General features: G+C 44.4%; 1 protein-coding gene across 4 annotated transcripts; it reads right to left on the minus strand.

Annotated features, from left to right (window-relative positions):
- Positions 1–12,707: 12,707 nt before the first annotated feature.
- LCLAT1 (lysocardiolipin acyltransferase 1) lies at positions 12,708–98,309 on the minus strand. Of its 4 annotated transcripts, none has more exons than XM_069954476.1 (6): positions 98,144–98,309; positions 81,814–81,982; positions 81,471–81,669; positions 70,619–70,765; positions 52,172–52,288; positions 12,708–18,995 (listed from the first exon to the last, which is right to left on the minus strand). In XM_069954476.1, exons 2-6 carry the CDS (start codon positions 81,976–81,978, stop codon positions 18,496–18,498), a joined length of 1,128 nt encoding a protein of 375 aa, XP_069810577.1. In that variant the 5' UTR covers positions 81,979–81,982; positions 98,144–98,309; the 3' UTR covers positions 12,708–18,495. The 4 variants fall into 4 exon arrangements, with proteins under 4 accessions (XP_069810577.1, XP_069810575.1, XP_069810576.1 ...); XM_069954474.1 differs by lacking the exon at positions 98,144–98,309 and adding an exon at positions 98,017–98,102; XM_069954475.1 differs by lacking the exon at positions 98,144–98,309 and adding an exon at positions 90,137–90,193.
- Positions 98,310–144,179: the final 45,870 nt, after the last annotated feature.

Raw genomic sequence — 144,179 nt, forward strand, 5'->3', positions numbered from 1 at the left:
GACCTAGTGTTAGCTGCAGCTGTGCTGTGAGAGTGTGACATCTAGTGGTTGGAGTAAAGAACAGCGGCCTCCTGTCCTAACCTGTGACACGATTATACCAAGTTGTAAGAAAAAGAAAACACGTAGTGGGACACTACATTAAGAGCTTGCACTTTATGGGCCTGGAAAGGGTTAATGCCACTCTGTACTGACCCATGTGATTCCTCAGCCAGAAGAAACAACTTGTTGGTGTGAATAAGGTGTCAAGTGCCCACACTTTCACCTGTCCCCCTTCTTGCTGTATGCCCAATGCATGAAAAAAGATTCTCCAACTGAGCAAGAATCTCCATTCTACATTGTGTCCACTGTTTTTATTGCATGCTGCACCCCCTCAGTCTCTACGGAGTTATCAGCAGCCTTATCTTTTTGCCAGCATCCCACGTGTCTGTAGCGGTGCCGACTACTATTCTCATCCAGCTAAACCTACTATAATACTGCCCCTTATGTATATGTGTTTGGATTGTATCGTGCCTCATATCACTTTTAAGTAGATTTTACTGTATTATGTTATCACCCGTACTCATGGGTATTATTATACGTTATGAATATAAGGCCTAGAAAATATACACACAGATTTAAAGCTCTCTATCTTTCCTTATTGTTTATATTTGGCACCTCCTTCTCTATAATAACTGCTCAGACACTCGTGCCCTATATTTTACTAACTGGCTGAGTTCTCAGACATCCTCCTGTGCTCCACTGACCTGCTCTATATCAGCTGGTCAGCTGGTGCTCGGGTCTCTTGTATGTCCCCTGATTTCTTTATAATAGTTAGAAACTTGTTGTTGTATTATTACACTGTCTTTGCATATATTACGCTCCAGTTCCATAGTAACATTTTGATGTGCAAGAGGTATAATAAAATTGTGGGTCACTATAAGTCATCACAACCATTGAATGACCTCTATGTCCCCCTGTAGAAGAAATCTTAATTTCTTCTACAATCTTAAAAAAGACACCGAAAAGAAACCAAAGTAACCCCATCTGTCTTGCCATTTTAGGGCACCTTTACTGTTAGGCTATGTTCACACTATGTAAATTTCGTAATAATCAGTACCGTTGCAACAACGGGCGTGATTACCACGGAACTTACACAGTGCTGCAGCTGAGGGAATCCCAGCCGGAGTGTATACACATAGGGTGACATGTATGAAAAGGCATAAATGCCTTTTTTAGGTGCAAATGGGGCAGATCGGTGTAAAAATATTTGCAAACTGTATTTTTGCAAATATTTCTTTGCATCTGCCCCATCTGCGCCTCCTTTGCCAGTGGGCGGAGAGGGGCGCGGCCTCTGCGTGCGCCGCATTTATCATTTTTCCTGAGGAAAAATTATACTGAAACCTACGCCTAGCTCTGAGCTGGAGTAGGTTTCAAAATTTTCGCACAGACGGGCTCCGTACGATCGGGATTTATGTAGAGGCAATGCGTCTTTACATAAATCCCCTGAGCTCCGGAGCTGCAGGGACATTTGTAAGCCAGACGTAAAAAACATCGGGCTTCATAAATGTCCCTCATAGTATACCTGGTATACTACTGACATGGTACACAGTACACGTCAGTTTTCTGTGGCCGCTATTCATTAATTAGTGGCCGCAGAAGGCATGTCAGTGCACACAATGGATCATGCGGCTCCGGCTCCATTGTGTGCAGCGGGGAATCCGGATGTGGGCGCACACTGATGCGCCCACATCCAAATTCAGTAGCAGTGAAGATCATCAGGCCGGGATGATATTCTCTGACACTGGCCTTTGCGTGACCTGGCCGGAGCACAGAACAGCCGGTGTCTTATGCTGTGGAAATAAATGTCCCCCAATATTTTAATAACACTCTAATAGCACTAGTAAACACATCTATTGATGTCAGTTGGCTGCAGCTACGTGCTGACTATAAAGGCTTTGGTCTGAAGGTTCATTCACCTTCTAACAATACAATGGCCTGAAACACACTGTCAGGACCATACAGGAGTGGCTTAGTGATTTAAGGAGATTTAAGAAGAACCACCAAAGTGGAACCACTCCGAATGATGTAAAGATATGTACCGTCATTTCCTCACTTTATGGGGGGGGGGGGTTAAGGGCAGAATGATGAACAAGCAACATGGTGAAAAGGTCTGAGGACCTTCCTGAACGCATAGGACTGACTAATGCCCAAGGCTTGTTCAGGTCAATGCCTATCTCCCTTGAATGCAGAGCATGCCATTGCTATAGGGCCCATGGTAAAAGGGGCCACTGATAAACTCCTCCAGCTCCCTGGTATTGAGTCACAGTAGTGGCATCACCATAGCGCCCCCTTTGTGTAACAACCACAGCACCAAGTTTTTCAGTGCTCATAATAGCCCCATAATAGGTTTTGTTATGGGGTGCTAGGACATCAGGTGCCCTCAATACTTTTGGCTGAGAGGACATGAAACGTCAGATCCTTCCAGTTAAATGAGACGGGACGTATGACGGGGGACATGTTCTGCAGAAAGAGAATCAATTTCCCAATAACAATCCACATTAATAAAGCTACAATGGGCCATTGTTCTATTTTTGGCCCCGGCTTCTGATGTCTTACAGATTGGGAGGTCGTCATTCAGACAGAACATCAATGACGGATGATTGTTTTATCCTTCGAGGCTTTTGATTTTTTTTTATCATCTGGCAATTTCATTCCACATGAGGACCAAAGACAAAAGCTCAGGCCTTTTATATATCACTGAGCTCATGTAAATTACCTTTTGCATATTTTTGACACGTGCTCAGGCCACAGCAATAATATTATCAGTGGTGGCTCTACGTACGAGTGCTCGGCGTCTGTGCTATCATTATATCCATTTTATATATAATGCAAACAGGCAGCAGCACTCCAATCGAAGAAAAATAGTGGAAATTTATTCACAACCCATGAAAAACAGCAGCGACGTTTCTGATCACAACAGTGATCTTTTTTCAAGCCAAATGAACACACGTGCCCACTAGGGGTATATATACAAAGTAGTGCAAAAATCAACACAATCAGGTGTGCAATAAGTGACGTTACAAATCATGTGGTATGCAGCGTTACAAATCACGTGATAAGAGGGATTCTATCCCATATACAATAATCAAATACATAGTGTAAATATTTGTGTAGATAGTGTATATCAGTGATAAACAGTCTATGAATCAAACTATAAGGAGCAAGTACGGATCGCTCACCCACTTATCGGGAACACTCGCTAATCCATCATAATGAGTAACTGAAGACCTGGAACGCACGCCCGAATGGAACGCAAGACTCTGCGTGTACATGCGGGTGGCACATGCGCGATGGACGCTCCAATCGCGTAATAGCATAGCTCTGACTGGTCCCGGGAACGCCCACATCTGTATGCATAGAGATCTACAATGTGTATAACGTAATGAGAAAACAAATCAACGTAATAAGAACTAATTCTGGTCATAACATTATTGACTTATGAACGTTGGCCACCCATTAGCACGGACCCAGGACTAGAGCATCGGTCAGTAGTCCAATCTCATAATCATCCTGAAAGCGGGTTATCCGTTCCGATTTCCACTACAGAGCCGCACCAATGTCGCATTAAAGCCGCATCGAAGCCGCACAATGTGAATCTCAGACGGTCACCCGCACTAAGTCCATGGGGGTCTAGTGTAACGTGTCATTTAAAAACCACACCAAAGAAAACATAATAAATAATAAATAAATTAAAATAAAATAAAAAATAAAATATAAAAAATAAAATAAAAAATATAGAAAATATAAAAATAAAAATATAAAAATAAAAAAATTATAAAAAATTTTTGATAGATCTCTAGTCATAATCGCAATTAATCGTGTACTATGATGCCAAGTCCAGAGCTAGCAGGATATTCATGCTTCAGGATAGCCGTGTTTTCCCTATTTCATGGGTGTTTGATCCCTTGTTCCCACTGACAGCTTGGATCTATGAAAAAATAGAAAAATAATGACCATTAATGTCTTAATAATATAAACGTTAATATAAAGGAAATTTCACGTGTGTTATCCCATGTACACGGATAGATAGAAACCGCACTCATGTCGAGGGGACGGGTTAAACCCTAGCTGTCCACTTCTCCACAAGTCAAGTGCAATATTTAGGAAGAATCTTAAAGTCCACATTAAGTCCATGTGGTTTTAATGTGTTTAGACGGAAAATCCATTCTAACTCTTTCTTTTTCAAGAGTATGTGACGATCTCCACCCCTACTCAGTGGTGGCACTTGGTCCAACACCATGAATTTCAAGTCACTCTCTTTGTGATGGTATTCGGTAAAGTGTTTTGAAACTGGTAAATCCATTTTATCTTTCCGGATGGTGTATCGATGCTGGCCCAGTCTCGTCCTCACATTGTAGGTGGTTTCACCCACATACAACATGGGGCAAGGGCAAATCAGCAGATACACCACCCAGTCTGAGTTACATGTCAGATGTTTTCTGATATCAAAGACTTTACCTGTAATCGGATGGACAAATTGTTTGCCTTTAATCATGTATCTGCAATTGATACAGTTCAAGCAAGGGAAGCATCCAACCGCTCTCGGACCCAAATCAGAAACGTCGCTGCTGTTTTTCATGGGTTGTGAATACATTTCCACTATTTTTCTTCGATTGGAGTGCTGCTGCCTGTTTGCATTATATTTAAATAGCCTGGAGGCTCCCCGGCTTGCATGCCGGCACCCATTTTTTGCTTCATTAATTCTCTGAGTGCCGCAACGTTTTTTTGTTTTATATCCATTTTATAGCTATTTAGTCTTGGGTACACTCACCTCTATTTATTACACAATTTCTCCACCTTTTCTGCATGAGACGATTGTGCCATTAAGGCTGTGTAAATAAATCCATTAAGGCTGTGTAAATATGGAGTTGAGATAGGGGGACCTATTTTCTCACATTATGGACACTTAACCAGTGAGTTATTTGTTTATATATAAATATATATATTATATTTCTTGGTACACAGGGCTTTGGCATATGTCTACTTATGAATGTTCTTCTTTTTAACAGCGCACCGTGTGGACTGGTAGGGTATTGCATGTAAAACTGAAAATAGTTTTTATGTCCCCAAGGTGAATCCCTTTTCCTTAGATTTCTATTTAAGCACCAGGTATGGTCATAGGTAGAAGGCGTTTTTTTTTATTTTACTGTAAGTAGATGGTGTTCCAGGTTAATGGAGTTATCCCAAGATTGAACCCACAGGATAGGGGACAATAAGCGTATAAGAGAGGACAGAGGTTAATTTTATTAAATAGAGACGCATACTTGACCACTGCTTCATTCACTGTATAAGGCAGGGATGGGAAACCTTTGGCTCTCCAGCTGTTATGGAACTACAATTGCCATCATGCCTGGACAGCCAAAGCTTTAGCTTTGTCTGTCCGGGCATGATTGGAATTGTAGTTTTACAATAGCTGGAGGGCCAAAGGTTCCCCACTCCTGGTATCAGGGGTTTCCGATCTCTGTACTCTTTATAAAGAATCTATAGAGCGGCGGTCAAGCATAAATGCTGCCAATTGGTTTTGATTAATGTTGACAACTGACCTCCAATCTAAGGCTATGTTCCCACTACGTATAAACAACAGCCGTCATTTGGCACTCACAACAACGGCCATTGTTTAAGTTTTAAACAACAGCCATTGAAATGAATGAATAATTGCATTGAAGTTTATGGGCAACGTCTGGAAAAAATAATCATCGCAGTATAAAAGAAACGGTCTTTCTTTTCATAAAAAGTATGGTGTGAACATAGCCTAACGTTGGACCCTGACCAACTTATCTCCTATCCTGACAACCTTAATAAGTTTTTGGACTTGACTGAATTCTAGTCAAGGAGTCAGTAAGGAATATCCAAATCAGTGCAAATGGTCTGATTCTGAGGTTAAAAGATCAGTTAATTGTCCCACTAACAAAAGATTGAAAGGTTTTTTTATAAACTACCTTTTCTAGCACCATACCAACGCCAGTGTAGGATCTAGCTAGTTCTAGCTAGTTCCTCCAACTACCATCTCGATCTACCCTCCACCCCCTTTCTGGGTTGTATTTATTGTTTACTCTCCAGGGGGATTAGACGTTGCAACAATTATTTGCAATGCAATATCAATTTTGATTTGGTGTTGTTGTATGTTATATCATATGTACATTCGGACTGTGTAATCTCACCTTCCTTTGTGGTGGTATGCTGGCTGCAAACCTGTATTGTTGCTGGCTTCTTCTCCACCATCAGTGGAGTATAGTTTTGTGGTGATCTATCACCAAGCAGGAACTAGCCATGAATAGTAGCAGGTAGCTTTTACCATGATTCAAAGTGGAGTAATCAAGAGCTAAGTTACAAAGTTCATACCATAGTGTTTCTTCTCCTGTAGGTCACGAGGTAGTAGAGTAGACCCCACTACTAGTTCAAGGAATCCCATCATGGTTGAAGGCCCCAGTCTTGGTTGAGAAAAGTGAGTACTGATTAGTTAGGTGACCCAGTCTGCCCCACCCTTCAAGCACCAGGGCTGTGGCCGACTATTATAGCATAATAAATATATTACTTACTCAGACCAGTAGTCCTTGATGTTGAGTCTTTCATTCTCTTGAGTTGATCGTCCAATGCTAAAACTTTGTCCAAAAAATTCCTTTAAGATCTACATGACATCAGGCAACACTTTTCTCACCTTCACAAATTCCATTGTCATTGAGTCTTCCTGTATTACTGACTAATCCTCCATAATCCCGAGGCGACTGCCTGGTCAGACATTTTCTAGAATATAGCTTCTCGGGAATAGAAGGTTCTGCATGTTGAGGCCAGTACTTAGTGCCAGAGTAAAGGATAAAAACTGCTGAACATAGAAATGGAAAGAAACCAGAGGAGGTAGAGGTTTTACTGAACTGGAACGTCCTGGAAAACTCAACACCCAAGTATTTTAATGATCTATAATTGAAGAGGATTAAAAAGTTTACTGTGTTACTGGGCAGGAGAAAGTGAAGCACAATAAGCAGTCCTGAAGATAACTTGTGCTTAAAGACGCATTCTAGGTCTAGGCTGATGAATTAATATCAAAGCTGTAAATTGACCATCATACTCCTCATACTTTGTAATTCTTGCTTGAACCCCACCTTGACCAACACGCTACAGACTGGTTTGGGTGGCAGCACAAAAGTTCTGCGGGGAGGTAAAAAAAAAATCACTAGGGACACGGGGTGGGGGGAAATTGAAAAGGCAAATATGCTTACTGCCCCCTGTGCTCCTGCTGCAGTCACATCACGGAGCTCCTGGATCCTGCTGGCTGTCATATTCTTCCTGGTTGCGGGTAATCACGACCCAGGATCCACGTCACTGATAAGTGTGATTTACCCTGGCTCAGGTGACTGGCGGCTGGGTAACTGGCTGAGCGGGGCATCCGTCATCTGGGTCTTGACATAACCAGATGGAAGCTCTGAAGACAGGGTCCGGGATTTGGACGTGGGTCTGCACAGGCAACGGGACAGGTAACTATAAATTGTTGTTTTTTTTATCTCCCCCCCCCCCCCCCATTCCCTGCCAGTAAAGATATTATACTTCCTGCCCGGACTTCTCCTTTAAAGGGGTTATCCAGCGAAAATCTTTTTCTTTCAAATCAACTGGTGTCAGAAAGTTATATAGATTTGTAATTTACTTGTATTAAAAAAATCTCAAGTCTTCCCATACTTATTAGCTGCTGTATGTACTACAGGAAATGTTGTTTTATTTTAAGTCTGACACAGTTCTCTCTGCTGACATCTGTGGCCGAGACAGGAACTGTCCAGAGCAGGAGAGGTTTTCTATGGGGATGAATATAAAGCCGAGACAGAGTTCCTGTCTTGTCCAGAGATGTCAGCAGAGAGCACTGTGTCAGACTGAAAATCAAACATTTCCTGCATGACATACAGTAGCTAATAAGTATGGGAAGACATGAGATTTTTTAATAGAAGTAAATTACAAATCTATATAACTTTCTGATATCAGTTGATTTGAAAGAAAAAGATAGTTTTACTGGACAACCCCTTTAAGGTAACAAAGGAGAAAAGTACACGGAAACATACTTTGCCGAGAGATGATGCCAACTAAATCAGTGCTTGTGGGCAGCATCTTGGCATTGATCCCTAGAAAGTTGTGGCTTGGCCTGCTTTTCTTGCTATTTGGATCTTAAAATTAGTAAAACTCCGAAAATCTCTTATTATGGAATCATATTCTCCGTTATGTAGGGCAATGTTTGATGCATTCATTGGTGGGCCCCTCATTTTGATGGCAAAAACAGCATATAGTGCATTTCTCCTACTGTTGTCGATGACAATAAGCTAAAGCACTAGACTGAATCCAGTGGGTCCATCAGGCATTGTTTGGGTTTGTAATAAAACTGATCTGGCACTTTGTGGTGGCTTCTGTCATACATGTAAAGGTGTTCATTTTCAACTGTCAGCAGAATGATTTTTGGGACAACAGACTCTTAGCATGCACTTGAATGATTGGAATGGCCAAGGGTACATGTGTTCCCTATTGGGAGGTTTCCAAACACCTTATAACTTTGGCTGAGACCGCTAATGGTGGTGCTAGTAGGTTCAGTCAACTTTTTATAAGGTGCATGGGAACCTTAAGTCATGACACAAATATGAACAGAGTCTAAGGGCCTTATTACACCAACAGATTTATCTGACAGATTTTTTTTTTAGCCAAAGCCAGGAATGGATTTGAAATGAGGAGAAATCTCAGTCTTTCCTTTATAATCCATTGCTGACTTTGGTTTTAAAAAAATCTGTCAGATAATCTGTTGGTGTAATAGGGTCCTAAGGGCCTTTATTATACCAACAGATTTCTGCAGCCAAAGCCAGGAATGGATTTAAAATGTGTCACATAAATCTGTTGGTATAATAGGGCCCTTAGGCAATTGGCTGGTATCTATAATACCTATAATTTTATTAGATATCATTGGCACAAACCGGCAGCATATGGTTTTACAATACGGATTTTCCTGACTATATTTAGTTACCCATTGAAAAGAAACCTTTATATGATGGTCAAAGTAGTAGAATTTATTTTTTAAATAAATGGACAGTATACCTAGTTAAAAAAAAAACAATAGGCTGATCATACAGTCCCTTCCTGCTTATACCCCAGCAATAAGCTGTAATCTATGGGCATACCTGGCAGTAAGTGATTAATTCCCTTGCGGCGCCTCCACAGGAAGGTTGAAAATTCTATAAGAATTTTTCAAATTAAGAAAGATCAGTTAAAGGCTATGTTCACAAGCTGTACAAACAGTGTCCGATGTGAATGGCCATTGTTTAACGCTACCTACGGCCGGAATGAATGACCATAATCAAAAATTCTGGCCAAAGGCAGCGTTAAACAACGGCTGTTCATGGTGGAACAGCTGTTGTTTGTACAGCGTGTGAACATAGCCTTTAACTGATCCTTCTAAATTTTAAATATTCTTATAAAAATTCCATACAATCGACATTGCTATACATTCCTTTTACCAATCCCATTTTATCTCCTCCTCAACCACAAATTCCATTTGCACATATTCTCAGGGTCTCCACATAATATTTGGATTCCCTGTTGAAAGGGGACCAGTCCCATATTGCCTATTCAAAGCAATGCCTGCGTAATTTATATAAGGTCAAGTCCTCCAGGGTGACCTATGGTCTTTAGAATAACTTTCCACTCCAAGAGACGAGGATCCTGAACAGAGGAATCCTTTAAGAATTCTATAATGGGATGTATGAAAATGGATTTTCCAAACCAGAGAATTTAACATAAAATTTTTAAGATTTCCATTCTTTTTGGATTCTAGATGTCAGGAAATTGCAGATGACCATGTTCCAGGCTATCAGAGTTATAGTACTACACACGGAAAAGCACCAACTCATAGTTGCCCTATGTACAGTACAAGTTGAAAGTCTTAGGAAAAACAAGATGAACTCTTCCAAGTATATGTCATGAAAGACATGAAGGACTGAAATTAGATTTAGAGTCTCTTGTAATAACTCCAGCTTCCTTCACGTCTGGCTGGAAAAAAACTGTTGAAGTCCGGGCAAGAATTTTTGCAAATGTTCCATTCGATTATCCAATCTTTACGCAGTAAATTGGATTAGCCAGGCGTGTTATTTGGACCTGGCACAAGGAGTCATGTATGAGATTTTGTTTTACTATTTTTGGAGCAAGAACTATTTCCGTAATCTTAGCAAAGTGCCAAAAAAGTCATCCACCAGATTGTATTTCTCACTAGTCATTAATTAGACCTGTGGGAGACGGCGCTTTATGGGAGAACGCCAAATTCCACCGGATTAAGATAAACAGATTAACCGGGTTATGAAAATTCTTTATTAGTCATCAGTAAGAGATTATTAGGTCGTGAAGAAGAGAAAGCAGACTTTACAGGAACCTAAAGGTCTGAATAGTACATTACCCCCCGAGATGGAGCTCCTGGTATCCTGCTACTGAATGTGTCCCTAAAGCCAAATGGAGGACTTGGCAAGATGAAGACTCCAGACATGGAACGATGAGTGGCATCTGAGGTTCAGTGCCAGTTCCCAGCAAGAAATTCATAGTGTTGCACAATATTTACTCCCACAGGCATAGCTAGTTCACTACTATAGCCTTGCCTTTAAAGTGACTCTGTACCCACAATCTGCCCCCCCCCCTCAAAATCGCTCGTACTTTCAGATAGCTGCTTTTAATCTGTCCTGGGGTCTATTCGGCAGGTGATGCAGTTATTGTCCTAAAAAACAACTTTTAAACTGGCAGCCCTGTGTCAAACGGCGGTGGCCTAGAATATCTATGACCTAACTTTGCACCACCCCTCCGTACCTCCTCCCCACCGTCTTCATAATTAGGAATGCTCCCGGCAGATTTTCAACTATTCAGCACGGCACATGGGCTGGATCGTTAAGGCACCTTTGCAATGTTCAGACAGGAGAAAATATTTTAGGGGCATTCCTAATGATGAAGAGGGTGGGGAGGAGGGACAGAGGGGTGGTGCAAAGATAGGGCATAGATATTCTAGGCCACGGCCGTTTGACACATGGCTGCCAGTTTAAAAGTAGTTTTTTAGGACAATAAAAGGTCCGCATGTTAAAGGAGGTAATACACAATTATCATAAAATAGATCTTATCCTATCAACATGGAAGCAGATGGAACCTCAGGGAATGTTTTTATTATGGCGTTGGATCACAGCCGCACCTTCTACATATACATGAAACGTATAGAGAAATGCTCATCCAGGGAAAGCTACATCTGTAAAATGTAATAGGCCATCTACCAAGGCATAAACAGGTATCCCGATCAGGGGTGAATCAAGCCTCTACGTGTATATACAGTGTGTGCATAATTATGAGGGTGATTTAGCAAACATGATGTAAAGTGAAACTGGCTCAGTTGCCCCTAGCAACCAATCAGATTCCACCTTTCATTCCTCACAGACTCTTTGGAAAATGACAGGTGGAATCTGATTGGTTGCTAGAGGCAACTGAGCCAGTTTCACTTTACACCATGTTTGATAAAGCTCCCCCTACGTGTGTGTGTATATATATACACACACATATATGTTCATATAGGTTAGTATTTGAAAACTGTTGAAATCCTGCACTATACACAGACAATATCCCCTTATACAGAAATCATATTGTTGGGTTACTAAATAGTAAAGAACCCCATAAAGTTGTTAGATAACCTTTGTGAGTCTATTAGTTATAAGCCTACTCTTTACAGCCCCCATATAGTATTAAGCCCCTCTATGAAATATCCCACCGCATGTCTGTAATGCTTCTATGTTCCCTTTCATTTAATGGGTATTTACATCTCAATAAAAGATAGTGCCTCTGCCCCTTATAGCCTGCGTGTGGCAAAGAGAAGTAGTTAGGAATCCAAGGCTACTATCTTTCATAATTAGTTCTTATTGACATTAATAGGAGATACATAAAAAGCATAGCCACCCATGCAGTATAGTGAGTGCAGCTCTGGAGTATAATACAGGATGTAACTCAGGATCAGTACAGGATATGTAATGTATGTACACAGTGACCCCACCAGCAGAATAGTGAGTGCAGCTCTGCAGTATAATACAGGATGTAACTCAGGATCAGTACAGGATAAGTAATGTAATGTATGTACACAGTGACCCCACCAGAAGAATAGTGAGTGCAGCTCTGGGGTATAATACAGGATGTAAATCAGAATCTGTAATGTAATGTATATACACAGTGACTCCACCAGCAGAATAGTGAGTGCAGCTCTGGAGCATAATACAGGATGTAACTCAGGATCAGTACAGGATAAGTAATGTAATGTATGTACACAGTGACCCCACCAGCAAAATAGTGAGTGCAGCTCTGGAGATACAGGATGTAACTCAGGATCAGTACAAGATAAGTAATGTAATGTATGCACCAAGTATCCTAATATTATATGTACAGAAATGGTGGGCAGGTGTTTATCATTTCTGGTGTAGATTGCTCTTTAGAGACATAACATGAAGCTCCTGGCCCCTGCACCCACCATGTACTACTTATAGTTCTGGTGTCTTCTTATATGGAGAAGCAGCTCTTAGGCCTCTCAGACTTCAGGGTCTGGGTACAATCTATTTCCATTATGTAAAGGTTGTAGATGCTCTTAAAGGAATAATTTTACAGATTTTCTCTGCAGAATGTTAACCACGAGGCTGATAAAAGTTTTAATCTTTTTTATTCATACACAGTAACAATGCACTTTTCAAAGGGTCTACAACACATTTGATCCCTTCACAAATGATTACAAAGAAAAAATGAGTGAACACATCAGAGAAAGTGACGGCGTTGGCTGATAAAGGGATGAAACAGGGATTATAGGAGAAAGAAAGAGGATCAGAATATCAAACAGAAAACAATCATTAAAAGCAGAATGATATAAATAAGCCCCATAAAAAAAGCCTGAACGGACGGGTTCTCTTCATTCAGATACACACCGGATGGCGATATAGCCTCTCACGTCACCACCACTTATCACTTACATAGAAGCTAAAAACAGACAGGACGCTATTCTATAGGGATCGTATAAATAGTCGTCATCTACATCAGGGTTTGGCTTGGATTGTTTTTAGAATATAAAGTGCAATTACACACAGTAACCCGGTTACTGCCAGACATAGATGGGCACAATATGGCGCTCATCGGCCAAGTGTTTACACTGTGGGGGTGATAGGTTTCCTTTTAAAAAAAAACAATAAAACAAGGGGGAGCATAGCTTCTTCAACTTTACTGATCAATTAGTGCAAATGACAAATAGAGAGTGAATGCATTTAAGGGGTATTCCGATATCAGAAGATTATAAATAAATAAAACCATTACCCCATGATATATAACTTATTAATATAGTGTTATCAGCAACACATTTGGCTTCAGCATGCTTTTACTTGATATATCCCTTAAAGGGGTAGTGCGGCGTTAGAAAATTATTTACTAAACAACACATTACAAAGTTATACAACTTTGTAATGTATGTTATGTTAGTGAATGGCCCCCTTCCCCGTGTCCCCCCCACCCGCGGAAGTGTAGTGCACTATACATACCTATACTCACCTGATTCGTGTCGACCCCGTCCGCCATCTTGTGACAATGATGTAATCTTCGGGAGGCCGGCCGGCCCGCACCAGCACTCCTTCATGCCGGCCCCCCTCTGCCGCGTCATCAGCTGCTCAGCCGCGATTGGCTGAGCATAACTAAGCTCAGCCAATCGTGGCTGAGCAGCAGATGACGTGTCCCTCATGCCGGCCCCCCTGTGCCGCGTCATCAGCTGCTCAGCCGCGATTGGCTGAGCTTAGTTATGATAATGATAATGAGATAATGCATCATCTTCTGCTATCTCGGAAGGCTTGGCTGGATCTTGTCACTGAGCTTGAGCCCTTCCCCCCACTGAGTGTTGTCATCTCCTCTGACCAGTCCCTACAGCCTACATCACCATCTCCTTGTCATATACATATATGTCTTTATTGGGACATTAGGGAAGAATGAGGTGTGATTACAGCATTCTGCCTTGTGATGAATGATGCCACAGGCAGAGGTGCATTTAGGAAGTGAGTACAGCAGGTGCTGCAGTTACTGACTGCAGAGCAGTAGTCTGCTATGTACTGAAATTTTCCGCAACAGTTCTGGGAGGGGAACTTGCCAGAGTGCTGTAGGAGGGTTGTGATGGAAAGCTGAGGGAAAGCAATGCATTCTGGGAATTGAGAGGACATGATTACATACCCAAAAACAAAAGGTGTTCTGATGGTTTCAGAACTGGGGCAGACAGGTAAGCAATGCTATATGCTTCTACAGCCTTTGTATTTACCTGACGTAAGAGCATCCCTTTAAACTTCATTCAAAAATTCTAATGCTGGGTTACTACACTTTCATCCTTAGCTTCCCGGCAGTAGGTTTCCTGTATCAATCTAGGGCTATAAAGCATTTTTAGTAGAAGAATTAATGATCAACTAATGCACCAGATAAACCGTTTCTCACAAGTCTAGAGTAAATCCCAGATAATTCAACCATAGAATTATCAAGATTGTTGGATTGTGCAAAACTCTTATGTACAAGTTCTACCGTAGTAGATAAAGCCTCCTCTACCATGGGTCTACACAACCATAGCTATGTTGGGTGGGCGGATTGTCCTGCATGAGGCTCTTTTGGTCTCCTGACACAAAGTGAATGTTCACCATTGACCAAGCTGATTGTACATGCATAAAAACAAGAACCATCTCCAGACCATGAAAATACTATTACGTGGCCATTTCTTTGTCAAAATGGTGCTTCTGATGACCAATCTTGCTTAAAAGGAGTCAACTTGGTTGAGTGGACTGCCCTGGGCAACAGTAGATTAGCTAAAACTTGTCTTCTTTCCTAAAGTCTCATGACTCAACAGGTCTTTCGGCCACAGGTTAAGATGGTTAATTCATGTATGGTCTATATTTTACATGAGGTCTGCTGTCCAATAGATGGAGGCTCTCCAATGATCGGAACTGTTTCAAATGCAAAGTCACCTATCCGATTCTGCAAATACATTGATGGACGCTCAAGCACTAAGATCACAGTCCAGGACAAGGGTTCTGTTCCTATTTATGAACTGGTTACAAGTGTTAGTTGCAGAAACAATACTGACACCAGTAAAACTGCTGAAGAAGATCCATAAACATTGCACACGTATCTCCATCTATTTTCCACCAAAAGTTGCAAAGTAAACTTCAAGAAACAAAAGGTTTAGTAAACCATTGAATTATCTCCAAGAGAGTTTCCTGAAAGCTGCCAGAGAGGAGGAACAAGGCTGCCTCCTACACAGTGCAAGTGTTAAAGGTCTGGATAACACCCTTGAAGTCCTCAACAATAGATCTTCCAATACGTCAGAAGCATTATGGTTGGGTCACAGATGGGCCGTCAATCCACTTTGGACACAGAAGTTTCTGAAACCGTTTCAAAAATTTCCAGTCATGTAAACATTGTCAAGAAAAGACGTTAAGGAAGGCTAACCTAAGAGCCTATGTTCATCTGGGAAGAGGTGGGGGTCATGGACATGGTGGATGAGGATACAGAGGGGATTTTGCCTTTTGAGGGATCTTATGATCTGGCGGATATATTGATAGCCTGTCTCACCTCAAAGATAGCTGTCGATATACTAGATTGTAATAGACTTATACTGTCGATATAGTAGATTGTAATAGACTGGCACCGAATTACATCACATAAGTTGCAAAGCTTTATCCCGTAAAACGTACAATAAAGTTCCTTTATTTCAGAATTAATGGGATCAGATAGAAAAGCAGATTAATGGACAGATCCAAAAAAGAATATACACTTACTTGAGACTGTGTTCAGCCTCTTTGTTCTGGATTTGAGGTTCCAGATTCTTATCCAGTCCAATGTTATATAATTGTAGAATGAACCTAATGAATGTGGCTTTATAATAGCTAAAAATAAGGAAAGGACCAAACACACTAGTGAAGGACCATGAAAACGGACCAAGTACATATGTACATGCCACAGGGATCCAGAGTCAAAATATTTACCATCCAGAACTCATACACCAATACCTAAGGCCTGAGCCCTGGAGCACTGAGGGTGCAAATTACTGATCACTTCTTGGATAGATAAGATTTACAAGATTTACAATGAGGACACAAAATCACAGACCCCCATTAATCAATTTAGTGGCAGATTAGATAAAAACTATATCTAAAGGACAATGGTCTGAATGGTTTGTGCAGGTATAACCCGTATTCACAACAGACAACCAAAAATTCCATGACCTAATGGATATTCCCATGAGAGAAGATTGTATGATTTTACGTTCCATTGCAGTATTAGTCAAGTACAGCTTACAGAGAATGGTGGGCTACAATACTTCATTGAAGGGTTATTGTAGGAAAGAACCAGAATAGTTGGTGAGTGTACATGTCTAGAGGTCAACACCAATGATTTGGTTAAGGCCAGTCTTAAAGGGGTTATCCAGCGCTACAAAAACATGGCCACTTTTTCCCCTACTGTTGTCTCCAGTTCAGGTGCGGTTTGCAATTAAGCTTCATTTACTTCAATGGAACTGAGTTTCAAAACCCCACCCAATCTGGAGACAACAGTAGGGGGAAAGTGGCCATGTTTTTGTAGCGCTGGACAACCCCTTTAAAGTTCTACAAGGCTTCGGAACCCGTTCTGGTCTTTCCATTTATTTTCCAATAGTCTAAACATGTCTCCTGTAATAAATTAACATTAACACTTCTGGCTCAGTAAGCCAGACAATTTAAACAATTTCTACTGACTTCTTTCCGCCTTATCGCACCAGAAAAAGATTATCTTAGGGGGAGGACAACTATGGAAATTTTACATCAGGGTCTTGTCCTGTGAACTGATAGCATATCCCTAGGACAATGGGGATCTGAAATGTCTTAGTCTTTGTGTTTTTCCTTGCACAGCTTCACCCTCGCCTTCTCTTGTCCAGGGAACTGCAGCCAGACCGGTCCAAGTAAATGGTGCCGGATGCAGATCTCTGCACAGCTGGGTGGCCAGAAAACATCAGCTGGTCATACTCACTGGATAAGTGTTAGCTGAAGTCACCAATGCCGGTGGGGCTGGGCAGCCATCTAAACTGCTTCATCCTTATGCTCTCAGGGAAATATGCAGCCAGAGCTGTATGGTAGTGGCTTTCTCCCAATTGAGAACACATAGATTTGGCTAAGCTATGCATGTGTATGAAGGAATCGGTAGACAGTTGTCGGCTGAATGCTTATTCATTTCATGCATAAGGCGAGCCATAGAATGGGACGTAGTGGTAAATTAGTGCTGTGGCCCCTGCATTCTCAGCATAAAATAAGGAAATTTTTTCCTGAACATAAATTTTCCTTCCATAATGAAGCTCTCCTTAATCTTAATACCAAAAAGCAACAAACTGTGATCAACGTTAAATGACGAATTGTGTACATTCATAATAGGCACATCCGCCGCCCCTTCTGGCAGGATTTCATAAAATAAACAATAAGAAAATAATAAAAAAAAAAATAATGGTAAACAATGGTGCACAAACAAACACAGATACAGTATAAAGAAAACTACTGATTGTCTACCGAACACACATCACCCAAAAACTTCCATGTAAAAAGACAATTTCGGCATTTTTCTAGTATTTTACCAGATGACTGGTTAACCCTCTGAATACATTCAGTCAAGCCTCACCCTTTAAGGGATACTGTTACCCAGTTTACTCTCACTTCATTTCATTGGTTATCAGTGTCACCTGGGCGGGGCTTCATGGCAGGAAGCCCCCCCTTCCCCCCAGTCAACACAGTCCACTGATTAAATGAATTTTACAATTATTTTACAGCATAAAGGCGACACAAACAAGTTTTATACAGGTATATATCAAATGTGCAACATCTAAGCTTGTGGATGGTGTGAAGAACCGCACACAGAGTAAGGGGAGAGACAGTATCACTTTAAAAAGCCAGAGTCTCTCTGGTGTTGATCAGAGACTCTTCTTCAGAACCAGCAATGACTATGACTAGCTCTTTCGAGAACTAGCACCACTGATATCAACCATAAAAATACAAGCAGAATCAGAGTTTGGAGCTGAGCTTGTGGTGACAGCCAGAAGCTAATCTTAACAAGCAGAGCTGCAGTGAAAAGCATTGTGGAGGAACAGAGTCCATAGGTAACTTCTGATACCAATACACACTGCAGTTTACACATCTTAAGGCAGGGAGGGACATACAAAAGTTTTGTAAATCTTTGACAGGTTCTGAAGAAGATCGACTCTTTGCCGTGTGCAGTGACCATTTTTCCTTTAGGAATCGGTGAGGATTCTACTCTATGGCTCTCCCCAATGGTGGGGCAACCATAGGCTTTCCAGGCACTGGTGGACAACAAATCTCAGCATTCTGGAGGGCCTGGGGTCACCTGGTTCTCATGCACAATATGGTGGATATTATAAAAGTATCATAAATAGACAGCCCTGTATTATTTTTGCTTGCCTGCCGCGGCTTGCCGGATGGTGTGATATCGGTGACATGCCAGCTCGATGAGCTCCAGTCCCCCAAAGTACTTTTCCTGAAGGGTGAAGATGAGGATCATGAAGAGGCTGTACCACCTGACAATGCTGTACAGGTAGATGAAGTAAAAGGAGGCAATGATGAAAGTCGTCCAGTACAGAAACGACGCAAACTTTATCACGTGAACCCTGAGTTCTGATTTACAAGGAGGGATGCGGCTGCGTCTGGTGACGTCGAAGTATCTCTCGCCTTGGTAGAAGGTCCGCAGCCTCTCCTCCTTCTCCTTCCAGCGCTCCTGGCACCACAGCTGGAGGTCTTCCTTAGAGACTGGCAGGCTGCTGACGGGATACCTGCGGACGTGGAAGTGGATCTCCTTGGGGAAGTTTCCCTTGAGGAGGTGCTTCTCGGTTTGAGGAATGTTGTGAGGGTAGGCCACGGTGATGTCATGGATGGCGTCGAGGTTGTTACCTGAAAGAAGCCAGCAGAATCCAAATCAATAAAACAAAAGCAGGCATCTTGGACAACAACTTCATAGCACATACAGAGGCTCCTCCCACTTTTGTGCCCCTCTTACTACTACTAAGGCTCCTCCCTCTTAGCCTATAGATTTCAGCAATTTTAAGATAATCCTCTTTTTCTTACTGGTGGCTCAGTTTAATCTGTAAATGAAAACTTCTCTCCACTGACTGCCGGGTGACCTTGTGCTGATACCAGGGGCCAATCTTTACATCACCGAAAATCACTAAAGTGCAATAAAAAATCCTTCAGAAGCATATAGCATTGCTTTACTGTCTTCCCCCAGTTCTGAAACTACCAAAAATCTATTATGTGTGTCTGGTTGAGTAGTTGCTCTTGGCTACAATTCCCAGAAAGCAGTGTTTTCTCTCAGCTGTTCATCACAGTCCTCCCACCCTGCCTACTCCCCTCCCACAGCACTACAGTTCCCTGCCAGAGTGTCTGCAGAACATTCCTCTAAAGAGCAGGCTCTCTTTACACAGCAAGTCTGCAAAAGCTGTTGTATTCATTCCTTCTCCTCCTCTGCCTGTAGCATTATTTATCATGCTGTAAAAACGACTCATTCTTCCCTATATGTCCCAATAAAGATAAACATGTAAATGTGTATATGACAAAGAGAAGGTAATGTAGGCTGGAGGGGCTGGTCAGTGATGGAGCCTTAGTTACAAGTCTCAAAACACAGGAATAGCCAGATATCCCTACTAGGAAGGAAACCCAATGCTAAAGGGTGCCTCCTAATGAGGAGATCACCAAACCAACCTGATATGTGGCCCCTTTAAGTCCCACTCGGTTACGAGTATTGGGGCACAAATAAGAAAATACCTAAACTAGGCATCCATCCACAGACAGCTGTTTCGGGGTATTGCACCTCATCAACATGGAGTAGGATTCTGGCTAACCCTGAAACAGCTGTCTGTGGATGGATGCCTGGCTTAGGTATTTCCCTTGTCTTGTTGCAATACTCGCAACTGAGTTAGACTTAAAGGGGTAGTTCACCCAAAAAAAATTTCTTTCAAATCAACTGCTGCCATGAAGTGCCAGAGATTTGTAATTTACTTCTATTAAAAAATCTCAAGCCTTCCAGTACTTATCAGCTGCTGTATGCCCAACAGGAAGTTGTATTATTTCCAGTCTGGAGAGCAGGAGAGGTTTTCTATGGGGATTTGCTCCTGCTTTGGACAGTTCCTGACATGGACAGAGGAGGCAACAGGGAGCACTGGGTCAGACACGAAAGAAAACACCACTTCCTGCTGGACACACAGCAGCTGATAAGTACTGGAAGACTTAAAAATTTTTAATAGAAGTGAATTACAAATCTCTGGCACTTTATGGCACCAGTTGATTTGAAAGAAAATTTTTTTTGATGGACTACCCCTTTAAGGGGCTACGTATCAGGGTGGTTTGGTGATCTCCCCATTGGGAGGCAACCCTTAACAACAGGTATTCCTGTGTTTTGAGACTCATAACTGAGGCTCCACAAACCCCTTTTTTCATATTCAAAATTTTTAGGGGGCAATGTATCAATAGGGACTCTTGAATGAGTACTCAGTTGATATTTTTCTTCTGAGCTCAGTGATTGTTGTGTTTTGCAAGAGAGGGAGGAACCAAGGAGGTGGAGACAATACTACACTGAAAATGAAAAGACTACACAACTTCCTGGTAGAGGTGAATACATCATAAACTCCCTCAAGCCACTACTATGAGGGATAACACTATATTAGAAAGTTTTAGGTCTCAGGGTAATATCTAAGTGTAGCGTTATAGCTACATACAGCTGCAGCGGCTATTCCTGCAGTCTTCTCTGGGCGAATGGTTTTGGCTCATACCCCCTCTAAGGTGTATAAGCCAAAACCACCCACCAGAGGTGGCTATGTCCCTTGTGAACAAAACTAAAGTTTGCCACGCCATATCCTTCTTTCTTCTGACATCCCCTATAGGGAAAGAATAGACACACCCCAATACACATAAGATATTTGGAAGTTGAGCAGGTCTGGCTGACTTTGTTCTTAGGTATATGGGCACCATTACCCTTCTGCCTGCTCTTCTACCATCTGCAGGATATCATAGGAAGAGGCCAGTGTGGAGCCAGATACTTCCATAGTGAATAAATAGAATGCATCCTGATAAATATGGCTGCCACCACTGGCTATAGGTCATGAGTTTAAGTGGCATAATGGGGACAGATGAGAAGTGGAGGGGCTCGGCGTCGGGGATGATCAGACGCTTCTATTATGATAAGCGACTTTATCTCAGAACGTTATTTTCTCCGGATTAGATTGTCTCCTGACTTTATTTGATAGATTCAGCTTCATTCGACAGGACGCAAGTGAAAGGTGAACACAAGCGCAGTGTGTGCCGGGGGGATCCGACGCAGAAATTTAATTTAATTTGGACTCCAATTTCAAGGTGTCTATGATGTGCCTAACTCTCGGCGGGTGTCTCTCTACGCTGTACAAGATGGAGGAGAACATGTGGATACTTCCGGGAAGGCTGCCGAAAGGAACCGGGTGAAACAGTTGTTTAGTCTTTGATGAATTAGGGCCCTATTATGCGGAAAGATTTTCAGGAGAGAAATCGTTATATCGTTCCAATTTAGAAGAAAACCTTTCGGTATGTATGAAGGCATCAACCAAACGACTAACGAAAATTAGTTCGTATGCCGTTGATTGCATATTCTTAACTGACCATCGCTCACAAATCTTTCGTACATCGTTTGTTCCTTATTACGATCGTTCGTAAACTATAGTGTACGAATGATCGTAACTAATAACTATTGTTCCGTGGTGAATAAATTCAGGTTGTTTGCAATCGTTTATCGTTATTAAAGAGGAAAGGAAAAATTGCTTTGTCTAATAGGAAGCTATAGCTATAAGTTTATCTGGCCGCTCTCCTGACCTCTTTTAGTTAATACATATACTGCCCTGAGATACCATTGCTCTGTCATCTTTTCTTAGAACACTGCAATGTGTCTCTTTTAATCCTCCTGAAAAAATGTATTGATAAATTGACAACTGAACGTGGCCATTACCCTTGTCAGAAGGTGGTCTCCCACAGTCTTACGCTGCACAGTCCATGCTGATAGGGACTGTGCGGGGACACACTGTACTGACATGGCTAATGGTTACACCCAGTTGACAAGTCACTCATGTACTTCCAGCAGGAGTAACAAAAAAAACGGTATAAAGCAAAGTTGTAAGAAAAGAAGCTATAAATTGTTATTTTATATAGAATACAAATACTTACTAAACAGACCTGTCAGGAAATCACCCCTAACCTTTCTATGTGCAGGAGAGAGACTGCCTAAGAAAGCCTGGGCTGTGTGTCTGCAAGCATAGCCAGTCCACCTGCTGAAGATGATTCACACTGGTCCTGAAAGGTAAATCAAAGCTTTTCTCACATCTGACCTCCCATAACACTCAGGACAGCTGTCCCTTGTGTAGTTATGAGTGAACCTACAGCTGTATACCCACAGTGCTATAAGTATAATCTCTCCCTCCCTTTAGCTTCTTAGGAGCAGTTCAATGCTCAATGTAACTCCTTCATTGCTGCTGTTTCTTTCCTTTCTGCTCACACATCACCTTACAAACCCAGTGCATCAGTAACTCTTTCTCCCTTCACATGCACAATCCAGTGCACTGTGTCATGGCATAGAAAAGAAGAGTATGTGATATGTTGTGATTGGCTAAAGTAGTCAAGGATAGGAAGAACTTTCATTGCGGTGGAGCCTCTCAGCCTGTGGCTCTCCAGCTGTTGAAAGACTAGAACTCCCAGCTTGCCTTGACAGCCGCACAACCTCATAAACAGCTGATGGATGACTCAAGGACTGAGTTTAATGGGTGATTTTTCCTAATTTCAAACTAAGGGGCCCTTTAATAGCTAATGCGTGGACAGGTAATGGCCCTGGTCTGATAAGAACAATGTAATATATTATTATTGCTGTGTGGCATGGGCCAGCTGTGCCCACCGCCCTGGCAGGGATATTACTTCTACCAGGCGTTCTGCTTGAATAACCATTTTCACGAATGAAGGAACAGACGAGGCGAAGGTGGCTTTAGCGCTCATACTGGGTGATGTGTGATGCACAATGATACACTACCACCGCTTATACATCACTACACACAGACTGCATCACACGACAGGCTTAGATACACAGCTTTACAGACAGTGGCACACAGCTCTTCAGGACGTATCTCATAAGATAAACTTGGATACACTGGCTCCACAGACAGTATCTTACATGATAAGCTTCAATACACCTCCTCAGCAGACACGAAAGGTTTAGACACGTCAGATCAGCAGACTTTATTATATGAGAAAAGCTTAGATACATGATTCAGATGACGGTATCACACATGACAGGTTTAGATGCACAACTTAGTAGACAGTATTACACCTTATTATTAGATACAGTGGGCAGTTTTACACACAATGGGGAAGATTTATCAAACATGGTGTAAAGTGAAACTGGCTCAGTTGCCCCTAGCAACCAATCAGATTCCACCTTTCATTCCTCACAGACTCTTTAGAAAATGAAAGGTGGAATCTGATTGGTTACTAGGGGCAACTGAGCCAGTTTCACTTTACACCATGTTTGATAAATCTCCTCCCATAGGCTTAAATGCATTGGCTCAGCAGACAGCATCACACATAAAATGCTTAGATACATTGCTCAGCAGACAGCATCACACACAAAGTGCTTAGATACATTGCTCAGCAGACACTATCCTACATCTTAGGTATAGATACAGAAGCTCAGCAGACCGTATCACACATGAAACACTTAGATACAGCAGATCCGCAGTATCACACAAGCTGGGCTTAGCTACACTGCTCAGCAGAGTGTAATTCACATACTAAGCTTAGCAAGAGGTATCACACACTAAGTTCAGACATAGAAGCTCTTCAGACAGTATCACACATTCTAGGTTTAGATACAGCAGATCTGCAAGCAGCATGACACATGCTAGGTTTTAACACACCATACATACTAGGTTTAGATACACTTGATAAGAAGACAATATCACACATGATAAGCTTAGATACACTGGTATAGCAGACAGTATCATACCTGGCTCAGCTGACAATATCACACACATAAGGCTTAGATATACTGTGTTAGCTGACGGCATCACACCTGCTAGTCTTAGATACACTGATACAGCAGAGTATCACACCTGCTAGGCTTGGATACATTAGCTTAGCAGACAGAATCACATGCTAGGTTTAGATACATTGGTGCATCAGCCATGGTCAGCTTAGATACAGTGATACTCTGTATTGTGGAGCTGTCGCCGTCTCTGTACAGATAATAATAACGCCTCAGACGATATAGAGCGGCGGAGCGTTCCTTACAATAGATTATAATGGCCTTACGTCTTTTCTGGAACAATCTGCTCTCGCCATTATCCCTCTGGTTTCTCGGCTATTTATAGACTCCGCCGCCGCCGCACACGCCACTTGTACATTTCATTTATTTCAATGGTCGAACAATTTAACAAAAAAGCCAAATTTTTCTCTGCGGATCTGCTGAGCCGTCACTTTGAAGATTCGCCTGTAATTTTCTTTAACGTATCGAGGCCAAGAGGTGTGAGGGGCCGCAGCGAGTGCAGGCTGAGCGCTCGGCACTTATAAGATGCCATTATACGCTCCCCCTCCCCCCTCGGGGCTCTGCAGGGAGAACCAGACCCTCTGCTCGCCTTTGACATCAGTAACGTAGCCTCAGGATGACTGGCGTCAGCTCCAAGACGAACACCTTGATGAATGTCCGCCTCGTGGCGGTGCGGGGATGAGGCTTGCGTCGTAGTGCAATGTGCTGAGGCAGCAGATCGGTCGCTCAATCCTAGAAACTTTCATAAAGTGCTGCTGAGGCCTCGTATGTCCCCCATACGCCCTGTACCCGCTCTGCTGACTTGGACCGACTATGAATATGGACCGACTCCCTGAAATCTCAACTAATTCTTAGTAAAAACATAACGCTGCCCCCATGATAGATAGACTGCGCCAAAAAGTGTGCTGATGGCTTATAGGCCGTACACGAGTCCTATGTCTGACATGTCATAGATGGATGGTGGAAGGTGCGGAGGGTATATAAGATGACTAGAAGATGTATATAAGATAAATGTGATGTGTTTACGATGTGTAAAAGACACTGATACTAGATGTGTATAAGAGGTGTGATATCTGTGTATAAGGCTGTGAGATATGAGAAGACTACAGGACATACATAAAACATATAACACCATAAAGTGTGTACGAAGACTACAAAGTCAATATAAGACATGACTGACGTGTAAAAGACTAAGATGTACATAAATCATAAGTAGTGTCTAAAACGGTAAGATGTTCTATAAATAACACTATAAAATAGTACAGAATACAGAAACACAACATGAAGAATATAAGGCTACAAGGCAATTGAGACACATCTGAGATGTGTACGAGACTACAGGATGAATAGAAGATCTGTAGAGAAGACTAAAAATAGATACAAGACAATTATCAGAAGTGTATAGAAAGATGAATCTAAGGTAGGTATGATCAGTATAAGTGTACAAGACTGTAAAATGTGTATAAGATTAGGAGGATCTCACGTATGAAATCGTTTGAAGACTTTCAGATTTGTATATGAGGAGTATAAGATTAGTATAAGACTTTAAGACGTATAAAACGAGTTTAGAATATGTATAAGAAATAAGATGTGCATAAGATGTACATAAGGCTATAAGACGTGTATAAGAGGGGTATAAGAAATAAGATACTGTATGTATGAGTTGTATATAAGGCTATAAGACGTGTATAAGAGGAGTATAAGAAATGAGATACTGTATGCATGAGATGTATATAAGGCTATAAGATGTGTATAAGAGGAGTATAAGAAATAAGATATGCATAATATGTATATAAGGCTATAAGAAATAAGATATGCCTCAGATGTATAGAAGGCATTTAAACGTGTATAAGAAATAAGATGTATATAAGGCTATTAGACATGTATAAGAGGAGTATAAGAAATTAGATGAGCAAAGACTATGAGATGTGTATAAGATGTATAAAGAACGAGAAGCCTGGGCTGTGCACCTGCAAGCTCAGCCTGTCTGCCAGTTTAAGATGATCCACACTGTTCCTAAAAAGTAAATCAAAGCTTCCCTCTAATCTCTGACCACCCATAAAGCTCAGGACTGACCTACTGTTGTATTCCCATAGTGCGGTAGTGTATTCTCCCCACCATCTCCCTTTAGCTTCTTGGCAGCAGCAGGAGGCCAAGGCTTTGAACAAATCCGCTGCTTGCGCTGATCCTGCTGCTGCTATTTCTTTCCTTAAACAGAGAGACTAAGAAATAGCTGTACACCACGGAGGTGGTTCTCAATGATTTTTTAAATATCTTTTGAAAAGATGGGTGCGGGTTAAGCAGCCTGAAATGAATGTTAAAGGGGAACTCCAGGTAGAGGTAAAAAAATGAACCTTCTGCAGAAGCATATAGCATTCCTTACCTATCTATTCCAGTTTTGAAACTACCAAAAATCCATTTGTTTTGGGGGTCTTTGTTCTGTATTGTGTGGCTGTACTTCCAGGTTAAGCAGTTCTACACAGTACTACAGGTTCCAGAATGCAATGCTTTCCCTCAGCTGTTCATCACAGTCCTCCACCCTGCCCATTCCCCACCTAAATCTACTGCAGAACATCTAGGCTTTGTTCACACACATTGTGTTACTGAATTATTTGCAGTACTTTATCATTTCATTGTGTTCCCACCCACACAGCACACTGTTACTACCTGTAACGCCGATATTGGAAGTAAAGAACTTTTTGAATTACATTTTTTTTTCTTTTTCATCTTCACATACATATTATGATCAAGCATCTTTTATCATTGAGGTTGAGCCCCACAATAAGGACTTTATCCGATATTATCTTACATGGGATATACTGTTTTTATCCAGGTGGGATTAGCAGTGCAGGCTCTCATCCTCGGTGCCGTTTAGCATCATGTAATTGTGTTACTGCATCATTTTCGTGAATACACTGCAGTACTGCAATGAAACTCCAACATATGTGAACATTTATGCTCTAATTTCACTGCAGAGATTTGCACAATCAGTGAAGTTGCTGCAGCTGCTTCTGGCTGGTCAGAGATGGGGAATCACTCAAGGGATTGGGGGGATCCAGCCAAGCCTCCTGTGACATCACGCCCTGCCTGCATCATCAGCCTGTGCTCAGCAAACACACACATGTGAGACAGAGGCATGGAAGATTTGTCTCCTAAGGGGGGGATTAGCAGAGGGAACATGAGTCAATGTGGATCGGCACAGAGGCCGTTTTTCTGCACTTCCTGGATTTCAATCAGCTTCCAGTGTAAAAGAACTGGTACAGATATGGTAATACATTGTATGGCCACATCTATATAACTATTAATGTACTTTTGATAGAAAACAAGTTTTCCTGATGTGGAGTTCCCCTTTAACATTCAAACTTATTTTACCTGCACTACTACCTCCTGACCACATAGAGTGCTGTTACGAGAACACACCTTCTGCTGTTCAGGCAGATGTGGTACAGCTTTCCATTGCGCCACCTTGTGTTAGAAATGCTTAGTGCAGTAATTTACTTTTGCTGGTTTACAATGACAAACAGGGTCATGCTGCTGAATAATACAATCTCCACTTTGCCAGTAACAGATGCCTGGTTATATTTTATAACACCCTGGCGTGGTCATAGTTGGTCAAGTGACAAACCTTTGCCCGAGATAGGAGTCATGAATGGTTGCAAAGGTGAACCCGGGGTGACACTGTAGCAGCCAGCAGTGGCCCCATTAATGATACTGCAGCCCATTATCAGTATGATACGTAGATTCTCCCTTGTTATAATAATTGAGGATGGCGACACTATGCAGCGTTTTATCAGCCGCAAGCGCCGTACAAGGCATCTGAACACCAATGACGTTCTTCTGCAAACTAATTCTATTGATTGACAAATAAAACGATAATTACGATTTTGTTCCCGGGGAAGCAGCTCACACGTTAAACATTCTCTGCTGAAAGCCAATATTAACTCAGCCGTGCTCGCAAAAAAATCGCTTCAAATGCGACAAAGCCTTATTTAATTTGCAGCGGAAATAATTGTTTAGCCGGGTATGAGATTCACGTTATTGATAAAGACAAATGTACTGAGAAAATCTAACAGATAGGGAAGAGTCAGAGATATTAATATGACTTAAAGGGTAACTCTATCCAGGCCTGAGATAACCCCATGATGCAGCAATCAGAGCTCAGACACCTGGTAGAGACCTTCTATTAGATACAATCTAATACACCCCTTATATTCTATGCTGAATGTAGATACAATTAACTTCTTCATATTTCTGCTCCTTGATGAGTAATTCAGGGACATGATGGCAACTATGCAAATACAGGCAGAAAAATACTGGATGACCCTGTTACAAGGCTGGTTGGTAACCTATAATAAGAGACCAGTGGGGAGCGACGGGTGACACATTGTTATAGGGGAGCGGCGGGTGACACACTATTATAGGGGAGCGGCGGGTGACACACTGTTATAGGGGAGCGGTGGGTGACACACTGTTATAGGGGAGCGGTGGGTGGCACACTGTTATAGGGGAGCGGCGGGTGACACACTGTTATAGGGAAGCGGTGGGTGACACACTGTTATAGGGGAGCGGTGGGTGGCACATTGTTATAGGGGAGCGGCGGGTGACACACTATTATAGGGGAGTGGTGGGTGACACACTGTTATAGGGGAGTGGCTGGTGACACTGTTATAGGGGAGCGGTGGGTGACACACTGTTATAGGGGAGTGGCTGGTGACACTGTTATAGGGGAGCGGCGGGTGACACACTGTTATAGGGGAGTGGCAGGTGACACACTGTTATAGGGGAGTGGTGGGTGACACTGTTATAGGGGAGCGGTGGGTGACATACTGTTATAGGGGAGCGGCGGGTGACAGTGTTATAGGGGGGCTGTGGGTGACACACTGTTATAGGGGAGCGGCGGGTGGCACACTGTTATAGGGGAGGGGCGGGTAACACTGTATAGGGGAGCGGTGGGTGAAACTGTTATAGGGGACCTGTGGGTGACACACTATTATAGGGAAGCGGCGGGTGACACACTGTTATAGGGGAGCGGCGGGTGACACACTGTTATAGGGGAGCGGCGGGTGACACACTGTTATAGGGGAGCGGCTGGTGACACTGTTATAGGGGAGTGGCAGGTGACACACTGTTATAGGGGAGTGGCGGGTGACACACTGTTATAGGGGAGCGGCGGGTGACACACTGTTATAGGGGAGCGGCGGGTGACACACTGTTATAGGGGAGCGGCAAGTAATACACTGTTATAGGGGAGGGGCGGGTAAAGGTTATAGGGGAGCGACACTGTTATAGGGGTGCGATGGGTAACACACTTATAGGGGAGCGGCGGGTGACACACTATTATAGGGGAGCGGCGGGTGACACACTGTCATAGGGGAGTGGCTGGTGACACTGTTATAGGGGTGCGATGGGTAACACACTGTTATAGGGGAGCGGCGGGTGACACACTGTTATAGGGGAGGGGCGGGTAACAGTTATAGGGGAGCGACACTTATAGGGGAGCGGTGGGTTACACACTGCTACAGGGGAGCGGTGGGTGACCTTGTTATAGGGAAGCTGTGGGTGACAGTGTTATAGGGGAGCAGTGGGTGACACACTGTTATAGGGGAGCGGCGGGTGACACACTGTTATAGGGAAGCGGTGGGTGACATACTGTTATAGGGGAGCGGCGGGTGACAGTGTTATAGGGGGGCTGTGGGTGACACACTGCTATAGGGGAGCGGCGGGTGGCACACTGTTATAGGGGAGGGGCGGGTAACACTGTATAGGGGAGCGGTGGGTGACACTGTTATAGGGGACCTGTGGGTGACACACTATTATAGGGAAGCGGCGGGTGACACACTGTTATAGGGGAGCGGCGGGTGACACACTGTTATAGGGGAGCGGCGGGTGACACACTGTTATAGGGGAGCGGCGGGTGACACACTGTTATAGGGGAGCGGCGGGTGACACACTGTTATAGGGGAGCGGCGGGTGACACACTGTTATAGGGGAGCGGTGGGTGACACACTGTTATAGGGGAGCGGTGGGTGACACACTGTTATAGGGGAGCGGCGGGTGACACACTGCTATAGGGGAGCGGCGGGTGACACACTGCTATAGGAAAGCGGTGGGTGACACACTGTTATAGGGGAGCGGTGGGTGACACACTGTTATAGGGGAGCGGTGGGTGACACACTATTATAGGGGAGCGGCGGGTGACACACTGTTATAGGGGAGCGGTGGGTGACACACTGTTATAGGGGAGCGGTGGGTGACACACTGTTATAGGGGAGCGGTGGGTGACACACTGTTATAGGGGAGTGGTGGGTGACACACTGCTATAGGGAAGCGGTGAGTGACACACTGTTATAGGGGAGCGGCGGGTGACACACTGCTATAGGGAAGCGGTGGGTGACACACTGTTATAGGGGAGCGGTGGGTGACACACTGTTATAGGGAAGCGGTGGGTGACCTTGTTATACGGAAGTGGTGGGTGACACACTATTATGGGGAACCAGCGTCTGACATACTGCTGCAGGGGTTATGTGCTATATCAGTGCCCCCTTCTGGTCCTGCACTACATTACATTAGTATTAATGGCAGTGCCTGATACAGGACACTATACGCCGCCTCCATCCCCGGCTATAATGACTTTCTATACATAGCCGCTGCACACCAGGACTATTAATAGCCATCCCTTCCAGGCCATCGGTTCCCATTACAGAGAAGACGGATGCGCACCAGCTCCTATATCACAAGGCGTCTGGTGTCCTGATATATAACAATCCCGCTGCCGGCCCGGACATGTTTGCACACAGCAGTGTCTTCTCATTAAGATTCAATCACGGCAGAGAACAAGCCAGGCTTACAGCCGCCCAGGGTATAAACTTCATTTTCATTTCATTAGGCCACCTGGAAGCGGCGATGGCTGAGCCCGCCTGACGTCACCGCTCTCCCACTTCATTAAAAGCTTCATTTCATGCCTCTAATTCCCTTCTTATGATGAGCCGCTCCTGGACGCAACGTGAAGGCGACTGAAGGCCGTAAACATCAGGGAGGGGGCACATCCTGACTAGATGCCCCCCCCCCCAACAGGGCTGTAATCTAAGGGTTACATTCTGCTTCTGAGATCCCCAACCTGAGGCTCTTCCACTAATACAGAACTACAACTCCCATCAAGCAATAGCAGCCTTTATGATGGGAACTGTAGTTATTCAAACCTGGAGAATTAAAGTGGACACTATGAGAGTTGTAGTTCTTCAACAGCTGAAAAGCTACAAGTTGCTTGGGCATGATGGCAGTTGTAGTTTTGCTACAGTTTAAAACCTACAGGTTCAGGAACACTGCTTTTCTTGCAGTGAATTTAATGTACAACTGGGTGTAAAGATTATCTACTGTGATGTTTTTTAATGGGTACAGTTACATCCACTAAACAGCGCCCCCAAAAGGGAGGGTACGGGGTGGAATTACAACATGGCTATGACATCACACACATTATTACATCACCACATAATGCTCCAACATCATCTGCCCATGAGGGGACATAAAACTGCAGACATCAAGGTAAATCCAGGAGTGCTGTTTATTATGCTATTTGAGTAACTTATCTTTGTAAGGCTGTGTTCACATTACATTTTTTTTATCTGTTTTTACAAAAAACAGATGTATTTGTGTGCATCCGTTTTTCCATTGACTTCCATTACAAAAGAAGGGATCAAATCGCATCCTTTTTTTTTAATGTACACAAAAACGTGGTCAACCAATTTTTGTGTACGTTTTAAAAAATGGATGAGATTTGATTCTTTTTTTGATAGTGGAGGTCAAAGGAAAACCGGATTAAAATTGACACACACAAATGCATGTTTTTCTATCCATTATTTAAAAAATGGCTAAAAAAAAAAAAAAAAAGGAGCAAACCCAGCCTTATTCCTTTTTTTATTTCTCTGCTATCTGTCAGTGAATGGAAACCCGTCATCGTGCCCCTCTAAGTCCCCGCTCCATAAGGAGAACAGCAGTGTAAGGCTAGGGCTACAGGATGACTTAGGCCTTGACCAAAGATAGCTGTGTCATATTAAAGGGATTGTTCTACAGAGCGGCTAATATAAGTGAATAGATGACGTTGGGCCAACAAGTGGCTCCGACCTGACAGTCACAGGAAAACGATTGCACATCTCGTCCTGAGAAGCAGATCCTGTACAGATTAAGGTTTAGACTTTCAGGGGTTAAATCTGTAAATCTTCTAGAAGTCTTCGTTATTCTCTCTTATATAAACAGCGCTCGCTCTGTCCTTGGCTCCCAGCAGCCACTTTCCTTCCACATGGGTGGATGGGAACAATGCTTGGCGCTGCAGAACGTCCACCTCCGACCCTGGCTCTTCAGGACGTGTAAATTTTCCTCTCCGGTATCATCATCTGCTTTTTCCAGGTGACAGGGTTGGCTTGGCTGGCAGTTGTGTATTGTGCCGGGTGCCAGTCACATGAGCGGCGCCCCGCTGAGCGCGCTGGGGTTGATTAGCTGCTTGTTATGCTTCTCATTACTCGCTCTCCTAGGGGAACGTCGCTGCCAGTCTTCATTACTGGAGATCCCTCAGAGCCTGTTCAGACTGTGCGCCGGATTAGAAGGAGGCCAAGGCCAGATTCACCAGCTGAGAACTGACTCTTACTCTGCCTGTCACTTTTCTGTCAATGTGATGTCACATGACACTGCCATATTATGCGGCTTTGTTATCAGGCAATGGGAAGCGTGCCATGGCGGCAGCCACTTCTCCAGGACACTTCCCTACCAGGCTGAGAAAGTGGGACCTAAAAACAATGAGGTGAACATGAACATTGCACACATCATGCTTGTGTCGTGCGAGTGTGCGCATGTTCTGAATAAGCTGAGGCTAGAGATTAAAGGAGAAGTACGGTGAAGATTTTTATTAAAGTATTGTATTGCCTCCCAAAAGTTATAGAAATCCCCAATATACACTTATTATGGGAAATGCTTATAAAGTGCTTTTTTCCCTGCACTTACTACTGCATCAAGGCTTCACTTCCAGGATAACATGGTGATGTCACTTCCTGGATAAAATGGTGAGGTCACTTCCTGGATAACATGGTGATGTCACTTCCTGGATAAAATGGTGATGTCACGACCCGACTCCCAGAGCTGTGCGGGCTGTGGCTGCTGGAGAGGATGATGGCAGGGGGACACTGAGGGACACAGGGCACTGGAGGGACACTGAGCATCCCTCTGCCATCATCCTCTCCAGCAGCCACAGCCCGCACAGCTCTGGGAGTCGGGTCGTGACATCACCATTTTATCCAGGAAGTGACATCACCATGTTATCCAGGAAGTGAAGTCTTGATGCAGTAGTAAGTGCAGGAAAAAAAAATGCGCTTTATAAGGATTTCCCATAATAAGTGTATATTGATGATTTGTATAACTTTTGGGGGGCAATACAATACTTTAATAATTTTTTTTGCTGGACTTCTTTAAGTTTACATCTAGACACTTCTGTCACTATACTGCCTGCTGGTTTGGCTCACATTACACCGATATTCTATTATCAGATTTGCGTCCAATTTGTAATTTAGGTGACAACCCTTGCCAATATTACACACATGAAAAAAATCCCATTTATCGCGGGAATCGGGCGGCGTTTTGGAGAATGGGCCGTTCCACTGGGATATCCTCACCAGCGCCAATCGGGTAGTGTAAAAAAAAATAAAAAATAAATCAGTAAGTGAATTGGTACATTGGCTTTAAAGCTCTGAGTTGTATATTTGGTGCCAAGATTGGTTAGGACCAAACAGCCTTATTTTTTTGGAAAAAAAAAAAAAAAACAGGTATCAGAAAACCAGCAGAATTCTGAATGCAGCTGTGGATGAGACTGAAGTAAAAAGGTATGAGGTGAGGTTCAAAACCCCATAAGTACCGAGTAATTACTAAAAGTTCCTCAACTATACAAGTATTATAGGCGGCTGCTCAGCAAATACTTTTTATTCTAATCACAAGTTCCATAATACTTCTCCAGTCACATCCAGAGCTGCAATCACATCATGGTGTAGTGCAGTGTAGCCTTTCTTACATGGGATAACCCAACAGCCAAGCAATTTCTGCTAAAACAGGCCCAGCAAAGAGAAGCTATACAGCATAATCTGTGGATCCTGAGAGCTAGCAGCAATGGACAGTGACAGCAGAGATCCTGAGAGCTTGCAGGAAATCAGTAGTATATTGAATGCAGCAATGGTGACAGCTAAAAAGAATCCTGAGAGCCAGCAGAAAATCAGCGGTATGTTGAATGCAGCAATGGACAGTAATGGCTGACGAGGATCATGAAAGCTAGCAGGAAATCAGCAGTATACTGAATGCAGCAATGGACAGTGATGGTAGAGAAGGATCCTGAGAGCTGGCAGGAAATCAGTAGTATACTGAATGCAGCAATAGACAGTGAGGCCACATTCACACATCCGTAGCGCAGTCCATGGCGGCGGCCCGCACTACGAATGTGTATCCGTAGTGCTCCCTGCTTTACGAAGCACTACGTTACGCTTTATTCACCCTAGCGATCCCTGCTGCAAAAACCGGTCCACATTACAACATGTCCAGATTTTTTGCGGCACCGATCGCGGCCCCGTATACACGTACGGACATGTAAACGGGGTCATTGGATAACATTGGTTTCATGTTCTGCCCGCAATTGCAGACAGAACAACGGATGTGTGAATTTGGCCTGACAGCTGAGATCCTGAGAGCTAGCAGTATACAGAATGCAGCAATGGACAGTGACAGCAGAGATCCTGAGAGCTAGCAGTATACAGAATGCAGCAATGGACAGTGACAGCAGAGATCCTGAGAGCTAGCAGTATACAGAATGCAGCAATGGACAGTGACAGCAGAGATCCTGAGAGCTAGCAGTATACAGAATGCAGCAATGGACAGTGACAGCAGAGATCCTGAGAGCTAGCAGTATACAGAATGCAGCAATGGACAGTGACAGCAGAGATCCTGAGAGCTAGCAGTATACAGAATGCAGCAATGGACAGTGACAGCAGAGATCCTGAGAGCTAGCAGTATACAGAATGCAGCAATGGACAGTGACAGCAGAGATCCTGAGAGCTAGCAGTATACAGAATGCAGCAATGGACAGTGACAGCAGAGATCCTGAGAGCTGGCAGTATACAGAATGCAGCAATGGACAGTGACAGCAGAGAAGGATCCTGAGAGCTGGCAGGAAATCAGTAGTATACTGAATGCAGCAATAGACAGTGAGGCCACATTCACACATCCGTAGCGCAGTCCATGGCGGCGGCCCGCACTACGAATGTGTATCCGTAGTGCTCCCTGCTTTACGAAGCACTACGTTACGCTTTATTCACCCTAGCGATCCCTGCTGCAAAAACCGGTCCACATTACAACATGTCCAGATTTTTTGCGGCACCGATCGCGGCCCCGTATACACGTACGGACATGTAAACGGGGTCATTGGATAACATTGGTTTCATGTTCTGCCCGCAATTGCAGACAGAACAACGGATGTGTGAATTTGGCCTGACAGCTGAGATCCTGAGAGCTAGCAGTATACAGAATGCAGCAATGGACAGTGACAGCAGAGATCCTGAGAGCTAGCAGTATACAGAATGCAGCAATGGACAGTGACAGCAGAGATCCTGAGAGCTAGCAGTATACAGAATGCAGCAATGGACAGTGACAGCAGAGATCCTGAGAGCTAGCAGTATACAGAATGCAGCAATGGACAGTGACAGCAGAGATCCTGAGAGCTGGCAGTATACAGAATGCAGCAATGGACAGTGACAGCAGAGAAGGATCCTGAGAGCTGGCAGGAAATCAGCAGTATGTTGAATGCAGCAATAGACAGTGATGGCAGACGAGGATCCTGAGAGCCAATGGATGTGACTAGACCTGATCTAAGGCGGCAAGATCAATAAAGTATTTACTTAGTTTTTCTACATATTACGTGAAGGGGCACCATCCCCCTTTCCTTCCATGTTGTTGCATTTATATGAGGATTCTCACTGTATGGCGGTATAATAACCTGTATACTGAAATCTGCAGTAATAGATGTATTAGATCCAGGGCCCCTCTCCACATAAGGGGTCCTCGAGTCCCAGCCTCACTGTTTAGTAATTGCGTCCTCTCCTCCGGCAGCGTCGCCCCCATTACCTGCAATGCTCGGCCATCATGAAAATTCATGAACTGTCCCTCCATCATTACAATAATGTGGTTAATCCGACATACACAGTAGCGGTGGATAGATTAGCGGCCCGGCCTGGACGGTGAGGGGGGTAATTACTTACATTCAATAAGATGTAATGTAGCATAAATACGAGCTGGCCGTGGAATATCGGCTCGCCAAATGAAAGACGCTGCTTGCTGCTTTCTAGCTGATATAATAAAACTCGTCTGAGAGCCACTTCACATCCTGGTAATGGAGGAGTTATATATCCTGTACAATGAGCGGTGGGAAATTATACGCCAAAGTGTCCCGCACTCCGCAAATGCACAGGCCCCGGATCAGGCAGAAACATGGAGAGGGCAGAATAATAAATGATCTCACCTATCCAGGCTGCAGCTTCATTGGGAATGTCAACCTATAGTGACTTACATGTGGTGTTACATAGGACTGCAAATCATCTTCACTGTCTGTTCTCAGTGTAGTATCACAATGTATTAGCTGCAATTTACATAGGACTTCACTATTTCACTATCTGGCCTTAAAGAGGTATCATATGGTTATTATCTGCTTTTACATAGTACAGATAATTTAACCAGTCCTATGTAAAACCTCACATTGTGATTTCGCTCAGATGACAAATAATGCACACCTACTGCAGTCCTATGTAAAATTACTGATCGCCATGTAGATAATGTAGTAAAGTGTTGCCTATACTCATACGAATAACCAGTTATAAGTGGATTTACAGGCAATTGTGCTGTATTGTGCTCAGAGAACAATCACAATGGCATGTGGTTTTACATAGGACTGCAGGTACACCTCCAAAGTTTTTTGTCAGCAAGAGAAAACAACTATGTATTATCTGCAATTTTACACAGGTGGGTATTTGTACGTGGGTTAAGTGATCACCACATGTTCTATGCTGCCTTACATAGGACCGCAGGACACTGCTTCTCTATTATCTGGGATGAGGGCGGAGGATAACTCTCATCGGGCAGTTTTCGAGGATCTGGTCCGGTTACTCATAGCGGCTCTCCGCTGAGTAACTGCTGGCTGACCTGCATGGGAAAGTATGTGCTCCAGAGCTGCGCTGCAATGTGGCCAGGATGAAAACCCTCCCGGGAGTAGTCAGCGACTATTCATCCCTCTCCAACACTAAACCTCAACATTTGCAGAATTTTTGCAACATAAGCAAAAAATAAATAAATAAATAAATAAAACAATAATAAAAAAAAACGTTGGTGCAGTGAGCAGCCGGGAGGATCACGTGAAGCTGAGCTATTCCTGGCGGCCCCGATACCCGTGTGTATTTAATGAGTGGTTACTAAGCCGCTTACAGCTCTAAAGAGTTTTCTGCTAAGCTATTATTAAATATTACCAAGAAGAAAATGTTACCAAATGTTCCATGCCCCCCCCCCCCCAAAGGATGGAACGTGGTAGATTCCAGCTGTCTGCAGATAAAACAATGGCACTATATATATGTTATGTACCCGGATATCAGATCAGCTACCGTGGGTCATCCCTCATATGACTGAAGGTGCATTAAAACTAGCATTAGCGCACGTCAGTGGGATCAGATAGTATGTGTCTATGTTATGTCTAAAGATCACTGTTCTGTGTCACAAGTCTCACAAGTTGGCAGAGGAAGCAGGACTCAAAGACTTTCCCTAAGACTGAGTGGGGGAAGCAGGACTCACAGGCTTTTCTTACAAGTGGACGGGGGACTTACAGGCTCTCTCTCTGAGTGGGCGAGGGAGGCAGGACTCACAGGCGCTCTCTCTGAGTGGGCGAGGGAGGCAGGACTCACAGGCTCTCTCTATGAGTGGGCGAGGGAGGCAGGACTCACAGGCTCTCTCTATGAGTGGATGGGGAGGCAGGACTCACAGGCTCTCTCTATGAGTGGGCGAGGGAGGCAGGACTCACAGGCTCTCTCTATGAGTGGGCGAGGGAGGCAGGACTCACAGGCTCTCTCTATGAGTGGATGGGGAGGCAGGACTCACAGGCTCTCTCTATGAGTGGATGGGGAGGCAGGACTCACAGGCTCTCTCTATGAGTGGATGGGGAGGCAGGACTCAAAGGCTTTCCCTAAGACTGAGTGAGGGCACCAGGACTCACAGGCTTTTCTTAAAAGTGGACGGGGACTTACTGGCTCTCTCTCTGAGTGGGCAAGGGAGGCAGGATCACACGCTCTCTCTATGAGTGGACGGCGGAGGCAGGACTCACAGGCTTTCTCTGAATGAACGGGGGAGGCAGGACTCACAGGCTTTTCTTATAAGTGGACAGGGGACTTACAGGCTCTCTCTATGAGTGGGCAAGGGAGGCAGGACTCACAGGCTCTCTCTCTGAGTGGGTGAGGGAGGCAGGACTCACACGCTCTATGAGTAGACGGGGAAGGCAGGACTCACAGGCTCTCTCTATGAGTGGGTGAGGGAGGCAGGACTCACACGCTCTCTCTATGAGTAGACGGGGAAGGCAGGACTCACAGGCTCTCTCTGAATGGACGGGGGAGGCAGGACTCACAGGCTTTCCCTATGAGTGAAGGGGGAAGGCAGGACTCACAGGCTTTCCCTATGAATGAAAAGGAGGATTTGTCTAAGAGTTAGAGAGGGTAAATGGGTCAGAGTCCTGGTAGCAGGTAAACATTAGAATGCCAATTCAAAGCCTAGAACATTATAAATCTCAAAGGTCAGCGCCTCCCCACCCCCAATCTTCTTCTGTACTCAGTCTCAGAGAGAAGATTCCTCTTAAAGTGTCACTGTAGTTTATTAAAACTTTTGACTTGTCATAGAGACATCTCCAAATACTTGATCAGTCCAGGTCTAAGTAATCACACCCGTAACGAGACTGAGAAGACTGTGCTGCGGCCCGTCCTCTCCCCGCTCTGTGTAAGAAAAAAAGAGTCGGGCTTCAAAGACTTACATTACGAACCGGACTCTTTTTTTCTAAGGCTGCGTTTTCACACACAGATAATTGACCAATGTATCTGACAGATTTTTGAAGACAAAACCAGGAATGGATTTGAGAAGAGGAAAAATCTCAGTCTTTCCTTTATGACCTGTTCTCTGTTTATAGTCTGTTCCTGGTTTTGGCTTTAAAAATCTGTCCGATAAATTGGTCAATTATCTATGTGTGTAAACGCAGCCTAAAGGCCCTATTACACGGGGCAATGAGGAGAGCAAGCGAGCGCCAGCGATCTTACAAGCGCCAACAGCGAGCAAGGAGTAGCGGGTAGGAGTCGGGGGAGCATCCAGGCGATCGTCAGATCGTCAGGGCAGCCCATAGGAGACAGCAGCGGTCTGCTGCCATCGATGCTAGGCTGATCAATGCTGTTTTAGCCAGTTGAAAAACAACGATGAGCGACATTGAGCATGTTGGCTGATCGTTGTCTTCTATTACACTAAGTGATTATTGGCTGTAACGGCCAGTATCTGCCGAATAAGCCCGATAATAGCTTTGTTTAATAGGGCCTTAAGGGTCCTGATACACCAACAGATATCTGACATATTTTTGAAGCCAAAGCCGGTAACAGACTATAAACAGAGAGCAGGTAATAAAGGAAAGACTGAGATTTCTCCTCTTCTCAAATCACTCAGACCCGGACCGATCAAAACTTTTGACATGTTTCTATGACATGTCAAAAGTTTTTACAAACCACAGGCACACTTTAAAAGGACTTGTCCAGCACAGAATATCTGACACCTAAGCAGTGTCTATATTAGCAGGCGGAGACCTTCCTAGACACCAGCTCCTCCTCTCCACTCGGATCCGGACTTTGGCGCACTAAACCACGCAGCTCTAATCCATTTTTAATTACTCCTGAATTAATGTAATAATATGGAAATCTACTGCCAATTAATTTCACGCTGGATTCTTTGTAAAGTGGTTAAGAATTTGCCTTAACCTGGAAAGACCGGCTAAAGACATCATGTGCCCGGCAGGTGCAGGTAACCTTCACAGATCCTGTATGTGTGAAACTGGCTTTAAAGGGTCACTGTTTCATTTTTTTTTTTATTATTATTGTTGCAGAAATCAATAGTACAGGTGATTTTAAGAAACTTTGTAATTTGGTTTATTAGCTGAAAAATGCATTTTTATAATAAAAAAGCAGTTTGAAGCTCCCCCCCCCCCCCGTCTTCATGGTTCTCTTATGGAGAGGGGAGGGGTGGAGAGAGATGAGGCACCAAAACAGGACAACAAAGAGTTAATTTACAGCTGGGCTATCTTCTCTGAAGTCAGCACTGACGTCTTTGACCTCTGAATACCGGCTTTCACCCAGCTCCCGCTGCGTAATCCTTTGTTCTCTGCTAGCGACTAATCTCCCTCCTCCCTCGATTAGACAGAGCCCGACTGATGTAAACTAGTCGAGATTTCCTGATAATAAGCAGTGAAGGAGAGAGAGGAGGGGGGGGGGGGGCTGGGGAAAGTCTTTTTGAATGCAGATAATGGCATATTTGCCTAATAAACCCAATTACAAAGTTTCTTAAAAGTGCCTGTACTATTGTATTGATTTCTGCAAAAAATAAAAATAAAAAATGAAACCACAGTGACACTTTAAAGCCAGTTCCACACGTACAGGATCCACAGCAGATTTGATGCTGCAGATATCAATGTAACTAAATTACTGAACACAGAATCAAATCTGCTGCAAATCCTGTATGTGTGAACGCACCCTTAGGCCATGTGCACATATAGTAAAACACTGGCCGTTCTGTACACTATGGGGGGCATTTATTAAGTCCGGCGTTTTTTACGCCGGACTTAAAAATGCCTCCGCAGCTCCGGCGCTACGGAGATTTATGTAGAGGCGGACTGCCTCTACATAAATCCCGTGCGCGCCGGTGCGCACCGCCGAAAACCTACACCAGCTGAGGACTGGAGTAGGTTTTCGGCGTATATTTGGGCGTAACGGATGGTAAATCGCGCAGACTCTGAGTCCGCGCCCTCCGTTCCGCCCACTACATGCCCCCTTTCCGCCCCCCTGGTGTACTCGGCGGAAAGTGCCGATTTGCGAATATTTTATTCGCAAATCGGCCATTTGCGTATAAAAAAATACGCAAATCGGCACTTTCCGCCGAAAATCAACCGTTTGCAGGATGATACATGTGGCCCTAGCTGCAGCACAGTGTAAGTTTAGTATTAATCACGGATGTTGCAAATCGGCAACAACAGCCATGATTAATACCGAACTTACGCTATGTGAACATAGCCTAACCGTGAATCCTGCATAAAGTCAGTCTCTAAGCTGTCTGTATTCACAGTGACAGTATGGTTTTCACATTGCAGCAGCTCGTGGCCACTGTCACTTTCTAACATTCTAACAATAGTAAGTATTGGTCATACTCCATCCCTTCTATCTTCCACAATTAATCATAATATATAAAAATATCATAAATATCATAAAATACATATTTACAGAGTTCCACAAATCCACTACAGTAAAACAAACAAACAAGAAAAAGACATTATTCTGGCTGCTACTAGAGGGAGCTTGAGAGCTAACCGCATACTGTGTACACACTGAATTCAATAATAAAACTGTAAAACAGTAATGCTACTAAGTCTATGTGAACTCTGTGAGGAAGCATAGCTCTGCACATTAGTTGTATACTCAATAAGGTTTCCCACCACCCTGATGAACCCAAACATTTTACTGAGAAAAAGTCATCAGATGACATGTGGTCAGGCAGGGCGTAACTGGATTCACTATTTCCTCAATACCTTTTCCACTTACGAGTGGCACTTTATGCAAATAATAATAAAGACTAAGTTAGGCTATACTTGGTGTTGTACTGGAATTTCTCTCTCTAGGTTTAAATTGTCACTACCCTTATTGCAGATGGAAGAACATTAAAGTGGCATGGTCGTTTAAATTTTTTTTGCAGAAATAGTCCAGGCGGTTTTAAGAAACTTTGTAATCCGGTAAATTAGCTAAAAAAATGCTTTTTCATCATGAAAAAGCAGTTTAAAGCTCTCCCTCCTGTCTTCATTGTTCTCTATGGAGAGGGGAGGGGTTAAGGGAGATGAGGCACCAAAACAGGACAAAAAAAAAAGTTAATTTACAGCTACATCACCAGGCTATCTCCTCTGAGGTCAGCACTGACCTCTCTGACCTCTGAATACCGGCTTTAACATAGCTCCCGCTGTGTAATCCTTTGTTCTCTGCTCTTTGCTGCCAATTCCCCTCCTCCCTCCTCCCCCCTCCATAGAACAGACAGGGCATGTCTGATGTAAACCAGACGAGATTTCCTGATAATGAGCAGTGGATGAGAGAGAGGGCAAGGGGGACCTGGGTAAAGTCTTTTTGCATGCAGATTATGGCATATTTGCCTAATAAACCCAATTACAAAGTTTCTTAAAATGTGATAGGGGGTTGTTCAGCTGACAGCTTCAATAAGCCATGTAACAAAGTCATTTCACTTCTGTGTGAACATACCCTAAGAAAAACTCTGTAAGTCAAATACATAGACACTACAAATCTCACCGCTTTTAGGATAGTTTGTTACAATGTATCAGTATACGAAAACAATGTGTATCACACAGTAAGCTGTGAGACATATCATGTCACAAAGGGGATTTCAGCCTCTGGAGGTAAATAGGAAGGTCTCTATTCACTGACAGCAAGCAGAGAACATAAAAGTATATTACAAAGTCGTGGAACTTTGGCAGCTTTGTGGATGCAAGCGGCAGAGCCAGACAAAGTGACGTCTGACAAAAGGACCCTGGACGGCGTGACCTCTGTATTTCATCGCCCGACCGCCACAGACTGACAGGCATTATGATCCTCCTTCCTCTAACACAATAGACCCCCCCGTGTCGCTCGCTGTCAGCAGCAGCACAATGGCGCTCTCCTTTGCTCGCATTAACAATTCATAGCCCCCTCAGCGATGTATTTTTAATCTATTTCCATGTTGCGTCGCATTGTTGGCTAATTAGTTCCCCGGACTCGGACTCAGTTTCACCGGATGAAATGTAAGATGCGCTTATTTAATGACAAGTTTCCACTTGATGCTACATAAGCATTGCTCCATTATAGGCTTCATTACGCGCTGACGCACCCAGATGGTGGCGGGACATGCCGGCTGGTTATATAGGGCACAATCTTCTGTAGACTCTGTAGTCTGAATGTGGTTCTGCAGCTCAGTTCCATGGAAGTGAATGGTGCTGAATAGTAATTACGCTCATAACCTGAGGACAGGGGTGGCGCTGTTTTTGTAGCTGTGTTTCTGGTGAATGTTCCCAGTAAACAGGAACTTCTATCCTTCTGGCAAAGCTGAGTGACAGACAATAAATTCACATTACAGCCCATAGATATATATATATATATATACGTTAAACAAGAGCGGAGAGCAGGCACACTACACCTAAATAACTCCAGATACCAGGGAAACCAGTCTAGATGGAGCCCAACTTTCCATAAAAAACTCATTCTTTACTACTAACACAAACTAAAAGGGGCTTTTTTTTTCCAAATCAACTGGTTTCAGAAAGTTATATAGATTTGTAATTTACTAAAATTTGAAAATCTCAAGTCTTCCAGTACTTATCAGCTGCTGTATGTCCATACACCACTTCCTGTGGGACATACAGCAGCTGATAAGTACTGGAAGACTTGAGATTTTCAAGAAGTAAATTACAAATCTATACAACTTTCTGACACCAGATGATTAGAAAGAAAAAAACATTATGCCAGAGTACCCCTTTAAAGGCATTATCCAAGATTCCAAAAAATAACAACCACAGCTATTTTCTTGCAAAAACTGCGCCACCCCTGTCCTTAGGTTGTGTGCAGTATAAGGCCATGTTCACAGGCTGTATAACACTGGCCGTTCCGTACCCTGCACTGCAGGACCGGCCGGATGATCTCTAGCGCCACTGAGTTCTGATGCGGGCGCATCTGTGCGCATCCGCATCAGAACTCCCCACTGCACACCATGGAGGGTGCGCCCGGAGCCGCTTGCTCCATAGTGTGCACTGATAGAGTTTTCTGTGGCCACTATTCAGTGAATATCGCCCGCAGAAAACTGACATGTCAGTTTCTCTCTGCGTCGCTACGGATCCTGGCCAGAGTGTATAACATGTGTATACACTCTGGCCTGGATCCCATAGACGGCAACGTAACGTATATTTCCGTACCCCCTACAGTCCATTAAATAACCTAGTTACTCTCATCTAGTCATGCATATATTCACTTGTCATGAACCTCTGATAAGCCTGTCTTTTTTTAACACTGGACACAAAAAAAAACAAAAAAACAATCAGGTTCAATATTTTTCCTACTTTGGGTGCATACGGTAGTCGGTTCCTGCAGTCATAGTATAAGTATATATAAGTACTCCTCATTAAGGCCGTCTATCAATTGTAGAAATTTAAATCAGTGACTGGCGACTGGTGCAATTTAACCTCTGCTGTTGACAGATCTATTTCTATTTTCTAGTTTGATGGCATCGGACAACCTATAAAAGATACTGCCTTGTTGTAAAAATTAAAAGGGTTATCCAGCGCTACTAAAACATGGCCACTTTCCACCTCTCTTGTCTCCAGATTGGTTGGGGTTTCAAACTCAGTTCCATTGAAGTAAATGGAGCTTTATTGGAAACCGCACCTGAACTGGAGACAACAGTAGGGGGAAAAGTGGCCATGTTTTTGTAGCGCTGGATAACCCCTTTAAGTAAGTGAGTGCTCATCTTACTTTGGAAACCATCAGCAAGTTGCTGTTGACAGATCTGCCTTTTCTATTTTGCACATGAGGGCTGACACAGTTGAGAGCAGAGAGCCCCAATGTCATCACGTACTGCTCTTAGGGTGCGTTCACACATACAGGATCTGCAGCAGATTTGATGGCCCAGATTTTAAAATCTGCTGCAGATCCTGTACGTGTGAACGCACCCTAAATATATATATTAGAGATAAGCACAACTTGCACAACTAGGATCGTTCAGCAATTCATTACTAGAGGCTGAAGAAGTTGGATGCTGCCTGGAAAACATGGATACAGCCATAGGCTATGTTAACACAACGTATGTTTTGCATAAATCACAGCCGTTGTTGCAATTTGCAACGACGGCCGTGATTTATGCAAAACATACGTTATATATGAATGAATGGAATCCCGGCCGGAGTGTATACACATATTATATGCTCCGGCCGGGATTTCAATGAGCTTCACGAAAAACTGACATGTCAGTTTTATGCGGCTGTTATTCATTAAATAGCGGCCGCACAAGCCTGACAAGTGAGACAATGGAGCGAGCAGCTCCGGCCACAAGTGCAGCGGTGAATTTGGATGTGGGCGCACATGGATGCATCTGAATTCAACAGAAATTAAGATAATCCGGCCGGGATGATCTTCACTAACACATGTCAAAGAACGGACAGTGTTATATGCTGTGTGAACCCGGCCATAGGCTGTATACATATTTTCCTGGACTCTCTAGTTCTGCATCCAACTTCTTACGCCACCCGTAATCAAATGTCAAATGATGAGATTCATGCATCCTCAAGTTGTGCTCATCTCTATTATATAACATTAATAAAGAAATGTGTTTCAAAATATAGTCCAGAATACCCCTTTAAGCAGTTGATGCCATGCTGAGATCAGTCAACAGCATTCTGCTGACTGTCTCTATTTGATTTTTATACAGGAAACAAAATGGATAAATACGTTGTATATTTAATGAGTGGATATGACCAATGATAATTAGAGGCGGAGCTTCAACATATACATATATTCAAGGCTCAATTGTGTTAGGTGGATCTATGTGGCACTTAGATCACGTATAGCCCCCATTACTTAAAGGGTTTGTCTGGGATAAAAAAAAAAAAAAAGGAATATCCACAGGCTGGTCTATGAATAATTGGTCAGCGGGGTGCTGATTTAGTTTTCTGACCTTACAACAGCCTAAAATATGGCAAGTGGCGCGCACCATTCACTCCAACAATCTGCAGGCTGATCTCTTTGTGGCCGCTATAAAAACACATCTTCCTCTATATTTGCTAATTTAACTGCTTGTTTATAGAAGAATGCCAATAAGGCGGCACATTATTCTGCCCTTGTCCGGAACAAACACAGCGGAAAATGAGAAATAAGAGATGCACAGAGTCACTTGGATGAGCGAATCCTACAAGGAGAGCCGCACAATTGTTTTCTGTAATTGGCAGTCTGGTTCCTGGAGCCCGCAGACAGCTTTCCATTGCCAACATGATAAGTGATGGCAGTCAGCGGGCCCAGCTGCCTCTGGCAGAACACGGCATCCTTCACAGCTGGGTACAAGGGAAGAGAACGCTGCAACGCTACCCAGTCCCACGGTACAGGAAGGTATACAGCAACAAGAGGTGGTGGTGGTGGTGCTGAGGGGGGTCTACACAATATTAGGAATGGGGGTTTTAATGTTTTGGAGGGAATAAAAAAAAAAAAGTATCATAACCCCTTTGCAAAAGTACATCACCATCTTTACAACAGGTCACAGGTCAATGCCAGGTGTGAACACCAGAGGGCACTGTGGAATAAAACAATTAAAACAAGTGGCTAATTCTATTCTAGCATCAATCTGAAAACAGGAAATCGGGGGGTCCAGGTGGGTTGTTTTCGGGGAGCTGTACACTTTAGGACAGGTGTATGGTGGATGGCTCTGCCATCTGCTGCACTAACATGCTTCATCCTGAATCATTTATTAAAGGTTCTATTATGGGGTCCCCAGATTTCAGGGGGTGCAGCTGGCAGGAATCCAGTGATTTGATGTTATAGCTTAATATGACGGCATGGTACACTGTCTATTGATTCCAATGACTCGCATGCTTCTTTCTGTTTCCACTGTAAGCTGTGTTACTTATGAAACAGGAGGATCAGGATGATCACTTGTATGTGGCCTTATTACTCCGCAGCTATCACAGCTATTGCCGAACAAATGCCTCATTGTTGGCTATGTGTCCTGCAACCTTTTGCAAAACTACAACTCCCATCGGGCACCGACAGCCTTCGGCTGTCAGGGCCCCAAAGGAAGTTGTAGTTTTGCACCAGCTGGAGAGCCGTCGGTTGGAAACCATTGCAGCAGAGGATACATATTACACAAAGAATGGACAAGGAACCAGCTCCCCTCCCCCATTCCCTGTATAGAAAGAAACCAATACTTGACCCAGAAAAGCAGCAGTGGCAGCAGCAGCCGGGTTGGCGTGCTCAGTGACTGGCGCAGCGTGGGGCTGGTGGATGCGGCAGGAGGGAGCGCACAGATAAGAGCCGTAATCAGCTTTGATTAATTACAGAAGCCGCTGCCATCAGGCCTGGCACGCCGGCGGTGAAGCCTCCGTATATGGCCGCACGATGGCATCTCCGGCTCACCTGCTCCCGCCTAAGAAGAAGGGAGCTCATTTTTTTTTAATAACTATAAAATAGAATAAAAAAAAAATAGCTATATTAAAAGATTTTTTTTTTGTCCTGTTGTCCCTGATTCGAGAAGCTCACTATGTTTCAGCTCCATGTACCCACTACATATTCATACCCCCAGCCCCTGGACCACTTAGTCTTGCAGGAGTGCCATGGTGCATGGGATGGAACTATAGACATGTATGTCACACGACTAAAGTAATGGCAGATGCAGCCGGATCATGTGACCAGCCCGAGGGGCCAAACTGAAAATGTTGGCATATAGAAAAGCTACTTAAAGGGGTTATCCAGCGCTACATAAACATGGCCACTTTTCCCCCTCTCTTGTCCCCAGATTGGGTGGAGTTTCAAACTCAGTTCCATTGAAGTAAATGGAGCTTAATTGCAAACCACACCTGAACTGGAGACAAGAGGGGGGGGGGGGAAGTGGCCATGTTTTTGTAGCGCTGGATAACCCCTTTAAGGGTAGCTTCACATGTCCGGGATTCACAGAGGATTTCACGCTGCGAGTTTGCACCGAAATCCGCTGCAAATCCTGGTACTGTGAACTTCCATGGGGTTAAATACCCACAGTGGAATGTTCACTAAATGAGTGGGTATGTAACCCCATTGAAGATCCCAGTACCAGGATTCTCAGCAGATTTAGCTGCAAAGTAGTGACATGCTCCCACCTCCCCTGCTCCAGCTCTGTTGTCAGTATCCCACAGGTTCCCTCAGTCCCAGATGCTTCTGAGTCTGAGCGGAGACCTTGCATGTGACCTGTTGGAGCCGCTTAGTCAGTTGTCCGAGGCAGGAGCCCAATACGACCGCTGACTAGCTTAGCGGGCCCGGCCAGGTCTCCACTCAGAAGCGGCCGGGACCTGATCTGTGGGATACCGGCACCAGAGCTGGAGTGGGGGAGGTGAGAGCATGTCACTTTCTTTCATCCTCCTCTTCCTCGGCCTTCTGACAAAAATCACCCCAGTCCAGAGTTCTCCTTTAAATAGGCCCCAAACGTCCAACAAATAAAATGAAGCACATGGACATAAGACAGTTATAATATAATGTAATATATCATATCAGAGGGAAAAAACCTTCTTTCTCCAGACAGGATTAAAACTCCAGACAGGACAGGGGAAATCTACAGAAAGAGACTAGTGATTGTTCCAGTAAGTGTTACATGTGTCAAAGTGTGAACTTACAGCTTACACTACTCAGTACTGCTATAAAATCCCCTCCATGTTGATGCGGACTACTTTGCTTAATGTTAAATCTTCATAGCTTAGACTGCTTAGTAAAACTCTATACAGTTATCTGTGCTGCTGCTTCTAGTAAGTGTACATATTACACAACTCAATACTGTGTTATGATGCAATCCATGCTATAGCTTTTCTAGTAAGTGTTATACCTCCCCCTGTACTGCATTCACAGCTTAGCCTTCACAGTACTGCTCTATAATGTCATCTATGCTGCCACTTCTAGTAAAAGTTATATCTACATTTGCTGCATTTCTAGCTTACTCTGATCAGTACTAATTTATAATGTCTTTCATGCTGTAGCAAGTAACAGCTTACACGCTGCTCAATACTGCTCTATATTGTCCTCCATAATGTGGCTTCTTCTAGTATTTTATCTCCCCCCTGTGCTGAATTCACAGCTTAGACTGCTAAGTACAGCTTTATTATGCCATACATGCTGTTGTTTCTCCTATTGTTACATCCCCCCAGTGCTGCACTCACAACTGCTCAGTACGGATCCATGCTGCTATTTCTTCTAGTAAGAGCTATATGTACCGCAATGTTGAATTCACAGCTTACACTATGATGTCATCCATGCTTTAACTACTTTTGGTAAGTTAAATCCAACCCCAATGCTGCAGCTTACAATGCTCAGTACAGCTCTGTAATGTCCTTCATGCTACTTCTGAGGGTGTATGAAAGAATATTTGGGAGCAGTATCTTCATTTCTGTATGTGCAGTATATTAGGCCAACTACACTACCTTTTCAGACAGGACCTCAAAGTTGTCATACCGATGCTTGCACCAAATGAACAGCACTAGTCCATACTGACCTCAGCACATCTGATTGCAGGACATTCCGGCAAGGAGGAGTCTAAGAGTCCAACCAATCAAATAATAAGTCAGCAAACCCTACCATAACCTAGGCATGACCCGTGCACTAACCCCTGCCTACATACCCATATACCCTCCTTTGGTCTCAGGCCATATCAGCCAATCATAAACATTTCCTCTCTGCAGTCACCTTGGATCCTGTGGGATCGCTATTCCCATTCTGCAGCTGAGCCTTTTAGAGGCGTCTGGGTAACTCCCACCAGTCATCGCTCTCTCTTATTTTCGCAGAATTAGAAAGCAGATTCGATGCCTGCGACTATATTTGCCGTCCTATTTTTAGAGTAAAATAATGTTCATGGCTAAGTTTTCTTCTCCCCCGGGGATCGGAGACTGCCAAGAACCAAAATTAATTCACACGAAAGCCACCGGGGATAAAAGTCGTCATCGAAACAAAGATTTTCTGCTGAACCATGTAAACACCATCTCCGGGACGACCGCGAGGAAAACAGACGGCACGCCATTTCTTTCTTTATTTTCCTCTCGGTTCTTGGAATTAAAGGACAGAGACAGTTTTGGGATTGTGCTGCGTTTATGTGATCCCTGACCTTATGACTCCACCATGGGGTCAAAGATGGAAATTTATGACTCCGCTATTTAACCTCGTATCCCTCTCCCATCCTCATTTATCTTCAGGAGTCCTGGGTACATAGAGTACAACATGACACAGATTCTCCGGTTTTTGCAGTTTTCCAACACACTTTCTCACTATTAGGAAGATCTCTGTTTGCTGCTGGTGAAACAAACATCCTTGTCTGTAACTAGAGGCTGAAACCTGAACAGATCTTATGCCTAGCACAGATGAGGGTTTGCTACAGTTGGATCCAGTTAAAGGGGTTGGCCACTTTATAGTAAAATTGTTCACTATATTGTATACAGTATTAGTAAGTGTACCCATAGCCCTTACTGACAGCAGCTCCCTGTGTACCTCATAGCCTAGAGGAGGGGAGTCTGATTTTAGCTCTGTACTGCCCTGCAATGTCTTGAGTCTATTCATAAGATGGCTGACATGGAGAATCACGTGACAATGCTCCGCCCCCTGTGTCCTTTATAGGCATAAACAGGCTCAGTACCATGCCCCGCCCCCAAGTGTCCAACACTCAGCCTATGGTGGATACGGGGGGGGGGGCGGGGGCATGGCCACAGTCACATGCTTCTCCATGTCGGCCATTTTATGGACAGACTCACCACAGAGTAGGGCAGCACAGCCTGATTTTAGCTCTATGAGGTACACAGGGTGCTGTTGTCAGTATGTACAGTGAGTACAGTTACTAATACTATACAATGAGCAATTTTACTATAAAGTGGTCAACCCCTTTTAAATAGCCTGGCCTCCAGACTGACACACCGTAACAAACTAGGATAGACTGAGGTTACACACCCTCGGATGTGAGATATATAGAGATAAATCCAGGTGGGGGGGAACTGCTATGAACTTTAATTCAGATTTTAACCCTAAGAATAAAAACGACATTTGCAAATCACTGAACAGTAGCTATAGCTTTGAGCATTATAGAGATCAGCTAATACCTCTCCTGAAATACTCTGTCCTGCTGAAATCATTTCCACTATCTAATCTCCGCCCATTCCTGAGCAGTCACAATCAATGATCATGAATTTCTCTGGTCCCTGCAAGGTGAAAGACCCTGTATGTTTACAGTGCCTATACTCTGTATAGCGATGTCACATTGCCAATATGTGTAAAGACCCTATTACACGGACCGATTATCGGCCATATTCGGCCGATAATCGTTCCGTGTAATAGAAGACAACGATCAGCCGACATGTACGATGTCGGGTGATCGTTGCAGTCGTTTGTCTTGCAACATATTTAAAGATAAACGTCTGTGATAGCAGCGACCTGCTGTAATCGCCCCGCGGAATAGGAGCGGCAGCAGCAGACCACCGCTATCCCTTATGGTCTGCCTGGACGATCTAGCGGTCACTCGGGCACCCCCCCACACACACACACACCTCCCTGCGGTCCCCCTGTACTCACCCGCTCGCTGCCGACGCGTGTAATAGCAGAGGCAGCCCCATGTAATAGGGACTTAAGGCTCTGTTCACACTACATCTGTGATGTCTGTGTGCCATAGGATTTAAAGTCACCCGGCATTGTTATTTTGGCAGTTTCTTGGGCGTTTACATTTATTTGCTGAAATGAAAAGGCACAGACCTATGTGTAGGATTGTGTGAAATAAACTATAGAAATCATAGCCATCCAGCGGAGGTATCCATCAGGTAGTCCACGATCTATAGCCCCCGGCTGCTGCGGCCTCTATAGCCCTCGGCTGCTGCGGCCTCTATAGCCCCCGGCTGCTGCCCTCTCTATACCCCCCGGCTGCTGGGGTGTGACGTGCCCGATACACTTACCTTCTCTCAGACGATGCACGATAAAGGTGAAGCCCGTAGTGCGCGGGTGCAGGACGTATTCAAACTTCTCAAGAGCGTTCTTCTCTGCAAAGTCATGGCTGCGGGCTTTGGTATTTTCTAAACAAAAAGTAAAACATTTATAAATCTTATTTAAGGAACCTAAACTTTTCATAAAAGACTCCAAAGACGCGATCCTCAGGGATCTGGGGAAAACAAAGGAAAACCTAAGACGTACATAAAATGTCACAATATATAATATGATGAATGACCGCTGTCTGTATAAGCATACTATATATGTAGCATACTATATACAGGATGACAGGATGGAGGAGACCAATGGGCTTAGTAGGCAAGTAATATGTACTATATGGAGGAACAGTAACATGTACTATATGGAGGAACAGTAACATGTACTATATGGAGGAACAGGGGGGACAGTAACATGTTCTATATATGGAGGAACAGTGGGTACAATAACATGTACTATATAGAGGAACAGGGGGTACAATAACATGTACTATAAAGAGGAACAGGGGGTACAGTAACATGTATTATATAAAGGAACAGGGGGGACAGTAACATGTACTATATGGAAGAACAAGGGGGACAGTAACATGTAATATATGGAGGAACAGGGGGGACAGTAACATGTACTATATTAAGGAACAGGGGGGACAGTAACATGTACTATATGGAGGAACAGGGGGGACAGTAACATGTACTATATGGAGGAACAGGGGGTACAGTAACATGTACTATATGGAGGAACAGGGGGTACAGTAACATGTACTATATGGAGGAACAGGGGGGGACAGTAACACTATATATGGAGGAACAGGGGGGACAGTAACATGTACTATATGGAGGAACAGGGGGGACAGTAACATGTACTATATGGAGGAACAGGGGGGACAGTAACATGTACTATATGGAGGAACAGGGGGGACAGTAACATGTACTATATGGAGGAACAGGGGTGACAGTAACATGTACTATATGGAGGAACAGGGGGGACAGTAACATGTACTATATGGAGGAACAGGGGGGACAGTAACATGTTCTATATATGGAGGAACAGGGGGGACAGTAACATGTACTATATATGGAGGAACAGGGGGGACAGTAACATGTTCTATATATGGAGGAACAGGGGGGGGCAGTAACATGTTCTATATATGGAGGAACAGGGGGGGGCAGTAACATGTTCTATATATGGAGGAACGGGGGGGGGGGGCAGTAACATGTATTATATAAAGGAACAAGGGGGACAGTAACATGTATTATATAAAGGAACAGGGGGGACAGTAACATGTACTATATGGAAGAACAAGGGGGACAGTAACATGTAATATATGGAGGAACAGGGGGGACAGTAACATGTACTATATTAAGGAACAGGGGGGACAGTAACATGTACTATATGGAGGAACAGGGGGGACAGTAACATGTACTATATGGAGGAACAGGGGGTACAGTAACATGTACTATATGGAGGAACAGGGGGTACAGTAACATGTACTATATGGAGGAACGGGGGGGGGCAGTAACATGTTCTATATATGGAGGAACAGGGGGGACAGTAACATGTACTATATGGAGGAACAGGGGGGACAGTAACATGTACTATATGGAGGAACAGGGGGGACAGTAACATGTACTATATGGAGGAACAGGGGGGACAGTAACATGTACTATATGGAGGAACAGGGGTGACAGTAACATGTACTATATGGAGGAACAGGGGGGACAGTAACATGTACTATATGGAGGAACAGGGGGGACAGTAACATGTTCTATATATGGAGGAACAGGGGGGACAGTAACATGTACTATATATGGAGGAACAGGGGGGACAGTAACATGTTCTATATATGGAGGAACAGGGGGGGGCAGTAACATGTTCTATATATGGAGGAACAGGGGGGGGCAGTAACATGTTCTATATATGGAGGAACGGGGGGGGGGCAGTAACATGTTCTATATATGGAGGAACAGGGGGGGGCAGTAACATGTTCTATATATGGAGGAACGGGGGGGGGGCAGTAACATGTTCTATATATGGATGAACGGGGGGGGGGGGGCAGTAACATGTTCTATATATGGAGGAACAGGGGTGGACAGTAACTGAGAATTATATATAACTATTGAACAAGCACCAAACATAAAAAAAATTGAATAATAAATTCACCATGTAACAAAAGCCCTAAAAATGTGAATCAATTATCTGATGTCATGTAATATCCAACAAATGTCGCCATAAAAACTACTAGACACCACCTTGATGAAGAGAGCACCATCTCAGGCCCTAATGGGTGTTTTGCCCTTCAGCTTCCTCAGGGGATACTGGGGTGAATTGAAGGAACTAAGCAAAATAAGCAACAGCTGAAGGAACTAAGCAAAATAAGCAACAGCTGTGACCTGTAAAGGAATAATATTAAGGAAACATAAGACTGGGGGGTGTACAAGCAGAATAGTGAGTGCAGCTCTGGACTATAATACAGGATGTAACTCAGGAACCGCACAGGATAAGTAATGTAATGTATGTACACAGTGACCCCACCAGCAGAATAATGAGTGCAACTCTGGAGTATAATACAGGAAGTAACTACGGATAAGTTCTGGACAAGTAACCTAATGTATGTACACTCTAATTATAAAGTTACTGAAATGGTGAAAAGGGACATAAATTCAGCTCTGACTATGTCATTCACAAGACTGTCAGCCAAGCAGAGGGAGCAGCAATATCAAACTAGTGCATCCTATATGATGTGTTCGGATTGCTTTGACCTTTCATTTTGAACATTCTTATTTGGCAGGATCGGTTCTACAACACAACAAAGGTCAATTATGGCAACTAATTCCCCATTTCATATAAAGCAGTGGGTTGCATCTTATGACGTGCACAATGCCGCAGTTTGCTCCTGGCACAATGTCGATAACCGTAGAATGATGATTAATGGAAGACGGAGCCAACAGCCATGAATCAATGGAAAAGTCTCTTCTTGTTCAAGAGTAGATGGATGGATAGATAGATAGATAGATAGATAGATAGATCTGATATTATACAGCTTTACCCTCCAATCTGTTACATCATTGTTGGCAGGTGGTCCTGAGTCATAAAATCCGTATTTTTTTCCAGATGTCCACAGTGTCCCGTGTGTATATATATATATATATATATATATATATATATATATATATATATATATATATAAATAATCATGATTTTCCACTTCTTACATAATGGCAGGAACACAGGTGTAAAATGTAATATCAGAGAAATAATGATGGAAAAAAATCCCCAAGAGAGGACACAACCAGCACTTTAAATAGAATTTCTTAAGCATGGGACGTGAGGTTATATAACTATAGCCACTAGAATCTGACTGGTGGGGGTCTGGTTCTGTTGTAATACAGATGGAGGGCAGGTGCTGGTCACTGTGAAGATGAATAAGAGCTGGGATATGTTATATTCAGGCTCACATCCATCACCCCTGATGGACCATGGGAGTTGTTGGGTACTGTGTACTATACAAGTACTGAATACAAAGCAAAACTTGCCTCAGGGGCAAATAACCGCAGCACTGACGCCTTCTATGTTGTCTGGATCAACGTCCAGGGAGCTAGATCTGCTAAAATTATAGGAGATGTTTAATGAAGTGTGGTATTTACAAAGTTGCTTCTTCAGTCTTAAAAAGGCCTATGTTTTTAACGTTTTTGGAATATTTTTATATGCCTAAATAAAGATCACAAGTTTTATGGGAGCTGTGGACTTTCTGCTCTTTACTACGATATAAGTAATGTCCAATCATTAAGGAGTCTGTCTACTGCGGCCATAGACTAAAATACAGACCATACAACCACCTAACCTGTGCACCAAAATACAGATCTTACACCAGATCACAGAGTAAATACAGACCCCCAAAGCCGCCAAGTACACCCCAAAATAAATCTTATCAGTTGAGGTCCTTCTACAGTAACAGGATCTGCCCACACTTCATCATGTCACCTTATTAGTGCAGGTCCTTCTATGGTAACAGGATCTACACACACTTGGTCATGTGATCAGTGCAAGTCCTTCTACAGTACCAGGACCTGCCTACACTCCGTCATGTGACCTCATCAATGCAGGTCATTCTACAGTAACAGCACATGCCCATGCTGCATCATGTGACCTTATCAGTGGAGGTCCTTTTACAGTAACAGGATCAGCCCACAATTGGTCATGTGACCTTACTAGTGCAGGTCCTACTAAAGCAACAGGACCTGCACACACATGGTCATGGAACCTTACTAGTGCAGGCCCTTCTATATAACAAGTTACACTGATATTTTTTGTACAGGGATAAAAGCACATTACTGTTTCATTTATTTGCCATGATTGCAGATACAATGAACAGTAAATCCCAGATGGTCAGTTTCAGCAGAGTTCCCTGCCGCCATCTTATTAGTAGTGGCCCCAGGGCCCCTATATTAATGTGGCTTGGGTCTGATAGTTATAGCCTGGGCATAAACAGCCTAGACTTAGGACTGATACACTGGAGCAAACCATCAGGGATGGGCACAGCTGTCCATGTATTTCGTTCTAAGCAGATTATTTAGATTAGTTACAATTGTAGCAAATCCTTAGCTGTGAAGTATTAGGTCTTTACAGAGATATCAGCCTCTGCATGTACAAAAGAAAGATCTAGAAAGTATGTCGGGAGAAGGAATAAATTTTCATATACACAAAGAATAACCTAAATTTGCTGAAACCGGAAAATCCCTTTCATTTACAACCCCAGCTCTAAGAATAGAATAAACTCCGGCGGTATACAGATATTATATATGTATGTAAACAGCAGAGAGGAAATCACGTCTAGACGAGGGATTCCTGTAATCTTCAGAATCATAAAGAAAATGCAACCGGCAACATTGTGATTCAGGATTATATTATATAGAAAATCCAATATTACCACAAAAGACTTTCATCTCTCTCCACATCTCAGGACAATAGGATGGGCAGAAGGGAATGCTGTACTGGGGCAAACCGGGATAATACATATGAGAGGAAAGAGTCCCATTCAGGTGTCTAAGTCCACCCAAAGAGTCCATGATTAAAGGGGTTGTCCACTTTATAGTAAGATAGTTCAGTGCATAGTATTAGTACTCACTGCAATTACTGACAGCAGCTCCCTGTGTACCTCATAGAGATAAAAATCAGACTTCCCTCCTCCAGGCTCTGCTGTCCTGCTCTGTGGTGATTCTGTCCATAAGATGGCTGACATGGAGGAACATGTGACCATGCCCCGCCCCTAAGTGTTTAACACTGAGCCTGTATATGCCTAAGGCGGACACTGGGGGCGGGGCATGGTCACAGGCTCCTTCATGTCGGCTATCTTATGGACAGACTTACCACAGAGCAGGACAGCCCAGCCTGGAGGAGGTGTGTCTGATTTTAGCTCTATGAGCTGCTGTCAGTATATACACTATAGGGTATAGTTAATACTGTACACTGAACTATTTTACTGAAAAGTGGCCAACTCCTTTAACTTCAATGGACACCATACAATGAGATTTTATTGTGCAGTATTTCACAGTGGATCCACGCTTAGAGTATGAACTATACTCCAGAGCTGCACTTACTATCCTGCTGGTGCGGTCACTGAATACATACATTACATTACTTATCCTGTATCCTGTACAGCCTATATTATACTCCAGAGCTGCGCTCACTATTCTGCTGGTGGTGTCACTGGGTACATACATTACTTATTCTGTACTGATCCTGAGTTTCATCCTGTATTATACTCCAGAGCTGCACTCACACAAACACTACTTATTCAGTGTTACAGACTCGGGCCTTTCTTATCTGGTGTCTGGAGTAATTATTATTCCCTCGGCATTAAGTCGCAGTCTCTCCAGTATATTCGGCGGTGCAGTCTGCTGTGGTACATGCTGTTCTACCCTGACATTGTAAATCCATTGTGTTCACAATAACCCGCCTGTAAATAGATAAGTGCCTCCACGTTCTAAGATCTGACTGCATTTTAATGGATCCGCAGCTCACATATTCCAGGAAGAAGCTCGATTCTGTCCGGACTCTTACTGTCACACACAATGGACGCTGCAAAGGTTTCACGTGAACTTTTCTCAAACAAATGAAGGAGGATAAAAAAAATAAAAAGTCAATAAATCAGACTGAGGCCGAGAGAAAACACTGTGTACCGGAGAAGCGTTAAGAGCATCAATTATAACCGAGGTGACAAAAGCGCATTTCATGCGAGGGTCTGGCACAAGACTTTTATAGCGCTAAGGTGTAATTCACTCTGGGCGTGCAATCCTATAATAAACACACAAGACACCAAACAACCCCTCCCCACCCCGAAACCTTAACTTCCCTGAATATGGATTAAAAGACACTAAGTTTAGTCAACAAAAAATAATAAAAACAAAGTTTTCTCTGGTGGTCTTAAAGGGGCACTTCATAGTAAAAAAGAAATAGTTTTTAAAGGGGTTATCCAGGGGAAAACCTTTTTCTTTCAAATCAACTGGTTTCAGAAAGTTATATAGATTTGTAAATTACTTATTTAAAAATCTAAAGTCTTCCCATATTTATCAGCTGCTGTATGTCCTGCAGGAAATGTTTTCCTTTCAGTCTGACACAGTGCTCTCTGCTGACATGTCTGGCCGAGACAGGAGATGCGCAGATCAGGAGAGTTTTTTTTATGGCTATCTGCTGCTGATCTGTCTCGAACATAGGTGGCAGCAGAGAGCACTGTATCAGACTGAAAAGAAAACAATATTTCCAGCAGGACAGACAGTAACTGTATGGAAAGACTTGAGATTTTTAAATAGAAGTAAATTACAAATCTATAAAACTTTTTGAAACCAGCTGACAGCTGGACAACGCCTTTAGATCAACTAATGTCCGAAAGTTATACAGATTTGTAAATTACTATTGTATTCTTTCCAGTCTGACCCAGTGCTCTCTGCTGCCACCTCTGTCCATGTCAGGAACTGTCTAGAGCAGTAGCAAATCCCCATAGAAAACCTCTACTCCTGTGTAAAAGGGACTGTTTGGCTTATCATAAAGTAAATAAGCCGCACTAACATTGCAGGGATTGTTCAAGCAGCCCAACCAAACAATTGATTGAGCCACATAAAGGCTCTCACTGATCGGAACTTGTCTACAGTATTACATCAGGCCACATAAAGGGGCCCTAACACGTTATTTCATAATGGGCTAGGATAATGTCCCCATTAATGAATCTTGAACAGAAGAAAGGTTTACATGTAAGGGAGTATTCCCACATTCCGTAAATACTGACGATGTGCTACAGAATGGAATTCAGAGCTCCCGGCATCATCATTCATTATGATGCCGGAAGCTCCGAAACTAATAGAATTAAACATTGCATCATTACAGTAGCATGAAAACTTTAAAAGCTTCGGAGCTCCCGGCATCATAATGAATAATGAGGACTTGAATACCGTATACCATACTGTAGCACATTGTCCATTTTTACAGACCTTGTGAATGGTAGAATACGGGTTAGTAGGATAGAGTCTAGAATAATGTCTACTCCTCCGTGGTAGACGATGGGTTTGCAGGGGATTCCCTGGTAGCTTAAGGATTGGGTATGTAAGTGGTGTGATGATTTTGTAAAAAGATGTTGCTATGTGAATAACAGGGTGAAAAAATACGGAAAAATCAAAGCCAAAAAAAAAGTCAAACGGCTCTAAAGAACAATAAAAAGCTGAGTATTAACCACAGTGATGTGAAAGTACATGGTGACCCTGCCTGGGGGAGAGCGTCCCTACAATACTGATCTCTGAAGATGATAAAGTCACATCTAACGCCATTCTGGAGCAGAACACTATCTAAAAGCCCTTATGTCTGTTCTTTTCAAATAAATGGATCAGATAACAAAAGGACAGGACTTTACTACATTAGATCAGGTTCAGTTTAGGGCTCTGTTCAAATCTGCATGGTGGCTTCAGTTCCGAACACACATCACAAAAGGGTCTGCTGGAGTTTGCTGCTCAATGAACCCCAATGGGGTGGGGGTCCACTAAGTTCTGTCGAAGTGAGAGAAAATCTGTATGTACAAAAGTTTAAAATCAGTACAAGAATATAACTACTATAATACGGACAAGAAGAGAAAATAGCGCTGCACCTCACACCTATGGCTGATACTAATGCTTCTCAGCTACATTTAAAAACCAACTCCAGGATGTTGGTATATAATTTGATCAAACCATATTGCCCCATGTACCAGCGTGCAGGTCTCCTGGCTCACATGGGTCCCTACACTAACTCACCACTGTGTGAGTCAACGTCCGCTATCCCCGCAAGGCGTGCACAACCAGGGAAGGGAGGCCATAGAACGGCCCTGCAACCCCACTGTCACAGGACCAATACCCAGAGGCCCCCGTAAATCCCAGCAGGCACCGCCGGCGGAGAAAGCTGTCACCAAACAACACAAGTGTGAACAAGGTCTAAAACACTCACCACACTCCAGCAGGTAGAATGGAAAGGATAGGAGGTACAAGTCATGTGTGCACAGGTGTCTCCTGCTATTTGCGGTCATGTGGGTCTTACCAGGAGGAGTGTAAACACTGAGAAAAGGGAGGAATGTAAAATACGGACAAGAAGAGAAAATAGCGCTGCACCTCACACCTATGGCTGATACTAATGCTTCTCAGCTACATTTAAAAACCAACTCCAGGATGTAGGTATATATAATTTGATCAAACCATATTGCCTCATGTACCAGCGTGCAGGTCTCCTGGCTCACATGGGTCCATACACTAACTCACCACCATGTCAGTAAGCAACCGTATTTTACATTTCTCCCTTTTCTCAGTGTTTGCACTCCTCCTGGTAAGACCCACATGACCGCAATTAGCAGGAGACACCTGTGCACACATGACTTGTACCTCCTATCCTTCCCATTCTACCTGCTGGAGTGTGGTGAGTGTTTTAGACCTTGTTCACACTTGTGTTGTTTGGTGACAGCTTTCTCCGCCGGCGGTGCCTGCTGGGATTTACGGGGGCCTCTGGGTATTGGTCCTGTGACAGTGGGGTTGCAGGGCCGTTCTATGGCCTTCCTTCCCTGGTTGTGCACGCCTTGCGGGGATAGCGGTCGCTGACTCACACAGTGGTGAGTTAGTGCAGGGACCTATGTGAGCCAGGAGACCTGCACGCTGGTACATGGGGCAATATGGTTTGATCAAATTATATACCAACATCCTGGAGTTGGTTTTTAAATGCAGCTGAGAAGCATTAGTATCAGCCATAGGTGTGAGGTGCAGCGCTATTTTCTCTTCTTGTCCGTAGTGTATAACTACTATAATACTGCTCCTATATACAAGAATATCTATATAATAAAAATGAAAGTCTGTCTGTCTGTCCCAAATAGACTTCCAAACGCCTGAACCGTTTGACCCCAAATTTGGCACATAGATACCCGGGAAGGTTATTGCGAAGGTCCCGTCCCCGCCAGATGTACAGGAGAGGAGGGGGAGGGGGAAGAGTGGCGCCCCATAGAGATGGATGGATAAATCTCCACACTGCAAACACAGGTGATATAATTAGCTGCATGTCTCCAGCAGTAAACGGCAGTTGGGAGCCTTAGCAACCAATAGGATTACTGCTTTCATTTTCACAGGGAGCTGTGGTTGCTAGGGCAGCTGCCTCACAACATCCACAGAAATAACAGGTAGACCCCCTACTCCATCTATACAGTACATATATCCAGGACCCCCTACTACATGTATACAGTACATGTATACAGGACCCCCTACTCCATCTATACAGTACATGTATATACAGGACCCCCTACTCCATCTATACAGTACATGTATACAGGACCCCCTACTCCATCTATACAGGACAGTATTACCAGCTGCTGATGCCCTAAGCACTAAACCTGAGGACACCCCATCCTCACTCACCAATTAGCATCAGGATAGGTAGGTAATAGCTCCAGACATCACATTTAACACCGCCACACCAAGCCTGACCAATACCGTCATACTGTGACTGGATAACACTGTCATACCAGACCTGACCCTTACCGCCATACTGTGACTGGGTAACACTGTCATAACACACCAGACCTGACCAATACCAACATACTGTGACTGGATAACATCGCCACACCTGACCAATACCGCCATACTGTAACTGGATAACACCGCCACACCAGGACTGACCAATACCACCTTACTGTGACTGGATAACTCTGTCATACCAGACTTGACCAATACCGCCATACTATGACTGGATAACACTGCCATACCAGACCTGACCAATACCGCCATACTGTGACTGAATAACATTGCCATACCAGACCTGACCAATACCACCATACTGTGACTGGAAAACACCGCTATACCAGACCTGACCAATACCGCCATACCCCTCTCGAAAAGACACCAGATTTTCTGGCAAGTCTGAACGGGAGGGTACTGCCCCTCTGCAAGGTGCTACCCTACGCACCAGACCATGGGTGCCTAATGGTAAATACGACCCTGCAGGTATACAGGACCCCAAAATTATACACTACAGGTGCACAGGACCTCCACCAACTATATACTACAGGTATACAGGACCCCAAACTTTACACTACATGTATACCGGACCCCAAAACTATACACTACAGGTATACAGGACCTCCACCAACTATATACTTCAGGTATACAGGACCTCCACCAACTAAATACTACAGGTATACAGGACCCCAAACTATATACTACAGGTATACAGGACCCCAAACTATACACTACAGGTATACAGGACCCCAAACTATATACTATAGGTATATAGGACCTCAAAACTATACACTACAGGTATACAGGACCTCCACCAACTCTATACTACAGGTATAAAGCACCTTCACCAACTCTTTACTACAGGTATACAGTACCCCCAAACTTTACACTATAGGTATACAGGACCTCCACCAACTATATACTACAGGTATACAGGACCCAAAACTATACACTACAGGTTTACAGGAACCCAAAACTATTCACTACAGGTATACAAGACCTCCACCAACTATATAATACAGGTATACAGCACCCCCACCAACTCTATACTACAGGTATACAGGACCCCAAAACTATACACTACAGGTATACAGGAACTCCACCAACTATATACTACAGGTATATAGGACCCCAAACTATACATTACAGGTATACAGGACCCCAAAACTATACACTACAGGTATACAGGACCTCCACCAACTCTATACTACAGGTGTACAGAACCCTCAAACTATGCACTACAGGTATACAGGACCCCCGAACTATATACTACAGGTATACAAGACCTCCACCAATTATACACTACAGGTATCTAGGACCCTCAAACTATAAACAACAGGTATACAAGACCTCCTCCAACTATACATTACAGGTACACAGCACCAACTATATACTACAGGTATACAGGACCCCCGAACTATACAGTACAGGTATACAGGACCTTCACCAACTATAAACTGCAGGTATACAGGACTTCCCTCAACTAAACACTACAGGTATACAGCCCCCTCAAATACACACTACAAGTATACAGGACCCCCCCAACTATACACTATAGGTATACAGCCCGCCCCAACTACGCACTACAGATATGCAAGACCCCTAAAAACTATACACTGTGGGTATACAGAACCCCTCCAACTATGCACTACAGGTATACACTAATTCCACTGATTAACTCAGATGAAACAATACCTTTAGCTTGGCCTCCTGGGCACCTTAGAACAAATCTAATTATCACACTGACACTTTATACCCGGGCAGCGCCAGGTACATTTTCTAGTAATTACTATAATACTGCTCCTATATACAAGAATATAACTACTATAATACTGCTCATATATACAAGAATATAACTGCTATAATACTGATCCCTATATACAAGAATATAACTACTATAATACTTCTCCTATATACAAGAATATAACTACTATAATACTGATCCCTATATACAAGAATATAACTACTATAATACTGCCCCCTATATACAAGAATATAACTACTATAATACTGCTCCTATATACAAGAATATATATATCTTGTGACCACACAGTCCTCTGACAGCAGCCCTGCTTTTCTATTCTAGCCTGTTGTACTACGCTGCTGCATTATAAGGGATCTATAGTTCCTTCCTGTATCTACAAATTGCTGCTGTTTTTCAGGTTTATGTCGTTACTGCCTCTCTAGACGTGCCTGCTTGCCATCTTCTCCCTTCCTTGCCTGCACTTTGTGTCCATGAATAAATGGAAGACCCCACTACTTTTGGGTGAGTGCCATATGTCTCTTTCTTTTTACGATTATAACTACTATAATACTGCCCCTATACACAAGTGCTATAATACTGCCCCGATATACAAGAAGATAACTACTATAATACCGCCCCCTATATACAAGAATATAACTACTATAATACTGCTCCTATATACAAGAATATAGCTACTATAATACTGCTCCTATGTACAAGAATATAACTACTATAATACTGCCCCCTATAAACAAGAATGTACTATAACTGCTATAGTACTGCTTGTATCCCATGATATTAGGAGTACAGTATATGTGGGCTGAATCAGGCTCCTCGCTGAGATTCTCGGTTGAAGCAATTACATGTAGTGTCCATTCCAGGGTCTGACTAGCACCAAACATTATTAATAATTTGTCATCTTTACTTAAGTGCAGACATTTACAATATGACAACTTTCAGATGTTTCTTCTCCTCCTGCCAAGCTCATTCTTTCTATCCTGGTCACAACTAATCTGTAAAATAAGAGTTGACCCATTTCTGTCTCCGTCATTGGACGATTTCTGCCTCTAAATTCGCTCCTCAGCCCCATCTGCGGGGTTCGGGACAAGATGTACAGCTTGGCTTTCCGTGAAGAGGAGCCAGCTGGCCAATGTCCGTGTGACCGATGAGAGGACTTGTTGCCCTTCTCCGGAATCACTGTGCGAGTACGAAATCTGGAAATCTTATTGGAACAAGGACGTCTCGGCAGTAGCCTTAAACAAACACACATTTCATCTCCGCAGAGTTTGTGTTGGAACAACATTAGAGATGTAGGAAGATACAAATTTGGTTGAGGGATTTTTATAAAAACTTCCCTCCTTTGAAGTGGACGATAAAGACACGAGACAAGTTGTCTCTAACCCAAGATGCTTCCTAGACTCTCCGAGACGTTTCACTTGGAAAGAACCCATAAAACATGAATAGATGCATCTGCTCTCTCCAATCCCACAAAAATAATTAAGGAAATTTAAAGAAATATTTTGGGTAAAAAAAATAAAAATAAATGAATGGAACTCACTCAGCTTATATTAGTCCCTATCAGACAATGAAAAAATAATTGTGTAGTCACTAAGCCTCTTTCTGTGCATGGACAGGTCTTCGGTGATCATGATATGACCGGGCATGGGTAGGTGTATGACTTTTGTGATATGGACCGAGCATGGGTGGGTGTATGAGGATCATGATATAGACTGGGCATGGGTGGGTGTATGATGTTTGTGATATGGACTGGGCATGGGTGGGTGTATGAGGATCATGATACGGACTGGGCATGGGTGGGTGTACGAGGATCATGATATGGACTGGGCATGGGTGGGTGTACGAGGATCATGATATGGACTGGGCATTGGTGGGTGTATGATGTTTGTGATATGGACTGGGCATGGGTGGGTGTATGAGGATCATGATATGGACTGGGCATGGGTGGGTGTATGAGGATCATGATATGGACTGGTCATGGGTGGGTGTATGAGGATGATAATATGGACTGGACAAGGGTGGGTGTATGAGGATGATAATATGGACTGGACATGGGTGGGTGTATGAGGATCATGATATGGACTGGGCATAGGTGGGTGTATGAAGATCATGATATGGACTGGGTATGGGTGGGTGTATGATGTTTGTGATATGGACTGGGCATGGGTGGGTGTATGATGTTTGTGATATGGACTGGGCATGGGTGGGTGTATGAGGATCATGATATGGACTGGGCATGGGTGGGTGGGTGTATGAGGATCATGATATGGACTGGGCATGGGTGGGTGGGTGTATGAGGATCATGATATGGACTGGGCATGGGTGGGTGTATGAGGATCATGATATGGACTGGGCATGGGTGGGTGTATGAGGATCATGATATGGACTGGACATGGGTGGGTGTATGAGGATCATAATATGGACTAAACACGGGCTGGTCTACAAGGAACATGACATGCACTGGGAGTGGTAGGTCTATGATGATTATGGTGTGCACTAGACATGGGTGGCTCTATGATTATCAACTTCTTCAACCTCCAGTAATAAAATGTTGATTGGGCACCGGGCAAGGGGGGGTGTTTAAGATGATCATAGCATGCACTGGGCATGGGCAGGTCTATGATGATCATGGTATGCACTGGGCATGGGCAGGTCTATGATGATCATGGTAGGCACTGGGCATGGGTCTAAAATGATTATTAGATGTTTGTTCTAGGGTTCTCTCCTGACACACCAACGCCAATTCAATCAATGAAGAAGAAAACGTGACTCATCTGAGAAGGCAACCAATGCTTTCAATACTGCTGTGAACATTAAAGCCTTTTCAGCTGATCAAAGGAGCGGTAACCATCTGTCGACTCAAGAGCCCGATACACAGTAGGGATCACTGATCTGTAGTGTACAAGGGATAGTGTCATGAAGAAAAATAAGTCTAGAGTCTAAGCCCTGCACCGTCTAGGTTGGCCTATTCCAATGGATGCGGAGGGGGCCTCGATGGTGATAACGTTACGGGGGGAGGGCCTATGATACCAATGTGGGCGGAGATAAGAGGTTCCATGGTTGTTAAGTCCCACCCGGACGGCACTGTCCACCAACAATCCCATGAGTACTGGCAGTTGGTGTTCACGTCACATGCAAGCAAGTGGGATTGTGGGAAAGCATCTGCACTGTTGCCTGGCAACAGCAGGGTAACAGTTCAGAGAGGAAACCAGGAAGTGATCAGATGAATAGGGACGATAAATGGTGCAGTGATGTATGCTGTTCTCATTTACATATTACATATTATACATATATATATATATATATATATATATATATATATATATATATGTGTGGTCTACACCTGATTATACCTTCTTTTCTTCCTGACACTACCCCTTTAAGGTGGCTACACAGCTTGACTACTGATTGTTCACCCCCAGTTTAATCTCCCGACCGCCATCGGTCCTATCCTTACACAGAAGCATTCGGCCCAGCTGAATGCTCCTGTATTGTCTATGGAAAGTACAGCCCAGGCCCGGACTGATAATCTGGCAGGCCGGGCAAATGCCAGCTGGGATGCTCAGATTATCAGTCGGAGGGCCGCCGACCAGCCCCCCTGCTAAGTAAACCACCAGTCACCACGCGCTCACACCCCCCTGTGACTATACTATGTGGGGGCTGGCTACACAGAGACCTATACTATTTGGGGGATACAAGAAGGGGGGAATAATATGTTGTGGCTATACTATGTGGGGGCTACAAAGGGGGATATACTATGGGCGCTACACAGGGGGAAGGGCTACACTATGTGGGGGGCCTATATTATGTGGGACTGCACAGGGCATCTATATTATGTGTGGGGGGCTATATGCCTGACCACTATTTGGAGGCGCATATTGGGCCTGACTGCTTATGTAGGAGCACAGAGGAGGCACTGTTACTGTGTAAAGCAATGGGGAATATAAGGTTATAATGAGGTATAAGGTTAGGATGATGCTGGAGTGTGAAGCCTAAAGTGTTTGTCTCGCAGATTCTGGAGAGAAGAGTCATGGCTGGAAAAATCTTCATGATGGGCTGAGCCAGATGGAAAGAAAAGGAAAAAACAGACAACTTTGACTACCAAAAAGTCACTTATGATTCATGTAGGAAAACGCCTCCTGTAAGTCACTGGATGTAACTGCACAATCATGCATAATCACTTTTTGGGTGCATTTACACGTACAGGATCTGCAGCAGATTTGATGCTGGGTTCCGTCATTGAGTAACAAAACTATCTGCAGCATCAAATCTGCTGCAGATTCTGTATGTGTGAACACACTCTTAAGGTCTGTAGATCCTTTGTATAGCTGGATCTCTACAGTACCTCTATTTGGTCACTGCTAGAGATGAGTGACCTTACAGTAAGTTTAGGTTCACATGAACCCAAATGCTCTGAACTTCATCTCTATGCTGAGGTAGAATATTGCATTTTATATATTGATGGTATAAAGGGAATATTATTAATAGACAGTACAGCAGTATTATCCAGTCACTGTATGGTATGTCTGTATTATTTGTCCTGTGTATACTTATTTTATTGGTAATACTTGTGTTCGTGTAGTGGATTTTATTTAGTGACAGTATAGTGGTATTAGTCATGTTGTTGTGATGATGGTAGTTGAGGTATTATCTTTTACTTTTATACTGTAATAATGGTAGTATCAGTCTCTTTATAATAGATTGGCCAGTAACAGTAATGATGATATTCGCTTCCTGTATACTGGTGTTTTTTTTGTATAATAGCTATTTAGAGATATACAGTATTATCATGCATAGAAAATTGTCTTACCAGTGCTAACATTATACAGGATATGTGTAATATTATTCTACATATCCTAAAAATTTCCCTAGAACCCTACTTATATATATATAATATCACTGCTGTAACCTGTTGTTGCATGATAGATAGATAGATAGATAGATAGATAGATAGGAGACAGATAGATAGATAGATAGATAGATAGATAGATAGGAGATAGATAGATAGATAGATAGATAGATAGATAGATAGATAGGAGATAGATAGATAGATAGATAGGAGATAGATAGATAGATAGATAGATAGATAGATAGATAGATAGATAGATAGGAGATAGATTAGGAGATAGATAGATAGGAGATAGATAGATAGATAGATAGATAGATAGATAGATAGATAGGTAGATAGATCGATAGATAGATAGATAGATAGGAGATAGATTAGGAGATAGATAGATAGATAGATAGACTTGGCACCATATCTGTCAATAAAAATGAGTTGCAATACAACACAACACGACCTAAGTGTGATATGGTATGTGGGCTGGAGGGGTGTGAGTGCCAGGGCTGATTTTCAGTCCCAGTCCGGCCCTGGTACAGCCGACAATATTCTAAAGTGTATGGGGATCTTTAGGCAAGTCTGGTGCCCCTGGGTCATTTTGGTGGTGATCTCCCCTCCACTGTACCTAATCGTCCGACCTTGTACACCTTCAAAGCCGATGGTCATTTCTCAGGTCAATGACATGGTGCTCCTCGGTCTATTCACTCTGCTCACTTGTGCCATTTGTGCACTCACCATTCACTTTCACCACAGCAGTCCGAGAACAGTTTACAGACTGTGTGGTGTCAGAAATACAGCTTCCCTTGTCTGAAAACTGACAATCACCCCTTATTACAACCCTAATAAATCGCCCCTTTTACCAATGACAGCAGCAAGGGATATATGAGCAGACTATCGCACCCCCTCTATACCCACCGAGCTGCTCACCACATGACTCCTTCATGAGCTGCACGCCAGATACTATATATAGCAAACAGACAAGTAGTAATATCCTATTAGGTGGCGGACAGATCTGCTGCGCCAGCACAACACGACGCGTCATGGGTGAATATGTACTAATAGCCCACATGGGGAAAGGACGACACAAGGGGATAAAGCTTCTATTAATATTCCACTGTTTGCGTTGGCGTCTCTCTTGCCTGCTAACTCTGATAGACAGGTAGAAGCTTAATCTGGTGACGCTCTGTATAAAGCCTGAGATAGTCCGCCCATCCCCCCGTTCCATCCGTTGTCTTCCTTCTCAATGAGCGGCATTATAGATTAGTTGTCACTTACGCAAATGGACTTGGCTGTGAGCGGGGAGAATCCTGGCACGTTTCTCCTCTCCTTTGTCGGCTTTACTCCCCGCGGTACTTACAATTCAGTAAACTGGCTCCGAGTCGCTGGGTTTTTGGAAAATGCAACTAAACAGAGCACGTGAAATGAATGAATCTCCTCTGCCTGCGCCCGGCCGCGCCATTGGCAGAAAGAAGGCTGCTCTGATGTAGCCAAAAATTCACATTTATACAAAGTTATATTCCACTACCCACTTATAGGTGACCTTGCAGCAGAACTTGGCCTCCATGATGAATGAAAACGCCACATTACCCATAATCCTCAGTGTTTGTACCTGACCTTGCAGCAGAACTTGGCACATGTAGGCGATATCTGTACCTTACCAACAATCAAGGACCGTGACTGTAGCGTCAATACATAAAAAGCTAAAACATGTGGAACCCTTACAGCTGTAGGTTTGTTACAGTGTATTGGCAACTGTCCACTGTATGGCCTGTAACGTGAACGGATCAGTTACCAAATGACTACCAACCTGTTAGGTCTGTTCCTTCCGGAAAGATCAGAAGCTGAAGAGGTTCCTTAATGTCACAAAAATAATCCAGCATGGCTTCAAAATGGCTCTTATCTTCTTCCCACTTCCTGTGAATGAAGATGAAGGCAGCGACCTGCATGGCCCAACCTGGAGGAGACAAGAACAAGACGGCATCAGAGGAACATGCAGAGAACGGAGCGCTGCACTTCACACCTATGGCTGACATTAATGTCTCTCATTTACAAACCAACGCTAGGATGTTGGTATATAATTTGATAAAACCATATTGCCTCATGTACCACGTGCAGGTCCCCTGGCCCACATGAGTCCCTACACTAAATCAACAATGTGTTGGTCAGCGACCGCCAACCCCGCAAGGCAAGCGACAACGGGGAGGGGGGGCCCCAGAATAGCCCTGCAATCCCAGTCACAGGACCAAACCCACTGGGCCCCCCACACACCCCATCCCGCAGGCAACGCCGGTGGAGAAGGCAACCGCCTAGCAACACAAGTGTGAAAAAAGGCATCAGCTCCAGTCATACATAAGAGGCAGTAATATTATAATATATAGTAATAGTTAATACTCTTATTATTATTATAATTGTTATAGTAGTTATATTCTTGTATATAGGGGCAGTATTAGGCTATGTTCACACTACGTAAAAGTACGGCCATTGTTGCCATCGGCAACAACGGCCGTACTTTGTGCAGTGTGGATCATTGCCTATATTTCTATGGGATCCCGGCCAGAGCTTATACACATCGTATACGCTCCGGCCGGGATCCCACGCGGACCCGCAAATAACTGACATGTCAGTTTTCTGCGGCCGCAATTCAATGAATTGCGGCCGTAGAAAACCCTGTCAGTTCACACAATGAAGCGAGCGGCTACGGCCGCTTGCTTCATTGCGTGCTGTGGGAGGTTCTGATGCGGGCGTGCGCTGATACGCCCGCATCAGAACCCTGCAGCCGGAAAGATCAGGCAGATGATCCAGGCAGAGACCGGCCAGGTCACGGAACGACCGGTCTTATATGTAGTGTGAACATAGCCTTAAAGTAGTTATATTCTTGTATATAGGAGGCAGCATTATAGTAGTTATATTCTTGTATATAGGAGCAGAATTATAGTAGTTATATTCCTGTACATAGGAGCAGTATTATAGTACAGTGGTGCCTTGGATTACGAGCATAATTCGCTCCAGGACCGTGCTTGTAATCCAAATCTACTCTTAAACCAAAGCAAATTTTCCCATAAGAAATCATAGAAATGCAGACAATTGGTTCCACACCCCAAAAATAATGATTTATTATTCTGAATAACACTTAAAACAGATGAAACAAACATTCAGTAACAGCAGAATATGTGATATTATAAGTTACTGTACAGTAATGGAGAGGATGGGAAACACAAGGGCGGATAGAGACTGTAGGGAACATGAAGGAATGAGCAGGGCAGATGTGGGCAAAGTATAGCAGCGCTCTCTGTCCGGGGAGAGAGGGGTTACAGCTATGGAGAGATTACCTCCACAGTCCTGTCCCCTGATGTAAGCCCCAGTCTGAAGTGGATCTGCTATGATTTGGAAGGTGAGGGAGACTTCCTGGCTCAGAGTACAGGGCTGTAGACCATGCTATGCAGACCATGCCCCTCCTCCACTCGCGCTCCTACCCAGTACAGGAAGCTCTTAAACCAAAGCAATGCTCTTAAACCAAGTCACAATTTTGAAAAACTGTAAGCTCTTAAACCAAATCGCTCCTAAACCAAGTTACTCTTAAACCAAGGTACGACTGTAGTTATGTTCTTGTATATAGGAGCAGAATTACAGTAGTTAAAGGCTTGTATATAGTCTTGTATATAGAAGCAGTATTATAGTAGTTATTAGTGGGTGTGTAAAGTAGCAGAAGCCCGCACCGCGCCCGACTTGTGCACTTAACACTGTGTATGGAGTCCTCTTGCGTACTGGAGATACGGCTGCTGATCAGGGTGTGCTATCAACGGAGGGAAGATTCAATGATATGAAAAGGTAAGAAAACGAAGAAGCACTCACCCTTGAGATTTCAGCTTAGCGGCTTTATTGTATCTTGTACTGCGGGAGGGAATAGGGTGAGGTGTGGACGCGTACTGGGACGGCCGTTTCGGGGACACTCCCCCTTTGTCGACCAGTTGATGGCGTCATAGTGAAGGAAGGGAGGTTATATACACTCAATTCTGTGCACGTGATAAACAAACACAAATTATTAAAACAAATACAAATTGTCAGATGAACACACTTAGGTCATTCCTTTCGTTCAGACAGAGTGGTCCGGTTGCATTGAGCCGGGAAATCCATGCCGATTCCCTTCTTAGTAGGGATTGATGTCTGTCTGACCCGTCACTGGGGGTATTAACCCTCTCTAATCCCATAAACTTCAGGGATGCGGTATCGCCTTTGTGAACCGTTTTTACGTGTTCAATTAGGCGAGGGACCCCTTTCCCTGTTTTGATGGAGTAGACATGCTCCTTGAAGCGGATCCATAGTGCCCTCTTTGTTTTACCAATATAATAGCGACGGCAACTGCATATGATGGCATATACTACATGATTTGTCTTACATGTTATAAAGTCTCGTATATAGCAGTCGATCCCTCCAATGTGTATATATGCTACATTAAGCATATGTATGCAGTATTTGCACTGCCCGCACTTCTTGTTCCCTTGTGGGAGGGTGGAAGTGAGCCAGTTGGCAGTTATGTTAGTGGTTCGCCCTGCATTTATGTTAGTGTTAAGATGATCTCCTATATTTTTATTTTTCCTATACGAGATACAAGGACCGGAGCTGGCTATTTCCTGCAAGTCAGGGTCATTTTCCAGGAGATGCCAGTGGCGGGTAATTGAATTTTTAAGGATGGAATTAAGGGGGGAGTTTTGAAGAATGAAGTTGAACTTTTTATTTTTTGTGGAGTTTTTGCGATGTGAGGGTTTTAGAAGATCATCTCTATTTTGGCTCTCTGCCCTCCGTTTAGCTTGCTGTATGACCTCGGGTGGATAGCCCCTGTTCAGAAAACGTGTTTCCATTTCTTGGACTTGCTGGTTATATTTTTCTCCATCATTATTAACCCTACGTAACCTGAGCATCATTTCCATATGGCCAGATGCTCAGGTTACGTAGGGTTAATAATGATGGAGAAAAATATAACCAGCAAGTCCAAGAAATGGAAACACGTTTTCTGAACAGGGGCTATCCACCCGAGGTCATACAGCAAGCTAAACGGAGGGCAGAGAGCCAAAATAGAGATGATCTTCTAAAACCCTCACATCGCAAAAACTCCACAAAAAATAAAAAGTTCAACTTCATTCTTCAAAACTCCCCCCTTAATTCCATCCTTAAAAATTCAATTACCCGCCACTGGCATCTCCTGGAAAATGACCCTGACTTGCAGGAAATAGCCAGCTCCGGTCCTTGTATCTCGTATAGGAAAAATAAAAATATAGGAGATCATCTTAACACTAACATAAATGCAGGGCGAACCACTAACATAACTGCCAACTGGCTCACTTCCACCCTCCCACAAGGGAACAAGAAGTGCGGGCAGTGCAAATACTGCATACATATGCTTAATGTAGCATATATACACATTGGAGGGATCGACTGCTATATACGAGACTTTATAACATGTAAGACAAATCATGTAGTATATGCCATCATATGCAGTTGCCGTCGCTATTATATTGGTAAAACAAAGAGGGCACTATGGATCCGCTTCAAGGAGCATGTCTACTCCATCAAAACAGGGAAAGGGGTCCCTCGCCTAATTGAACACGTAAAAACGGTTCACAAAGGCGATACCGCATCCCTGAAGTTTATGGGATTAGAGAGGGTTAATACCCCCAGTGACGGGTCAGACAGACATCAATCCCTACTAAGAAGGGAATCGGCATGGATTTCCCGGCTCAATGCAACCGGACCACTCGGTCTGAACGAAAGGAATGACCTAAGTGTGTTCATCTGACAATTTGTATTTGTTTTAATAATTTGTGTTTGTTTATCACGTGCACAGAATTGAGTGTATATAACCTCCCTTCCTTCACTATGACGCCATCAACTGGTCGACAAAGGGGGAGTGTCCCCGAAACGGCCGTCCCAGTACGCGTCCACACCTCACCCTATTCCCTCCCGCAGTACAAGATACAATAAAGCCGCTAAGCTGAAATCTCAAGGGTGAGTGCTTCTTCGTTTTCTTACCTTTTCATATTATAGTAGTTATGTTCTTGTATATAGGAGCAGTATTATAGAAGTTATCCCATTCAAAAAAGAAAAAGAGGTAGCACTCACAGTCTGCTGCAAAAATAGTCCATTTATTCGGGGTACACAGCATGTGTACGGGGAAGAGAGATAGAAGCAGGTGCGTCTTTTTCTTCTTTGAATGGGATTTGCTATTTCTGGTTATAGCTATATGCACCACCCGGCTGCCCTTCTACCTCCATATCCTTAGTTGAACTGTCCTAGCTCATGAAGTTCGCATTGAGCCATATCTGGACATTGGTGCTAGCTCTTTTTCCTCTATTGGACTTGATTATAGTAGTTATATTATTGTATATAGAAGCAGTCTCCTAGTATATTTATGTATATATAAGGAATTTTAAGCAACACTATTCTACGTTGTACACAACTGTACCAAACCCTTATTCGTGATATATTAAAGCTGTTATAGCATTATAGTATAGTATAGTACAGTATAGTATAGTAAAGTATTATATCCTGTCATGCCAACAATGCAAATCTGTTTTATACTGAAAGTAAAATTTCCATTCACTGACAGAGAGATAATAGGAATAAAAAAAAAAGACTTTGTAAAGTAGTAATTCCTAATTATTTTATATTAGGCAGTAGGTATATGGAGGAGGAATGCACCGATCAGAACATGTGGCGCTGCCTCTACCTTATATAGTCACTTTCTGGGATTTCACAGATTTTATGCACTCAACATTTGACCATTAAAGGTAAAATACATTGTAACAGCGATCCAGCACGAGCAGGGATTGGGGAGGAAAGGGGAAAATCTGCTGGAATTTTGGCAAAAGGAAAACAAACACAACAAGAAGAAAGAGAGAGGAAAACAAGAGACCAGGGAGGAGGAGAAGAGGGAAGAAGTCTTAAAGGGACATGACCCTTATATTCTGCCCTGTGTATCTGTGCTCAATGTGTGCCGTGATGTCTGCACTGATAGAAGATTCCTCTTGTATACATTCTGTGACAGATATTTCAGCAATGGCGGCCTTCCTTCTTAGTGGGAACCTTTAATAATCTGAGTTTTTGTTGTTTTTAAATACATAGTTTTACATTAAAAAGGGAATCTGTCTGCTGTAATTCAGGTTCCAGGCTACTGGCACTGTAAGATGCTGTTAGAACAAGGAGTTACATGATACCTTTCATATATCTATCTGTACTTCAAGAATATAGAAAAATGCCAGGGAGGGAGGAGGTCAGCCCTTAGCAGATCAGGAGCTTGGGAACGCACCCCTCTTTGTACTACAAACCAGTTATGGGAGCACAGACAGATATATGAAGGGTACAATGCAGGGCTGTGGAGTCGGAGCTAGTTTTGGCTGGAGTCGGAAAAAATTTACCGACTCAGACTCCAGCTTTTAAAAAAATCTTTAGAAAATGTAGAATTGAATTTTGATATGAATTTTACAAGTTTTGCTCATGAATATATATTATGAGCAACATTCTAATAGGACACTGGCCCTATTACATAAGGGTGGTCAGGGGAAAGTTGTCGGTCACTATTTGGCAGTTTGTTTCTGAGCTGGAAGAGTCTATTGTGTGGGGGGGGGAGATCTGTGCTGTTCTCTCCCTGGATGCTGGATGATTGTATATGAGCAGCAGTGTAATATAAAGATACCCTGTGTAATATAGAGGAGGAGGAGAAGACATAAGTAGTGTAGCTGTAACCTCTGCCCTCAGTGTGGTGTGTGTGTGTGTGTGTGTGTGTGTGTGTGTGTGTGCGTGCGTGCGTGCGTGCGTGCGTGTGCTATGGCTGCAGTAGGCTGTGTGCTATGACTGCAGCGGGCTGTGTGTGTATGCTATGGCCGCAGCAGGCTGTGTGTGTATGTACGCTTGTGTGTGTGTGCTATGGCTGCAGTAGGCTGTGTGCTATGACTGCAGCAGGCTGTGTGTGTATGCTATGGCCGCAGCAGGTTGTGTGTATGTGTGCTATGGCTGCAGCAATCTGTGTGTGTGTGTGTATGTGTGTGTGCACGCTATGGCTGTAGCAGGCTATGTGGGGGTGGGGGTGTCGGCTATAGCTGCAGCAGGCTGTGTGTATGTATGCTATGGCCACGGCAAGCCGAGTGTGTGTGTGTGTGTGTGTGTGCATGTGTTGTGTGCGCTATGGCTGCAGCAGGCTATGTGGGGCTGTGTGTATGCTATGGCTACAGCAGGCTGTGTGTGTATGCTATGGCTGCAGCAGGCTGTGTGTGTGTGTGTTATTGCATGCCCCCACAGCAGTGACCTTCTACAGTATATCACTGTGTGACCCCTCTCTATATCCCTATGTGTGACCTCCTGTATATCACTATGGCGGACCTCTATATCACAGGGATCTGGCATTGCTAGCAGTGTTTCTTTAAGTATGGTGAATATTTAGTTAGAAACATAGAAGATTTAACAAGCTTCAGCAACTGCAAAAGACCTTTCCATGTTGAACTTAATTGATGCAACTGTTCCTAATCATAGTACTTTGTTAGGTTCATGTATCACCTACGTGCCTTTCTATGCCTCTTACATTCCTGACTACATGTAAGTTCTGATTATGCTGAAGTCTTGAATAAAAACAGTTTAAAGAGAAACATAGAAGATTGTCAGCAGGAAAAGACCACCTGCTCCATCTAGTCTAGTTGTGAGTTGTTCAGGACATAGAGGCTGGAGACTGGCTGCATCCACTGCACACACAGGAGAAGCTGCTTTATATACAGTATTCCCTCAGAAGTCACCCCAGGATCATGTAGGACATTAGGGAGAAGCTGCTGAGCCAGTGTGATAAATAACTCCCCTGGTATATGACTGCCCATTTATGAAGGAGCCGGAGTCGGACCTGATAAAATTCAGGAGTCCGAGTCGGAGCTGCGGCTTACCGACTCCACAGCCCTGGTACAATGTGACTTCTTGACCTAACAGTATGTAACAGTGTCAGAAAACTGGAATTTGAATTGTAGCTGGATCACTTTAACTTTTAGTGATCATCTGATGCAGTATTTTTGGTGCATATTTTGTTCTGACCCCTTGTGGGGGGGGGGGGGGCAGCTGACATCCACTGTATAAGGAGGGAAGGTGCTAAAGAGGATAACCACTTTAAATCTATACTTTGTAGAAGGGTCTCCTCACAATAAGCTGGGGACCTCCAGTGATCAGCTGTGATCTGTGGGAAAACCTTGTAGTGAGTGTTCCGTTTTTCTGCAGTGCCTCTATAGGGCAAGTAATGTATTACAAGTGGTTTGTGTAATCAATGTAGTTTGTGCTCCTCGTTCCCAGCTCACTGTCGGTGCTATTACAGAAACTGACAGTGAGCGGGGCAAGGGGGGCATTGGGGGTGCGTAGTTTCATATTACATAACTATTGTATGTGCTGCTGTATTGTGCCACCACGTGGTCCACTGTTACGGGGATACCCTAGAAGCAATGCTTCCTTATACATTCTTAAAACGGAGCCCAATGAGACAAGGCACAATTATCCTTGAGGGTTTTTTTGTTTGTTTTTTTAACCTAAAAACGGTGTTCAACCACCAGAGAAAAGAAGATTTCATCATCAGTATCGACACGGGTTCTTTACTGTACGGCCAGTAAGACTGTGGAACTCTCTGCCACATGATGTTGTCATGGCCGATTCATTAATTAATTTCAAGGAAGGCCTGGATGCTTTTCTTAAACAATATAATATTACAAGTTATGGGCATTAGATTTCCGGTGATACGTTGATCCAGGGATTATTCTGATTGCAATTGGAGTCGGGAAGGAATTTTGTCCCTGTGATGGGGCAATTGTCATCTGCCTCATGGGGGGTTTCGCCTTCCCCCGGATTAACACAGTGGGATTTCCCTAGGTTGAACCTGATGGACTCTTTCAACCTTATTAACTATGTTACCTGTGACTCTCCAGCTGTTACAAACTCTCACCTGAACATATGACCAGTCTACAATACAAAGGTTCTCATTCGCTGACAGTAAGCAGCGATATGGAGATTCCAGGATAGCAATGTATTGCTGCACTGGTCTGACGCCGTATCTTTAAGAATGATAATTTCCTTCCGGAGACTTAGCACTTGGCCCACGTGTAACTAGATCGGAAACAGAGCCGTCCGCTCCTCACATCCTGTGTTTTCCACATCTGTCACCTGAGCTGCACTTAAAACAAAATGGATTACAAACATGGCTGGACTCCGGAGCTGAGACCAGAGCAGATGAGAAAGTCCCGCTCCCCGGGGACGTGTTCAATCTCAAGTCTTAAAAGGAGGGATACGAAAACCCTGAGAACTATGGAAAGTAATGGAGGAAATGGTGCAAAACTAAGGAGATCAAGGGGAAATTTTAAACATTTATTTTTTGGTTATATACTAATATACAATTTTTTAAATGTAATTTTAATACTTTTCTCACCGTTCATTAAATAAAATAGTGCAAGAGCTGAACCGGGGAAGGACGATTCATCAGGAAAATCAATAGATCTGGAAAACCTCATCCAGAAATAGTGAATAGGGAAAAAGTGAAGTTTTTTTTATTCCACATAAAAACAAAAGTACGTGGCAGAAATCCAAGGCGATCTGTAGAATTTCAGCATTTTCACCTGGAAAAATATGCTATGTGCAACCAATACAACAGGTACCTGCAAAGTTCTATGACAGTCTATTTTATTTTCTGACGCTATTCTGGTTGAAGAGATCCAGACAGTGATCCATAAGTAAAAACTATGTACGAGTTCTCCTCACAAGGAAGATGTGTTGTAAAGTGAGGTTACAGTTAAAGGGGAACTATCAGCAAGTTAGACAAATCTAACCTGCTGAGATCCCCCTATAGAGGCGGGGATGCTGAGGAGGAAGGTATGTGTCTTACCAATCCTGCGCTGTTAAGAGTAATTTTTGCTCCGGTTCACCGTTCGGAGCACTGCTGCGTCATCCGGCCCACCCCCTCCATTATCATTAGAAGGGGTGCGCCGAATGTAACTGAAACCTACGCTAAGTTTGTGTAGATTTCATTGTGCACACAGGATTTATGTAAAGGCATTCCACCTCTACATAAATCCGGCAAACCTCTGTATTGTGGGGACATTTTTAAGCCCGGAGCTTAAATATATGTATACTATAGGTATGTATACAGTAGCCGAACCACTGCATTTAGAGCAGAGTGGTGGGTATCCTAGACAACAAGATGTCAAGAATGGGGGGGGGGGGGAAGCAGCATATCAGGAGAAGGAGACAAGTTTGCTAAATGAGCGTATTTGCAAAAATATTTAAAAGAGAATAATCCATGAAGGGCAAGAGGAGTGGTAACAATATGAAAAGTTGTACTTACCTGTCCTAATGCCCCTGCAGTACAATGATACCGCTCTCCGACCCTTGCTGGCCTCCTGCAGCTCCCGTTCCTGCAACATCATAACCCAGCTAAGAGATGCCCGCTTAGCCAATCAGTGCCTGAGGTAGGACACCTCTGCAGTCACTGATTGGCTGAGCAGGTAATTCCTGTCGGGTTATGATGACACAGGAAGCTGGGAGAAATAAGAGACCAGAGGGTGAAAGTGAGCTGGTGAATGAGGTTCTGCGGGAGCAAGGAGACGGGTAATATGTTTTTTTTTACTTATGTTACCACCACTCTCTGTCCTCTTTCCTTGAGTTTTGCTGTTTGTTAGAGTTCTTCTTTAACTTAACCTAGGTTAGCTAAAATGGGAATACCCCTTTAATCTCATCTAGCCAACCAATAGTGAACTGAGGAGAGGCAAGAACCCTAAAACAACTGGTTATGAATGATTGTCTCTTGTCCAACCAAGATCCCTGGTCCCATTTCAATACTTTTTTTTTTTTTTAAAGGGATGGTCTTACATAGTACTACTTATAGGTGGCACTATGCAGTACAGAAACATTTTCTGCAGCATGGAAACCATCAACATGCAGGTTAAAGAAAAAGTCCAGGGAAAATTTCTATTAAAGTATTGTATTTCCCCCCAAAAGTTATACAAATCCCCAATATACACTTATTACCGGAGATACTTATAAAGTGCTTTTTTCCCTGCATTTACTACTGCATCAAGGCTTCACTTCCTCGATAACATGGTGATGTCACTTCCTGGATAACATGGTGATGTCACTTCCTGGATAACATGGTGATGTCACAACCCGACTTCCAGAGCTGTGCGGGCTGTGGCTGCTGGAGAGGATGATGGCAGGGGGATGCTCAGTGTCCCTCCAGTGCCCTGTGTCCCTCAGTGTCCCCCTGCCATCATCCTCTCCAGCAGCCACAGCCCGCACAGCTCTGGGAGTCGGGTAGTGACATCACCATTTTATCCAGGAAGTGAAGCCTTGATGCAGTAGTAAGTGCAGGGGAATAGCACTTTATAAGCATCTCCTATAATAAGTCTATATTGGTGATTTGTATAACTTTTGGGCGGCAATACAATACTTTAATAAAAAATTTCTCCAGACTTCTCCTTTAACCGATGCTCCATATTAATGGTGATGTTATGTACTGGAAACAGTCAAATTAAGAAGATCCATACAAGAGACCCCCTATAACCTACAGACTCCCGTGTACATGTTGTGGGGTTTATTCACATTAATGATCTATAAACATGAGTTGAAGTGCAGAAAACATTCACACAGTCACCTACCAAATCCCGGGACGGCTTTAAGACTGGATTTGAGGCAGATTTTTTCCAGCCTGAGGTAACTGTATCTTAATAAGCAATTCCATAGGAACATCCAGTCCAGCCTGGTCCGATGGTTCATGATTATAACGCTCCTCTCTCCTGGAATAAATCCATCTCCTGTTATAACCACTTTGGCGCCAAATACCAACTCCAGCAAAGCCTGAAAGAGAGGATGAGAGTAGACAGATGGTTATTCCCAGCCCAGTGACTGCTGTGATACAGCTGGTGTAGGAGCGGTGCCGCAAAGGGCTCCAATGGTCCTCACTACAAACAGATTCAAGACTGAATTATACAGGATCCTTACCACGGGGAGGGTCAGCCATGTTGCCACGATCCGATCAGTCAGCCACCGATACCAGCTCGGACACACAAACATCAAAGGCAGAAATGGGCCGAGCATGAAAATGCTGCCGAAAAAACTTCCCAGAAACAAAGTGCAGACAAAGTAAACCCCTCTCCATGCGACCATGGCTCTAAAAGGAAGAGAACAAGGAGCGTTAGTGCAAACAGAGACAACACGTTACGCAGCAAAGAACATTCAGCACGTAAAGCAACAAACTCCGGGGAAGAGGGAGGGCAGATGTAGTCCAGAAATCACAGAGACTTGTGATATCACTCAGGAGCACGGTGATAGAAGAAATGCTGGCCCCACCAGGAAGCAACACACTGTGTGGATAAGGAGGTATCTGGATCTAACAACTCCACCAACAACTGGGATCCCAAGCTAAGATGTCACTTGTACAGTATTGTCCCCTTTCTCCTAAAATTGTCACTGCTGTTTCCACTGTCCCGTTAAAGGGGTATTCCACTCAAACATAACTTTTGATATTTTGCTGCCCATTGTGAGACTGGCAATTTATTCCTTACGTTATTATCTATTCAGTCTCCTTCCCCCAGTTCTGAGCTGCTGCTTTCTGCTGAAAACACAAAGATCTGTGTGTGAGCTTGTCTCTCCGTCTCCCCCACTCTTCTGAAACGTCTGACGTGAACAAGTCCCTGACTGGCTTTATCTGTAACACTGTAGCTTCTTTGTAATGCTGAAAGGGTTAATTATAGTGAGTTCATTAGCAACTTGACCTCAAAATTACCCTTCTGGCATTACAAAGAAGCTACAGTGTTGCAGATAAAGCCTGTCAGGTACTTGTCTGTCCCAGAAGGGAGGGGGAGACAGAGAGAAAGGCTCACACACAGATTTTTGTATTTTCAGCAGAAAGCAGCATCTCAGAACTTAGAGAAGGAGACTGAATAGATAATAACAAGTATGAAAGTAATTGTTAGTCACACCATGGGCAGCAACATATCAAAAGTTATGTTTAAGTGGAATACCCCTTTAATTACAGAAGTGCTTCCCCAACCAGCAGCCCACAAGTGTGTGCCTTTTCCCTGAAGTCTTAAAGAGACTCTGTACCCACAATCTGACCCCCCAAACCACTTGTACATTCAGATAGCTGCTTTAAATCCAAGACCTGTCCTGGGGTCCGTTCGGCAGGTGATGCAGTTATTGTCCTAAAAACAACTTTTAATCTGGCAGCACTGTGCCTAACGCCCGGGGCTTTGTATATGCAGGGGCTTACATTTGTATATGCATTAGGCTGGCACCACCTCTCAGTTCTTCCTCCCCACCCTCCTCATCATTAGGAATGCTCCAAGCAGATAGCTTCCTATTCCCCACCTGTGTGTATAATGAACATGGGCTGGATCGTTAATACACCTGTGCAAAGCTCAAACAGCAGTAAATGTTCCTGGATCATTACTAATGATGAGGAGGGTGGGGAGGAAGGACGGAGAGGTGGTGCCAGCCTAATGCATATACAAATGTAAGCCCCTGCCGTTAGACACAGCGCTGCAGGATTAAAAGTTGTTTTTATGACAATAACTGCATCCCCTGCCGAACGGACCCCAGGACAGGTCTTGGATTAAAAGCAGCTATTTGAAGGTACAAGTGGTTTGCGGGGTCAGATTGTGGGTACAGAGTCGCTTTAATTATACATTATACCCCCCTTTTTTCCCTAAAATCACAATTGTACAGATCCCTATTGTCATGCCTATATATCTCCTCCAGTAGTGACAACAGTGGCATCCCCGGTAGTCACAGTTATGCTCCTCCCTCCTCACACCAGTGATGCACATTTTTATGGATGGCACAGTAAGAATATCCCTTTAAGTGGTTCGAACAGACTGGCGGCTCGTTTTCAGGCCGGAAAATATAAGTGAAAACTACTGGTAACACAAAGAATTCCATTCCCCCAGTAGTTACAGCGGTGCACCCCTTTTTGTATGAAGAGACTGGGGTATCTTTCGCCAGCCGTTTGAACCTATAAAATGCTCTACTCCCTGTAAGTAGCCAAGAACATGCAGTCCCATCGTTCCAGTAGTCAGAGTACCATAACCTGACACCACTCTACACACAGTAGTCACAGCAGGGCCCTTTCCTTTATATTTACCACCCACACAATCCCACAATGCTTCCTCAGTTCATGGATCTTGGATGTGCGGCAGTAGAAGCCGAGTTGCCCTTTAAGCGCTGCCAGTAACATGAAACAGCGGATCATCCAAACCTCTAGACAGCTGGATCCCAAGCAGACGCATCTGGCATCATGTCTGCTGCTCCACCCAAAATCATATTTCAATAGATGCAATTGTCTCACATTCACTTCCTGTTTTCTTTATTGCTTTTTCCACCTAAGACCATAACCACCCTGTGTATCTATAGTCATAGACTAAACTGCACGGTCTGAAGAGCCGCGATCCGATGGGATAGTCTGCAGAGTGTCTAGAAGTGACTACAAGGGGTGGAGTGGGTATTTCCAATATCAGGATATATTAAGAGTCTACTAGAGTGTATATAAATAGTAATTATATAAAATCATCTATAATTATCACTGACAACTATAAAAATGATTAAATAAAATCCAAAGCAGAAATATAGTTCATGTTGATGCAATCTGTACAACAAAACCGTATCTGTACCTATTTCAATCTATTGATATGAATACATAATGTGTAATGCGATCACCGATGATCAATGTGTTCTGCTTATTGCCAGGCAGTGTTCTAGTAAGTAGGAACTGTGTATACCAAAAACATCCAGTACAAAGGATATTTTTTTTTTACTTTTAGTTTTATTCAACATCTACTAATTTGTGATGTTTTTGGAGAAATGATTTACGTTTCAGGCCTAAAGCCTTATTGCCATGTTCTGTGCATAGTCCGAATATATGGACAGTGTGCAAAGAAACGGATTATCGAAAATCCCGGCATTATGTATCATTACGCTGGGGAATCGCTGTATCAGGAATCGCTGGGGAGCTCGCAGCATGAAATCCACTGCCATTCCGGTACATGCGAAACTGGCCTAAAAGTTCGCTGTACTGTACCGACACAGCATCTACCAATACAGTACCACAAAGAATTAGACTAGCTAAGCCCAACCACCATATCCTGTGTTCTGTCTTGGTTTCTCTGTTACTAGAGGGGTATTAAGCCTAACGATCAGGCAGTGAACAGCAATATTCAGGGAAGGTTGACACCAATCTTAAAGCCAATGTACCACCATTTGTCCATGGATATAACAGTGCCGATGCAGGGAAGCAGGTGCTGTGATCTTTTTTTTTTTTTTTTTTTTTACTATAGTCCTGTTTATGGAGCCATTCTATTCACAGGCATTGGCTGGGGGTGAAGCAATGAGGCGGATCCGCCCACCCCCCCAGTCGGAGGAAAACCCCACCCCTCTATAATGTGGCACTGGCGTCGTTCTGTCCATGGGCCAAACTTAAAGCAGATGTACCTGATGGTACATTTGTTTTAAGGACTTTCTCACTCAGGCAAGGAGTCATTTTTAGCAAATGAAAAGATTTACACTAGAGAGTATGTGTTTGAAATGCAAGTGATCATTTAAATGTCCAAATTTTGGGGTGGGGTTTAAGATTCAAATTTTGGGGTGGGGTTTAAGATTCAAATTTTGGGGTGGGGTTTAAACGTCTCAAAGTGTTTGCAACTGGATTCAATATTTTCAGTATCCCCAACCAAAAGGGTTGGCTGCAAAACTACAAACTGTGGAACGTTCCTTGAATATTACCATCTATGTAATGCCCTCCTGACGACTTCTCACCCCCGACTTCCGTAAACCTTTCCTAATGACGCCCTTGTTGCTTTATAAATAAGATAATAATTATATATACTGTTACGTGTGGAAATGCAAAAGGGAAGCGAACAAAGGATGAATCACTCGGCTCCTGCGCGTCTCTCTCTTTACTTTCATAACGTGGCGCTGCCGGGTTACGACTATTAGGTAATTATACGGTGACTATATAATAGTAAGACACACAATGTCCAATTACTATAATCCCTGACACATAACATAAAGAAGACAGAACTTGTCATTACATTTCTAATCTGATTTCCATGCATCCGCAGCCCGGGGACATCTTGGCAGGGTGCACAGCTGGGGAGATGGTGCCAAATACCTGTTGCTGATTTGCATATGTAAATTCTAGTTATCTGGCAAGAGATAGGAGGCTTGTATATACCTTATCATGGGAACGGTATCTAAGCAAAAGCCAAGGGCTTTGTGACCTCAGCCAACAGATCCTGGGGATATTGCAAAATGGTAATCTGGGTGCGCCATCACTTGTATCAGTTGTCACGATTAACTAGGGCGCGTGTGTGGCAATATGTGGGGTGGGCCAAGGGACATGGTATAATCATTATTTCTGCAACTAAGGTTTAATACCTTACATAGGAGACACATAGCAATTCATCATTGCATACATCCCACTAGGTAATATTGTTTTCCATTGTGACCAGGACAAGGTTCTTCCTAAAGACCTGGATCCATCCGACTAGGCCATGTTTCTTTACAAAGACCTGGTTCCATCTAAGCTCTGTTCCTCCACAGAGAACCATCTGATCAGAGCATGTTTCTCCACAGAGATCTGGATCCGTCTGACTGGTCATGTTTCTCCACAGAGATCTGGATCCGTCTGACCAGTCATGCTTCTCCACAGAGATCTGGATCCGTCTGACTGGTAATGTTTCTCCACAGAGATCCCGACCAATACCCCCATACCTTTATTAAAATCCAGTATACCAAAATTAATATTGCGGAAATCTTTTTCTTTCAAATCAACAGGTTTCAGAAAGTTATATAGATTTGTAATTTACTTCTATATAAAAATCTAAACTCTTCCCACATTTATCAGCTGCTGGATGTCCTGCAGGAAGTGGTGTTTTCTTTCCAGTCTGACACAGTGCTCTCTGCTGCCACCTCTGTCCATGTCAGGAACTGTTCAGAGCAGAAAAGGTTTTCCATAGGGATGTGCGACTGCTCTGGAGAGTTCCTATCTCGGACAGAGGTGGCAGCAGAGAGCACTGTGTCAGACTGGAAAGAATACACCACTTCCTGAAGGACATACAACAGCTGATAAGTACTGGAAGATTGGAGATTTTTAAATAGAAGTAAAAAGTAAAGATTTTTCCCAGAATACCCCTTTAATAATACCAGTATATAAAATAACTATCACCACTACCACCATACAGTGACTAATACCGCCATACCATTACTAAATAACAGAGTGCAGTGCAGTTACATCCATTGACTCACCTGAGGCATATTCTCTGATCACAGTCGCTCACTGCTATCATGAACACTTCTCCTGGTGATGCCTTGTCTCCACAGAATCTGCCAAACATTTAAGCCCTTTGCTTAAAGGGGAAGTCCGGGCAAAAAAAAAAATTAAGATATGTGGCCCAACAAAAGTTATGAAAATTACTAATAGACACTTATTATGAGAAATGCACCTATAGTGCATTTTCCCTGCACTTACTACGGCATAGTGTTTACAGGTCTCTGTAAAGATGGTGATGTCACGTCACAGTGTATGTGATGTGACATCAACCTTAAAGAGACCTAAACATGCCATGCTGTAATAAGTGCCTGGAAAATGCACTATAGGTGCATCTCCCATAATAAGTGTCTATTAGTAATTTTTAGAACTTTTGTTAGGCAACATATCTTCCCCTTTAAGCACCATCCTCACCTCAATACAAAGTCCTGATCTGTATTGCTCCACACTGTAACAATGCCCACTTTGTGCCCCTTTGGAATCCCCCTGTAGGTAATTCTCCTGGTAGATAGCCCCCCAGTTTAGGTAGCATGTAGTACCCCCAATGTAGTAAGGATCCCACTATAGGTAATGCACCTGATAATTACTCCCCCAGATAGTAAAATCACTTCCCCATGTGCCTGGTAGTTTGCACTCACGTGTAGGCACCCCCATGATACTCAGCTCCTGTCCCCCCTATGTAGGCATCCCCACTTTTAGTTGGTCCCACCCCAATGTAGGCATCTGTTCATTAAAAAATAAATAAATAAAGCATACACACACCGAGCTACACAGCAGCACATGACTGGCAATCATGCACCGAAGCATCGGGGGAGGAAGCGGGCTCTTGTGGCTGGAGTATGCAAGAGTAACTGGCAGAGCGGGGAGCCTATGTCATTTAACTGTGAGGGTTCACCAAGAGCACAAACAAATGGCCACTTGCAGTACCTGGCAGCGGCACCTGAGGCTGATGCCAGCACAGGGGAAGCAGGACACATGAGGGCAATCCCTTGACAGTGGGAAATCCCCCTAAAATCGTGAATGTCCCACCAGAAGCGGGGAGGTTGTGAGGTATGAAATAGTGAAATTAATATTAGCCTGGCTGCTGCATAGCAAGGTAAAAACGGGCAGGAAGGGGAGTGTATGGCAGGGGAGCATAGACAACGGCCATTCACAATATAAGATATAGATGGGTGCGCCAACCCAAGTGTGTAATGGTGGGCCTGTGTTCAGGGACTAAGATATGGGTGCACCTTAATGCAGTCGTTCTTGTGACAGGAACGATCAGGACGATCACATGAAGCTCTAACAAGGAGATCTCTAAGCAGAACTGTCCCGGATGACATTTGCTTTGTACACAGCGAATTATGTAAACATTCACACTGGCACGTCATCGCCCTGACGGCTCTGGGGTGACTTCTGCAATTACATTTCTACAAAGAACCAAATAAGAAGAACAGGGAAGAGGCGGCAAATAAGAACGGCCAGGCTGTAATCTGGGCCCTCAAAGAGAGCTGCAAGGAGAAACTAGGAGGACAGGCAGAAAGTAGGAGGACTAGGAGGACCTGGCTTTAACCCTTTAAATCCCATCGGGAATTGGGTGCAAGTGGCTACCAGGCTCTTACCTCTACAGGTCCTTGGGTGGATGGTGAATGGTCCAGCAAGCCAGCAGGGGTGCAGGCACAGGTAGAAGTCTATGGTATACAGAGTACTAACATAGTCAGGGACAGCGTGCAATGGGGACCCAGGTGGGAAGGTAGTGATGAGAGGTAGAGATCCTCCACATACACATGTACACTTAGGAGTGGGGAGACAGCTTCTGCCAGACACCCTCCTGGCCCCCACACATTAGATTATTGTCCATCTGGCAGGATTTGGGGGTGTTTGGACATAACACATATACCGCCACTGGCTAGCTTCATACACGTGAGTGAAATTAAAGAAAGCACTTCCTGATTCTCTGAAGTCACATGACTGCTTGGGGCCTTGGGCCTCAAAGTGGTTGTGTCATTTGAGAAACTTGTTGGCCCAGATTTCTGGTTGGATTGGTAATTGTTTACGTAGGATATGGTATATATGATTATATATATATATATATATATATATATATATATATATATATATATATATATATAGGTATCTCTATATACACGCCTTACTTCTTCTATGTGCTAAGCAATCTGGCATTTTCCGTCATGTCTTTCACCAAAGATTCTCGGTGGGTCAAAACGTTGCACTTTGTGCTTGGAAATGCAATAAAATACTGAAGATATTAACACTATCTTGGTTGCTGTTGGGACTTTGTATATTTTGCATGTCTCTGTGACATATCAGATGATTTATTTTTTTTTTTTTTTATATGGCCTGGTCAATCAGAGGTTAAAGGGGTCCAGTCCGATGGGCACTACTCTCTCTCCATTGACGGAGGGACTGGGTGCAACACAGGAGGAAAAGTATTAATAGTACTTTAATATAAATCAGTATACAGCATTCATTGAAATCAATGAGCTTCTATGTACAAGATGGATGCACTGGGTCATCTGGAGGGAGAACAACTCCTTGTAGGGGCCCCCAACTCTGGCTATAGGGGGTAGACCCCAAACACATAAACGCTCAGCCATGGGGAGATGGGAGAAGTGGCTGTCCATGGAATGAGGGCTAATGACTATCTTATTTGTATGGACAACATGAAATCCTATAGCGGGAGTTTCGTACGTGCAGTCAACTCTGCAGCCGGGAGCCAGGACTTGGGGGGTCAAGGCTCCACGATTCATCACTTCTGCCAATCACATTTTGTGCACTTTATAATCTATAGGTGATAGGAAACCCTGTAAATATGTATGTCCTGACATGACCAATGCAAAAAACCCTGTAGGTCCTGACATGACCAACGCAGAAACCTCTGTAGGTCCTGACATGACCAACGCAGAAACCATAGTATGTCCTGACATGACCAACGTGGAAACCCCTGTACGTCCTGACATGACCAACACAGACAATCAGCATCACATGCCAAGAACTTACTTGCACATGTGACCTATGGTGGTATATGAGCCGCCTGCCCTCTGACTCCTCGGTCCGGCCTCATACACAGTGCCGGGTAACCAGGAGTCTCAGCATGCGGCCTATTAATTATTAACGCTCAGGCTACAATCTCATAACGGGAGAGAAAACCACCATAAAGTGACCTCAGAGCAAAGTCTTATGATGGTTATTTACAGGCTTCATTCTACTGTCCCGATGAGCCTGTGGCTGGAGTAAGACAATGACGGCTTTCTGTAGGTCTACAGGACAATTAATTGTAAGGGGATGTTCTGGATTACACATACATGGCGGCTTAGAACAGTGCCACTCCTGTCCATGGTTGTGTGAGGTACTGCAGCCCAGTGGGTGAGTTAAAGTGATATTACTAGACACAAACTAACCTGGAGACCCTTTAACATAGACCAGAACATCACATCAGCTGAACTCTCTGAGCGGCTGGCAGTCAGGGGTATCTGAAGCTGGACCTGTGCGATCAGCTGATCATTGGACTGGTTTAAATTTTAAAAAGGTCATAAAGAAACGTCCTGAAATCTTCTATTCAGTGGTCACAACAGCGTCCCCATGTCATCACCTAGTCCTAGACGCTGTCCGCGCTCATTTGCTTCTCATTCCCCGCTAGCTATTACACACGGCGGCAGCGTGCAGGTGAGTGCAGGGGCCACGGGGAGCTGCGGGGCAGCCCGTAGAGAATAGTGGCGGTCTGCTGCCGCCGCTCCTGTTCCACGGACCGACTGCAGCAGATCACTGCGATCACAGTCGTTTGTTTTTCAACATTTTCGAAAAAAAAAACGACTGCAACGAACAGCCAACATGAACGTTGCCTTCTATTCTATGGGTCAATTATCGGCCGTAACGGCCGAAATTCGTTCCTCAGAATAGGGCCTTCAGAAAATAAAAAGCCCTAAATTCTTGGCCACAAGGGGTCTCACTTCCCTGCAGTTTGCTGTTCACTGCCTGTTGTTAGGCTCAGTTTGTCTCTGCGGCCTGTTCTGTACACTTTCATCAGGTCATGGTATCTCTGGCAGAGAATAATTGGGTTGGACTGCGAATACAGTCTGACAGGATATTCCGATGTCTGTTTTCAAGATAATGGGGGATCCCAACACTTGGACCCCTGTCATGAGACAGTTATGGTGGTGCAACCCCTTGAGGGCAAAACACTGAAAAGAATTATAAAAAAAAAACTAAAAACAGCCATAATGTCACTATTAATGTGCAGCATCAAAAGGCCTCAATGCACATCACTCAAGAAGAATACTGAGTACAGCTCTGGAGTATAATACAGGATATAACTCAGGATCAGTACAGGATAAGTAATGTCATGTATGTACACAGTGTCCCCACCAGCAGAATAGTGAGTGCAGCTCTGGAGTATAATACAGGATATAACTCAGGATCAGTACAGGATAAGTAATGTAATGTATGTACACAGTGACCCCACCAGCAGAATAGTGAGTGCAGCTCTGGAGTGTAATACAGGATGTAACTCAGGATCAGTACAGGATAAGTAATGTATGTACATAGTGACCCCAGCAGCAGAATAGTAAGTGTAGCTCTGGAGTATAATACAGGATGTAACTCAGGATCAGTACAGGATAAGTAATGTATGTAGATAGTGACCCCAGCAGCAGAATAGTGAGTGTAGCTCTGGAGTATAATACAGGATATAACTCAGGATCAGTACAGGATAAGTAATGTAGTGTATGTACACAGTGACACCACCAGCAGGATAGTGGAGTATAATACAGGATGTAACTCAGGATCAGTACAGGATAAGTAATGCAATGTATGTACACAGTGACCCCACCAGCAGAATAGTGAGTGCAGCTCTGCAGTATAATACAGGATGTAACTCAGGATCAGTACAGGATAAGTAATGTAATGTATGTACACAGTGACCCTACCAGCAGAATAGTGAGTGTAGCTCTGTGGTATAATACAGGATATAACTCAGGATCAGTACAGGATAAGTAATGTAATGTATGTACACAGTGACTGTACCAGCAGAATAGTGAGTGCAGCTCTGTTGTATAATACATGATTTTACTCAGGATCAGTACAGGATAAGTAATGTAATGTATGTACATAGTGACCCCACCAGCAGAATAGTGAGTGCAGCTCTGGAGTGTAATACAGGATGCAACTCAGGATCAGTACAGGATAAGTAATGTAATGTATGTACACAGTGACCCTACCAGCAGAATAGTGAGTGTAGCTCTGTGGTATAATACAGGATATAACTCAGGATCAGTACAGGATAAGTAATGTAATGTATGTACACAGTGACTGTACCAGCAGAATAGTGAGTGCAGCTCTGTGGTATAATACATGATGTTACTCAGGATCAGTACAGGATAAGTAATGTCATGTATGTACATAGTGACCCCACCAGCAGAATAGTGAGTGCAGCTCTGGAGTGTAATACAGGATGCAACTCAGGATCAGTACAGGATAAGTAATGTAATGTATGTACACAGTGACCCTACCAGCAGAATAGTGAGTGTAGCTCTGTGGTATAATACAGGATATAACTCAGGATCAGTACAGGATAAGTAATGTAATGTATGTACACAGTGACTGTACCAGCAGAATAGTGAGTGCAGCTCTGTGGTATAATACATGATGTTACTCAGGATCAGTACAGGATAAGTAATGTCATGTATGTACACAGTGACCCCACCAGCAGAATACTGAGTGCAGCTCTGGAGTGGTGATCCAATTAGTTTTGGGTGTGGTCCTGCTGTGTGGGGCTGTGCGAGGCTGCTGCTCCTGGGCTCCAGGCAAGCCAGATCTGCCCCTGGGCCTGCTCTCTCCTCCCCAGGGAGGGAGCGGGTTTTCAGGCATGAGCGAGCCAAGGAGAGCCCCAACTCCTGCTCCCCGAACCAGGTCCGTGGGGGGCAGAGGAATCCAGCGACCAACAGAAGGAATACCATCAGAGGTCCAAGGGCTGAGGAGGTCTGCTAGGAGGTGCAGCGATGCTTCTCCAGCCACCCCTGAACCAGAGGTGACAAAGGGTAGCCGCAAGGCTACAACCAGCTATGGAACTACAAGTGCCAGCAGTTCTACAGCGGCTGTGGAACCAAGCCATGACAGTGTGAGCAGTGACACTCCTCCTGGAGCAAGGCAGTCTGCCCATGGAGGTGTGGAGGAAGATTGGGGGGTGCCGCGGTCCCAAGAGACGGGGCAGACCTATGGCCTCCGGATTGCTGCGAGCCTCCATGGGTATGAGGACATCAGGAACCAGCTGTACAAGCTCCAGGAGGAGGTATGTGCTGTAAAAGCATTGATGGACACTGCTGCTAAGCAGCAAAAGGCTGAGCTATCAGTGAAAATGAAGCATCTGAAAGCCGACATCAAAAAGCTGATGAAAAAAAGAAATTTTATTCTGGAGAACAGTGGGCCATTTAAAGAGAAACTACAGAATGACGACAGATTTGCTGAAATGGAGAGACAAAAGCAGAGAGGGCTGAGAGGGCTCCAGCCAGAGAGCCGGGTGGAGGAGGAAGGAGAAGCTGCGGAGGTACGTGATGTTGAGCCGAATCCACCCGGGGGTCCGCAACAACAGACCCCATACAGTGGGCTCCCTGCAGGGCAAGCAGCATTGTCATCTAGCCGCTGTTCGGGGGATGAAAGCAACACCAGTTACCAGGGAGGGGCGCTGATGGCCCAGATCCAGCTCCTGGAGTCACCAGGGCGCCTCCAGGACTTCGTATTCGGAGAGGAGTTACCAGAGGAGGCGCCTGGAAGAAAGACTAAGGTAAAGACCACCAAGCTTCAGGAGCAGGTAACATTTGTTTATTCCCCCCTCCCTGTGCCCCCCGGACTGGCCTCAGGGTCAGCTCACTGTGTGAACCCCATATCTCAGCCCGGCCTGAGTTCTGTTGTGGACTCAGTGCAGGAGAATGGGGAGAGTATGGAGTCTAGTATGGCGGTAAGCTCCATCTCTGTTTGCAGTAGCAGAGGTGGAGCAGGTGAGGAACCGGCCGTAAGGTCGGACAGTGATATTGGCCCAGCGGCGGGCAGTGGCAGGAGAGGTGGCCCAGCGGTGGGCAGTAACGTTAAAGGCGGCTGTGTGCCGGTGTCAGTTGCGGGAGCTCCGGTGGCTCTTGGCGCTGGCACTACTGTTCCTTTGTGTCGTCGTCAGGATGCTGCCGGAGCTAAGATGCCTTCCCCTCCCAAAAGAAAGACTGGACTAAAGCCATTGTTTTGTATTGGAGTTGCTGGACCAGATCGTGCGGAGGAGTCTAGTACTGATGAGGCAGAGGGTACCAGCAGAAATAGGGCAGGGGCTGCCTCTAAACAGTCCAGGCAGGTTGTTCGGTCCTTTCTTAAGGGACCAGTGGCCTGTCCTGTGGAGGTGGCTCCGGTCCTGGTACCCAATGACGCTGATGGTACAAAATCTGTTTCTGTCCCAGAACACACCGGTCCACCCAGTGTGAATGGGGGAATTAATGTTGGGGGGAAGGGAGGAGTGAATGTGGGGAGGAATCTGTCTGGGGCTTTGGAGGGTGGTCGGGGTAGTGTGACATGTGGTATTGGTGTGGGTATGGATTATGTGGAGGAGGGTGGTGAAGGGGCACAGGTTAATGGTGGGAGCATAGGGCCTGGTCCAGTTGCACCCCCAGCGGCTGCAGCACCTGTACGCAGCTATGCAAATGTCGCTGGGGGAAGTGGGGTGCCTTCCTCGTCCTCGGGCCCTGGGGATGGTGACTTGCATCGACGTGTCCTGCAGGCCTTAAAGAGAGGGGAGAGAACAATCAATGTAGAGGGTAGGGAGGTTGATCTGTCTTTCTTGATAGAAAGGCATGGCCTTGCAGCCTTCCGAGAGGAAAGGGGTAGGGAAACTGTGTGGTCTCTCCCAACAGCCGGGCCAGGCGGTGTCCGAAGGAATGTGGTCCGTCTGAGGTGGAGAGGCAGTGATACATGTCCCCCAAGATCTAAAGTTGTTGAGCTCCTGCTGAGGATGAGCTTTAAGGCAGCCGACATCTTTGCCTTGATACATCCCTTTGGTACCCCTGAATTCGATATCAGCTTTGTTCGGCCGGAGGGGCTTGAGCTTTTTTGGTCGAGCTATGAGCTGGTAAAGGATGAGCCTGGCTGGCGAGACTTTGCCATTCAGGCGGTGTCTCGCCAAAATAACGTCAAGAGAGTGACCGTTTTAACCCGTAACGAATCACTCTCTTGTATTGACATCATGACGTGGCTTGGCCGGTATGGAGAGGTGGTGGAAGTCCCAAAAAAGAACAGGGACGAATATGGCATCTGGTCAGGGGCTTGGACCTTTATGGTCAAACTTAGATATTCAGGAAACACCGTTACCCACATACCATCTGCCACCTTCCTAGGAAGGGATCGAATCCAGGTCTTCTACCAGGGTCAGCCGAAGCTCTGTCACAGGTGCGGTGACCCCACACATTTCAGTGCTAGGTGCACGGTATTGAAGTGCTCGTTGTGTGGGGAAATAGGTCATCACGCTGCATCCTGTGCGGAGATTAGGTGTCACCTGTGTGGTGACTTAGGTCACCCATTCAGTCGCTGCCCTCAATCCTTTGCCAACGCAGTTGTCACCCCGGTGGAGAAAGGTCGTGAGGAGGAATCTACTGGGGGGGCAGCTGACGGAGGTGAAGGAGTAAAAGAGCCAGGGAAGAAAAGTAAGCAAAAGACGCCAGCCCAACTGAGGCGTCGGGATAAGCGCCAAGGGGAGAGGGAGATGGGGGAGTCTCAGGAGCCTCGCGCAACTGTGGTGACCTCTGACCTCATCCCCGAGGCCAATCTTACTGCTGAGGCTCTGAGGGACAGTGATCTGGATGAGGAGATCTGGAGGATTCGGAAAGAAGAAGGTGCCATCTCTCCACTGTCCTCCCATGGTGAGAGCGCGGATGAGGATAGTGGGAGATGGGTGGAGCACAAGCGGGGTACTAAAAAGAATAAGAAAAGGGGAGATGTAAGATCTTCTCCCACCCCCCAGATGCCAAAGGAAGGTACAACCATCCTCCCTCTGATTGGTCTCTCAAACCGGTTCCAAACCCTCCAAGATATTTCCTCCTCAGAGGTGCAGGAGGCGCAGGGTGAGGTTACGGTTGGTGCAATGACGGAGGGGCCTTCAGGGGACGTCGAATCCTCTCTCCCTGGGGAACGTATTTCCTCTGGGGGGAGGATCTGCCCAGAGTCGGGGGACGAGGAAAATGTAAATAAAGGGGACATGGATACATCTGTTTCACTAAAGAGGGGTAAACCATCATCAGATGAGGAAGGTGGAGGGCAGGTTACAAAGGATAGTGGGAAAAAGAAAGCCGTCTAACTCAAACACCCATGATGGCGGCACCCATTGTTTTTTTTTTTGTTTTTGTTTTTGTTTTTTCAAAAGTTTGTGTATTGTGATTGTCTTTGTATGTTTGTATAAATTGTATATACTGTATATATTATATGTGTTGTGTTTGCACCTGGGCTTGGGGTTTAGTGATAGGTTGGGTGGTGGGTAAAAGGGGGGAGGGGGCTTCTGTGGGACTTTGTTGGGACTTTTATATATATATATATATATGAAATCCTGGGCTGGTTCATGGACGTCCGTGATCATGTACTGGGGGCATGGGATGCGGGACCAGCTCAGGGCCCAAAAAAAAAAAAAAAAAAAAAAAAAATAAATAAATAAATTATTAAAAAAATATTATATGTATAGTTTAGTTGTAGGTTATTATTTTGTATTGTGTCTTGTTTATTTGTGTAATGACGTCTTGTTTAGTTGGTGTTGGTTTGTATAGAATTGTGTCTGTGGTATTAGGTTGTGCACAATGCAACTGGGCCAGGGGGTTCACATTTTGTTATTTATATAGGTGTATAGTATATTGTGGTGTATTGTATATAGTAGTGTATATAGGTGTGTTTATAGGTGTATAGTATATAGTAGTGTATATATAGGTTTGTATATAGTAGTGTATATAGTTTATTAATATGTTTAGCTAAATAGTTTATATTGTGTACATATTGTATATAGGTATATGGGTGTATATATTGTATATAGGTATACGGGTTGTTTATGTGGAAGAATGAGTGTGGGGATGGACCGGTGCTTTATGTTATGGTTTCATTCTGTTTTTGTCATTTTTCTGTTTACTGTTTAGTTCTGGTCAGATATGGTGTGTTATTTCTGTATTGATTGTTATGTTTAAAATTTAATAAAAGAAATACAGGATGTAACTCAGGATCAGTACAGGATAAGTAATGTATGTACATAGTGACCCCAGCAGCAGAATAGTAAGTGTAGCTCTGGAGTATAATACAGGATATAACTCAGGATCAGTACAGGATAAGTAATGTAATGTATGTACACAGTGACCCCCACCAGCAGAATAGTGAGTGCAGCTCTGGGGTATAATACAGGATGTAACTCAGGATCAGTACAGGATAAGTAATGTAATGTATGTACATAGTGATCCCACCAGCAGAATAGTGAGTGCAGCTCTGGAGTATAATACAGGATGTAACTCAGGATCAGTGCAGGGTAAGTAATGTAATGTATGTACACAGTGACACCACCAGCAGAATGGTGAGTGCAGCTCTGGGGTATAATACAGGCTGTAACTCAGGATCAGTACAGGTAATATATTTGTGATGTCACTGTGTATACCTGTATATAGGCAGTAGTATATGATGTCACTGGCTGTATGCCTGGTTGTCATGTTACTGTGTATATACCTGTATATAAGGGCTAGTATATGGCCTCACGATGTATATACCTGTATATAAGGGCTAGTATATGGCCTCACAATGAATATACCTGTATATAAGGGCTAGTATATGGCCTCACAATGTATATACCTGTATATAAGGGCTACTATATGGCCTCACGATGTATATACCTGTATATACGGCACTGCACACCTCGTGTATTACACATGTACAGCTACATACATATCTATGATCACAGATACAGCTCAGGATGTCACCAAACTCATCACATAGGCAGATAAACAGTAAGCGGGTCACCTGCTGCGGCGGCCGGTGCGCCCGGCTGTGTGTCACTCGGGTGTGCCCCCGCCCGGCCTCCTCCTGCTGCCTGCTGGTGACCCCATCAACGGACCCGATCCGGTAAGGAAACGGTTAACCCACAGATGTCTTCTCTCTCCGCCTCTTGGATGACGTCACCACGTCGCAGGCGATATTACGTCGGGAGGCTGTGCAGGCGGGGCAATTGGCTGCGGGGTGCGAGGAGTGGGCGGGGCGTCTGGAGGCGGGAAAAGCGCCTGTAGTGTGTAAGATACAGTACGCATCCATATAGTGTGCCCGTTATTCGTGCGTCACCTCATGTCTGCCCACAGCATTACTAACGGGTGACGTGTGACCCCGCACTGGTGATGGTGAGGAAAGTCTCTGTGCTAATGTTACATGCTGTATCCTCACAGAGGTGACATATATCATCTTATATTTAGAGTATATTATATATATATATATATATATATATATATATATATATATATATATATATATATATATATATATACTCTAAATATAAGATGATATATGTCACCTCTGTGAGGATACAGGATGTAACATTAGCACAGAGACTTTCCTCACCATCACCAGTGCGGGGTCACACGTCACCCGTTAATAACCGCACAAAATAACCGCACAAAAATAAAGCCGGAAAGGCAACTATATTATATATATATATATATATATATATAGTTAAGTTGCCTTTCCGGCTTTATTTTTGTGCGGTTATTTTACTGCAAAAACTCTGACTTCTTTCAGTTTGCAGTTTCCATGGTTACAGTGATGCGTCTTCAGCCATAACCCTTCAGGAATGAAGCAGTAGATTCCCCCGTGTAGGAATAACCAGTTTAAGTATCATTGGTTGAGCATGCTTGATAGTTGCAGAACATATTGTGTTTCCCGAAAATAATGCGTGGTGGAGTTTGCAGCATAATTTGAAATAAAGCCCCCCCCCCCCCCCCCAAAAAAAAAAAAAACACCCCTGTAAATAAGGAATCCCCCCAAAAATAGGAGAGAAATAAGACATCCCCTGAAAATAAGACATAGGGAGAGATTTATCAGAGGGTGTAAAATTTAGACTGGTGCAAACTGCCCACAGCAACCAATCACAGCTCCTCTTTCCTTTCACCAGAGCTAAAAGCTGAGCTGTGATTGGTTGCTGTGGGCAGTTTGCACCAGTCTAAATTTTAACCACTTTGATAAATCTCCCCCATAGTGCTTTTTTTTTTAGAAAAAAAAAAAAATAAGGCACTGTCATATTTTCGGAAAAACACGGTAGTACCAGCAACAATTTGTAACTGGTTCTAGTGCCAATATTGGTACAAGCTAGCTGGTTCGCCAAAGTCGAGTTTGGTGTAAAGTGACAAGGCTTTGCCCGCCCTGTAGAACCGCTTTGAGTCTCTTGGACAGAGGTGTCAGACTTGCGACCCTCCAGGTGTTTCAAAATTACAATTCCCATGGTGCCTGGACAGCCGAAGTTGGAGCCGCTGCTCTGGGAGACTACTTCACATCCCCATCCCGATGCTTTACGTGTGGTTGCTCACTATGGATGGATGTGGGTCTTCATGTACACTGTTCATGGATTTAAAGGGGTTATCCAGCGCTACAAAAACATGGCCACTTTTACCCCTACTGTTGTCTCCAGTTCAGTTGTGGTTTGCAATTAAGTTCCATTTACTTCAATGGAACTGAGTTTAAAACCTAACCCAATCTTGAGACAAGAGAGGGGGAAAAGTGGCCATGTGTAATTCTTACCCTCACAATATGCCTGGTTGCCCACAGTCTCTATTTGCCGGTCCCAAGTAAACAGGTGTTTGTAGGAATGCAATAGATGTTGCATTGCTGTTTACCTCGCAATCATGTTGTGCGCTTGACCCTTACAGGTTAGACAAGTAAGTAGCTGTCCCTAGCTGTATGCTCCGGCTGTGGGTGTTGATGACAGAGTTTATTATGCATTACTAGTTGTTATGGTTGTGTACCCAGTAATGTAGATATCCATTTAGCACTTTCTAGGCTGGGGTGCAGTGTTTAAAGGATTGTGTGTTTTTTGCTTTTAACCCCTGCAAGAAGGTACTGACAGAAAGATCACCAGGTCACAGTCCACAGAATAGTGGAGGTAGGGCTGGTGTAGTTATTGCATAGCGAGGAATGGAGCCAAATCTTAGATCCAGGAGAACAATCAAGATGCCACAGGCCTGATGAGGAGACAGAAGTGTAGTCAGATGTAAATGTCAGATCTAGGGATAGAACGAAAGGTACCAGACAAAAGATCTGGAGAACAAAACAAGGAAGAAGTAGGAAGAAAGGCAGAGGCCAAGAAGCAGAAGTACAGGAACAAAACCCAGAACAGGGTGAGCTATAATGAGTTAAAGGGCACGTATCACCTAGGTTTTATTTTATTAATTTCAGTCAGATACTAAAAATTGTTCTTTTATTCTAATCTGTTTCTATTTTCTGACTGTAATTTCTTTTTCTCAAACTTACGTTTATTGGCACTTTTCTGGTACATGGATATACTGCACATACACATAAGTGACACAGCAATCAAAGTCTGCAGAGTAGTATGACAATCATGTACACTTTATCACAAAAGCCCAAAGCAGACCCAGAAAAACACCCTCCTCCCTCAGAGCTTGCCTAAATGAGGCCGCAACACTATTATCAGCTGCCATTCTCATGGGACAGGTATCAATCTGATATACGCAACTTCCTCAGAGTTCCGCAACATCTGCCTCTAAATACCATTTAGTGTTCTTAATAGGCCCAACAACTGTGCTAATGTCTGTTGTATCAGAGAAAGTAGTAATACATTTTTTCCTTAAAAAAATGTTTTAGCCCTTTTCTCTCAGTTGGGTTCAGCCTCAAGCTGGTCCATTAGCAAATAATGTTTGACCTGACTAATCACAGGATCCATAGAGGGCATGGCTGGAGTCAGCCAACGGGACAACTTTGGCCACTAGGATTAAAATATGACCAAATAAGGTGACCACACCTTCATCAGGGGGTATATGTAGTATCATAAGGTGAGCATCCACAGGGACGCCACCTTAGAGCATAGGAAGAGGCCATGGTATAGATCCGATCTAGGTTCCCCACACTTAGGGCATGCTATAATACAATCCGGTTTGTCCGGGGTTCTGGGGAAGGTGAAACCATAAGTAGCATGGTGCATTATTCTTTATTGGGATTCCCTCCATTGTTTACTGATAATTGCATTGCGCACTGTGACCCACTCCTTAAGGATTTGCTTACTAAACTCAAGGAGAGGTAGCTTTTCTTCCCAGTAATTGAACAAGGTAGGCAAGACTCCTTTAGTGGCCACATGGCGCAATGTAACATAAAAGAATGACAACGGATAGCGTTCTGGTTATACATAGAAATCTGATTAGATGTGAGCTCAGATTGCAGGTCTTTCCACCTGGATTCTAAAAACCCGTGTACCTGTTGGTAAGAAATGACCTGCACCCAGGGCATAGGTCGTCTCCACCTCCGGAAAGGTGAGATATCTACGCTCTGAAATTTTAATAATGTCTATGGCCTTTGGCACAACCTTCTCCCATTGCCTAAATAGTTAGTTTTGCTTCCCCTGGGGAAATTCTGGGTGATGCCACAGATCCATGTGTGTACTCATAAGGGTATGTTCATACTGAGCAAATGGGGTGGAATTCCACAATGGAACTCTCGTCCTGCTTCAGTATCAGACCACATCTCTACGGGAGGGATCGCATGAGCCCTCCCATAGAGATGTGGTCTGACACCGAAGCAGGTGGAATTCCGCAGCTTTACTGGTGTCAAGTAGCACTTATTTGTTATGTTCTACACACCGGGCAACAGCAAAAACTCCGGGGGTGTGGACGACACATAATAAGTTCCTGTTTCATCTGAGCCCCACAGGATCTACAAATGTATCTTGTGTTAACAATGACGCGGTTAACTCGACATTCTAATTGACTTTATGTAGGTCCCTGACACAATTGTTGCGTCAGGGATCATGTTAAAGGGAACCATTCACCCCATGGCCCCCGGCAGAAACTGACATACAGTGACATAAAAGTCAATATACTTACCACATCGCTCCCGGTCCCGTCCCAGATCCCGTTGTTGACACGGAGAAATCGCTGATTCTTCTTCTAGCGGCCAGTATGGTAATGAGCTGAGATGAGTCCAACGTCCATAGGAAACGACGGACGAGTCCGACTTATTCATGAGGTCCTCTTCTCGTCGCCGCCCATCCACACCTCCTGGAACTTGATTGACGTCTTCTGACGAATTCCCGCGCAGGCGCCGTTGCGATGGTCTCGTCACCTCTTCGGTAAACAGGATACGTGCTCGAGACAATCGGCGCACGCGCAGTAAACAGTGAAGCTGCGGAGCGGCTTCAATTGTGAACTGCGCATGCTCCGAAAACGACCGTCACGGCGCCTGCGCGGGATCCGGCAAGAAGAAAGAAGACGAGGAGGAGGAAGACCAGGCGTCAATCAAGTGTCGGAGGCGGGAAGAAGGCTGGACTTCGGGCCCGGCGGTGCTCATTACCATAATGGGCGCGAGAAGAAGAATCAGCAATTTCTCCGTGTCACCACGGAGCTTTGGAAGCCCAGATCCTGGATCTAAATGAGCAGCTGCAACGATTGAGATGCATTGGCAAACTGGAAAGGGGTCTGCTTCTGACTGAGCAAGCACTCCAAGGGGTAGATGGGGGAGAGTGTGATAGCATGGAGGTACAGGAGGAAGAGACAGCTAGTTGGGTCACAGTTAGAAAAAGGGGTAGAGGGAAGAGTGTGAGGGAGGCCAGTCCTGATCTAGCACACCCCAACAAGTTTGCCAAATTGGCGGAGAGGGGGATGTTGATTCAGGGGTGGCATTGCTGCAGCAGGACACTGCCTCTGAAAGCCAGGGGCGTGTCTGCTCCAGTAAGGTGGGAAACAGGAGTTCAGGGCAGGCCAGGCAGGTACTGGTAGTGGGGGACTCAATTATTAGGGGGACAGACAGGGCAATCTGTCACAAAGACCGGGATCGTCGAACAGTGTGTTGCCTTCCTGGCGCTCGAGTTCGTCACATCGCGGATCGGGCTGACAGATTACTGGGAGGGGCTGGCGATGACCCAGCAGTCATGGTGCACATTGGCACCAATGATAAAGTTAGAGGTAGGTGGCGGGTCCTTAAAAATGATTTCAGGGACTTAGGCAGGAAGCTTAAAACTAGGACCTACAAGGTGATATTTTCCGAAATATTACCTGTACCACGAGCCACACCTGAGAGACAGCGGGAGATTAGGGAGGTAAATAAGTGGCTCAAGAGCTGGTGTAGGGTAGAGCGGTTTGGGTTCATGGAGAACTGGGCCGACTTCTCGGTCGGTTACAGGCTCTACGGTAGGGACGGGCTGCATCTCAATGGGGAGGGTGCAGCCGTGCTGGGGGAGAAGATGGCTAAGAGGTTGGAGGAGTGTTTAAACTAGGGACCGGGGGGGAGGGCAACTACAATATAGTAAGTAAAGACAGAGTAGATGGAGAGCTGGGCCTAGATTATGGAACTGGGGGTGGAGCGGCGGGAGGGGTTAGAATAGTCACTAGTGATAAAAGGAAAGGGAATATGGACAAATATATTAAATGTATGTATACTAATGCTCGAAGCCTCACTAATAAAGCTGAGGAATTAGAACTCATAATGGTTGAAGAGAAATATGATATAGTGGGGATAAGCGAGACATGGCTGGACGAGACCTATGACTGGGCCGTTAATATCCAGGGTTATAGTCTATTCAGAAATGACCGTAAAAATAAGAAAGGGGGAGGGGTCTGTCTATATGTTAAATCATGCCTTAAGCCTATTCTGCGGGAGGATATATGTGATGATAATGTGGAGTCTCTTTGGGTAGAAATAAGGGGAGGGGACGAAGAATAATAAAATTCTTATAGGAGTGATTTATAAACCGCCAAGTATAGTGGAAGAATCAGAAAATCTTCTTATAAGACAAATAGATGCGGCAGCGAAGCAGGGGAAGTCATTATTATGGGGGACTTTAACTACCCAAATATCAACTGGAAATCAGAAACCTGCAGCTCCAGGAAGGGAAGCGTGTTTTTGGAAATAGTTAAAGATAATTACCTTTCCCAACTAGTAGAGGAACCAACAAGAGGGGGGGCCCTTCTGGACCTGATCTTAACCAATAGGCCAGACAGAATATCAAAAATAGAGGTGGGGGGGTCACCTAGGTAATAGTGACCATAACATAGTAAGTTTTCAATTATCCTTCAATAAAATGATTAGCAGAGGGGCTACAAAAACATTAAATTTCAGGAAGGCTAATTTCCAAAAACTAAGAGAGGACCTTGGGAACATAGACTGGGACAATGCCTTCAGAAATAAAAGTACACAAGAGAAATGGGACATATTTAAGAGCATCCTGTGTAAATCGTGTGAACGACACATACAATATGGGAATAAACGTAGTAGAAATAAGAGAAATCCAATGTGGTTAACTACAGCTGTAAGGGGTGCAATAAATGATAAGAAACAAGCATTCAGACAACTAAAACAAGAAGGTAGTGGGGAAGCATTGAGCAACTATAGACAGAAGAATAGAATGTGTAAAACACAAATAAAAGAAGCAAAAATAGCAACAGAAAGAAGGATAGCCACAGAAAGTAAAACAAATCCCAAAATGTTCTTCACCTATATAAATAACAAAAGACTTAAAACCGAAAATGTTGGTCCCCTCAAAAATAATCTGGGTGTAATGGTGGAGGGGGAAGAGGAAAAGGCCAATCTACTAAATACATTCTTCTCTACTGTATTCACAGAGGAGAATCCCATAACAGACGATATGACTAGGGATAATGTTAATCCTCCCATAAATCTCACCTGCCTAACACAACAAGAAGTGGGGAAACGCCTTAAAAATATTAAAATCCATAAGTCACCGGGCCCAGAAGGTATCCATCCTAGAGTTTTGAAAGAATTAAATACTGTGTTAGACAGACCGTTATTCCTATTATTTAAAGATTCTATTACGACAGGGATTCTTCCACAGGACTGGCGCATAGCTAATGTGGTACCAATATTCAAGAAGGGGTCAAGGAGTGATCCTGGAAACTACAGGCCCGTAAGTCTAACATCTATAGTAGGTAAAGTATTTGAGGGGATTGTAAGAGATGCTATACTGGAGTATCTTAATGAAAATAATCTTATGACGCAGCACCAGCATGGATTTATGAGGGATCGGTCCTGTCAGACTAATCTGATCGGCTTCTATGAAGAGGTAAGTTATAGACTGGACCTGGGGGAGGCTGTGGATGTTGTGTATCTGGACTTTTCAAAGGCATTTGATACTGTGCCGCATGAAAGGTTGGTCTACAAAATGAGGATGCTGGGACTCGGGGAAAACTTATGCAAATGGGTAAGTAACTGGTTGTGTGATAGAAAACAGAGGGTGGTCATTGATGGAACATATTCAGATTGGGTTTTAGTTACTAGTGGGGTACCACAGGGGTCAGTGTTGGGTCCACTTCTTTTTAATATTTTTATTAATGATCTTGTAGAGGGGCTACAGAGTAGAATCTCCATTTTTGCAGATGATACTAAACTGGGTAAAGTAATCAGTACAGAGGAGGATAATATCATATTACAGAGGGATTTGGAGAAGCTAGAGGCTTGGGCAGAGAAATGGCAAATGAAGTTTAATGTGGATAAATGTAAGGTTATGCATTTGGGCCATAGAAATAATAAGTACAGTTATGTGCTAAATAATAAAACACTGGGTAAAACTACTTCCGAAAAGGACCTGGGGGTATTGGTGGACAGTAAACTCAACTTTAGTGATCAGTGCCAGGCAGCAGCTGCCAAGGCTAATAAAATAATGGGGTGCATCAAAAGAGGTATAGATGCTAAAGATGAGAACATAGTTTTGCCTCTTTATAAATCACTAGTCAGACCACATATGGAATACTGTGTACAGTTTTGGGCACCGGTATATAAGAAGGACACAGCTGACCTAGAGCGGGTGCAGAGGAGGGCAACAAAGGTCATTAAGGGAATGGGTGGGTTACAGTACCAGGACAGGTTATCACGCTTGGGGTTATTTACGCTAGAAAAAAGACGTCTTAGGGGCGATCTGATCACAATGTACAAATATATGAATGGACAGTACAGAGATTTTTGTAGTGGTCTTTTTACTCCTAGGTCTGTAACAATGACAAGGGGGCATCCTCTACGTCTAGAGGAAAGAAGATTTCATCATCAGCATCGACGCGGGTTCTTTACTGTACGAGCGGTAAGACTGTGGAACTCTCTGCCACATGATGTTGTCATGGCTGATTCAGTAAATAAGTTCAAGGGAGGCCTGGATGCTTTTCTTGAAAAATATAATATTACAAGTTAAGGGCATTAGATTTCTGGTGATACGTTGATCCGGGGATTGTTCTGGTTGCCATTGCAGTCGGGGGAGGGGGGGGGGGAGTTTCTCCCTGTGGTGGGGCGTTTGTCTTCTGCCCCATAGGGGTTTTTTCGCCTTCCTGGATCAACACAGTAGGATTTTCCTAGGTTGAACCTGATGGACTCTTGTCTTCTTTCAACCTTATTTACTATGTTACTATGTTACCAACGGGATCCAGGACGGGACCGGGAGCGATGTGGTAAGTATATTGACCTTTATGTCAGTTTCTGCCGGGGCCACGGGGTGAATGGTTCCCTTTAACTCTGGCTACATCTGTACCTGCTCAGCCAGTCACTGACTGCTCTGGTGTCCAACTGATTGCCTGAGTGGGGTGGGGGCGTGATGTCACAGGATCAGGAGCCCAGTGGGGGACCATGAGCGTTGATGCTGCGTTGCAGGGGGGCACAAGGATGGGTAAGTAGGGCTTCTTTATTATGTTCCCATTACCCCCTGCCTTCATATTTACTGCTGCACATACTGTATACATGCATCCAGGCAGAGAACGGGTCAGATCACCCACAGCACAATGGACTGTTCCATCCCAGAAACAAACTGTCTAATAGAGAGCTCTGTCTTTTCTTCGCCCATCCTTATCTAATAGGGTCAGTGCTTTATTACTGATATAGGGTATGTTCACACTACGTAATAGGCGCTGAATTTCAGTGGACTTCACTTGAAATTCTGCCTGTCCCCCATTGATTCAATAGGATTTCTCATGCGCAATCTTCCATCCGCCCAAAGAAACCCTCAGCCTTATTCCTCCTCCTCCAAACCTTACAGCTGGCACAATGCTGTCAGACCAGTAACATTCTCCTGGCTTTTGCCAAACTCAGACTCGTCCATAGGATCTAATTTGTCACTCCACAGAACATTTTCCCACTGCTGCAGTCCAGTAGCGGTGGCTTTACACCACTCCATCAGAAGCTTGGCATTATGATTGGTGGTATATGGCCTCCTGCAGCTGCTCAACTATTGAAACCCATGCCATGAGGCTGCTGGCACACCGTATTTGTGCCAATATTAAAGGCAGATGAGGTTTGGCCTCTGCAGTTACTCTTCAGTTATTGGCAACTTGTATGCATTATTTGCTTTAGTTCTAAGCAATGTTTTGTATGCGGGGTCGATTTGGTTCCTATTTGCTCCCACTTTTTAGTAATGTCGCTCACAGCTGATCTTGGATGATCAAGGAGGGAAGAGATTTATTGAATTGACTTGTTGCAGCATTGGCAGCCTATTACAGTACCATTAGTAAGCTCTTTAGACTGACCCATTCTTTCTTAATGTTCGTAAAGGCAAACTGTAGGTGCTTAATATCATACAAGGTGCATTTCCCAGCAAGGTATCTGCAAATAAGCGACTGCTCATTGTATAGGCATATAGTGTATATTAAAGACATTCTCCACATCATTTATACTGCTTAACTCTTAGAATACAGTGGTTAATGCACATTGTGTGCAGAGAAAGAAAACTGTGTTGCTGGTTAACCGGAGGAGAACTTATTGTACCAGCAAAAATACTGAAGAATTAGATGTTAAAGCTTCTGCATCCTTGAAGGAGCATCTTACAAGGGGCCCCTCAGGACAAGTGCGAGGCAAGGACAAATGTAATTGCCTGAATCCTGTGGCCCTTGGTGACCCAGAATGACATTAGTGCACTCTTCCCTGTCCATTTTTGTTCTGCTCTTTTCATGCTGTGCCCCGGAGACCCTTTAGCAAAGCTCTTTGCTTGTAAAAAATAGGAACCGCTGTACAAATAAACCATAGGTCCATTATAGAACTGCACAAAGTGAATGCGTGGTGGATTAATTTGTGGTCTATTACTTTACTACATCTTCGAGTTTTATAGTGAAGCAGCTAAAATGGCCTATTTATATTGGGACCAATTTACTAGGCAGACCTCCACAGGTCATCCAAATTAGGACCCAAAGGGGAGTATATATATATATATATATATATATTTTTTTTTTTTTAAATTGCTGCAAAAGTAACAAATCATTATAATGAACTAAATAAGTGCTACACCTGCAAAAGGTGTTAGTCTAAGCACATGATTTTTCTGTTGCTTTTATAGTGGCATCATATACCACAGTGGTGTACAGAGATTGTCAACACATCATGTCCCATCCCCAGTGATGTACCCTTTAGGACCAATTTCATAAGAAACCAATGAACCTATCCCTATGGGTGAGGGGGTAGGGGGACCAGAGCCCATGGTGGGAACCAACAAAAAATATAAACTCCATGTAGATGTTACCCATCATACACTGATAACCTCTGAGCTGCTAGATAGGTGTGCAAAGATGGCTCTCTGATCCTCAGTCATCAATGTACAAACAAATCTGAGACGTTTCATGGCGGTGATCCTCCCAATGTTTCCAATGAGATACTAAGCATATGACATAAGGCAAAGGAGACATAAGGTGTCAAACTCACGACCCTCCAGCTGCTGCAAAACTACAATTCCTACCATGTCTGTACAGCCTGGTGTGATGGGAATTGTGGTTTTGCAACCTGTGAGATAAGGATCCTAGACACCAAACTCTCATAAATTAGCTCATTACACCATCTCTATTTTGTTGGTAAAATCCTTTTAATAATGCAATGTGACATGGTGAAGTGACACTACTTCCTGGCCTTCAGCTGAAGGCCAAGATATCTATCAGTGCCATAGTAATCAAAGCTTTTATTAAAACATAAAAAACGTTAAAGCAACAGTAGTTGTTAGCAAACGATAAATTCACAGGCTCTATATTTATCAGACGCCTCTTTAATAAATAACAAGGTCACAGAATGTAACCTAAGAGGGACAGTTCTCAAAATTCTCATAAGTCTCAGAAAATGAATTACTATAGAAGGAAATCAGCGTATTCCATTATCTTACTAAACTGTAGATGGGGCACTTAGGGGTCATGTAGATTTCTGCCAAGATGTAGCCCTAAAAATAGATGTTTTTTTACATTGTGAAACATGGAAAGGACATATACCCTCCATGTTGATGTTACCTATGAACCAAGGACCAATGTTCATCCCTTGAATCTGTGGCTGTCCGGTTTTATAACTACCACTGTGTGCCGACAATCAGTTCTTCTCCTTCACCTAGCTGACATGGTGGATGTTATTTCTGGTCTCAAATAAATGAGACTAGTTGTTGTAATATTACCTTGTCACTGTCATGTTTCACATATTTGACCACATAAGTACAGCTAAACAGAAAGATTACACAATATTGTCAGAAACGGCCCCCTGTTTTCTAGTACAGGTTTTTGTGTCGTAGAAATTAATAACTTATCATATCATAGAATTTCTTCTTGAAAGACTGGTCCATAGTGTCTACTCTCTGGGGAGGGGGTATCATTGTTCTGCACCTGTTGCTAGAATAAAATTTTGCATGTGCAGCGCATTTTCTCCCCTCTCTGTGTCTGTTTGAGCTGGACCGCTCCATAGACTTACATTATACAGACTTCCCCCAGATTGTTCTCCTCGTTGGTGGCAGTCTGAACACTTAGGCTTCGACCGATCAAAACTTTTGTCATGTCTCGGTGACAATTTTTCCTAATGACTGATACGCTTCAAGCTATGCATGTATCTCAACATTGTTTGTGGTTTCATACCCGATTTTATGATTTGCGACTTTGAAAAGTTGCATTTTCCACTAAAGCCACTCCAGCCTGGACCACACCTAGCATGAAGACCAACTCAGTCGAACTCATGCATGTTCGAGTTTTGCTCATCTCCATTCTTGACAGAGAAGAACAGTGTAAAGACAATAGACCTAGTGTGAGAAGTGCTACAGATGATAAATCCCCCCCCCCCCCCCATAAGTATGATGTACATGCAGGAAAATGAAACGCTGTAATGAATTGCAATATGTTTCTAGAAACAAATTGTCTCGTAATCTGGAATTTTTTAAGATCTCAATGCAAAAATGGCAAAAAGGGATATAGGCACAGATAGTACTGCTCTCCTGTCTCTTGCAAAAAAAAGGATGTAGAGATATTAAAGAAGCAGTCCACTTTTTATTCCGTTCTGGCCCCAGAAGCAAAATTGCATGTATAATCATCACACGTTTCCATGGCATGATGTTATTCCTGTGTTCCAATGCCATTCAGGTCCCACTGTTGCCCATGTGACCTCTCCTCTGACTGTCCCTGTTCAGGATATGTACAAGTTTGCTGATTGAGAGAATCAAATGCCAGAGCTTTAACTGATCCCTGGAATAAAAAAAAGCCGGAAGTAACAGCGGCTACAGACAGTGAAGGCACCAATGACCACAGGGGGTGTGCGGAGAGGTAAGCATAACATTTTTGTTATGTTTACTTATATGGCAGCAGCATGTTAAAATGTTCAAGTGCTAAGTCACCCTTATAAGACTTTACTCTGTTAGTTGAGTACACTTTAAAGACAGGGATGATGTGATAGTCATTAGGCTATAGTGAAAAGCCCACAAACAGTTAAAGTGTACCTGTCATAACTTTCAACGTCTAAGTCAACAGTAGATGTGAAATTAAGCAAGTTTACTATATACATTCATTATTGTTTGTTTTTTTATCATGCTATAAAACAAAGCTGTACTTATCTAAAATTCAGGTCCAGTCTCCTGAAGGCAGATTTTTAGTCTTGTGCTTATTGAAAAATAGATATGAAATACATGAAGTCTGGCCAGTAGAGTGCGACGCGGCGCAATGCGTCCATCAATTGACTGCCTTCTCTGTGAGTGCGCAGATCACCTGGGAAACATGGGACTTCCTGTGTTTAAACTCTTTGAAGAAAGGAAAAAAAACACAGGAAGTGCCGTGTTTTCCATGATAATTAAAAAATAAAAAGTAAATTGCAAACTTGCTTTATTTCACATCTACTGTTAATTTAGGTTTTAAAAGTTATAACAACAGGAACACTTTAAGTATTGCAGAAGAGTCCTTGCTCAGCTAAAATACCTCATCACTCTTGGCAATTTTCTTGAGGAGTGCATCGCAATAAAATGGTGGGTGACCACTAGCTGTGTGAGTCCATATAGGAACAAGGGCACAGACAATGTTGCAACAGTGTGATAAGTTGGACTTTGTTGGATTTTCTAGCAGCAGTTGCAGTTTTTCCTCATTCTTATCTCCTATAAGGAATCATTGAGGTATTGGAGTGAGTCAGCATACTATACAATTTGTGCATTTCTAATATACAGTATTATCTACTGACTATTCATCCCTTCTATCAAGTTACAGATTTTACCATTTTCTCATCAGTTTCATGGCGCGGCGCCAGCTCACAGGATTGTGCGTTACGTTCACTACTGTACGTTGTCATAGCTTAAAATCAACATTTTCCCTGTTCCCAGGTAACCAAAAACTCTCAGTCCTAAAATATCACTTTTTTTCTAGTTAATTTTACACATTCTGTTCTAACTTCGAGTAGAAATATCCTTCCAAAACAGTTGCATTTTTGGACCAAGTTATCTGTATTAAAATCTTTAAAAAAATGTTTTAATTCTCCGGACAATGTTTTCTCCTAACAGCGAGGGTCTGCTCCTAATACATCCCAGATGTGCTTCTCTGCTGCTTGTGCTGTTTCCTGGGATGCACCATATGGTTTAGATGCAAAACTATTGTGTTTGGTCTAAGTAACATTCAATCATTGTTGTTTTTATTATTGGGAAACAATACAAATGTGCTATGCCGACACAGTGAAACTACATTAGGCCTAGAAATATATTATTATACAGAAGAAAAAGCATTGCTGAAGAGTCCTATGAGGGTTAATTTACTCCTGATCCATTTAATTTTCAGCTGCCTAAACAATGAAGGGTTGGTTCTGTCCACGGCTTAACCCTTAGGGGACACAGCCAGTTTTCATTTTTGCGTTTTCGTTTTTCCCTCCTCGTGTATATAAGGCCATAGCGCCTGCATTTTTCCACCTAGAGACCCAAATGAGCCCTTATTTTTTGCGCAACTAATTGTACTTTGCTAAGGCAGATGTAATTTTTGCCTAAAATGTGCCGGGAAACCAGAAAAAAATTATATGTGTGGTGAAATTGAAAAAAAAAACGCATTTCTTTTATTTGGGGGAAATGTGTTTTTTACGCCATTCGCCCTGGGGTAAAACTGACTTGTTATGCATGTTCCTCAAGTCGTTACGATTAAAACGATATGTAACATGTATAACTTATATTGTATCTGATGGCCTGTATAAAATTCAAACCGTTGTTAACCAATATACGTTCCTTAAAATCGCTCCATTCCCGGGCTTATAGCGCTTTCATCCTTTGGTCTATGGGTCTGTGTGAGGTGTCATTTTTTGCGCCATGATGTGATCTTTCTATCGGTACCTTGATTGCGCATATATGACTTTTTGATCGCTTTTTATTACAATTATTCTGGATTTGATGCGACCAAAAATGCGCAATTTTGCACTTTGGGATTTTTTTGTGCTGACGCCGTTTACCGTGTGAGATCAGGAATGTGATTAATTAATAGTTCGGGCGATTACGCACGCGGCGATAGCAAACATGTTTGTTTATTAATTTATTTATTTATTTTTATTTATAAAATGGGGAAAGGGGGGTGATTCAGACTTTTATTAGGGGAGGGGGTTTTGTGTTATTAAAAATACTTTTTTCTTTTACTTTAGACATATACTAGAAGCCCCCCTGGGGGGCTTCTAGTATATGCACTCTGATCTCTCATAGAGATCCATGCAGTATAGTTATACTGCATGAATCCATGAGATCGGTGTTCTATTACTTTTGGCTGCTGCAGCCAAAAGCAATAGAATGCCGAGCCGGGATCAGCGCCATTACGGAGCAGACCCCGGCCCGGTATGGATGCAGGGATCGCCCCCCCGCAATCGCGCCGCAGGGGGGCGATCCCCCCACTAGACCACCAGGGATGTATAACCGCAAGTATTTAGAAGCAGCTGTCAACTTTGACAGCTGCTTCTAAGTACTTAATTAGCGGGCACGGCGATCGGACCGTGCCCGCTAATAGCCGCGAGCCCGGGCTACTCGCGGCACCCGGGATCGCGGCAGTTCAGAGGGTGGTCGCCGCGCGACCCCCCTCTGAACTCCCATAGCGGCACGAGGACGTTAAATAACGTCCTGGTGCAGCTATGGGTTAAAGGGATAATACTGGTAAACATAGCTGAGTACAGGCCCATGCTCAGTGCATGGAGCAGCAGTGTGCATCCTCAGCACTCATTTAGGAGATGTGATCCCTATGATCATAGAAATCTCAGCAGTTTCACCTCAATCAATTATGTTTGGCCATGCCAAATGTCATGTGTACGGGGTGAATGGAGAGATACCTTTCGGACAAATTAACATCTAGCTATTGGAAGTGTATGGTCATCTTTATGTACTGCATAACAACAGCCTGTACTTATATGCACATACATTATCATTTGGGCTGATATGTCTATAAGTATAATGTAACCATAAATATTGTTGTAATGTGTTAATACGAAAATATACGTTACCTTGCCGTCTATGGAATCCCGGCAGGAGCATATACACATAGTATACGCTCCAGCCAGGATCCCTAGCGGTGCCGCAAACAACTGACATGTCAGTTTTCTGCAGCCGCTATTCAATGAATAGCAGCCGCAGAAAACCCTGTCAGTGCACACAGTGGAGTGCACACTGTGTGCAGTGGAGAGTTCTGATGCGGGCGCGCACAGATGCTAAAGATCATTTGGCCGGTACTGCAGTACTGGCCGGCATGATCTTTAAAGGGGTTGGCCACTTTATAGTAAAATAAGTGTACTCACTGTATATACTGACAGCAGCTCCCTGTGTACCTCATAGAGGTAAAATCAGACTCCCCTTTACCAGGCTGGGTTAGAGTTAAAATAGACCAATTTTAAACGCATTTATTTGTTTGAATAAAAAGTTAAAATTTTGTAAAAGTAGTAAAATAAAATATAAGTTGGGTATCTTCGTAATCATACTGACTTGAGATGTAACATGTCAGTTTTAGCACAAGATGAATGGCGTAAACTGAAAATAGTTTTTTTTTTCAATTTCACCACCCAAATAATTTTTCTTTTGTTCAAACTATAGTTTGAACAAACTACAGACCTCCATATGGGTCTGTAGGTAATAAAAATTAAAGCGATATGGCCTTTTAAACATGAGATAAAAACAAAAGTGCAAAACCAAAAAATTTGCTTAGTCCTTAAAGGGGTAGTGCACGCAAAAAAAAATTCTTTCAAATCAACTGCTGCCATGAAGTGCCAGAGATTTGTAATTTACTTCTATTAAAAAATCTCAAGCCTTCCAGTACTTATCAGCTGCTGTATGCCCAACAGGAAGTGGTATTATTTCCAGTCTGGAGAGCAGGAGAGGTTTTCTAGTTGGATTTGCTCCTTCTCTGGACAGTTCCTGATATGGACAGAGGAGGCAACAGAGAGCACTGTGTCAGACAGGAAAGAAAACACCACTTCCTGCTGGACACACAGCAGCTGATAAGTACTGGAAGGCTTGAGATTTTTTAATAGAAGTAAATTACAAATCTCTGGCACTTCATGGCAGCAGTTGATTTGAAAGAAAAATTTTTTTGGTGCACTACCCCTTTAAAGGGTTAATGTGATTTGCAACTAGTGTAAATAACAATAAAACACTAAAATTACAAAAAGTTTGCATTCAGTTAAGATATCAATAATAAATATATTTGTGTACCCATATATTGTACCAAAACAAAGAATAAACAGTTGAGCAATAAAAAAAAAGATATGTGGTCCTAACTTACGGCTGCCTAAAGTGAAAACGTTCTTTTGGTTCAGAAAAGGTCACCGTTGTTTCAACAAACTTTGCATAAATCAAGAGTTCAAGCAAATGTAAAGAACTTTCTAATATATCTTATCAGAGCAAAATGCTTCTTTGTCCTCTTATCAAATGAATTATTATCAATATTTTCTAGTTAAATACTTTCCAGTGTATTGACTGACATAGAAGTAAACTATAAAATCTCAATCTGTCTAATCTTTTTTCTTTCAATCTCCTTCTGTATATGGAATTAAACAGGAAAGAAAAAGAAAATTGGACCCCAGCATTAAATGGTGACGGTAAAGCTAATTGAGATAATACATAGTAAAGAACACGGGTAAAATCCTCCTCATCCACATATCAGATCGGTAAAATTGTATCAGTGCATGTTCCAATACGTATAAATTTAAAGGGGATTCTGAGCTAAATTATCTTACCCCTTATGTTCAGGGAAGGGAAAAGTCTGATATTATAGAGGTTCAGACCTCTGGGCCTCCTTCGATCTCCAGAATGGTGGCCAGTTCATTTGCATGCGTACCACCAGTGGCGTAGCTACCATAGAGGCAGGGAAGGCGGTTGCTATGGGGCCCATGGAGGGAGGGGGCTCAGGGAAGATAAGAGCCTCATGTGTCCTTTTGCTTAACCCCTTATTTACTGCAGTGTGTAAGTGACCCAGTGTTCTCTAACATGCTGCAAAACAAAAAAGGGTTAATACAGAAGACAATTAGCTCTCTGTCTGACTACTCTGATAACCTCTGTTCTCTGAGTTCCTGCAGAGGTCAGGGGTTATCAGTGCAGGAGTAGCAAAGGAGAGAGCTAATTGTCTTCTGTATTAACCCTTTTTTGTGTTGCAGCATGTAAGAGAACACTGGGTCACTTACACACTGCAGTAAATAAATGGTTAAGCAAAATTTATATATTAGTGTGTAGGGGAGGGGGGGGCCATACAGTTTTTTGCTATGGGGCCCCATGAATCCTAGCTACGCCACTGCGGACCACCACTCTATTTATTGTCAGTTCCTATTTTCAAGAAGCCTTCTATCAAGTAGGGATTGTTCAGTGAGGGCAACCACTTTAAGTTTGGGCCCATGAAGAAGCAATTTTGGGGGTGAAGTTCAGGTATTGTTGTATTAATATGGTTGCTATCTACAGTACATGAGGTTTTGCATTTCTAAATAATCAGCAGATCCAACTTGTTTTGCATGAAGATCTTAGCACAGTAGGTGTCTCCGCCACTATAAGGACCATATTGAGTGACCCACTAGTCATGCTGGAAAGCCCCACAATGTATAAGGAAGTTCAACTGTCTTATAAATCTTAATGGAAAGTCAATAATTCCACATAACATTTGGTAAAGACTTCCACATGACCACATTTTGAAGGCGCTGACGAGAAGTCTTACCCACAACACAAGACTCAAGCTTTGTTTTTCTGATCAACATTTTTTTTAAAAAAAAATTCAGCTAGAAAGTGAAAGATCTTCATCTGTAACACAAAGAACTTTCCATAATACATTGAGGTGTTTTCCACCATGACCTGCCCACACATCAAACCCTGTGTGATTTCACTTTCACCTCTTCTGCAGTGAGGATACCCTTTTTGGTCTTTTTAACTTTATCTCTGTGAAATTTAGTTTTATATATATTAATTTTTTTTAAGCTTTGCGGCAGTTTTCCTAATTTATTATTTTTATTTATTTTTTAAAGTGCCCTTCATTCCAGAGTTCTATACAAGCAAATAGGGGTTAACAAGCAAAACATTACAAAATAAGAAAACACATTAGGCTGGGTTCACACTACCTTTTTTTTTTTTTTTTTTTCGTATGGAAAAATCAGTTTTGATCTGTTTTTCCAAAATGCATACATTTTTATTAGCATACACAAAACATGGTCAAAATAAATTTTGATCTGTCTTTTTTTTTTTTTTTATAATGGAAGTCAATGGAAAAACTGATCAAAATGGATGTACACTGGTACATCTGCTTTTCTGGATGGAAAACCAGATGAATAAAACATAGTGTGAACCCAGCCTTACATCAATTAGGTAAATTGCACAATGGTACATAGAGATAAAAGACCCTGCCCTCGAGGGGTTACAATCTACAATCTATATCAATGTTAGGACAGGGCCAATTGTCTACTTTTGTGTATCGTCTGAAGTTTTGGGAGAGATATGTTGACCCAATGTTGTTTTTTTGCTTTCCTTCTGCTTTCCGTTTCATTATGCACTAAGGGGGAGACTTATCAAACATGGTGTAAAGTGAAACTGGCTCAGTTGCCCCTAGCAACCAATCAGATTCTACCTTTCATTCCTCACAGACTCTTTGGAAAATGAAAGGTGGAATCTGATTGGTTGCTAGGGGCAACTTAGCCAGTTTCACCTTACACCATGTTTGATAAATCTTCCCCTAAATGTTTTCTATTGGTAACAGGTCTGTGCTGCATGCGGCCAGTTCAGCACCCGGACTTGTACAGTATGTGAAGCTATGAAGTTGTAGATATAGACATAGATGCAGGCATTTAGAACTGATAACAAGCTGGATGGTCCCTATCCTCTTGAGTGCACAGGACACAGTGTTTAAGAAAAAAAATGTATATATATTTTATTTGACCACAGAACAATTTTCCATTGTGCCATTTTTAAAGGGAACTCCACATAAGGAAAACTTGTTTTCTATTAAAGGGGTAGTGCGGCGGTAAAAAATTATTCACAGAATAACACACATTACAAAGTTATACAACTTTGTAATGTATGTTATGTCTGTGAATGGCCCCCTTCCCCGTGTCCCACCACCCCCACCCGTGTACCCGGAAGTGTAGTGCTTTATACATACCTGATCCGTGCCGACACGCGTCCGCCATCTTGTGCTAAACGTCATCTTTGGCCGGCCGGCCCGAACACCTCCGATCTTCCCGAGTGCCGGCCGTGTCATCGAAGGTGTTCGTGCCGGCCGAAGATGACGTTTGGCACAAGATGGCGGACGCGTGTCGGCACGGATCAGGTATGTATAATGCACTACACTTCCGGGTACACGGGTGGGGGTGGTGGGACACGGGGAAGGGGGCCATTCACAGACATAACATACATTACAAAGTTGTATAACTTTGTAATGTGTGTTATTCTGTGAATAATTTTTTTACCGCCGCACTACCCCTTTAAAAGTACACTACATGTTATATAGATCTGTCTATACAATGTATAAATAATAATAATTTTATTTGTATAGCGCCAACAGATTCCGCAGCGCTTAATGTATTACGGTTCTGCCACACTGGTAGCTGATAGAAATCCAGGAAGTGAAGAAAAATGGTCTCTGTGCCAAAAATGGTCTCTGTGCCGATCCACATTGTCTCCTGCTCCCACTGCTCTCCCACCTTAGGAGACAAATATTTCATGCCTCTATCTCACATTGTGTGCGTTTGCTGAGCACAGGCTGATGGAGCAAATGGGACAGGGCGTGATGTCACAGGAGGCTTGTCTGGATCCCCCAATCCCCTGAGTGATTCACCATCTCTGACCGGCCAGAAGCAGCTGCTGCACTGATTTCACTGATTGTGCAAAAGTCTGCAGTGAAATTAGGTCTGTGTTCACACATGTTGGAGTGTCATTGCAGTACTGCAGCGTATTCACAAAATTGATGCAGTAACACAATTAAATGATGCTAAACCGCAGAGAGGATCAGAGCCCACCTGGAGAAAAAACGAGGCATAAACAGTATATCCCATGTAAGATAATATCGGATAAAGTCCTTATTGTGGGGCTCAACCTCAAAGATAAAAGATGCTTGATCATAATATGTGTGTGGAAATGAAAAAAAAAAATTAAATTCAAAAAGTTATTTACTTTATTACAATATCAGCGTTACAGGTAGAGAATGCAGCGTGCTGTGTGGTGTTACAGGTAGAGAATACAGCGTGCTGTGTGGTGTTACAGGTAGAGAATACAGCGTGCTGTGTGGTGTTACAGGTAGAGAATACAGTGTGCTGTGTGGTGTTATATGTAGAGAATATAACGTGCTGTGTGATGTTACAGGTAAAGAATACAGTGTGCTGTGTGGTGTTACAGGTAGAGAATACAGTGTGCTGTGCGGTGTTACAGGTAGAGAATACAGCGTGCTGTGTGGTGTTACAGGTAGAGAATACAGTGTGCTGTGTGGTGTTACAGGTAGAGAGTACAGTGTGCTGTGTGGTGTTACAGGTAGAGAATACAGTGCTGTGTGGTGTTACAGATAGAGAATACAGCGTGCTGTGTGGTGTTACAGGTAGAGAGTACAGTGTGCTGTGTGGTGTTACAGGTAGAGAGTACAGTGTGCTGTGTGGTGTTACAGGTAGAGAATACAGTGTGCTGTGTGGTGTTACAGGTAGAGAATAAAGCGTGCTGTGTGGTGTTAGGTAGAGAATACAGTGCTGTGTGGTGTTACAGGTAGAGAATACAGTGTGCTGTGTGGTGTTACAGGTAGAGAATACAGCGTGCTGTGTGGTGTTACAAGTAGAGAATACAGCGTGCTGTGTGGTGTTAGGTAGAGAATACAGTGTGCTGTGTGGTGTTACAGGTAGAGAATACAGTGTGCTGTGTGGTGTTACAGGTAGAGAATACAGCGTGCTGTGTGGTGTTACAGGTAGAGAATACAGCGTGCTGTGTGGTGTTAAGTAGAGAATACAGCGTGCTGTGTGGTGTTATAGGTAGAGAATACAGTGTGCTGTGTGGTGTTATAGGTAGAGAATACAGTGTGCTGTGTGGTGTTACAGGTAGAGAATACAGTGTGCTGTGTGGTGTTATAGGTAGTAACTGTGTTCTGTGTGGGACCTCAATAAAATGATAAAGTACTGCAAATAATTCAGTAACACAATGAAACTGCAATGTGTGAACACAGCCTAGATGTTCTGCAACAGATTTGGGCAGGGTGGAGGACTGTGATGAACAGCTGAGGGAAAGCATTGCATTCTGGAACCAGTACTGCATTCTGGGAACTGCTCAACCAGAAAATACAGAAACACAATAGAGAACAAAAAAACCCCAAGCATATGGATTTTGGTAGTTTCAAAACTGGGATAGATAGGTAAGTAATGCTATATGCTTCTGCAGAAATTTCATTTTTTTAACCTCTACCTGGAGTTCCCCTTTAATGAGTTTTAACCTGGAGAAAAACAGTGTTTAAGTTGTTTACACAGATTATTTTATTCCTTCTTTTAGGCTACAAACCCACTTGGCGGGTCTGCGTATTTGCAGTGAGATTCGCTGCAGATCCCGGCCCTATACTTTTAATGGCAGACAAACACGCAGCAGGGATGTACATCCCTGCTGCGAGTTTGTCTGAAGCCCACCCCATTAACCCCCCCCGGCCGCCGGAGCTGATACTTCACCTGATCCCGGCTCCGGCGGTTCCCGATGTCTTCAGCAAGCCGGAGCGGGGACCAGGTGAAGTATATGCTCCAGCCAGCCGCCCGCAGCCCCGGCCCGCCCGATCGCCCCCCCGCAGCACCGATCGCACGCCCCCACCCCACCCCCCCCACCCCCGCAGCACCAATCGCACGCCCCCCCCCCCCCCCGCAGCACCGATCGCTTGCATGCCCCCCTGCAGCCCCTGCAGCTGCGGGCGGCTGGCTGGAGCATATACTTCACCTTGCTGAAGACATCGGGAACCGCCGGAGCCGGGATCAGGGGAAGTATCAGCTCCGGCGGCCGGGGGGTTAATGGGGTGGGCTGCAGACAAACTCGTAGCAGGGATGTACATCCCTGCTGCGTGTTTGTCTGCCATTAAATGTATAGGGCCGGGATCTCGCTGCAGACCCGCCAAGTGGGTTTGTAGCCTTAAACAATATTCAATGGAACTTTAAAAATAGTCCCACCTATAAGGGTGTCGTGAGCGGCCATCCTTCAACCTAAACCTAAATAATGTACATACAGCCATAATGGCAATAACAGCTCCCAAAGTATGTAAAACAACGCTCATTATTTGATACTGAAAACAACAACTGTTATTTTGAGCATCAATTAAAGGCTGTTGAAAATCATGTGAACATAGCCTTAACTTCCATTTGTGGATTGCACAGCGAACTGTGTTGAGAGATAATGATTTCTGAAAGTGATCCTGAGCCTGTGCAATGATTTCCGATAATAAATCATGCCTTCTCCTAATGCAGTGGTGCCCGAGGGCCTGTAGATCACGAGCATCCAATATTGACCCTTGTGCACATGAATTCCTCCACTTTCTCTGAATCTTTTCATGATCTAAAGAAATTTCATGACATACTACAATGCCTGACTTTCAGCATCTGATATTAGTTCTTTTGTGACTGAATATTGGCCTATGAGATTTTTAGATTATTGCATTTTCACAATGGCACAACTATTAAAATCAGAGTATTATTAGGCTAAGCATGAAGTCTGTTGACAATTCCCAAAAATATACAGTTTATTGAGACTTCTTCTTTTGCATGCACGTGTAACCACATACATATCTTGCAAAGCTGCAGAGAATTTCAATTCATGTTTATTTTTGAACAAATCTATTAACGGAATGAAAGGAATACGGCGCTTCCTTGGACCACCATTAGTCTCTATACAGAGGTGCAAATTTGTGAACCCCTCAGAAGTTTCTGTTTCTGCATAAATTTTATTCAAATTTATTGTTCCATCAATATTTGCGAGCTGACTTCACCCAGATGCAACGACAAAGTCCCAAGCCATGATACTGCCACCACCATGTGTCACAGATGGTGTAAAGTGTATATGCCAAACAAACATAACACTTGCAAGTTAAACCACAAAGCTCTATTTTGCTCTCATCCGTCAACAAAATAGCCTTTTAGCTTGTCCTTGTGATCTTTAGTAAACAGCAGATGAGCAACAATATTCGCCTACACAAGGCTTTATAAGTTGAGCAGCCTAGCTGCATAACGAATCGTCTTCTTTGCCCTTTGTGGCTATCAGATGCCCGACGCACATCGAGATGTACAACTGATGGCCAGTAATTTTTTTTATTTTTAACCAGATCAGAATGGGCCGATTAGCCTAATTATTAGCCAATTCACTGATAATTGCCCCCTAGTAATAGGGCCCGACCTTAAACGTCAAACTATTGATCTTAAAAGACAACTCCAGTGAAAAGCTTTTTCCCAGTAATAAAAACACATTAAAAGTTATAAAACTTTTTAATATGCTTTAATCACCCATCTGCCCCCCTTCCCTATCTTTTCCCCCCTCAACCAGGAAGTGAAGTAAACTCATTCTTACCTAATGACTGTTGACCCCAGGCTGCCCTGTGGCAGCCATTTTGTGACAATGACATCATCAAGTGGGAAACTGGTCTAAGCCCTGTAAGGCCAGTCTTCCTTGTCAGATGACTCGGGTTGCTCAGCTCTGATTGACTGATCAAGCTGTAAGCCATCTAACGGTTCTATAGAGTCAGTTAGACATCACAGGAGACAAAGTGCATCATGGGAAAGCCCAAACCAGTTTTTTTTATCAGCGTCGGAGTTGTGTTTCGGGGTAAACTAAATGCACACCAGTAGCCGCAGCATCATTAGCCATTGCTGTGTTTACATGCCGCTTCCTTCACATGTTAGGAATTATTTAACATCAACTTGTTATGTGGCTTCATGCTGGGAGATTTAACAATATTTCTTGCGCTGTTATTGCTGCGTCCGGATTGAACTGTTCCAGATAAATGTAATAATCACAGCAAGAATCTTTTTTATTTGTTTGAATCTGCTAGAACTTCATGGAAAATGAGAGGAAAATTGAAGTGTTCACCTCTAACATATTTTTTTGTCTAAGGAAGGGAAAGTTTCCATAGTCCATTATTTTGGATGAACAGGCAAAATCTAATTTCCTCCCATAATTCACCTTGCTTGTGTTAAATAAACAGATATCGGCACAGTATGACTGGTCCTATGTTTTACAAAGGAATGAAAGCAGGTTGGATAAGAAAAATGTGGAGGTAAAATCTGAAGCAGATTAAATCAGCGGGAAAGTGGATGAGATTTTACAAGTGTCTTCTGCATGCAGCTAGGTACTGATATATCAGAGGACACCCAGGTTATACCAGCATGATTCACATGACTATTTACAGTATATGTATAACTTATACCAGCTTTACATATATCATTATATGCAAGAGATACTCAGGTTATACCAACTGTACATATATAATTATATACAGGAGATACCCAGGTTATACCAGCTGTACATATATAATTATATACAGGAGATACCCAGGTTATACCAGCTGTACATACTGTATATAATTATATACAGGAGATACCCAGGTTATACCAGCTGTACATATATAATTATATACAGGACATACCTAGGTTATACCAGCTGTACATATATAATTATATACAGGAGATACCCAGCTTATACCAGCATGCTACATATCACTATACCTAGTAAGATGTATACCACTAAGGCTGAGGTTTCTTATGCAGTCACCTATTCTGAATCCATTAAAAGTATCCCGACATGTAACCAGTATTATTCTGTATTGGCAACATTGTAATGTGTCCTGGTGATGTGGGGCAGAGAGCTGGTTACACCTGCAGGTTGTCCTCCACTTTCCAGAACTCTACAGGAGATGTAAGGATACTCGAGGTTGGGTAATAAATGTCATCACCGTGTTAATGTTTTCCTGTCTCAGTCTGTGGTACACCATGTTAAAAGCAGCGATCTGAAGTGCTTGGAAACCTCGCCTAGTATTGAAGGGATGCCCTGCCTGAACTTCCTGTTATTGTTCATAGATTCCCCATATGAGCTTTACACGTGTAATTCTGATACCGAGAAACTCAGCAGAACCAGGAGGTGTCTGGAAAATCTCAGAAGCAGGCATTGCTGTGTGTCTCCACAGCTTTGTTTTTCAGAGTTGTTGCTGGTGATACCTCACTGGGTGGCTGTGGAATAGCTGATGGTACAAAACTCTGCACTTAAATCCTTTAAAGACATATAGGGCTGTTTTTAATACCTTAATATTTTCCATTGGCCCTCAGTTTATGAAGATGTATGGCCACCTTAAGACCCTGTAAATGAGCACCAGTCACAGAGATCGGTAATTGATATTTGGAGCCTAATAGCCCATCTCTAAGGGCCATAAAGGCCCTATTCCACCAACAGATCTGACGACAGATTATCTGCCAAAGATTTGAAGCCAAACCCAGGAGTGGATTTGAAAAGAGGAGAAATCCAGTCTTTCCTTTATGACCTGATCTCTGATTATAGTCTGCTCCTGGGTTTGGCTTCAAATCTTTGGCAGATAATCTGTCGTCAGATCTGTTGGTGGAATAGGGCCTTAAGTCTTGTAAGCTATACGTGTTGTGATAAACTGATCGCAGCATTGTCTTTCAGTTACAGGTGTGAGGTTTTGTTTTGTTTTTGTTTTTTTTTTGCTAAATTGTGTAATACGCAGTCACCTAGTAAAAGGTATCGATCACAGATCAATGTCCGGGTGATAGCTGATTAGTCATTGAGCTATATTTTCATTGGTGTCTGAGGACACAATCCTAGCCCATATCTAGCAGACAGGCGGTCGCTTGTGACCGAGCCAACGTTAATCATACATATGGTTCTCAGCTGAGGGAATCTCATCACCTCACTGAACCACAGAGATTGTGATCTGGTCCTTGTTTTAGGGGAAAACACTAAATAAATTATCCTCCTTATGGTTCTCACAAATTCTTGATGTCTGACATCACATTCTTAGGTTTTTATTTTTATCGTGTTGCTATGTTTATATCAAAGACTTGTTGAGGATTTGTAGTTGATTCCGTCACCTTAATGTGTTTTGTGCTGATGCCAGTAAGATATTGAGAAATAATAGTACATGCATGGTCACATATAGTGTACAGAGGCAGCTCCTGCCTTTTGTATTCAGGGTATGTACAACAATCGGGCCCCTTTCTACTATATAATATAACTACTATGTGCAAAAATATACAGATAGAGATGGCTGTCCGGCACCACATGCAAGTAAGCCCAGGTAAGGAACTCTATCCAAACAGGAACTATGGAGGATAAGAAATAGCAGAGTTCCCTCCGGGGTCGTTGACATTAGTACCTGGCCGGGAGAAGGGTGGCGTTCCCCGAAAATGTGTTCCAGGTGACGCTTCTGCACCTGCTGCACTCCATCTTATCCCCTCTCTGCAAGAGTTGATGGAATAAAGCTGCTGAAATCCAGTGAGTACTGGATTTCCTCTTACTATTATTGATTAATATAATACTGCCAATATGTACAAGAATATAACTACAGTGGTACCTTGGTTTAAGAGTAACTTTGTTTAAGAGCGTTTTGGTTTAAGAGCTCACCGTTTTTCAAAATTGTGACTTAGTTTAAGTGCATTGCTTTGGTGTAAGAGCTCCCTGTACTGGGTGGGGGGCGAGTGGAGGAGGGGCAGGGCCTGCATACTGGGGTCTACAGCGCTGTACTCTGAACCAGGAGGTCTCCCTCACATTCCAAATCATAGCAGATCCACTTCAGGCAGGGGCTTACATCAGTGGACAGGACTGTGGAGGTAATCTCTCCATAGCTGTAACCCCTCTCTCCCCGGACAGGCAGTCTCTGTCAGCCCTTGTGTTTCCCATCCTCTCCATTACTGTACAGTAACTTATAATATCACATATTCTGCTGCTTCTCAATGTTTTTTTTCATCTGTTCTACATGTTATTCAGAATATAAAATCATTATTTTTGGGGGTGTGGAACCAATTGTCTGCATTTCTATGATTTCTTATGGGAAAATATGCTTTGGTTTAAGAGTGGATTACAAGCACGGTCCCGGAACGAATTATGCTCGTAATCCAAGGAACCACTGTATTATAATACTTTCTCTATGTACAAGAATATAACTACTATAATACCGATCTCTATGTACGAGAATATAACTACAATAATGTGGCTCAGGGAAGAAACAGAGTGCTGCACATCACACCTATGGCTGATACTAGTGCCGCTTGGCTAAATAAAAAACACATCAGAATTTTGTGTATGAATTGATCAAGCCATACTGCCCCATGTACCTCGTGCCGGTATCTGATACACATGGGTCCCTACACTAAGTCCACACCGTGCCAGTCAGTGGCCACCAACCCCGCAGGCGTGCACAGCCAGGGAACGGGGGCCATGGGACGGCCCTGCGACCCCCATGCCACAGGACCAGACCCAAAAACACCACACCAGAACCCGGCCAGCACCGCCGGCGGAGAAGGTCGCCCCCAAGCAGCACAAGTCTGGATAAGGTATTGCGCTCACCATAGCTGCAGCAAACAGAATGGGAAAAAAACAGGAGGGATTAAAACCATGTGCACTCAGGTGTCTCCTGCTAATTGCGGTCATGTGGGTCTCACCAGGAGGAGTGCAAAACACGGAGAAAAGAGAGAAACAAAATTGTGACCAAAATGTGACCAAAATTAGCAGGATATGTCTGTGCTCACATGTCTGGACCCTATGTCTTCCCCATTCTGTGAGAGCAGCAATGGTAAGTGTAATACCATATCCATACTTGTGTCGTTTGGGGGCAGCCTTCCCCGCCGGTTGTGCTGGCTGGGTTTTGGTGGGGCTTTTTGGGTCTGGTCCTGTGACATTGGGGTTGCAGGGCCGTTCCATGGCCTCCCTTCCCTACACGTGCACGCTTTGCGGGGTTGGCGGTCGCTGACCGACACGGTGTGGAGTTAGCGTAGGGACCCGTGTGGACCAGAGGACCTGCGCGGTGGTACACGGGGCAATATGGTTTGATCAATTCATATACAGACACTCTGGTGTTGATTTTTAATATAGGCCTGGCGGCATTAGTATCAGCCATAGATGGGATGTGCAGCCGTTCCATTCTCTCCAGTTCGTGTTTTGCAATTCTCCCTCTCTGAACAGCTAGCACTCCTTTATAAGACCCACATGACCAAAATTAGCAGGATATGTCTGTGCTCACATGTCTGGACCCTATGTCTTCCCCATTCTGTGAGAGCAGCAATGGTAAGTGTAATACCATATCCATACTTGTGTCGTTTGGGGGCAGCCTTCCCCGCCGGTTGTGCTGGCTGGGTTTTGGTGGGGCTTTTTGGGTCTGGTCCTGTGACATTGGGGTTGCAGGGCCGTTCCATGGCCTCCCTTCCCTACACGTGCACGCTTTGCGGGGTTGGCGGTCGCTGACCGACACGGTGTGGAGTTAGCGTAGGGACCCGTGTGGACCAGAGAACCTGCGCGGTGGTACACGGGGCAATATGGTTTGATCAATTCATATACAGACACTCTGGTGTTGATTTTTAATATAGGCCTGGCGGCATTAGTATCAGCCATAGATGGGATGTGCAGCCGTTCCATTCTCTCCAGTTCGTGTTTTGCAATTCTCCCTCTCTGAACAGCTAGCACTCCTTTATAAGACCCACATGACCAAAATTAGCAGGATATGTCTGTGCTCACATGTCTGGACCCTATGTCTTCCCCATTCTGTGAGAGCAGCAATGGTAAGTGTAATACCATATCCATACTTGTGTCGTTTGGGGGCAGCCTTCCCCGCCGGTTGTGCTGGCTGGGTTTTGGTGGGGCTTTTTGGGTCTGGTCCTGTGACATTGGGGTTGCAGGGCCGTTCCATGGCCTCCCTTCCCTACACGTGCACGCTTTGCGGGGTTGGCGGTCGCTGACCGACACGGTGTGGAGTTAGCGTAGGGACCCGTGTGGACCAGAGGACCTGCGCGGTGGTACACGGGGCAATATGGTTTGATCAATTCATATACAGACACTCTGGTGTTGATTTTTAATATAGGCCTGGCGGCATTAGTATCAGCCATAGATGGGATGTGCAGCCGTTCCATTCTCTCCAGTTCGTGTTTTGCAATTCTCCCTCTCTGAACAGCTAGCACTCCTTTATAAGACCCACATGACCAAAATTAGCAGGATATGTCTGTGCTCACATGTCTGGACCCTATGTCTTCCCCATTCTGTGAGAGCAGCAATGGTAAGTGTAATACCATATCCATACTTGTGTCGTTTGGGGGCAGCCTTCCCCGCCGGTTGTGCTGGCTGGGTTTTGGTGGGGCTTTTTGGGTCTGGTCCTGTGACATTGGGGTTGCAGGGCCGTTCCATGGCCTCCCTTCCCTACACGTGCACGCTTTGCGGGGTTGGCGGTCGCTGACCGACACGGTGTGGAGTTAGCGTAGGGACCCGTGTGGACCAGAGGACCTGCGCGGTGGTACACGGGGCAATATGGTTTGATCAATTCATATACAGACACTCTGGTGTTGATTTTTAATATAGGCCTGGCGGCATTAGTATCAGCCATAGATGGGATGTGCAGCCGTTCCATTCTCTCCAGTTCGTGTTTTGCAATTCTCCCTCTCTGAACAGCTAGCACTCCTTTATAAGACCCACATGACCAAAATTAGCAGGATATGTCTGTGCTCACATGTCTGGACCCTATGTCTTCCCCATTCTGTGAGAGCAGCAATGGTAAGTGTAATACCATATCCATACTTGTGTCGTTTGGGGGCAGCCTTCCCCGCCGGTTGTGCTGGCTGGGTTTTGGTGGGGCTTTTTGGGTCTGGTCCTGTGACATTGGGGTTTGCAGGGCCGTTCCATGGCCTCCCTTCCCTACACGTGCACGCTTTGCGGGGTTGGCGGTCGCTGACCGACACGGTGTGGAGTTAGCGTAGGGACCCGTGTGGACCAGAGGACCTGCGCGGTGGTACACGGGGCAATATGGTTTGATCAATTCATATACAGACACTCTGGTGTTGATTTTTAATATAGGCCTGGCGGCATTAGTATCAGCCATAGATGGGATGTGCAGCCGTTCCATTCTCTCCAGTTCGTGTTTTGCAATTCTCCCTCTCTGAACAGCTAGCACTCCTTTATAAGACCCACATGACCAAAATTAGCAGGATATGTCTGTGCTCACATGTCTGGACCCTATGTCTTCCCCATTCTGTGAGAGCAGCAATGGTAAGTGTAATACCATATCCATACTTGTGTCGTTTGGGGGCAGCCTTCCCCGCCGGTTGTGCTGGCTGGGTTTTGGTGGGGCTTTTTGGGTCTGGTCCTGTGACATTGGGGTTGCAGGGCCGTTCCATGGCCTCCCTTCCCTACACGTGCACGCTTTGCGGGGTTGGCGGTCGCTGACCGACACGGTGTGGAGTTAGCGTAGGGACCCGTGTGGACCAGAGGACCTGCGCGGTGGTACACGGGGCAATATGGTTTGATCAATTCATATACAGACACTCTGGTGTTGATTTTTAATATAGGCCTGGCGGCATTAGTATCAGCCATAGATGGGATGTGCAGCCGTTCCATTCTCTCCAGTTCATAACTACAATAATACTGCTGCTATGTTCAAGAATATAACTACTATAATGATAGGGTTAAGAGCGATTTGGCCAGCACCAACTATATGTGACACACTTAGCTGGACGTAGAGGATTGGAGGCAAGAGCAAAAATCGACAATGTCTGTCCCAATAGCCGCGGTTTGTGTAAAACATTTGTTACTCTTCATGTGAACGCACCTGCGATACACCTTCCCTCTCCCCACTGAACCTGCTCCGATGTGTTTGCAATAAACCCCCTGCATCTTCAAACCAGTGAGTGCGAGACTCTGTTTCTTCCTTACCTTATAACTACTATAAATCTGCTGCTATGTACAAGAATATAACTACTATAATACTGCTCCTATGTCCAAGAATATAACTACTATAATACTGACCCCTATGTACAAGAATATAACTACTATAATACTGCTCCTATGTACAAGAATATAACTACTATAATACTGACCCCTATGTACAAGAATATAACTACTATAATACTGCTCCTATGTCCAAGAATATAACTACTATAATACTGACCCCTATGTACAAGAATATAACTACTATAATACTGCTCCTATGTCCAAGAATATAACTACTATAATACACGAACTGGAGAGAATGGAACCGCTGCACATCCCATCTATGGCTGATACTAATGCCGCTAGGCCTATACTAAAAATCAACACCAGAGTGTCTGTATATGAATTGATCAAGCCATATTGCCCCGTGTACCACCACGCAGGTCCTCTGGTCCACACGGGTCCCTACGCTAACTCCACACCATGTCGGTCAGCGACCGCCAACCCCGCAAAGCGTGCACGTGCAGGGAGAAGGGAGGCCATGGAACGGCCCTGCAACCCCAATGTCACAGGACCAGACCCAAAAAGCCCCACCAAAACCCAGCCAGCACCACCGCCGGGGAAGGCTGCCCCCAAACGACACAAGTATGGATATGGTATTACACTTACCATTGCTGCTCTCACAGAATGGGGAAGACATAGGGTCCAGACATGTGAGCACAGGCATATCCTGCTAATTTTGGTCATGTGGGTCTTATAAAGGAGTGCTAGCTGTTCAGAGAGGGAGAACTGTAAAACACGAACTGGAGAGAATGGAACGGCTGCACATCCCATCTATGGCTGATACTAATGCCGCTAGGCCTATATTAAAAATCAACACCAGAGTGCCTGTATATGAATTGATCAAGCCATATTGCCCCGTGTACCACCGCGCAGGTCCTCTGGTCAACACGGGTCCCTACGCTAACTCCACACCGTGTCGGTCAGCGACCGCCAACCCCGCAAAGCGCGCAGGGAGGCCATGGAACGGCCCTGCAACCCCAATGTCACAGGACCAGACCCAAAAAGCCCCACCAAAACACAGCCAGCACCACCAGCGGGGAAGGCTGCCCCCAAACGACACAAGTATGGATATGGTATTACACTTACCATTGCTGCTCTCACAGAATGGGGAAGACATAGGGTCCAGACATGTGAGCACAGGCATATCCTGCTAATTTTGGTCATGTGGGTCTTATAAAGGAGTGCTAGCTGTTCAGAGAGGGAGAACTGTAAAACACGAACTGGAGAGAATGGAACGGCTGCACATCCCATCTATGGCTGATACTAATGCCGCTAGGCCTATATTAAAAATCAACACCAGAGTGTCTGTATATGAATTGATCAAGCCATATTGCCCCGTGTACCACCGTGCAGGTCCTCTGGTCAACACAGGTCCCTACGCTAACTCCACACCGTTTCGGTCAGCGACCGCCAACCCCGCAAAGCGTGCACGTGCAGGGAGAAGGGAGGCCATGGAACTCTCTTTTCTCCGTGTTTTTGCACTCCTCCTGGTGAGACCCACATGACCGCAATTAGCAGGAGACACCTGAGTGCACATGGTTTTAATCCCTCCTGTTTTTTCCCATTCTGTCTGTAGCAGCTATGGTGAGTACAATACCTCATCCAGACTTGTGCTGTTTGGGGGCGACCTTCTCCACCGGCGGTGCTGGCCGGGTTCTGGTGTGGTGTTTTTGGGTCTGGTCCTGTGGCATGGGGGTCGCAGGGTGTCCCATGGCCCCCGTTCCCTGACTGTGCGTGCCTGCGGGGTTGGTGGCCACTGACTGGCACGGTGTGGACTTAGTGTAGGGACCCATGTGTATCAGATACCGGCACGAGGTACATGGGGCAGTATGGCTTGATCAATTCATACACAAAATTCTGATGTGTTTTTTATTTAGCCTAGGAGCACTAGTATCAGCCATAGGTGTGAGGTGCAGCACTCTGTTTCTTCCCTGAACCGCATAACTACTATAATACTGACCCCTATGTACAAGAATATAACTACTATAATACTGCTCCTATGTCCAAGAATATAACTACTATAATACCGACCCCTATTTACAAGAATATATCTATTATAATCCACAATGAAGAAACAGCAAAAAGTCCAGAACTCACCAGTCAGATGAAACAGGCTGTTTCATGTACCTAGTACACTTTTTCTGTCCAAGGAAACATTCCCTTGGCCAGAAGAAGTGTATTAGGGACACGAAAAAGCCTGTCGCCAGGATTCTTCTGCATTCATCTCCCTCCCTTTCACATGTGTTGTCAGAATAAAGGACTGAATTTGCAGTATTGTGGCGAGTGACAGCTCTTACTTTTATTTATTTCATATTATCCTGCTTGTTAGTTGTTGTACTCCGCTGGCTGCTTCTCTGTGGCAAGAGTATCTTGAACATGATGTGATGCAGGAAAAAGCGACGAGTGGGCGTGAAACGACTGTTCCGGCAGCATACGCAATCCTTACCTTGGATATGTGTTGTGCTGAATAAAGAATCGTCAAGCCTGAAGAATCTGTGAGTGCCCCGCTGTCTTTCATCTTGCATTGCATCTATTTCCTCTTTGTATTCCATTGGGAGCCCCTTTGTCACAGGCGCACCAGGTGTCTCATCCAGGTGCAATGCCCCACCTGTTAATGTTGCCGGCAGTGCCGACTGCACTCAGCTTATAACTACTATAATACTGCCCCTTTATACAAGAATATAACTACTATAAGGCTATGTTCACACTACGTATATTTTCGTATGCCTACGGCCGTTATTGCCGATTGCTACAACAGCTGTGATTTATACAAAAATATACTTTACATTGCCGTCTATGGGATCCCGGACGGAGTGTATACACATACACTCCGGCCGGGATCCCAAGCAGTGATGCGAGAAACTGATATGTCAGTTTTCTGCGGCCCCTATTCAATGAATAGCGGCCGCAGAAAACCCTGTCAGTGCACACTATGGAGTGAGCGGCTCCGGCCACTCGCTCCATAGTATACAGTAGGGAGTTCAGATGCGGGCATCAGAACTCTGTGGCTGCAAAGATCACCTTGCCGGTATTACAGTACCGGCCGGGATGATCTTTTCAGAGACCGGATCCCTTACGTAGTCTGCACATGGCCTAATACTGCTCCTATATACAATAATATAACTACTATAATACTGCTCCTTTATACCAGAATATAACTACTATAATACTGCCGCTATATACAAGAATATAACTACTTTAATACTGCTCCTATATACAAGAATATAACTACTATAATACGGTTCAGGGAAGAAAAAGAGTGCTGCACCTCACACCTATGGCTGATACTAGTACCTCTCGGCTGCATAAAAAACATCAGAATTCTGTATGTGAATTGATCAAGCCACACTGCCCCATGTACCGCGTGCAGGTATCTGATACACATGGGTCCCTACACTAAGTCCACACTGTGCCAGTCAGCGACCACCACCCCCGCAGGCGTGCACAGTCAGGGAAGGAAGGCCATGGAACGGCCCTGCAACCCCCATGCCACAGGACCAGACCCAAAAATGCCACACCAAAACCCAGCCAGCACCACCGGCGGAGGAAGCTGCCCCCAAACAGCACAAGTCTGGATAAGGTATTGCACTCACCATAGCTATCAAAGATAGAATGGGACAGACAGGAGGGATTAAAACCATGAGCACTCAGGTGTCTCCTGCTAATTGCGGTCATGTGGGTCTCACCAGGAGGAGTGCAAAACACGGAGAAAAGAGAGAAACAAAATACGGTTCAGGGAAGAAAAAGAGTGCTGCACCTCACACCTATGGCTGATACTAGTACCTCTCGGCTGCATAAAAAACATCAGAATTCTGTATGTGAATTGATCAAGCCACACTGCCCCATGTACCGCGTGCAGGTATCTGATACACATGGGTCCCTACACTAAGTCCACACTGTGCCAGTCAGCGACCACCACCCCCGCAGGCGTGCACAGTCAGGGAAGGGAGGCCATGGAACGGCCCTGCAACCCCCATGCCACAGGACCAGACCCAAAAATGCCACACCAAAACCCAGCCAGCACCACCGGCGGAGGAAGCTGCCCCCAAACAGCACAAGTCTGGATAAGGTATTGCACTCACCATAGCTATCAAAGATAGAATGGGACAGACAGGAGGGATTAAAACCATGAGCACTCAGGTGTCTCCTGCTAATTGCGGTCATGTGGGTCTCACCAGGAGGAGTGCAAAACACGGAGAAAAGAGAGAAACAAAATACGGTTCAGGAAAGAAAAAGAGTGCTGCACCTCACACCTATGGCTGATACTAGTACCTCTCGGCTGCATAAAAAACATCAGAATTCTGTATGTGAATTGATCAAGCCACACTGCCCCATGTACCGCGTGCAGGTATCTGATACACATGGGTCCCTACACTAAGTCCACACTGTGCCAGTCAGCGACCACCACCCCCGCAGGCGTGCACAGTCAGGGAAGGGAGGCCATGGAACGGCCCTGCAACCCCCATGCCACAGGACCAGACCCAAAAATGCCACACCAAAACCCAGCCAGCACCACCGGCGGAGGAAGCTGCCCCCAAACAGCACAAGTCTGGATAAGGTATTACACTCACCATAGCTATCAAAGATAGAATGGGACAGACAGGAGGGATTAAAACCATGAGCACTCAGGTGTCTCCTGCTAATTGCGGTCATGTGGGTCTCACCAGGAGGAGTGCAAAACACGGAGAAAAGAGAGAAACAAAATACAGTTCAGGGAAGAAAAAGAGTGCTGCACCTCACACCTATGGCTGATACTAGTACCTCTCGGCTGCATAAAAAACATCAGAATTCTGTATGTGAATTGATCAAGCCACACTGCCCCATGTACCGCGTGCAGGTATCTGATACACATGGGTCCCTACACTAAGTCCACACTGTGCCAGTCAGCGACCACCACCCCCGCAGGCGTGCACAGTCAGGGAAGGGAGGCCATGGAACGGCCCTGCAACCCCCATGCCACAGGACCAGACCCAAAAATGCCACACCAAAACCCAGCCAGCACCACCGGCGGAGGAAGCTGCCCCCAAACAGCACAAGTCTGGATAAGGTATTGCACTCACCATAGCTATCAAAGATAGAATGGGACAGACAGGAGGGATTAAAACCATGAGCACTCAGGTGTCTCCTGCTAATTGCGGTCATGTGGGTCTCACCAGGAGGAGTGCAAAACACGGAGAAAAGAGAGAAACAAAATACGGTTCAGGAAAGAAAAAGAGTGCTGCACCTCACACCTATGGCTGATACTAGTACCTCTCGGCTGCATAAAAAACATCAGAATTCTGTATGTGAATTGATCAAGCCACACTGCCCCATGTACCGCGTGCAGGTATCTGATACACATGGGTCCCTACACTAAGTCCACACTGTGCCAGTCAGCGACCACCACCCCCGCAGGCGTGCACAGTCAGGGAAGGGAGGCCATGGAACGGCCCTGCAACCCCCATGCCACAGGACCAGACCCAAAAATGCCACACCAAAACCCAGCCAGCACCACCGGCGGAGGAAGCTGCCCCCAAACAGCACAAGTCTGGATAAGGTATTGCACTCACCATAGCTATCAAAGATAGAATGGGACAGACAGGAGGGATTAAAACCATGAGCACTCAGGTGTCTCCTGCTAATTGCGGTCATGTGGGTCTCACCAGGAGGAGTGCAAAACACGGAGAAAAGAGAGAAACAAAATACGGTTCAGGGAAGAAAAAGAGTGCTGCACCTCACACCTATGGCTGATACTAGTACCTCTCGGCTGCATAAAAAACATCAGAATTCTGTATGTGAATTGATCAAGCCACACTGCCCCATGTACCGCGTGCAGGTATCTGATACACATGGGTCCCTACACTAAGTCCACACTGTGCCAGTCAGCGACCACCACCCCCGCAGGCGTGCACAGTCAGGGAAGGGAGGCCATGGAACGGCCCTGCAACCCCCATGCCACAGGACCAGACCCAAAAATGCCACACCAAAACCCAGCCAGCACCACCGGCGGAGGAAGCTGCCCCCAAACAGCACAAGTCTGGATAAGGTATTGCACTCACCATAGCTATCAAAGATAGAATGGGACAGACAGGAGGGATTAAAACCATGAGCACTCAGGTGTCTCCTGCTAATTGCGGTCATGTGGGTCTCACCAGGAGGAGTGCAAAACACGGAGAAAAGAGAGAAACAAAATACGGTTCAGGGAAGAAAAAGAGTGCTGCACCTCACACCTATGGCTGATACTAGTACCTCTCGGCTGCATAAAAAACATCAGAATTCTGTATGTGAATTGATCAAGCCACACTGCCCCATGTACCGCGTGCAGGTATCTGATACACATGGGTCCCTACACTAAGTCCACACTGTGCCAGTCAGCGACCACCACCCCCGCAGGCGTGCACAGTCAGGGAAGGGAGGCCATGGAACGGCCCTGCAACCCCCATGCCACAGGACCAGACCCAAAAATGCCACACCAAAACCCAGCCAGCACCACCGGCGGAGGAAGCTGCCCCCAAACAGCACAAGTCTGGATAAGGTATTGCACTCACCATAGCTATCAAAGATAGAATGGGACAGACAGGAGGGATTAAAACTATGAGCACTCAGGTGTCTCCTGCTAATTGCGGTCATGTGGGTCTCACCAGGAGGAGTGCAAAAAACGGAGAAAAGAGAGAAACAAAATACGGTTCAGGGAAGAAAAAGAGTGCTGCACCTCACACCTATGGCTGATACTAGTACCTCTCGGCTGCATAAAAAACATCAGAATTCTGTATGTGAATTGATCAAGCCACACTGCCCCATGTACCGCGTGCAGGTATCTGATACACATGGGTCCCTACACTAAGTCCACACTGTGCCAGTCAGCGACCACCACCCCCGCAGGCGTGCACAGTCAGGGAAGGGAGGCCATGGAACGGCCCTGCAACCCCCATGCCACAGGACCAGACCCAAAAATGCCACACCAAAACCCAGCCAGCACCACCGGCGGAGGAAGCTGCCCCCAAACAGCACAAGTCTGGATAAGGTATTGCACTCACCATAGCTATCAAAGATAGAATGGGACAGACAGGAGGGATTAAAACTATGAGCACTCAGGTGTCTCCTGCTAATTGCGGTCATGTGGGTCTCACCAGGAGGAGTGCAAAACACGGAGAAAAGAGAGAAACAAAATACGGTTCAGGGAAGAAAAAGAGTGCTGCACCTCACACCTATGGCTGATACTAGTACCTCTCGGCTGCATAAAAAACATCAGAATTCTGTATGTGAATTGATCAAGCCACACTGCCCAATGTACCGCGTGCAGGTATCTGATACACATGGGTCCCTACACTAAGTCCACACTGTGCCAGTCAGCGACCACCACCCCCGCAGGCGTGCACAGTCAGGGAAGGGAGGCCATGGAACGGCCCTGCAACCCCCATGCCACAGGACCAGACCCAAAAATGCCACACCAAAACCCAGCCAGCACCACCGGCGGAGGAAGCTGCCCCCAAACAGCACAAGTCTGGATAAGGTATTGCACTCACCATAGCTATCAAAGATAGAATGGGACAGACAGGAGGGATTAAAAGCATGAGCACTCAGGTGTCTCCTGCTAATTGCGGTCATGTGGGTCTCACCAGGAGGAGTGCAAAACACGGAGAAAAGAGAGAAACAAAATACGGTTCAGGGAAGAAAAAGAGTGCTGCACCTCACACCTATGGCTGATACTAGTACCTCTCGGCTGCATAAAAAACATCAGAATTCTGTATGTGAATTGATCAAGCCACACTGCCCCATGTACCGCGTGCAGGTATCTGATACACATGGGTCCCTACACTAAGTCCACACTGTGCCAGTCAGCGACCACCACCCCCGCAGGCGTGCACAGTCAGGGAAGGGAGGCCATGGAACGGCCCTGCAACCCCCATGCCACAGGACCAGACCCAAAAATGCCACACCAAAACCCAGCCAGCACCACCGGCGGAGGAAGCTGCCCCCAAACAGCACAAGTCTGGATAAGGTATTGCACTCACCATAGCTATCAAAGATAGAATGGGACAGACAGGAGGGATTAAAACCATGAGCACTCAGGTGTCTCCTGCTAATTGCGGTCATGTGGGTCTCACCAGGAGGAGTGCAAAACACGGAGAAAAGAGAGAAACAAAATACGGTTCAGGGAAGAAAAAGAGTGCTGCACCTCACACTTATGGCTGATACTAGTACCTCTCGGCTGCATAAAAAACATCAGAATTCTGTATGTGAATTGATCAAGCCACACTGCCCCATGTACCGCGTGCAGGTATCTGATACACATGGGTCCCTACACTAAGTCCACACTGTGCCAGTCAGCGACCACCACCCCCGCAGGCGTGCACAGTCAGGGAAGGGAGGCCATGGAACGGCCCTGCAACCCCCATGCCACAGGACCAGACCCAAAAATGCCACACCAAAACCCAGCCAGCACCACCGGCGGAGGAAGCTGCCCCCAAACAGCACAAGTCTGGATAAGGTATTGCACTCCCCATAGCTATCAAAGATAGAATGGGACAGACAGGAGGGATTAAAACCATGAGCACTCAGGTGTCTCCTGCTAATTGCGGTCATGTGGGTCTCACCAGGAGGAGTGCAAAACACGGAGAAAAGAGAGAAACAAAATACGGTTCAGGGAAGAAAAAGAGTGCTGCACCTCACACCTATGGCTGATACTAGTACCTCTCGGCTGCACAAAAAACATCAGAATTCTGTATGTGAATTCATCAAGCCACACTGCCCCATGTACCGCGTGCAGGTATCTGATACACATGGGTCCCTACACTAAGTCCACACTGTGCCAGTCAGCGACCACCACCCCCGCAGGCGTGCACAGTCAGGGAAGGGAGGCCATGGAACGGCCCTGCAACCCCCATGCCACAGGACCAGACCCAAAAATGCCACACCAAAACCCAGCCAGCACCACCGGCGGAGGAAGCTGCCCCCAAACAGCACAAGTCCTCCTGGTGAGACCCACATGACCGCAATTAGCAGGAGACACCTGAGTGCACATGGTTTTAATCCCTCCTGTTTTTTCCCATTCTGTTTGCTGCAGCTATGGTGAGTGTAATATCTTATCCAGACTTGTGCTGCTTGGGGGCGACCTTCTCCGCCGGCGGTGCTGGCCGGGTTCTGGTGTGGTGTTTTTGGGTCTGGTCCTGTGGCATGGGGGTCGCAGGGCCGTCCCATGGCCCCCGTTCCCTGGCTGTGCACGCCTGCGGGGTTGGTGGCCACTGACTGGCACGGTGTGGACTTAGTGTAGGGACCCATGTGTATCAGATACCGGCACGAGGTACATGGGGCAGTATGGCTTGATCAATTCATACACAAAATTCTGATGTGTTTTTTATTTAGCCTAGGGGCACTAGTATCAGCCATAGGTGTGAGGTGCAGCACTCTGTTTCTTCCCTGAACCGCATTTTGTTTCTCTCTTTTCTCCGTGTATTGCACTCCTCCTGGTGAGACCCACATGACCGCAATTAGCAGGAGACACCTGAGTGCACATGGTTTTAATCCCTCCTGTTTTTTCCCATTCTGTTTGCTGCAGCTATGGTGAGTGTAATATCTTATCCAGACTTGTGCTGCTTGGGGGCGACCTTCTCCGCCGGCGGTGCTGGCCGGGTTCTGGTGTGGTGTTTTTGGGTCTGGTCCTGTGGCATGGGGGTCGCAGGGCCGTCCCATGGCCCCCGTTCCCTGGCTGTGCACGGCTGCGGGGTTGGTGGCCACTGACTGGCACGGTGTGGACTTAGTGTAGGGACCCATGTGTATCAGATACCGGCACGAGGTACATGGGGCAGTATGGCTTGATCAATTCATACACAAAATTCTGATGTGTTTTTTATTTAGCCTAGGGGCACTAGTATCAGCCATAGGTGTGAGGTGCAGCACTCTGTTTCTTCCCTGAACCGCATTTTGTTTCTCTCTTTTCTCCGTGTATTGCACTCCTCCTGGTGAGACCCACATGACCGCAATTAGCAGGAGACACCTGAGTGCACATGGTTTTAATCCCTCCTGTTTTTTCCCATTCTGTTTGCTGCAGCTATGGTGAGTGTAATATCTTATCCAGACTTGTGCTGCTTGGGGGCGACCTTCTCCGCCGGCGGTGCTGGCCGGGTTCTGGTGTGGTGTTTTTGGGTCTGGTCCTGTGGCATGGGGGTCGCAGGGCCGTCCCATGGCCCCCGTTCCCTGGCTGTGCACGCCTGCGGGGTTGGTGGCCACTGACTGGCACGGTGTGGACTTAGTGTAGGGACCCATGTGTATCAGATACCGGCACGAGGTACATGGGGCAGTATGGCTTGATCAATTCATACACAAAATTCTGATGTGTTTTTTATTTAGCCTAGGGGCACTAGTATCAGCCATAGGTGTGAGGTGCAGCACTCTGTTTCTTCCCTGAACCGCATTTTGTTTCTCTCTTTTCTCCGTGTATTGCACTCCTCCTGGTGAGACCCACATGACCGCAATTAGCAGGAGACACCTGAGTGCACATGGTTTTAATCCCTCCTGTTTTTTCCCATTCTGTTTGCTGCAGCTATGGTGAGTGTAATATCTTATCCAGACTTGTGCTGCTTGGGGGCGACCTTCTCCGCCGGCGGTGCTGGCCGGGTTCTGGTGTGGTGTTTTTGGGTCTGGTCCTGTGGCATGGGGGTCGCAGGGCCGTCCCATGGCCCCCGTTCCCTGGCTGTGCACGCCTGCGGGGTTGGTGGCCACTGACTGGCACGGTGTGGACTTAGTGTAGGGACCCATGTGTATCAGATACCGGCACGAGGTACATGGGGCAGTATGGCTTGATCAATTCATACACAAAATTCTGATGTGTTTTTTATTTAGCCTAGGGGCACTAGTATCAGCCATAGGTGTGAGGTGCAGCACTCTGTTTCTTCCCTGAACCGCATAACTACTATAATACTGCTCCTATATACAAGAATATAACTACTATAAAATTCACTCCTGGTGAGACCCACATGACCGCAATTAGCAGGAGACACCTGAGTGCTCATGGTTTTAATCCCTCCTGTCTGTCCCATTCTGTCTTTGATAGCTATGGTGAGTGCAATACCTTATCCAGACTTGTGCTGTTTGGGGGCAGCTTCCTTTGCCGGTGGTGCTGGCTGGGTTTTGGTGTGGCAATTTTGGGTCTGGTCCTGTGGCATGGGTGTTGCAGGGCCGTTCCATGGCCTCCCTTCCCTGACTGTGCACGCCCGCGGGGGGGTGGTCGCTGACCGGCACAGTGTGGACTTAGTGTAGGGACCCATGTGTATCAGATACCTGCACGCAGTACATGGGGCAGTGTGGCTTGATCAATTCACATACAGAATTCTGATGTTTTTTATGCAGCCGAGAGGTACTAGTATCAGCCATAGGTGTGAGGTGCAGCACTCTTTTTCTTCCCTGAACCGTATTTTGTTTCTCTCTTTTCTTCGTGTTTTGCACTCCTCCTGGTGAGACCCACATGACCGCAATTAGCAGGAGACACCTGAGTGCTCATGGTTTTAATCCCTCCTGTCTGTCCCATTCTGTCTTTGATAGCTATGGTGAGTGCAATACCTTATCCAGACTTGTGCTGTTTGGGGGCAGCTTCCTCCGCCGGTGGTGCTGGCTGGGTTTTGGTGTGGCAATTTTGGGTCTGGTCCTGTGGCATGGGGTTGCAGGGCCGTCTGTTGTATATTACTTGTCCTGTGTTGACTTTCTTTATTTGACCTTCCTGGGTTTTTCGGTCAGTTATTTCATTCTTTCCATGCTACATAACTTTTTACACATCATTTTGTATCTCAGCATGAATCCAGCACAGGGGAAATATGAATAATATAACAAAAATGAACATTTTGATTTAGATCCTTTAGCTAAAAGCGGTGAAGTCCATTATCTGTATCACTGTACACCTTATACTTTGCTGGGTGACACTTCTGAATACAATGCTGCTTATCACAGGGAAATTACACTGTTCTGGCAAATAGATATTACATCGTCTCAGAAGGGGGAAGCTGAGATTTTCTTTCTGTACTATTATCAAACTTTGCTATTAAGGTTGTAGTTTGCAAAGGAATGGCCCAAAAAGGCACCCGTGTCTTTGTCTGTGGCATCACGCCTGCATTGGGGGCTGTGTTGTGAACTACAGCCCAATAGATTATATGGGGCTAGTTCTGAATCTCCCCATATCATCTTTGGAATTGGTAATTTACATTTCGTGTTGAACAATTTACTATATTCTGTTCAATGACATTTTGGTGATATATAAAGTAATGCAGTCAATGTATGGCCTAGATGACCCAAGCAGCCATAGTAGCTTTTAATATAATGCTCCCCTACTTCCCACAACAAAATGTTATAAACCTGAAAGACAGATATGATTCTCGGGTGCTCTGTATTTTCTTCCTGACTTACATTTCCTTCCTTCAAGTATTCACCAACTTCTGACTCCAACCAATCCTGCTTACTTAAAGGAAAAGTCCATCGAAAATTTTTATTAAAGTATTGTATTGCCCCCCAAAAGTTATACAAACCACCAATAAATACTTATTACGGGAAATACTTATAAAGTGCTTTTTTCCCCTGCACTTACTACTGCATCAAGGCTTTACTTCCTGGATAAAATGGTGATGTCACGACCCGACACCCAGAGCTGTGTGGGCTGTGGCTGCTGGAGAGGATGATGGCAGGGGGACACTGAGGGACACAGGGCACTGGAGGGACACTGAGCATCCCCCTGCCATCATCCTCTCCAGCAGCCACAGCCCGCACAGCTCTGGGAGTTGGGTTGTGACATCACCATTTTATGCAGGAAGTGAAGCCTTGATGTAGTAGTAAGTGGTGGGAAAAAGCACTTTATGTGCATTTCCCGTAATAAGTGTATATTGGTGATTTGTATAACTTATGGGGGGCAATACAATACTTTAATAAAAAAATTTTTATGGACTTCTTTAATGTCTTAAAAAAGGTTACTCAGCTTATCTGTATGCGTAACAGAACTCTTAGGGTTCTATAAGACAGCCCGATCAGTAATGTAAACAATCGCTGATCTGCTAGATCTACTGAGCCAATTATGCGGCTCGATAATAGTTTAGCAGCCTTTGCCCTAAACTGTATACATTACCTCTCCATGCTCCCGGTGTTGTTCTGCCCTCTGCTTGCTTTCCAGAGCCGCCAATGCACCTTCAGAGGGGTTTCTGAACTGACAGGTCACTCAGCCAATCACTGGTCGTTCAGAGACCCACTCTGAAACTACAGTGGCAGCTCTGGGAAGTAAGCAAAGGGAAGAAGAACAGCGGAAGCATGGAGAGGTAATGTATACAGTTATTTTCTTTTTTACACAATCGTTTTTTAAACAATAATGAGACGACCACTAATTACTATTATACCTAGTGATATGCGGTTGCTGGCCAATGATTTTAGGTGAGGACCAAAAGACTTGCGAGCAGGTTTAAATCATGATAAATGAGGTGTGGGAGGAGGCCACTCAACCTCCCCGCCTTGTTCTGCCAACCTCCCCCCCTCACCTGCCCATCAGGTTAGCAGTGCATACAACAAGTGTACGCCAGAGGGAACGGGCGAATGTGCCCCCTCTCCCTGGTGTACGCCCTGGCCGTAGGTTTCATAAATGTCCCCCAAAGTGCGTAAAGAAGTCAGTGAATCCCCCCCGTCATGCAGCAAAATGGGTAAAGCACTTCCTTGAAACTAAAAACATTGAAACAGTGAAATGGCTAGCCTAGAGTCCTAATCTAAACCCAATGGAAAACCTCTGGAAAATCCCCAGTGACACAGTTATTGCTAAGAAACCCACAACAGTCACAGAACTGTGGAAGAAACTTTGAGAAGGCTAGTGAGTGACTAGTGACTAGTGATGTCCTGTGGCTGCAGACTACTGATTGGTGAGTGTTGTAACCTTCAGAAAATACACTTGTATAACCTTTCTCCGTGCTATAGTCATTGCTGTTCTCAAATTATGATCATCACTTTTTTTTTTTGCAAAATAAAGGTTATATTTTGATATATTTTGGTTATTTTGTAATTTTCTATTTTGTTTCTAGCAGCATGGTGTACTCCTTACAAAAATACTTCAAATGTTGATCAATGTAGATTAAATAATTTCTGAAAAAATCCAGTGTTCATTGTTCTCTAATTTTGATCACCAGTGTATACGTGTAGTGGACAATGTAGTCTACTGAGATGAGTCTGTGCAGTGGGTTAACACAGCTGGCACCTCTGAGGGGGGTA

This window comes from Dendropsophus ebraccatus, chromosome 15, assembly GCF_027789765.1.
Source record: "Dendropsophus ebraccatus isolate aDenEbr1 chromosome 15, aDenEbr1.pat, whole genome shotgun sequence".
Taxonomy (NCBI): Eukaryota; Metazoa; Chordata; class Amphibia; order Anura; family Hylidae; genus Dendropsophus; species Dendropsophus ebraccatus.

Excerpts from the sequence above, each read along its gene's own strand:
- LCLAT1 (XM_069954474.1), bottom strand. The coding sequence starts at position 98,054 with ATGTGTAATACACGAGGTGTGCAGTGCCGTATATACAG. Across the intron at positions 70,766-81,470 it reads TAAAGCCGTCCCGGGATTTG|GTTGGGCCATGCAGGTCGCT; the intron begins GTAGGTGACTGT and ends TGTCTCCTCCAG. Across the intron at positions 18,996-52,171 it reads CGTGCATCGTCTGAGAGAAG|GTAACAACCTCGACGCCATC; the intron begins GTAAGTGTATCG and ends GGCTTCTTTCAG.